The 144179-nt window shown below is 44.2% G+C and overlaps 1 long non-coding RNA gene across 1 annotated transcript; it reads left to right on the forward strand.

Moving 5' to 3' along the window:
* Window positions 1-62979: 62979 nt before the first annotated feature.
* LOC310687972 lies at window positions 62980-65024 on the forward strand. Its single transcript, XR_014516697.1, has 3 exons — window positions 62980-63056; window positions 63838-63899; window positions 64773-65024. It is a non-coding gene; the product is annotated as an uncharacterized lncRNA (long non-coding RNA).
* The last annotated feature ends 79155 nt before the right edge of the window (window positions 65025-144179 follow it).

Genomic DNA, 144179 nt, shown 5'->3' on the forward strand with positions numbered 1-144179 from the left:
GGAGCAGCCGCCAGGACCATATCATACCAGTCCTAAAGGATCTTCACTGGCTCCCAGTATGTTTCCGAGCACAATTCAAAGTGTTGGTGCTGACCTTTAAAGCCCTAAATGGTCTTGGGCCTGTATACCTGAAGGAGCGTCTTCATCTCCGTTATTCAGCCCGGACAGGTCCAGCTCCAAAGGCCTTCTGGTGGTTCGCTCGCTGTGAGAAGTGAGGTTACAGGGAATCAGGTGGAAGGCCTTCACGGTAGTTGCACCCTCCCTGTGGAACAGCCTCCCACCAGATGTCAAGTAGATAAATAACTATGAAACTTTTAGAAGACATCTAAAGGCAGTCCTGTATAAGAGAGGGTTTTTTATGTTTGATGTTTTATTGTGTGCTTATGTTTGCTGGAAGCTGCCCAGAGTGGCTGGGAAACCCAGTCAGATGGGTGGAGTACAAATAATAAAATTATTATGACTATGATGATGCCTAGAAACCTCATCTACACCTACCACCGGACCCTGTATGTGTTAGTGTGTGTGCATATATATCTCACTTTCTTGTTTGCTTAAAATGCCTGTCAGGCACCATTCCACACTAAAGCAAATGTGGTTCACTCCCTTGCAGGGTACACTGTATATCATCACATGAAAATTATATTTCCTGAGGCGACATATGCTGGGCAAATTTCTATTGCATACTTTTAACCAAATTAATTTTGTAGAACAGTAATTGATTCGAAGATGTGAGGAGACGTGAACACTGCATTTTTATAGGCTAGAAAGCACCCTGGCAATTAACTTAATGGAATCCTGTGAAATTTTCACCTCAGACTCAAAGAAGGCACAGAAAAGTCTGCAGTGAGACTTGTTTGGGGCTAAAGAAAGTGAAGTGAAGATTGTAAGCTTTCTGTCTTGCTCAGACTATGCCTTTTTTGAGGTGAGGATATTGCCTTCTGGAAAACTTGCTATCTGTATGCTCAGGGGACTAGATGCATACATATTTTAGGTGAATAAATAAGGCAGTTTCCATCTATTTCGAATATTCAGAGCTACCATTGTAAACCACTGGGAGCTACCTGATAATAATGTGCAAATATATAATTTAAGGACTTTATTCACCTAAACTGGCTCTCACAGCTGCAATTTGGATATGAAGAGGCCATGTACGAAAGGCTTTTGGGGAAAGAGCAAATGTTGTTTTAACTGATAATTTTCATGAAAACTAGCTTATGCCCAGGTCTATAGAAAGACATCAGCCAGATTTAGTCTCAGTCAACCCTCCTTATCAATGAACAATTCTTTATTTGTCCCCAAACCAGCCGCCATACCAAAGCGGTTTGAAAGTAGCCAGTGTAGTGCTGATTTATATATACATATATAAAGTGGATCAGGAGTCAGGCTGAGAGAATGGAGGCAAATTAGTGGAAAGCATGATTAAAAGTCAAATTATTAAGCATGTAGAATCATAGAATCATAGAGTTGGAAGAGACCACAAGGGCCATCGAGTCCAACCCCCTGCCAAGCAGGAAACACCATCAGAGCACTCCTGACATATGGTTGTCAAGCCTCTGCTTAAAGACCTCCAAAGTAGGAGACTCCACCACACTCCTTGGCAGCAAATTCCACTGTCGAACAGCTCTTACTGTCAGGAAGTTCTTCCTAATGTTTAGGTGGAATCTTCTTTCTTGTAGTTTGGATCCATTGCTCCGTGTCCGCTTCTCTGGAGCAGCAGAAAACAACCTTTCTCCCTCCTCTATGTGACATCCTTTTATATATTTGAACATGGCTATCATATCACCCCTTAACCTCCTCTTCTCCAGGCTAAACATGCCCAGCTCCCTTAGCCGTTCCTCATAAGGCATCGTTTCCAGGCCTTTGACCATTTTGGTTGCCCTCCTCTGGACACGTTCCAGTTTGTCAGTGTCCTTCTTGAATTGTGGTGCCCAGAACTGGACACAGTACTCCAGGTGAGGTCTGACCAGAGCAGAATACGTAGAAGAACAAGACCTGCTGAACAAGGCATGGCTTTTGCAAAAAGAAGGACATCTTGTCTCACCAACCTTTCAGAGTTCTTTGAGTGTCAACAAGCATGTATGAACAGGGGTGATCTGGTAGAGAGGCATTACAAATGTGGGGAAGGAAATCAATATTGCCAGATAGTCATGTGTCCATCCACCCTTTAGACAGTGCAGAATTGGCCAGTTGCTATCAGATGCTAAGTAGGATTGAGATGGGGGCCTCCTGAGATGCCTTGTTTCGCCTACCATGAACTGTTGTGATCTGGGGTGTGTGATTACTTCCAAAACATTAATGCAGGAAATATGTCCATACTTCAGAATCAACTGTGGCGAGTTGCACATTCAGCAAGGATCTAGGGCAAAAGTCTTAAGTGTGCTGTGCTTGACTCTTGCTCTTCCTTATAGGGGCTGGAGTGGCATATGGAACGTTCCTAAGTGGTGGCTCACTGGCCCCCTTCAGATCACATGCCAGAATGATATGATGACATAATCAACTGGAGACCTGTACAAGCACTCAGCGAAGTGTTGATGGGAAACATATGCTCTCTGCAGACTTTCCACCATCTGGACTCCATATTTTTTTCTAAACTCTGCAGCGTCGCATTCACCTGCAAAACCCTTCTGCTTCTTGAAAGTTGCAGTGTAGGTTATGAAGCTGAGGAGCATTTATGTAGGACTCGGGAGACGTGTAGCCTGGGTTGGTTTTCACTTGGAGATAACCGGTTTCTTTGGAATTTGATGCATCGATTTCTAGGCCACTGGGCATGAGACATCTTTATGGAACAGAGCTTAAATAAAAATCACTCTTATTTGGAGGCAGGGAGCAGGGGGGGGGGAAGGTGCATGAGAGGTTCAAAACTTCAGATTGACTCAGAAAACCAATCTGAGTTCTTCAATCTTCCCCACAGAGTTCGTGTAATTTCCAAGTTAATCCAATAGGAGCTTTTGAGAGCTCATCTCTCTTCAGTCACAAATTCAACATGTATAGTCATAATGACATGTATTTCACAAGTATACAAAAAGAAGGTCACGTTTAAGTGCAATATATTACAAATTACATTATACAAATGCTGAGATCGCTCAGTCGGTAGAGCATGAGAATCTTAATCTCAGGGTTGTGAGTTTGAGCCCCACGTTGGGCAAAAGAGTCCTGCATTGTAGGGGTTAGACTAGATGACCCTTGTGGTCCCTTCCAAACTGTACAATTCTATGATCTCATGTACTGGCTGTGTCCTTGCCTAGAAGATCACTATCATCATCCATGCTGAAGATGCTCTCTGACACTGAAATCAGTCTGGAAGTTTCAGCTCACACTGCAACATATTTATTGGCAGGTGTGAAAACGTAGAAGCATCTAAACACGTTTTCAAGCAATCACAAGGACTGCTAAGTGCCCCATTCAAGATGCTGGTCAGGATGATTAAAGTCCTTCAAAACTTGAACAAAGTCACAAAGCACTTGCAGTTGATCCTACTTAGTGCCCCTACAATACACAATGAGGACATGCCCACAAATGCCCACATTTTAAATACCAATGTCCTAAATACTGGGCATACCACAAAGAGAAATTCAGTGTAAATTCAGACAATGGAAATTCAAACAAAATTATTATTATTTTATTTTTTTTATTATTATTATTATTTTGAAATTTATATCCCGCCCATCTTGCTGGGTTTCCCCAACCACTCTGGGCAGTTTCCAACATATATAAAAACACAACAAAGCATCAAACATGAAAAAACAAAATATTCTATACTAGCAACAAACCAACCAATAAATCAATAGAAACCAACAACAACAACAATAAACAGTTTACAGTTATATCCAAATTAAAATAACCGCCAACCCCAACTAAACATTTAACCAACATCAACCCAACAAAAACAAAACAGAGGAACCAAAATTAGAACCGTTTCAAACATTTTAAAACATTTTAACCAGTTGCCCCAACCCAAAAGTGCCTGCATGAGAAAGTAATGTGTGCCTCCGAAAAGCTCTAATCTACATGTTACCTGGTGCAAAGGAGACCATCTTTAATGAGTGCCTTATGTAGTATTTCAGTGATATTTCTCCTCCATGACAGTGTGGGTCCAATAGCATTTTCCACAGCATAAGAGATCAGTGGAAAGTGGAAGGGAAGGATGTATTGACATTTATTTGAGACAGCTTGTCCAACACAATTTTGGGTCATGCCTAGGTCGAACGAGCGTTGGCAATCGCAGGCTGTAGTATTTAACCAAAGCTTTCACTTGTTAATTAAATCCTTTATCATTAATGAAAGCCACCTAGAAAATGCTGAGGTTTCTCTTCCCGAGCTAATGTATATGTATAAGTGGCCCAGGCAAACTCAAAACGTTTATGACAAAGATGCCTTTTGTTAAGATAGAGGTTTGGTTTATGGATTATTCAATAGTTTGCAGCAAGAATAACAATGTATAATTGCTTTAAAAGATTGCTTGTTGTCCCTTTTTACTCTGTGCATAAAAATATCCATAAATCTGTACCTCGAAATAACTTAGTGCTTGCTCTTTATTTTATATTCCTAGATGTGGTTAATGTAAATCAGCTTGCGACAGAGGAACTAGGCAGGCTTTAAAAGTTGTACTTCCAGAGTTTCAACCTGCAACGCTCTCAGCTTTCCCTGCGGCAGAGAATCCAATGGTCTAATACTCAAATTTTACCAGAGTGAGGACTCTACCAAGGATGTAGGTGGACATTTCACAAACCCTTCTGGCTCTTCAAGTTTATTTTGGGGCATTGAGGTATTGGTGTGGGGAGCAAAATACCATATGCTCCTTAATGTTGTTGTTGTTTAGCCATTTAGTTGTGTCCGACTCTTCATGACCCCATGGACCGGAGCACGCCAGGCACTTCTGTCTTCCACTGCCTCCCGCAGTTTGGTAAAACTCATGCTGGTAGCTTCGAGAACACTGTCCAACCATCTCGTCCTCTGCCGTCCCCTTCTCCTTGTGCCCTCCATCTTTCCCAACATCAGGGTCTTTTCCAGGGAGTCTTCTCTTCTCATGAGGTGGCCAAAGTATTGGAGCCTCAGCTTCAGGATCTGTCCTTCCAGTGAGCACTCAGGGCTGATTTCCTTCAGAATGGATAGGTTTGATCTTCTTGCAGTCCATGGGACTCTCAAGAGTCTCCTCCAGCACCATAATTCAAAAGCATCAATTCTTCGGCGATCAGCCTTCTTTATGGTCCAGCTCTCACTTCCATACATCACTAATGCTCCTTAATAGGGATGTCTGAACCAGTCTTTTCTAATGCTTTTTACATTTTTCCAGGGTTAACTTCTGTTCTCCACATGTCTACATAGGTTTGCAAAATAAAACAAAACAAAACTCCTCATTAAAATTGATCAACCTGTCAGTGTGAATTTGTATGCAATTTTGCCTATGCACACATTTCGGCAAAGCAAATCTTCTCTAATAGAGTGAATATTTGGTGTTATTTTCAATAATGTGTATGCATTGATGTGGGCACTTCACCCTAATATAAGCATTTTTGTACACATTCCTGTGGGACACGGGTGGCGCTGTGGGTTAAACCACAGAGCCTAGGGCTTGCTGATCAGAAGGTTGGCGGTTCGAATCCCCGCGGCGGGGTGAGCTTCCGTTGCTCAGTCCCTGCTCCTGCCAACCTAGCAGTTCGATAGCACGTCAAAGTGCAAGTAGATAAATAGGTACCACTCTGGCGCAAAGGTAAACGGCACTTCCGTGCGCTGCTCTGGTTCGCCAGAAGCGGCTTAGTCATGCTGACCACATGCTGTACGCCGGCTCCCTCGGCCAATAAAACAAGATGAGTGCTGCAACCCCACAGTCAGCCATGACTGGACCTAATGGTCAGGGGTCCCTTTACCTTTACCTTTACACATTCCTGTGTGAATTTCAAAGGATGACTGGCTGTCTTTTGGTTCGCATATTGCTTCAGAAAGCACAGATTTGATAAATTTGCTCAGAGCTTTTCTGCAGCTGGAACTTGCCAGAACTCAGTTCCAGCACCTCTCAGGTGGGTGCCATTGCCATTACAGTCATACCTTGAAAGTCGAACGGAATCTGTTCCAGAAGTCTGTTTGACTTCCAAAACATTCAAAAAGCAAATCGTGGCTTCTGGTTGGGTCCAGGAAGCTCCTGCAGCCAATCAGGAGCCTCAGAAGCCCTGTCAGACGTTCGCAAGAACATTCGCAAACTGAAGAAAATGTTGAAATATACATTTATTAAGAAACCAGAGGCCTTTCTTCTTGGAATAATGGGTTTGGAATTGCCTAAGAAAGATGTTAGATTGTTTTTGCATGCCACAACTGCTACTAGGATTTTGTTGGCCAAAAATTGGAAAACACAAGAAGTGCCAACAGTGGAGGAATGGCAGATGAAGATGATGGACTTTTGGGACCTAGCCGACCTGACCGGAAGAGTCCGCGACCAGAAGGAGGAGGAGTACCAGGATGAATGGATGAAATTTAAAGACTATTTAGCTAAATATGCTAAGATAACTTAAACAGAAATACTTGCAAATACCAGATTGGCTTAGGATTTAAATATGTGATGTTCTAGAATAATATGTCTAAAGTTAATATGAAAAGAATGAAAGATGTTAATTGACTAAGTAAATTTTATGAGAAATTAGTTGTGGAAAACTGTAACATTGATATACATTGAAACTCAGCCAGGGGGATTCGAGGAAGTCACCTAAGAAATGTTCACAATAGTGGAAAAACTATAGTTAGGATTTATGTTTGTTTGTTTGTTTGTTTATAAATTTGGAAAATCAATAAAAAAAATTGGAAAAAAGAACATTCGCAAACTGGAACAATCACTTCTGGTTTTGCAGCGTTCGGGAGCCAAAACGTCTGAGTTCCAGGACATTTGACAGCCAAGGTACGGCTGTATAAGAGAAAGCCACTTCCGACTTCAGGAGGAGGTGGGGTTGTGGGCTTCACCCCCCTAACACGCGCGCAGATGCTGGCTTCAGCCCCGCGTGATCGGGGGAATCCTCGGGCGACGCGTCATCACCTCAGCCAGCCAATTGGCTGGATCGGAGTGTGTGGCTTGCCTCACTTAAGGCAAGCACGGCCACGGGATCTCCCTCTTTTGCCTGCACAGCTGCTCACGTTTCCCACCCGCCCGCCCTTAAGGTTCTCTTTCGACCTTGCTATGGACCTCAGTTGGTTGCCATTAAGGGGCCTGGTAGGACTTTTTTCCACTTGGCAAATTGGCACTGGCCATTTGGTTTTTCACCTACCTTGTAGCAAATCATCACAACTTTCCTGGTTTTGGCTGTTAGGCATTGGTAGGGGTATTGTTATGCAGATGTGTTGGGGGGGAGCGCCATCATCTCCCCCATTTACTGAAGGGTAGTCTGGTCTGGTAAAGGATTCCAGGGGGCGTTGCCTCGTCTAAAGCCTATGGAGGTCAGGGCCTAAAGCGCACCCCTGAGCGGTGACCCCGGGGGAGTACCTAGTTGCTGTTCATCAGCAGGGCTCCCCCTGTTGCTGTTAACCCTTCCCGGTCTTCATGCAAACAGGCTGAAGCCGGATAGTCTGATAGGACCAATGCCTAAGCCAATACCGCTCTTACCTGTAACCAATAAAGTTGTGGCCAATTTTAGCCCATTAACCTAATATAATGTTGTCATGTGTCATTATTTCCTTGGGGGGAGGCAGGAACTCACCACGCAACAAGGGAGACATTCATGGTGAGCTCCGGCACCTCTTTTTCTAGAAAAATAGCACTGAGTTTGGCTTTAAATGTGAATTTCTCTCCCCCCCCCCTACTCCTTAAACTCTTTCCCATTCTATCCCTTTGCTAGAAACCAAGCTGCAGAATTAAACATTGGAAGGTTGTTGGAATACCTGAAGAATAGGAAGAAGCACTATTCTGCTTGCTTTACTTAAAAAACAAAAAGCAACAACCTGTGACTTCCGAGGAGGCTTCAAACAGGTGTACGGTGGAATGACATCACTTTACACATTGTGGCATTTCATTCTGACTCAAAGGTTGTGTTGGCCGTCTGTTTATGCCGAGAGGAAACGGAAGCGTGAACTGCTGTGAGCTACAAAGCAACTTTTCCGGACTCTGTGAATCAGCAAACAACAGGATTCTCGGGTACCCCCAGAAGGCATCGACAAAACGGTGGGAAATTACCTTCCCTAACAAATGGAAGGAGAAAAGGAAGTCATCAGTGGTGCTCCCTCCATCCCAATTAGCTAAAAAAGGGCAAACAGGAACTCTGCAGAAGATGTGTAAATACCGATTTCTTCATTTTGCACTTGCAGCTAATCCCAGCTGCACAGGGGGTGCCTAAAAATAAAGACTGTTTTCAAAAGAGGGAAAGGTCGTTTCCCTTCCTCTAGACCAGGTCATTATTTTGGAGAGGAAACCATGGTTACCAGTAATTAGAATATGTGATTAGCTTCCAAGGCTAAGGGTTAGACCGCCATACTGGATGTATGAATGTGCAAATGACATTCAATACAAGCTTTGGGTCCATCTGCGTATATTCAGCCTTTATTAGCGAGTGCAGCAATTTCCACACAAGTATTTTCCATTAAGTCATCAGCGCGATCCAGTCAGGCTTTCCCTATTTGCATCAATTATCTTCCTATAATACCATGCGCTGTAAAGTGAGGGCAATCAGCTCTTCTCAACCTTTTGGCACAAAAAGCGACTCTTGGCGAAGCTAGGGAGGTGGCAGAAAACGATGTTCAACCCATCATCAAATAAAGCAGCGAGCACCCGCATTACCCTCACCTCACCTAGACCGTCCGGATTCCCTGATTATGTAAAAGCATCGCCTGCCCCACTTTGCAGTATCGTTTGTTCATGGAAATCTCGTCTCATGAACTTGGGGTGGATAAAAACAGGATGCCAAGAACGCAGAGCCTTCAGCGACAGTCCCGGATTAACAGAAGCCATCCTGGTTTCTCATTTGATCACAGAATGTCCCACTTTTCCTGAGAATGCCCCTATTTGCATCAAAGAAATGTTTGGGGGTATGGCATTATGTGGTCCTGCAAGGCAAGGAGATAAGTAAGGAGATAAAATTATTATCATCAACTATACAATCAGATGGTGACTGCAGTCACGAAATTAAAAGACGCCTGCTTTTTGGGAGAAAAGCAATGGCACACCTAGACAGCATCTTAAAAAGCAGGTACATCACCTTGCCAACAAAGGTCCATATAGTTAAAGCTATGGTTTTCCCAGTAGTGATGTATGGAAGTGAGAGCTGGACCATAAAGAAGGCTGATTGCCGAAGAATTGATGCTTTTGAATTATGGTGCTGGAGGAGACTCTTGAGAGTCCCAGGGACTGCAAGAAGATCAAACCTCTCCATTCTGAAGAAAATGAGCCCTGAGTGCTCACTGGAAGGACAGATCCTGAAGCTGAGGCTCCAATACTTTGGCCACCTCATGAGAAGAGAAGACTCTCTGGAAAAGACCTTGATGTTGGGAAAGATGGAGGGCACAAGGAGAAGGGGACAAGAGAGGATGAGATGGTTGGACAGTGTTCTCGAAGCTACCAGCATGAGTTTGACCAAACTGCAGGAGGCAGTGGAAGACAGGAGTGCCTGGCATGCTCTGGTCCATGGGGTCACAAAGAGTCAGACATGACTAAACAACTAAGCAACAATGATACAATCTCTAGAATAAATCTGAAGGCAGCCCTATATAAGGAAGGTGTTTTTTTAATGTGTTAGTGTTTTATTATGTTTTTATATATGTTGGAAGCCACTCAGAGTGGCTGGGAGCAACCCAGTCAGACAGGTGTGGTATAATAATGATAATGATAATGATAATAATAATAATAATAATAATAATAATAATAATAATAATAATAATAAAAAAAGACTTGGGCGCCCCTATTTTCATTGGAGGAATGATGGAGGGTATGAAGAATGTGCAATATCTCATTTGAATATCACTAAATTCCCATGCAACTGCCGAAGTCATAAACACATGTTTAAACTCCCAGGTCAATGTCAGTGTACTAACACAGCTCATCCCCGCCCCTATTTTTTAAAAGGCCTTACTTTGTATCCCAAAGCTGCTCAAGTCAAAGCTTTGGCACTTTTCCAGGAGGAGAGAGCCCCTGCAATTACGCTGTAACTACTGGCACCAGTGTCTTAGAAATCCCTTCTGTCCAAACCAAACATTGTGCTTTCTATGGTATTTTAAAGGTGGCAGTGGTCTCAGCCAGTGGCGTAGCGTGGGGGGTGCAGGGGGGGCCGGCCGCACCGGGCGCAACACCTGGGGGTTAGGGTTAGGGGGCGCAAATCCACGGGTTAGGGGGCACAAATTACTTGCCTTGCCCCGGGTGCTGACAACCCACGCTACGCCACTGGTCTCAGCTGATCTGAGTAGATCACAGCAGGACCTAAAGATGGCAAGAAACAGGGGCTTGGCCAAAATTGCATAAAACTGAGCCAGTGATTTGAGAAGAAACAAGCTGGTGGAATTCTACCCTCCAATCCTTGGCCCCTTGTCATTTCGCTGACTGTCCAGCACATTCCAAAAAAAGGAATTCCCTTTTGTCCAAAAAACATATACTGACTGGTTTACCACTGCGATTGAGGGGGTTGGCCCCATGAGATATGCAGATACAGTGGGACCTCGGGTTACATTACATACGCTTCAGGTTACATACGCTTCAGGTTACAGACTCCGCTAACCCAGAAATATTACCTTGGGTGAAGAACTTTGTTTCAGGACGAGAACAGAAATCGTGCAGCAGCGGTGCAGCGGCAGCAGGAGGCCCCATTAGCTAAAGTGGTGCTTCAGGTTAAGAACAGTTTCAGGTTAAGAACAGACCTCCAGAACGACTTAAGTTCTTAACCTGAGGTACCACTGTACTGTGTGCGAATGCCACACAATGCGTTGACATGTGCACAAGTGACATGGGCATGCATGACATGTGAATGGCGTCATGGAATATTGAGGGGCCCATCCACCTCCTTGAATTTTTGGGGGGATGCCTCAGCTCCGGGCCCCTCTTAGATGGCGTCACTGAACCCTAGTTCAGGAACGCAGAACCTGTGACCTCCAAATGCTGCTGGACTCCAACTTGTACCATTCTTGCCCATAAGCCACACAGGTTGGAGTTGATAGGAATTGAGTCACAACCACTTCCATGAGAGCTTCAGGTTGAGAGGCACCCCCGTTCTGGATTCTGCAAGGAACAACGAGCAAATTTGGCACATGCAAAGCAGGTCTCTGCAATTTGCATTTGTTGCCATATCGTACGTTCTTTTCCTAAACCTGCAAATGTTACACGACAGAAATAGCTCATCTATTAACACACTTCGTTGCAATCATGTTGTTTTCTTTTAGCGAGGGCTCGTCACATCTGTAACATCTGCTTCTAAAACAAAAAAGGCAATGATGTGCTGAGATACTGTGGGAGAAACTACAAATTCTTAGGAAGGGAGGGAGGGAGGGAGGGAGAGAGAGAGAGAGAGAGAGAGAGAGAGAGAGAGAGAGAGAGAGAGAGAGAGAGAGGGAGAGAGAAAAACCCATGAAAATTTATTCTGAACGATCTTTTGTTTAGCCCTTTGAAGAAAGACCTCCATGACCTTAGAAAACCTCCAGCTGCAGCCTGCAAAACTGGGTTAAGAATCTCAGAGAAGAACTCTGAGAGCCCTCTACAGGCAACCACAGTTTATTGACTCCAGCAAGACTGATCTCTTTTGACAAACACTTATTTGGTAACCTTATACTGCTCATCTTTATCTGTCTGGATGTCTGGATGAAAGAAATAGTTTATTTACCATTTATCACAGCCCAGGGTGAAGGCTCACAAAACTAACCTCCCTTTCATGATGTATTTTTTCTGGCAGCACACTCCCATTTAAACAACCTCTGGCATGCCAAAAAAGGGAAAGAATGCGCACTGTCTCTGGCCCTGTGATTTCATTTGGACTCCTCAAGACTGAACTCCAATAAAGGATCTGAGCCAATTAATCACTCGCCACAAACCTTCTCGGGTAATTAGACTTTGAAAACGTTCTCTCTCTCTCTCTCTCCTGAAGCAGAATGTTATTTGATGGTGTCGCGAGTATCAGGCGCAGTTCAGACTTGCTAACCTTCTGAGAATCGGCCTGTCTGAGCTCTGCAGTTGCTAAAGTGAAATTTGATCTTCCCAACCCCAGAATCTCCCTTGAATAGAACAGGCAGATCATATACATTCTGCGTAAAGTAATGAAAGGTAGACTGCCCCATGCCATCCAAAGTGAAGGGTGGGGAAAGCGAGCCTGACCCTCCAAGTGTCAGTGACAGTCCCGGATTTACAGAAGCCATCCAGGTTTCTGATTTGATTCCTTCCCACTTATCAAAACGGAGCGTGCCCAAGCCAGATACCTGACAAAGCTCCCACTTCCTGTCCTAAGAATCGCTTTTACAGAACTACGATTCCAATCGATGCCCTCAGTGGTGTTGTTTGGACGGTACGGCAAAGTACATTACAAAGAGAGACTCTGCATCGAGGACCTGTGCCATTATTTATTGCGGTGTCCGTTATATATAGACCCAAGAGAGCGATTTATAAAACCCCTGTTTGTGAATGGAGCACATTTGAATAGGGTGGAAAGGGTGAAATGGCTGCTGAGCGACACCCGCGACTTGGTTACTTATAAAGTAGCACTCAGTTATGTACCGAAGTTCTCATCCTGGGCCAGCAGGGGGATACTGTAGATAGTTTTCTTTTTAAATAAAAAATAAAAAATTATTAAATTTTCCAATTTTTAAAAACAAAAAGAAAAAAGCAAACATAAAAAATATTAAAAACACATAACTTTCACAACTTATTTTCTCATAACATATTTCCCCGACCTCCTCATACCTCCCCTTCTTGTATATCCAGTTCAAATTATTTATACAGCAAATCCTTATCTCAAAGCATTACAGCTTAAAAAAGAAAGAAAAAACACCTTATTTTCCCTCCAACCTCTTAAATTATTATAACTTTAAATTCTTGCTTACAAAAAGAAAAACCATTTTATCATATTCCTTTTACCATTACAGCTAGAAACCACTTAATTTCAATCCAACATCATTCAGCATTCCTTAATTTTACAGTATTTTTTGTAGATAGTCCTTACATTTTTTCCAATCTTCTTCTGCTGACTCTTCTCCCTGGTCACGGATTCTGCCAGTCATTTCTGCCAATCCCATACTGTAGATAGTTTTCACTCAGGTCCACATATGCAAATAAGGGATTGAAAGTGGCGTTCAGTGATTGGATAGAAAATGGTTACTGTTGCGTTCTAGTGGAGCTCTATATAAGCAGGCTGGCTGAACCCTTCAGTTCAGTTCAGTTCTGGCCTGTGTCGTCTGATATGTTCACCCACAACTTAACACACTCTATGCACTGGCAGCTAAGAAGATCAGGAGGAAGGAACTAGACAAAATAGAGGTCAACTGCAAAGGGGATTTGGATATTTAATTTGGCACATCTTACCTGAAAATCTTGTGCTATTCTATTCTATTTAATGCAACAAATAATTTTAGTAGATGTGACAGTGGTTTTATTGTATGTCTGTGCCCGATTATTTTTATGGTTATTGTTGTTGTTGTTGTTGTTTGTTCTCCTTCTGAATGATGCCATGGCCTATGGCTAGTGCAATAAAAAGTTTAATTGGAATTGGATTTGATTCCAGAATTCCTTAGGAAGTCCTGATTTTATCCTTTAGGACGTTCCTATTTTCACCAGAGAAATGTTGGAGGGTATGGAGTTGTGCGACCCCCGAACCAAGGAGATAAGTAACTATACAACATTTAGAAGACATCTGAAGGAAGCCCTGTATAGGGAAGTGTCAGGGAACTGACATCAAAGCGAGAGGCGAAGGGGAGGCTCCCAGATTCTGCGGGCGAAGGACCCAGCACCAGGGGGAGAAGCAGCTCGGTAGAGGAGGAAGGGAATCAGCGCAACACCAGGGATAAAGGGGGGCAAATGGGGGAAGCGGAGGGAGAGCTCAGGGATTCTTCTCTGGACATCAGTGAGGAGAGCACAGGTCCTCCACTACCCACGCCCTCCCTGCGCAGAAGACTCCTGCGCAGTGAGAGGAGGAGGCGACTGGGAGTCAGACAGCTTCTATGCTGGAAAAGGTTTAAGAAACGCCCACAGACAGATTCTGCTAGCGACTGAGACAGCCACGCGGAGATGGGCTGTGCAGTCAGAACGGTTTAACCAAGGCAATTAAGCCCCAGAAAGGCGGCAGTTTACGCACGAGTAACTCATACACATTACAGGAAGGTTTTTTTTTAATGTTTAATGTTTTATTATATGTTTATATGTGTTGGAATCCCCCAGAGTGGCTGAGGCAACCCAGTCAGATGGGTGGGGAATAAATAGCAAAATGATGATGATGTGAGCTGCCTTTAGGCATGTAGATGCAGGGTGGTATACAAATTTAATAAATGATTATGATGATGGAATAGGATGTTCCTATTTTCATCTGAGGAGGGTATGCATTCAGCTTTACAAGCCTGGAGGAAACTATATAAAAGAGGACAAAAAAGAGGTGGACACCCCCCCCCCTTAAAAACCTTTGGAATTCTCATCCGCCATTATATTTGATTTGAGTATACATTATCTTGGCTTTTACACATTACTCACATAATAGAGGTTGAGAGTTGTCTGTACTGTACTGTATAGGTAACCCCTCTGCAGTGCCACAAATCCAACTCAGTGGTGTAACTTTGGAAAATGTTGATCACTTCTCCTACCTGGGCAATTATCTTTCCACAAGGGCCGGCATTGATGCCAAAATCCAGCATTGCCTGAGCTCTGCAAGTACAGCTTTTTCCCGATTGCAGTGCAGAGCAGGGAAACCAAAATGCTTGTTTACAAAGCTATTGTGCTACCAACCTTACTTTATGCTTGTGAAACATGGACTACTTATAAACGCCATCTCCAACTCCTCGAAAGATTCCATCAACAGTGTCTCTGAAAATGTTTACACATCACTTGAGAAGACAGGCGAACTAATACCAGTGTACTGGAAGAAGCAAATATCACCAATGATTCTTCAACATCAACTTTGTTGGACTGGTCATGTTGTGCGGATGCCTGATTATCATCTTCCAAAGCAACTACTCTATTCCGAACTTAAAAATGGAAAGCGTAATGCTGGTGGTCAGCAAAAGAGGTTTAAAGACTCTCTCAAGGCAAATCTTTAAAAATGTAGTATAAACACCGACAACTGGGAAACACTAGCCTGCAACCGCTCCAATTGGAGAACAGCCTTTACTAAAGGTGTCATGGGCTTTGAAGACACTCAGGAGAAACGTGCTAAGAGGAAGGCATGTTCGGCAAATTCACATCGTGATCAACTCCTGCCTGGAAACCAATATCCCCACTGTGGAAGGACATGTGGATCCAGAATTGGCCTCCACAGTCACTTACAGACTCATGTTAAAACCGTGTTTATGGAAGACAATCTTACTCGGCTACGAGTGACCGCCAAAGAAGAAGAAGTACTGTATAGAATATACAGGCTTTCTTTAGGAGAAGCACAGGAAAGGCCTATCACTATGCCCCAGACCCATGGGCTATTCTGTTTCACGATCCCAACCAAGCATGAGTACAGCAGAGATGGAGAAACTGCCTTAAGAGGAAGCTTGAATGGGAATCGTAGATATATAAAACTTATAATATGGGACAACATCCATTGTACAACCAAGCAGTTATCCATTCATAAAATGGGACTCCCCAATCTTCTTCTATTCCCTTTCTCTTCCCACCATCAAATCTTCTCCAGAGGGTTATCCAGCTCCCCTGGAGTAGTCCCCACCCCCGAGGGGGGCAGGGGCAGAGGGAACTGCTTCCACCATGGGTGTTTGGTGAATGGACACCATAGGATTTCACCCACAGACATGATGAACTAGATAGGACTGTATAATGCTATCAAGTTAAAATTGCACTACCGCGTTTTTAATTCTATTGAGGAATGTCATATGCTAAGGCCATTTTAGAACTTAAAATCATACCACTGTAAGACATCAGTATACAAAGATAATCCTCTGTGATCCTCAATTGTTGTTGTTCCCATCTGTCTCCTTTGTGTTTGTGGGGGCCATCTCTGAAACAGGCTGCATTGATGAGCTGGTCAAGGATGCTATTTCGTAACCTTCGCTGTGAAGGCGCATTGATGTTATTTTAGATTCCTTAATTGCCACTTGAAGGATAGCCTTTCAATGCAACCCAAGACCTTTTCCTCTTTTTCATGAATGGAGATGAGGTGAAATGCAGTCCTTGCCTTTTCCAGAGACACACAAAAAACCCAACGTTGAAGAGGACACCTGTCCTCTCTTTGTCAGAAATGGAGGAAGTTCGGCAAAACATGAATAGCTCAACAATGGAGGTGGCCGAGGGAGCTGCAGGAAGGAAGTTCTGGGTACCGGGTACAATGTATTTGCGGAAGGTAGGGTGATATTTTGTGGGTGTACCAGGAGCAAAGTGAGTGAAAACATTCTTGGAGCAGAAAACGCTATGGAAGAGAGGAAATGAGTGGAGCAAAAGGCAATTCTTGTGCAGTGTTAAAAACCATTCAGATGTAGATACTTCAGATAATGATAGCTTAAGAATCACAGCCAAAATATGGCTGATGTTGTTGTTGTTGTTTAGTCGTTTAGTCGTGTCTGACTCTTCGTGACCCCATGGACCAGAGCACACCAGGCACTCCTGTCTTCCACTGCCTCCCACAGTTTGGTCAAACTCATGCTGGTAGCTTCAAGAACACTGTCTAACCATCTCGTCCTCTGTCGTCTCCTTCTCCTTGTGCCCTCAATCTTTCCCAGCATCAGGGTCTTTTCCAGGGAGTCTTCTCTTCTCATGAGGTGGCCAAAGTATTGGAGCCTTAGCTTCCCGATCTGTCCTTGCAGTGAGCACTCAGGGCTGATTTCGTTCAGAATGGAGAGGTTTGATCTTCTTGCAGTCCATGGGACTCTCAAGAGTCTCCTCCAGCACCATAATTCAGAAGCATCAATTCTTCGGCGCTCAGCCTTCTTTATGGTCCAGCTCTCACTTCCACACATCACTACTGGGAAAACCATAGCTTTAACTATATGGACCTTTGTCAGCAAGGTGATGTCTCTACTTTTTAAGATCCTGTCTAGGTTTGTCATTGATGTACCAAGGCCTTTTAAGTTGTGGTGCCCAACATTTGTGACAGCCTTCCGAAAGAAGGCTGTCGGGCTCCATTGCTGCTCACTTTAAAAAATATATATATTAAGTTTTCCATTTTAACAATCCAATCAGATCACATTAAGTATTCCAAATTATATAAATACATATCATATAGTCCAAATATTCTTCCAAATTATAATTTTTTGTTGGGGCTTCCCATGCTTTAAGTTCAGTGGGGCTCTAATCATCTTATGTTTCTACTGCCTTGAGTTTCCAATAGTTCCTTCTTTAAGTCTTCCTGTTGTTATCCTTCCTTCTTTCGTGGCCTCCGAGTTGTTTCCACAAGCGAGTTGAAGTAAACAATAATGTGCTTCTGTGTGAAGTTTGTATGACTCTCCTTTTTTTGCAGCTGGTAAGTCTATTGTTTGCAGAATGTCCTCACACGCTGGTGTTTATGCCGAATCAATCCAAAAGTCCTTCTCTAGTGGCAGACGCCATCTTCTCTCAGTTCCGATGAAATAAAATCCAGGCGTTTGCTCATTAATTTTCTCAGACAGGTTGCATCAAACTTTAGTCTTTCCAGAGGAGATTTGCCAAATCAGACTTGAAATATAGATATAATAACAAATTAAGAGCTCACCTCCCCCATGACTATTTATCTCTGCAACACGGTCTTATCCCATAATGGCGGATCCCAATTAAAAAATGCGTCACATCACCCTTCTCAAAGTCCATCCAAAGCTTTTGGGTGTCTCTCCAGTGGCTAACGAGATCCTGCTTCTTTGTAATATCAATCTTTGGAGAGTCTTTTACCCCATTGCTGCTCACTTTTAGACAGGTAGCAAAGTCAGGTTTGTTTCAGTGAGCATAATAAAAAGTGGAAATCCACTCAAAGCAGGTTTAAGACAAATCAGTATCTGAAGAAGTGTGCATGCACACGAAATCTTATACCCAGAACAAACTTAGTTGGTCTCTAAGGTGCTAATAGGGATGCAGGTGGCGCTGTGGGTTAAACCACAGAGCCTAGGGCTTCCTGATCAGAAGGCTGGCGGTTCGAATCCCCACAACGGGGTGAGCTCCCGTTGCTCGGTCCCTGCTCCTGCCAACCTAGCAGTTCGAAAGCAAGTCAAGGTGCAAGTAGATAAATAGGTACTGCTCCGGCGGAAAGGTAAATGGCGTTTCTGTGTGCTCCTCTGGTTTGCCAGAAGCGGCTTAGTCATGCTGGCCACATGACCTAGAAGCTGTACGCTGGCTCCCTCGGCCAATAAAGCGAGATGAGCGCCGCAACCCCAGAGTCGGCCACGACTGGACCTAATGATCAGGGGTCCCTTTACCTTTTAAGGAGCTAATGGACATTTAAAAAAAAAATTAATCAGTAAGAGTGTCACTGCGAAGCAGTGCACCCAAAATCACAGGGTGGGGAGTTGCACTTCACATTTATTTCCACTAACCAGCCTATTCTTTGGCTGCAGATTTCACATAATCAGTCTAAATGCATCTGTATCATTAACACAGAGCACATCACCGATTTCAATCATTTGAAAGCCTGGCTCCGTATCTCTCTCCCCCCCCCCCCAATTTTTTGGCATCCAACCTCTCTATAGTAGATCATGAGTGGCAGTTTTACAGGGCCTTATACTGTACTGGATAAAGGGAACAGTTTGCCAAGCTGTAGAAGTTCCAGGTAAGCAATTTCCAGGGGAAACGAGAAGATACATGACGACAGTAAAAGCTACAGAGAGCTGTTTGCAAGCTCTTCGAACTCTGCTGAGCAAGCACCTTCAAAGCGACTTTAAAGAAAATTACAAAGTTATCCCTGCTCATTAACTAACAAAATGCCTCCACAAAGGGCTTTATTTCTCTTAACATTTTTACAAGTGTTTCACCAAATATTATCCGATTTTGATTTTGGAGTGTGCAAACTATAGTATTTTGGGAGGAATTTTTTTTTTAAAAAAACTTACATTGTGCAAATATTCACACTTTCCCCAGACCTCCCTAATGCCACTATTTTTTCTGTAGGAACCTCAGCACCTTTCCTCACCTAGCTGCCCAGCCATAGTAGCTTCATGTTAACAGGATTAAGCCACAATTTATTGGTCATCATCCAGCCCACCACTGCTTCTAGTCTAGTACATCTACAGCTCCTGATTCAGACAGAATGGAGAAACTGAGATTTTTATTTTTAAAAAACATATTACAGTGGTACCTCAGGTTAAGAACTTAATTTGTTCTGGAGGTCCGTTCTTAACCTGAAACTGTTCTTAACCTGAGGTACCACGTTAGCTAATGGGGCCTCCCGCTGCTGCCATGCCATCGCCACACAATTTCTGTTCTCATCCTGTAGCAAAGTTCTTAACCCAAGGTACTATTTCTGGGTTAGTGGAGTCTGTAACCTGAAGCGTCTGTAACCAGAGGTACCGTTGTATTTATGCTGCACTCCAAATCCCAGTCTGCTTTCAGAAGTTTCATATAGATTAAATATTATGGGAAAACAAGAATACATTCAAATGCATTGGGGCCAAACAGGGTCTCCCATGGGCACTTTCTAGTAATGATCTTGTAGGTAGGAGCAGAACCAGTGCAACACATTTGCCCTCCAAACACATGGAGTTGCTCCAGAAGCATCATTCAGGACAACCAAGGCAGTTTCCATGCTGATAAGGGCTGAAACTGGATTGCAATGGGTCTAGATAATTCGCTTAATCCAGCTGTCCAGCCACCAGCTTTTTGATCACCTTGCCCCCCAAAAGGAATATCCATCATTGGGCAGTCCAAGCTGGGTCTGTTATGTAGTGTAGTTTCACCCTGGGCCAACAGGGGGATACTGTATATAGTTTTCACTCAGGTCTGTAGATAGTTTTCACTCAGGTCCGCGGCAGTTATTTTAGGCGGGAACTCTGGGCTGTTGTGGTTACAATGTTGACAGCCGGCTGCCTATAAATACAGGCCGGCTGAACTGTTCGCAGTCAGTTCTATTCCAGCTTACCATAATAAAGAGCTACTTGAAGAAATCGCTGTGCCGGCTGCTATGTCAACCCACGACTTAACACTGGTGACGAGGATGGGATGGATGGACATCAGAGCACAGCCAGATGCGGCCAGCCTCTGAACTGAGCTGAATCACTGAGCTGAATCACAGAGCGAAATCACTGAGCGAAATCACTGGGCAGAACCAATTCAGAGCTGACTGTTCTGGCTAGAGCACTGTGTTCCATCCATCGCCCTTCACGCCGGCATCGGAATCATGGCTTCACTTGTGCCTCTACCGCCGTTTGCGCCAGCCTCTGAATCATGGGACTCCTACCTCGCTCGTACCAGGTGGCACTCGAAGACGGACGTTTGTGGCGACGGCACATAGACCAGCTTAGGCGCAGGGTTGGGGACTTGGACACTACCGAGGTGCCCCCAACTGCGCTTGCGGCTCCAGAAGAGACACGTACAGATGGCGAGGCCCCACCTACACCTCCCTCGCAAACTGCCAGCGTGGAGCCGAACCAAGCTGTTTCAGAACAGACTCAGACCACTCCACTTGCGGAGGCTCCACCCACAGCAGCGGATCCAGGGGAGTTGGTTCCAACGCCACCTAGGGTCGCACCACAGCCTCAGCGAGAACTGTGTGGCCCTCCGGACTTGGCTACCAGTCCCCGGCGGTCTGGCAGAGTTTCCAAGCGCCCAACTTATTTAAAGGACTATGTTGTTGGACAGGTATCACTGTTGGTCTAAGTATGGGAAATGTAACCGATATGCTTTTGTGCTTAATTGAACCATTACGCGTAGTGCTGTATATAAGGAAACCATTACGATTGTAACTAACGCCTTATCTCGGTGGGGAGGGGTGTTATGTAGTGTAGTTTCACCCCGGGCCAACAGGGGGATACTGTATATAGTTTTCACTCAGGTCTGTAGATAGTTTTCACTCAGGTCCGCGGCAGTTATTTTAGGCGGGAACTCTGGGCTGTTGTGGTTACAATGTTGACAGCCGGCTGCCTATAAATACAGGCCGGCTGAACTGTTTGCAGTCAGTTCTATTCCAGCTTACCATAATAAAGAGCTACTTGAAGAAATCGCTGTGCCGGCTGCTATGTCAACCAGCCTGCTCAAGATGGATCCCAGTCTTTCTTCCTTCTTCTACAAGCTGCAGAGGAAGGGCAGTTTTCTTGCATTGCCAATGGTCCTCAATGGCCCTGTGTTGTGTCTTAATGGCCCTAGCTTGGCCAGGTCATTTTGCATAGGCTAGGCCAGGAATTCCTCTGCAGTTTCTATTTCTCTCTTCACATCCCAAATAATCAAGATCCTACCATTTATTAATTTCTAGGGTTTAGGAGAGGTCCCCGTCTCAAATCCGTAACAATATATTCTTGTGCAATCTGCATACTTGGATAAAATGAAATGTAGGTTTTGAAATCATGTATAAACAGGTCCAGGCCCAGGCTGAATTTTATTATTCAAAATAGGTTTATGTTACTATTTTGTTTCTTGTATTGTACCACTCGAGGATTATAGCACAGTTCTATAATGGATGTGCCATTTAGTGCATCACCAAACATTGCATTACATTATCTTACCGGGCTCACTGCTAATAAAATAATGCAGCTTGAAAATTAGCTTAAAAGCTTTAACATTAAACACACACACATTAAATAGATGCCTGCATTGTACGCTGAGATGCTCTAGCACATTTCATGGTACGGTTTTCTAGGAAATTGCAGCTTCTCTAACTAGCGTTCGAATCTGCTGAATCACCATCCTGATCGATGTGAGCTCCCCACCCACACAATTTTATGGCTTGGAAGAACTCCAGAAGGGATTTCAATAACTGGCAGCCTTTTGTAAAACGTTGTTTGCATTCTAAAGGGAAAATGGAAGAACATCGGCTATCACAGCAAATTGCACGTATCTTGCTGTTCAGCAGGAGGGAAGCTAAGCGTCCAGCGTCCTTATTTCTAAGCCTGATCTTTCCAGAAGTGCATTTCACAGAACTGTAAATGCAGATGAAGTCTAAATACTGGAAGGGATTCTGTCATCTTATTTGAAGACCGGGACTAGGGATGGATGAGTCGGTTGATTTCAGTTTCTGTCGGTTTCTCATTTTCCCGCCCTTATGTTTAGTTCTGTAGATTCCAACTTCAGTTTGTAAATTGTTTATTTACCTATTAAAAAACCCACTGAAAACTCATCAGCAATTTAGTGCAAATTTCTCTCAATATAGACATCTCTGTGTGTGTATGTGCAGGTGTGAAGATTTACTGTTGTCAGCGATTTGGGGCATTTTATATGGAAATGTCGGGTATAAATTTAACCAATAAAATGAAATGTATATTAAGAGACGGTGATGCATTCAAATGTATCTGTAGTTATGCCTAGTTTGACCCACCATGGACCAGCCAAGATGGGGCTATTCAAAGTTGCCTGGCCTGACTGTGAGTAGGACTTTAGAATAACACAGAGAAAGACTGTATAATAGGATTTACGGTCCATAACTCCCTCTAGCACCAAAGCCCACTATTACTATTACTATTACTATTACTATTACTATTACTATTACTATTACTGATACTACTAATACTGTTAAATTTTTACACCACCCTTCATCCAAAGATCACTACTCAAATACAATTTTCTGCACCATTTTCAAGTGACCTAACTTCCTCTAGTATGGAAGTGTGGATTGCAGTTATTCTCCTATCAGGCCTGCTACTGATTAATTGGCAATTTATGTACAGGCTCAAACAAAGTGTCAATGCCATATGGTCTTGTATTAATTTAACTGTAAATGAGATGAAGTGATTTGTATCATAGCTGTTCATATATTCTAGCTCATGAAATTCATATGAGACATGGCTAAATAAGAGTTCATGGAAATACATCCCAAAGAATAGTCTGGCGATTCAAGATCCAGCTCTGCTACTGAAGCAAGGTACCTTTGTCCATTTGAGCTACCCAAATGTGTCTAGAACAGTGTTTCCCAACCTTTTTTGGGCAAAGGCACACTTGTTTGATGAAAAAAATCTCGAGGCACACCACCATTACAGCCCCGTGACGTCAGCGCGTAGCGTCACGCCGGGAGGGATGCACGAAAGTGTAACTTTCAATTTTTTTCCCTCCCCCTTGCCGGGGAACCTCCAAGCTTTGGGAGTGGGGGGGGAGGAGGCAGCAAAGCGAGGGACTGAGGGACTCCTCCAACGACAAGGGTTGGGGAAGAAGAGAAAGGGCTATTCCGCTCCAGTCACGGGAGGGGAATATGTACTGGCCCAACTGGTGTGCGGGCTTCGGAAAGCGGGGTGCGGGAAGGAAGCCTAGGCTCGGGGTCCACCGACCTCGGCGGAGAAAGGCAACAACCGGAGCCGATGACGAGCCGGCGCGTGCGTGCAGCGGCTGGCCTCGAGCTCGGGAAGCTGCGCGCGGCGATGTTGACGCGGGGCGCGCGAGAGCTTGGGGGCGGAGCGGGAGAGAGAAAGAGTTGGCAGCACCAGGCGCTGTTACTTATTGCACTGCGGACGCTGCCAGCAACTGCGGTGGTTGTGCGGCGGCCGCCGCCGCAGAACGTCCTCGTCAGTCAGCTGAGCTGCCTGGCGGCGTAGGGAGCCGAGGGGCGGGGCTTCCTTTCTGAAGGAGCTGAGGGTGGGGGTCCTCCGGCGCCTTCGGTGAAACGGCGCCGGCCCAGAGCGCTTCTAGGAGGCTGCCTTTGTGCGCGACGTAAAGCGCTCTTTCCCTCCCTCCAGCCCCGTGTCACATGTGGAAAAACATCCAGTGACGCGATTCGGAAAACTGTTAGGGAAGCCAGAGCAGGAAAGTGAGTGGGAGGCGGCGGCGCCGCTTTAACCCACATTTCCTTTTTGAAAGAGAAACCAGTGTTTCCCAACCTTTTTTGGACTCGCCCGCCTCCCTCCAGGCAACATCTCGCGGCACACCAGGCAACATCTCACGGCACACTAGTGTGCCGCGGAACACCGGTTGGGAAACACTGGTCTAGAAATACCATGTAAGCTATTTCTGTCTGTTTTAGAAACAATCAAAGAGGGGGAATCTTAAGCACAACAGATCTCACTCTCAATCCAGCAAAATCTACACACAAAAACAGGAGGTGATAACTATAGAGAGTGGGTTTTTCCCCTCCAATCAGCACTTAAAAACAACAACAGAAAGAGCAAGATTTCATTTATAAACTGGCTAATGATGTTACTCGCTTTGTAATGCTTTGCCGTATTATGAACTGAGTGCTATTTCTCCTGGAAATGACTCGGAATTTTCTTTTCTGGCTAGTGATGTTAAGCAAGATACTTTGAAAGATTCCAACTGTTTTACAGCTTGACATTCTCTAAGGTTAGCTTCTTTCTCTCAGTAAAACTCTTGTTAATTACTAAAAGATTTTGTGAGCAGACCACGCGGCCAATCAGCTTCTTCTTCATGGTGAAGAGCTTCTCTATATTTGATTGTTTCTTGTGGTTTACATGGTGGCTGTCCCACATCCAGATCTAAAACACAGTCTTATCTCCCCAAGTGTGTTTGCATGTGATGTTGACCATGTGATGAAGCTGAATTTCAGAGATGCAATCCACCACAGGTAGTGCTGTAGGGTGAATCTATGATGTGTGAAATCAAACTACAGTTGCCCAAGAGGCACACACATGCATGGAATCGTTTCCAAGCACAATTCATAGTGTTGGTGCTGACCTTTAATGCCCCAAATGGCATCGGCCCTGTATACCTGAAGGAGCGTCTCCACCCCCATCGTTCAGCCGGGACACTGAGGTCCAACTCCGAGGGCCTTCTGGTGGTTCCCTCACTGCAAGAAGTGAAGTTGCAGAGGGCCTTTTCGGTAGTGGCGCCCACCCTGTAGAACACCCTCCCATCAGGCATCAAATGTTAATAATAATAATTTATTATTTATACCCAGCCCATCTGGCTGGGCTTCCCCAGACATTCTGGGCGGCTTTCAACAAAATATTAAAATACAGTAATGCATCAAACATTAAAAGCTTCCCTAAACAGGGCTGCCTTCAGATGTCTTCTAAAAGTCTGGTAGTTGTTGTTCTCTTTGGCATCTGGTGGGAGGCCGTTCCACAGGGTGGGTGCCACTACCGAGAAGGCCCTCTGCCTGGTTCCCTGTAACTTGGCTTCTTGCAAGGAGGGAACCGCCAGAAAGCCCTCAGCGCTGGACCTCAGTGTCTGGGCAGAACGGTGGGGATAAAGAGCTAATTAACTATACAACCTTTAGAAGACATCTGAAAGCAGCCCTGAATAAGGAAGTTTTTAACGTTTAATGTTTTATTATGTTTTTGTATATGCTGGAAGCTGCCCAAAGTTGCTGGGGCAACCCAGTCAGATGGGTGGGGTAAAAATAATGATATTATTATTTTTATAAGCTAATGTGTGTGAAACATTTTCGCATATCTAGTTTGCAACCTGTATGATTCTCATTATCTTTCAACAGTGGTGTGAGGGTATTATACAGTGGTGGCAAGGAGGGTGCCTCAGCATAAAGTCCTATTAGTTAATTGATAAAAACATATACCAGAGTTGTAGCCTCTGCCATGTTGCCAGGATTTGCTTTCAGAACCCATAATATTGTAACACTAGAAAAGCCAGTTTGAAGTTCTCTTTCATGAGCAATGAATGGGACATGTATGACTTCTTCAAGATCTGCTTTAACAAGGGAGAAAAACAAGAAACGCTCAGCTGATAGATGATAGACAGAATAAGCCTATCAAGCATATGGAAATCTACCCAACTTTTTGAGACATAAAACCATAGGGATCCTATGGTAGCAATACTAACAGACAGCATTAACGCAGCCAGAAAATGGAAGCAGATAATAAAATGACAGTGAAAATGGCAGGGAGGGTAAATCTGGTTCTACAGGGAGCTTTTGTTCAAAGGAGCCTATACTGCTGTGTTGTGACTGTTAGAATTCCTGCTCCGTGATTGCAGTCATGGGATTGTTGTCTGTCAAATGACGGTGTATGTTTTGACTCCACAGAGTGGGAAGTGACGGAGACAGGATGTTTGTGTTACTGTGTTCCGTGAAGTGGGACTATTGTCCTTTGTTCTTTCTCTTTGCTGTCTGATGCTAGAGAGAGAGGGAGCCATGTTGCAGTGCTCCGTGTGTGTTTATATGTAAATAAAGTAGATTAGCCAAAATGCTGAGTTGCTGAGGTCTGTTACGCAAACTGCAAACACTCTGTGGATCCCTAAGTGTGCCGATGTCTGTTGGCATTGGTCGCTGTGATGTTCGGACTGAAGAAAGCTTTTGAAGCTCCCGAACAATCGACCAGGAGAGAGAGAACATGCCAGTCGGGCATGTGTCTCTGCCAGGATGGTACTTGAGTGTAGGATGAGCTCCTGACAGTGATGTGGTTCTGTGAGCTTCAGTGACACTGGCACTTGGTTCAGCCAGCCAGTCTAACAGAGATCGACTACAGGTGGGCACTTCCTCCCCAAGAAGGCTCCTTCCCAAGGAAAATAATCACACATATGCAAGAATTGCCATGGCAACGCCTTACATCCATAGGACATCAAACCAACTTCCAAAATCAGTCAGTATCAGAAAGTACACCCTGTTTCTTTCTGTCAATTAAGCAGGATCTCTTAAACATTTCTTTTCTCTTTTAGGAGAGTTAAGCCCAATTGATATCTTGGAGTGCTGATGTAAGTTGCCTTAGAACTTTGTCTGGTTCTCCTCAAACCCCAACTTTTAAAATTAGAAATATGCATTTTGAAAACAAAATTTACGATTCTCCACTTGTTGTGTTTAAGTAGTGAAATGGACAAGATGAGTCTAGTCTTGTATGGTACAAGGACTCTTGGCTGATTCAGTTTTGCTCTCACCATGGCCATGAGTCCTTACTGTATGCTTGTGAAACACGGACCACTTATAAACGCCATCCTGTTGGTTTCTTATTTTTGCTGTTAGTTTCACCAGCTCCCCATAGTCCGTTAACTTGAAAAACCATTCTTCTTTCATTCTCTTCTTTCCAGTTTTGTGTGTATAAGATTCTGGCTGCTGTTGTTGCATACATAAATAAGTTAATCATCTTTTTTTGGGGGGGGGGTCTCTGACCCTAATTTGGGGTCTCTGGCCCTATCAGTCCAGCTGGAACATACACATAGAACAAGACAGGTCTATATTTCCATCTTTCAGCGAAGATAGATAGATAGATAGATAGATAGATAGATAGATAGATAGATGATAGATAGATAGATACATGATAGATAGATAGATGATAGATTAGATAGATAGATAGATAGATAGATAGATGATAGATAGATAGATAGATAGATAGATAGATAGATAGATAGATAGATGATAGATAGATCAACAGGCAAACCTTTTTTTCTTTTCTTTTATTTTTTTGAAGGACAGAATGAGCTTCCTTACTCCTGTCCTGATGCAAGCCAAGGGCTACAGAAGTTGTCATCCGCTGCGGCGTGTTCTAAGGCATAAATTTAAGCTTGCTTACTCATCCTTTACTCATGCTCTCTTATCTCGCTGCCTTTCATCAGGAGTTGCTGCTTTTACCGAGGACACAGGCTGTGCAGCAGAGAGCTTTGCCATGACTAAACTGTGCTGCAGGCAAGTGCAAAGAATGTTCAATATCTTTGCCTTCGTCATCACCCTCTCACAAAGAATGCAGGGATCTGAGCATCATGCAAGACTGTCGGCATCCCGGTGCTGTGCGGGATCTGTGATGCAGCTGCAGCCCTGGATTTCCTGCAGAAGAAGCAACGCCCAGCCTAACGGGGCCTTTGCAGAAAACTCTTTCGGAAAATGCCACCTGCATATTAAGCAGGCAAGGTCGCTGGAGACCATTTTCCGAGGCAAAAATTTGTCTCAGCTGAGAAGAGGGTGTGGAGGAAAGAACACCACCACTCTGAGCTGTGAAAACACACATGAGAGAAAGCTTGTTGAGCTTTTTTTAACAAAGCCCCCAAAATTGTTGAGCCTTTCTTGCCTAAGATCCAGGACAAAGCATTGCCTTTGGGGAATTGCCTCCGGACATCAATTCCACCTTTGAAATCCCGGCAATGTCTGGGGAAACCTGGACGTATGACAGCCCTACTGAAGGTGCATCTTCGAATTGTTCTTGAAATTAGCAGCCCCATTTGCAGATAAATCAGCTCACTGTTGTAGTTGCTGCTCTCCCAGGTGCAACCAGCCTACTTTGAGGTATACCAAAAGGAGAGAATCCAGGTTAAAGTGCTCACATCAGCTGCATTGCAGCTATCCTCTGTGCAGTGAGTTGCCCACATATGAATTCCTCAGTATCTCCATGTCATTATTCTGCCCTTGGTTTTCTTTTACATATATATATATTTACTGGGGGTTTTTAACATATCATTTCCAACAATCATTTAACATAACTCTTTATCTTTTACAATATTTTAGACTTCCACCAACGACTTCTGAAGATTTTCCGTTATCACTTGTTCTGCATTTCTTAATTTCTCTATTACTTTTAATTATCATTAACTAATAATTCTCATCATAGTCTTTCTTGCAATATTTCAAATAGTCCTCCTTACAGAACTTCTTGCAGTCCTACTAGCATAATCTGTTTATTACAATTGCTTTTCAAACAGTTCAAATATTTACTCCAGTCTTCTAAGAATCTCTGATCCCGCAGATTTTGAATCCTTCCTGTTAATTTATCTAAGTCCATTAATTTCATTTGCCATTCTTCTTTCGTCGGTAATTCCTCTTGCTTCCATGGTTTTCAATGTAGCTAATTCCAGGTCATCGGATCCACGGTGTAGTTTGGGGAGGCAGGGGGGCCATGGCACTGGGTGCAAATTTCCAAGGGGCAAAACGCATGGCAGACTCCCTTGTTGAGGCCAGAGCCATAGGGGGGCAAGCCGCGCCCGGGCCAGGTCGTTGGAACGGGGGCAGCATCAAAGCCTCCTTCTCCTCATAGCTGGCAAACGGATGCCCTCATGCGCCCCACCCCTGAGCCAGCTAAGAGGGAAGGAGGAAAGTAGAGGGTAACAGTGTTACCCACTGAGGAGGGAAGGAGGAATAGGGAGGCAGGACAGCACTGCCAAAGCCACACACAGTGCCCAGAGCTCCTCACTGCAAGGACAAAGCGTGTTCTCCTTCATGGAGAGCACGTGTTGTGGTGGGGGCCGCCAGGACACTCCAAAGTTGTGGGGTGGGCTAATTGATCATTGGCCACTGATACGATTGGTCTTCCCTTGTTGTTGGGAAGAAGTTAATGTTGCCATTTGTTGATTGAAAGCCAGAAATGCTAAAACTCCCTGCGCGAGGCGTAGAGCTTCCTATTTTCGCCCCGTGCATCGGATTGCCCCCCCCCCCATATTTAGGGTTGTTCGCTTTGACCTTGCTATGCCTGTCATGGGGTCGTCTGCTCTTGGGGCAAGGGCCCGGTAGGAATTTTGTCCATCTGGCTGATTGGCTGGGGCCATTTGGTTTTTGCCTGCTGCGTAGCAAATCGTCACAACTTGTAAGGTTGCGGTTAGGCATTGGTTTATGGTTTGGTTGGTTGAGGGGCATGGATTGGCTGTGCCTGCCCCTCTAATGCTGCTGCTGCAAGGGATTCCATTAAAGGAATACAGGGGCTCACTATTGCTTTTGTCCGAAACCTGTCAAGGGGCTAGGGCCACGCAACAGCCCCTGATTGCATTTGGGGAGGGCTGAGGGCAGGTTCCCTGCTCCATCACTACCCCCAAGTGTATTCCCCTTTTCTGACTTTCACAGGCGTGCGGAATGTCAGTCTGTCCCCCACTGGGGGGCAGATAGTCGCAACCAATGCCTAAGCAACCACTCATATTTTTGTATTTTAATAACGTTGTGGCCAAAATTATGCCAAAAAGCTTAAACTAAATTTCTGTGTGATGTGTGAGTTATTTGGGGTGGCCCTGGGGACCTTGACACGCAAGGAGGGTGAAGCGACACAGCAGCACTCCTGGCTTCATGTTTCTCCGCCTTTTATCTGTTCCCAGGTTGAGGCTAGTTTGCAAGGAGACTTCCTTGATTAGACTCTGGCCGACAAAGAGACTGACCTCTGGCCAGTCCACCAGGGGGGCACTGTTGAGAATTCCGTTCCACCTTAAAGGACAGACGTGTGGAATTGTTGCATGTCACATGTCTGTTTACATTCCAGCACAGTAGGCTGGGAACTTCCGTTTGTGTATAGCTTTCTGTTTCTGCTTGGGACACGAAGGAGATTAGACATGTTTCCTTTTGTCCTGATCTATGCTGAATAAACCTGCTTGTAAATATGCTCACACAGCCTCGCGTGCCACTACTGTCTGCACAGCGTTTTCTCTGATGAATAGCATGCTCAGTCTTCTGAAGCCTGGGCTGCAGATTTATGCTGCACCAAGGACTGGAGTTTGCCTGGCACACCAGCCAGTGGGCTGGAGCCAGCTGGGGGCCTGCCAATTGCCCCCATTTCCTTGGGTGCATGCCAACAGGCACAACACTTGCCTCGGTCCGGACACCAGCAACCCACTCTACGCCCCTTCGTCCAATGATCACATGTACTCAAAAGTATTGTGGCTGCTTATTTGTGTACTTCTCAGCTTGTGCAGGGCAGGCCCTACCATGAGGCATGAAATATAGCTGCCTTGTGGCAAATACTAAAAGACAGGGAGTGGACAGAGCTCTGTGTTCATGTGCCATGCAACCTCTCAGCTAATCTCCTGCCTTCATGTGCAATAGAGGGTGTTGAAGTAAAATTCAACGGACAGCCTGGTCGGCTTTTGTACATGGAATGGGGAAGGTTGCATTCTATCCTTTGCCTCAAGTAGCACAATGTATTGGGCCAGCCCTGGGTCCATGGGGAGGAAGTACAAATAGCTTAGTAGCAGATTACAGGAATTGCGTAAAGATGGGTGACTTCTAGCAATGAATGCATCATCCCATTTCCATCATATGCCAGTTCCATTTCCTCCTCCAAATCGGTTCTGTTTTATCCTGTTCCATTCTGTTTATGGATGGAGCTTTTAGGGGGAATCCCCCCAAAAAATATTAATCGCTTTTTAAATAAAGGAAATAGGGCACTGTATGGGAGGCAAAATATAGCTGTGCTCATCAGGTATTTTTTAAATCTTACTGCCCATTAATTAATGTAACATCCAAAACTTTTTATAAAACTTATATTCATTTCAATGAAAGGAAACATCACAGCAAAGTTAATATTGCATTTCATTTGTGGACTTAAAAGCAGCTTTGATGTGAAGGAACCATTCTCAATTTTTGGACTGATTTATGTTGCTGACCACAGACAAATATGCAAACTGTAGCAATTTTTGCTTCCTTCCCTATTTTTGTCCAATTTTTTTAACATCCCTAACTGTGGGGAGATTGTATGACAATTGTTCATTCATTTCATACTTTTCAATGTATCACTCTCACTTTCCTAACTGCAAAAAGCCAAGGTTGGTTTTTTTTCCATTTGTTTGTTTGTTTGTTTGTAGATAAATAGGTACTTCTCTGGCGGGAAGGTAAACGGTGTTTCTGTACGCTGCTCTGGTTTCGGTGTTCCATTGCGCCAGAAGCGGCTTAGTCATGCTGGCCACATGACCCAGAAGAACTGTGTGCAGACAAACGTCAGCTCCCCTGGCCTGTAAAGCGAGATGAGCACCGCAACCCCAGAGTCGTCTGTGACTGGACTTAACTGTCAGGGCTCCTTTACCTTTACCTTTTATATTTCCAGGATGCTCTAGAATCCCTTCCGCAAAATATTGTCAGTCTAGGGGTAACTTAAGATGAAGTATGAGTATTGTTGAGTTCTTATCTTTGATCACATTGACCACAGGTTAAATAGGCAATAAGCTCAACACTTCAAGGGTTTCAAACTAAAGGCAATTTGAGTAACACCAATACTATATCTTTTTAAAAAAAGAAAAAAAATGAATTAACCAGAATCAATCTAAATTAGCATATTCAGACTCTGCAGGCTGGCCATTAACTGATTCATTAATTAGGATAAAGTAGAGCACCACCCACTGTTAGGAAGCAAGGTTTGTCATAAGTGAACATAATTAAATGGATAAGTAAGAAATTACCCAAAGTAATGTCTAAATGCTTCTCCGGAGCACTCCTCATTTTGGGCAACTTGAAACTAGAAGAACAAGCTGGTCCTTCCTGACCTCTTGGAAATTATAGTATATCATCTTTAAGACAAAAAAAAAAAATGTTAAGCTCTGCTCAAGAAGTGGTATTAGAGGATGGCCAACTAGGAAAGAGACCTTGGGATTGAGATGGGAAAGCTGAAGTATTGACTTAAAAGGCTGGATCAGTTAAAAAGAAAGAAAGGAATATTAGGGAAAGGGATTGGAAATGCAATGGTGAATACAGTACAGTGGTACCTAGGGTTAAGTACTTAATTTGTTCCGGAGGTCCGTACTTAACCTGAAACTGTTCTTAACCTGAAGCACCACTTTAGCTAATGGGGCCTCCTGCTGCCGCCGTGCCGCAGGAGCATGATTTCTGTTCTCATCCTGAAGCAAAATTCTTAACCTGAAGCGGAGTCTGTAACCTGAAGCGTCTGTAACTCGAGGTACCACTGTATTCCTTCCTCTGTCCTTTGAGATCAGCAGATGCAGCCAGCTTCCTGAATCACTTTGTATATGGAGGTTAGATTAAGTGGAGTGTGGAGAAAGGTTTGTTCTCTTATGCTCCATCCAATTCAACGTATGGTGAAAAAGAAGAAGATTCTGTTGATGTAAGGGAGGAAGGAGAACGATCTGAGACAAAATGATCCCTAGAAAAGTGGGTTATTCTTACACCCCGCTGTTTACAGTGCCAAATGAGTTGCCATTATTCCAACAGGTGGAATGAAGGGTTATTCTTACATTCAACATTTGCACAACTTGGCCCTATGCACATTTACTCAATGAAAAACAAAAACAAAAAACCCTACTGAATTCGTTGGGACTTACTCGCAAGTCAGTGTGAACAGGACTGCAATACAATTTTGCCTCCTTACTTCAGAGAACAATAACTTCTACTTATAATGCTTATCTCCTGCCAACCTAGCAGTTTGAAAGCACATCAAAGTGCAAGTAGATAAATAGGTACCGCTCCAGAGGGAAGGTAAACGGTGTTTCCATGTGCTGCTCTGGTTCGCCAGAAGAGGCTCAGTCATGCTGGCAACATGACCCGGAAGCTGTCTGCGGACAAACGCCGGCTCCCTTGGCCTATAGAGTGAGATGAGCACACAACCCAAGAGTCGTCCGCAACTGGACCTAACAGTCAGGAGTACCTTTGCCTTTATAATGCTTATAAAGCTCCCATTGTTCAGTCCCAGCTCCTGCCCACCTAACAGTTTGAAAGCATGTCAAGTGCAAGTAGATAAATAGGTACGGCTCCAGTGGGAAGGTAAACGGCATTTCCGTGTACTCCTCTGGTTCTCCAGAAGCGGCTTAGTCATGCAGGCCACATGACCCGGAAGCTGTCTGCGGACAAACGCCGGCTCCCTCGGCCTATAGAACGAGATGAGCGCGCAACCCCAGAGTCGTCCGCGACTGGACCTAATGGTAAGGGGTACCTTTACCTTTAATGTCCTTTAGGTGAGCATTGGGAAACCTCTTTGTAATATGATTTGATAAATAATTGTGTGATATACCGATTCGTCTGTACAGAACGCAAGATTTCATTAGATTTCATTAGTATTACCTTTGCATATACCTTAAAAAACCCTCTTCTTTTCTATTACCTTTTCTCAATTAGGAAATGTCAAAGGAGGAAACAAGAATTACATGTTCACTTTCCTGCCCACAATGCTTTGCAGATGGGTTTTGTCATGACCGATTGCTCACACTTACTACTTAGCACATGTTTTTACTTACACAGAATCATAGACATGAAGGAGTGTTTAAAAATAAAAGTGAATGTAATCAGATTGGCTTTTGCAACTTTTCTTCTCTGTGCTTTGGCCAAATATAGACAAAGTTGATTTGGGTTAAATAGATGAAGGAAAGATTTTGGTTTGGTTTGGGTTTTTTCAACTCCCTTTGTCTTCTATTTCACAAATTTCCATAATTCTGCATATGTTACCTGGGTACATAGAAATGGGTCTTATTTTCAGGTGGTCGTGTTTCACCTCCAAATTACTAGCGCCTTGACCACCTGAGTTGGCTGTGAGAAGGCATTCTGACTCCAAAACACAGATCTTAAACCCGCAACAAGAGGAGCCCTGCGTGTGGAATGTAAAACATTCCTAAAGCGGTTCATCTGACAGAAGCTAATGTCTTGATTTCATTTCCTCTCCACTCTGCTGGGACTAATACAGGAATGACAGCTTGAACAACTGCATATTTTAAGGCAAACATGCTTATCAGTACAATCTAGAAGTGCGGAACAATCTACTTGGCTTTCTTTGCTTTTAAAGAAAGTAATAAGCTTGAAGAGTCACCTTGATCACGCTCTCGAGAGACATGATCGTGTGCAAGAGAGATGATGGATTCTATCTTCATATATTTGTAGACTTAAGGAAGCCGACAATGAAAATAAGATAACAAGACTCTCTTTCTCTCTTTGCGAAGTGTGCAAAAAAATGAGAGGCGGCTGACTATGAACTTTAATTACCAAAGCAAAGCATCACAAGGATTATTTTCCTTTATCTATAGAGAGGCTGTGTGTGTGTGTGTGTGTGTGTGTGTGTGTGTGTGTGACTTTCAAATGCACGAAACTGCAAAAAGTGCAGCCTTTTCTCTGCTTTTCATCCTTTGTGAAGGTTGAGAAAGCTGAGCTTTCGTGGCCGAACGGTAGTCAGATATCATCGGCTGCTCAGCTGGGATTCTTGAAGTCAAGTTGTTTACAGTTCTCAGGTGCACTCGGAGTCCCAGACCAATCCACGCAAGAGGCCTGTTTGTTTAGAGGACTCTCACCAGGATAAAAGTGATTCCGCCACTGAGCCACCGGCACACAAGAAGAAAGACCCAGCATTGCAGCGAGTTGAGTCGGCGGTGCTGGCAAGTAGCCAGGAGTCTGGGCGGCCTCAGGTTTAATGAGATTTAACTAGTGGCCAGGTCACTTGCCAAGGCCATGAGGCCATGTCGTCTTCAGCAATGTAGCTTGTCAAAGAAATCGTTTGCCTAGAGGATGGTTTCACGTAAAGCCTTTTGGATCAAAATAGGACACTTGTAATAATTCTTTGTAGGGACGCGGGTGGCGCTGTGGGTTAAACCACAGAGCCTAGGGCTTGCCAATCAGAAGGTCGGCGGTTTGAATCCCCGCGACGGGATGAGCTCCCGTTGCTCGATCCCTGCTCCTGCCAACCTAGCTGTTCGAAAGCACGAAGTGCAAGTAGATAACCTTCCAGCAGGAAGGTAAACGGTGTTTCCATGCACTGCTCTGGTTCACCAGAAGTGGCTTAGTCATGCTGGCCATATGACCCGGAAGCTGTAAAGTGAGATGAGCGCCACAACCCCAGAGTCAACAGCGACTGGACCTAATTCTTTGTGGGGGGGAAGTACAGCAAACACTCAGAACCAGGAAAAAAACTGACTTTGACTCTAAGACAGGGGTGTGGGGTCAGGAAACCAAGGCTTATGAAGAACAGTTGAAGGAGCTGGGTATGTTTAGCCTGGAAAAGAGAAGACTGAGTGGAAATATGATAGCCATCTTCAGATATCTCAAGGGAAGAGGGAACAAGCTTGTTTTCTCCTGCTCAGGAGGCTAAGACTCAAACCAATGGATTCAACTTACAAGAAAGGAGATTCCAACTAAACATCAAGAAGAACTTTCTGACAGTAAGAGCTGTTCAACAGTGGAACAGACTCCCTGAGGAGATTGTGGACTCTCCTTCCTTGGAGGTTTTTAAGCAGAGATTGGATGGCCATCTGTTATGGAAGCTTTAGCTGAGATTCCTGTGGAATGTAACATAAGCAGTCAAATACAACACTTCCTGTTTGCCCAGAGTGGACACACAGGGGGATGTTACTCCAGTTAGGAGGACTTCCTGTCACACCCACAATTCCTGCATTGCAGGGGGTTGGTCTAAATTACCCTTGGATCCTATCCAATGAATCTATTAGCTGTCAGTAGAGTCTGATCTGGGACGCAGGTGGCACTGTGGGTTAAATCACAGAGCCTAGGACTTGCTGATCAGAAGGTCGGTGGTTTGAATCCCCGCGACGGGGTGAGCTCCTGTTCTTCAGTCCCTGTTCCTGAACTTCCTAACAGTTCAAAAGCACATCAAAGTGCAAGTAGATAAATAGGTACCGCTCCGGCAGAAAGGTAAACTGCGTTTCTGTGCACTGCTCTGGTTCACCAGAAGCAGCTTAGTCATGCTGGCCACATGACCCGGAAGCTGTATGCCAGCTCCCTCGGCCAATAAAGTGTCGCAACCCCAGAGTCGGCCACGACTGGACCTAATGGTCAGGGGTCAATTTACCTTTAGAATCTGATTTACCTTCTGCCTACCCCTGGGCTAAGAGACCTAGGCACCAATCAAGAAGTCCCTGGTTCAAAATTTGCACTGAATAGGCCACCTTAGGCAAGCTCTTCCATTCCAGCCTAAGTTGGTCCCCACAGCTGCAATATGGGGATAAAAAGAAGCAGCTCCTGTCGTGGGGAGGAGCTGCAATGCCTGGCAAGTAGCGTCAACTCCACCGTCAGTAAGTTAGCATGACAACTCCATCCCACCAGACAAGTTGCCACCAGTAATCACACTGAATAACTTTCTGGAGTTGTTGTGAAGAATTTATATTGTTTGTTTGTTGCATTTTGCGTCTCAAGCAAAATGAGCTCGTGTTGGCTTGCAATGTTCTCCCTCCCCATCTCATTCAATCCCCACCACAACAGCTCTATGAGGTCTTCTTCTTTGGCGATCACTCGCAGCTGAGTAAGATTGTCTTCCATGAACACGGTCTTAACAGTGAGTCCGTAAGTGACTGTGGAGGCCAATTCTGGATCCACACATCCTTCTACAGTGGGGACATAGGTTTCCGGGTGGGAGTTGATCACAGTGAGGGTTTGCCAAGTGTGCCTTCCTCTTGGCGCATTTCTCCCTTTCATCCTGAGTTTGAGCGTCTTCAAAGTCCATGACACCTTTGGTAAAGTCTTATCTCCAACTGGAGTGCTCGCAAGCCAGTGTTTCCCAGTTGTTGGTTTTTATACTACATTTTTAGGGCACCTTTTCTAGCCCCTCCCCCTATTCGGGGCGAGCAGAGTAGAACGTAAATGGGGCTGCTCAGTCATGGATACAGCTACCTAGCTGCTCAACAGCCTCATTCCTTGAGTCAGAGCCACTGAATCTGTATCCAGCACCCATGTGCCGGTTCATGACTAGGGGCTTCCAGATTTCACGGTCCTGCCTCCACTACCATTTGCCGATCGCCACTGGACTTTTGGGGTTTGGGAAGTTTTTGGAAGACGCCTGTGCCTATGAGGTAGGTCAGGCTGAGAGGCAGGGACTTGCCCAAGATCACCCAGGATGTTTCATGGCTGAGTGGTTGGTGATTTGATCCCCGCTTCCCATGTCCTACACTCAAGTCACAACACCCAGGGAGGGCCTCCTGGTGCCTTTGTTACGTATCTTTAGGTGCCTGGCAAAATATATTCTTCTCATCCCAGGCCCTTTGGCTAACTAAACTATCTATGGCCTTTTAACCCCTTCATGGATTACTGTGTTGCCTTGGCGAAGGGGCTTGAATAACTCAGAGAAGCTATGAGCTATGCCGTGCAGGGCCACCCAAGATGGACAGGTCATAGTGGAGAGTTTTGACCAAATGTGATCCACCTGGAGCAGGAACCAGCAAGCCACTCCAGTATCCCTGCCAAGAAAACTCCATGGACAAAGACAACAGGCATATAAAAGTTATGACACTGGAAGATGTGTCACAGCAGTGATGTATGGAAGTGAGAGCTGGACCATAAAGAAGGCTGATTGCCGAAGAATTGATGCTTTTGAATTTTGGTGCTGGAGGAGACTCTTGAGAGTCCCATGGACTGCAAGAAGATCAAACCTCTCCATTCTGAAGGAAATCAGCCCTGAGTGCTCACTGGAAGGACAGATTGTGAAGCTGAGGCTTCAATACTTTGGCCACCTCATGAGAAAAGAAGATTCTCTGGAAAAGACCCTGATGTTGGGAAAGATGGAGGGCACAAGGAGAAGGAGACGAGAGAGGACGAGATGGTTGGACAGGGTTCTCGAAGCTACCAGCATGAGTTTGACCAAACTGCGGGAGGCAGTGGAAGACAGGAGTGCCTGGCGTGCTCTGGTCCATGGGGTCACGAAGAGTCAGACACGACTAAACAACTAAACAACAACAACATGGCCTTTTAAACTGGAGAAGGGTATTGTTTTCATTTGTTACTAGGTTATGTATTTTTGTGCTTTTATATTGTAAACCACCCTGTGATCCTTGGATGAAGGGCAGTATAGAAGAAATAATAGTAATAGTAATAGTAATAGTAATAGTAATAGTAATAGTAATAGTAATAGTAATAATAATAATAATAATAATAATAATAATAATAATAATAATAATACACCGTAGTAACTAGGCAATTCTTTGAACTCCCAAGAGCACCATTCAGATATTAAAATATCTGCAGCTGGCTTGCACTGGCAGTGTTATTTTAAACTAACAAAAGAGTTTCCCCTAACTGAGTATCGCTTGAAATGTGGAGGGATATAATTTCCAACATGAAATTTGCTGGGGGGGCAGGCACTGAAGGCGAATTACAACCAATTCTTTTAAGGTGGTTTTTTAAAAAAAGAAAAAAGAAAAGGAAATCTGTGTAAAGGAAACTCATAAGAGAACTTTGCTCCCTTTGATTAAAAAGCTTACAAAGGCTTGGCATTTGCACAAGTGACCCCAGCCTCCGAAGCAAAACACATGCAGTCTGTTAACAATGAAAATTACATTCAACAGCAAATGGTTTCTAAGGAAACCGAGGGGAAGACGCAGTGCATGAGCCAGCTGTGCTTGCTGCTGCTGTAGGGAGTTTTCGCCTGTCACATGGAATTCGGTTCCTTTGCTCTGGGTCTGCCGAAAGGATTATTAACACATGGGTAATTCCTAGCCACAGTTTTGTGTTAAAACACACACACACACACACACAGGCAGACAGAAGATGCAGTACAGTAGTTTATTATTACAGTACACACCAGTATATATCCTTTCAGCCAAAGCTGGGATTTCTTAATAATCTGCATTAATTAAAGTCCCATGCCATGGCTTGTGGTGTTGCTGTTGTTTATTTTTTTCATTTTAACTAAATGCAATCAACACAAAAGCCCTAAACGGCCTCGGCCCAGTATACCTGAAGGAGTGTTTCCATCTCCATCGTTCTGCCCGGACACTGAGGTCCAGCTCTAAGGGCCTCTCCTGGTGGTTCCCTCACTGAGAGAAGTGAGGTTACAGGGAACCAGGCAGAGGGCCTTCTCGGTGGTGGCGCCTGCCCTGTGGAACGCCCTCCCATCAGATGTCAAGGAAATAAACAGCTATCTGACTTTTAGAATACATCTGAAGGCAGCCCTGTTTAGGGAAGTTTTTAATGTTTGATGTTTTATCGCTTTTTATTATTATTATTATTATTATTATTATTATTATTATTAAACAAAGTGATGGCATCTTACATAACCCCAGCCTTATATTAAGGCACCAAAAGGTTAGGGAGATTTGGGCCAGAGGGAGAGATAGATTAAAGCTGCAATCCTATGTATAATTATCTAGGAATAAGGCTCACTGGATGCAACACTGCAAGCTCATGCGCGGTTACTCAGAGGTAAGTGTCAATGATTTTAGTGGGGCTCACCTCCAGGTAAGTGGGTTTAAGTTCGCAAAGTTAGCCTGGCAATTGATGTGCTGTTTGTTTGATGCAGAATTTGAAATCAATGTCTAGAATTTCGAATTTCGAAACATGTCCAGATTTCGATTTCGCAATCCTAGTGCCGAGATGTACGTAAAACGATTAACTCCAGATTCGAAGGGCAATAAAGTTGGCTTCAAAAATCCAGTACTTTAAAACAGTGTGCAGAGTCCATTGTCCCACGAACACAGCGTTGTACAGTGGTGCCCCGCAAGACGAATGCCTCGCAAGACGGAAAACTCGCTAGACGAAAGAATTTTCCGTTTTGGAGGTGCTTCGCAAAACGAATCTCCTATGGGCTTTCTTCGCAAGACGAAAATGTCTTGCGAGTTCCTGCGGGGGTTCCCCCCCTTTTTTCTAAGCCGCTAAGCCGCTTATCAGCTGATCCAATAAGCCGATAAGCCTCTAAAAGCCGCTAATAGCGCTAATCTGCTAATCCTTCAATGGGCTTGCTTCACAAGACGAAAAAACCGCTAGATGAAGAGAATCACAGAACGGATTCTTTTCGTCTTGCGAGGCACCACTGTAGTCAGGAGGAGATGTGCATTGGATTCAATGGAGCCTTTGTTCCTCCTTCTCCATCATCCCATAATAATAGGATGGAGCCTTTACTCCTTCTCCTTCTCCTCCTTCTCCTTTCATGCTGGCCCTTGACAAGATGCATGTGTACCACACCATGAAGGCAGTTCCCTGCTATGAGAATTTGGTAGGCATCTCCCTCCAACCAACCAGCTCTGCTCAGACTACTTGCTCTCTTATTAAATGTCGATGAAAGTGATTTATTATAAAAGTGCAATAAAAGTAAGCTTCCGGCACATACAGTAGGTTATGTAATGCATTCACACATGCCGACTGTCCAATCTCACATTTTGATGTGCTTAGTAGTTTTCATAGCTGGAAAAACGAACCAGTGGTACATTCTCATGGTAGAACTCTCCCATCACTTATGAATGATGCAGTTAATAATCACACTGCTTCTCTACATACACACACAGACACCGACTCTCCCAGTATCCCTATTTTCCAGGGACTTCCCTGATTTAGAGAAGCCTTCCCGGTTTCTGATTTGATCCTGGAATGTCCCACTTCTCCTTAGGATGTCTCTATTTTCATTGGAGAAATGTTGGAGGGTATGGAGCTATCTGATCGCTGAGCCATCTGAAGGCAGTCCCGTATAGGGAATAATAATAAAAAAAAGTTAATGTTTCAGTATGTTTTTACATATATGCTCGAAGCTGCCCAGAGTGGCTGGGGCAACCCAGTCAGATGTGTAAATCAGTAAATAATAGTAAAATAATAAAAAACAGTAAAATAGTAAAATAATAGCAAAATAGTAAAAATAGTAAAATTATCATTATGGAACAGGAGATCCCTATTTCCATTGGAGAAATGTTGGAGGATAGGACACACACACGCACATACTCTATAATGGAGAAGTTTAAAATGGCTGTATTCCCCTCCCCCCATTTCACAGAAGTGGATGAACAGCAGGAAGAACTTTCTGACAGTAAGAGCTGTTTGACAGTCCAGTACAAGAGAATCCCATGAAAGGCTTCCCTTCTTTGGAGATTTTGAGGAAGAGCTTGTCACATATTTTCTAATTGGGCTTCCTGCATTGCAGAGGGTTGAACTAGATGACCCCCCAGGGTCCCTTCCAACTTTACAATTTCATGCTGCTAAGAACTGTGCAGGCGTAAGAGGTCCTCTAAAGGTAAAGGTAAAGGGACCCCTAGCCATTAGGTTCAGTCACGAACGACTCTGGGGTTGTTGTGCTCATCTCGCTTTACTGGCCGAGGAAGCTGGAGTACAGCTTCCGGGTCATGTGGCCAGATTGACTAAGCTGCTTCTGGGTGAACCAGAGCAGCACACGGAAACGTTGTTTACTTTCCCACTGGAGCGATACCTATTTATCTACTTACACTTCGTGCTTTCAAACTGCTAGGTTGGCAGGAGCAGGGACCAAGCAATGGGAGGTCACCCCGCCGTGGGGATTTGAACCACTGATCTTCTGATCGGCAAGCCCTAGGCTCTGTGGTTTAGCGCACAGTGCCACCCGCATCCTCTAGGCCCTCTGGAATGGATTAAGCCTGCCAGATATTTGAAGTTTGACATACACAGAGAGAGAGGCTCTTTCATTTTCTGCCAGGCTTGGGTGCAATTTATGTGCCTGATGACCCCTGCTTAGGAGACAATGTCTGACAAATGTCAGGGTGATTACTATGCCCACAGGGGCAGCCTTTACTGTTGTAGGGTGGGTACAATAGGAATTGTAAAGGGTGGGGAAGAGCTTGGGTCCCGAGGAAAACTTGGGGCGGTGGAAATGTTACCCTCTTATTAAGCATCCTGTTACCTCAAGGGTTTGGGGGTGTACTTCTGCCCCTCATTGTGGAATTGGGGGTACAGCCATGTTTCTTCCCTGAGAGAGCCAGTGTGGTGTAGTGGTTAAGAGCGATAGACTTGTAATCTGGTGAACTGGGTTCGCTTCCCTGCTGCTCCACATGCAGCTGCTGGGTGACCTTGGGCTAGTCACACTTCTCTGAATTCTCGCAGCCCCACTCACGTCACAGAGTGTTTGTTGGGGGGGAGGAAGGGAAAGGAGAATGTTAGCTGCTTTGAGACTCCTTCGGGTAATGATAAAGAGGGATATCAAATCCAAACTCTTCTTCTTCTTCTCTTTCCATTGATTTGAATAAGAGAGATGAGTTCACTGACGAAAGTAACACAGATCCCTGTGAAAAGCAAACACAGTTTTTATTATTCTCTTCAACACATCCCTTCTTCACATTGCTGTGACTGGAGTGCAGTGGGAAAATAATTAACTGGGATTAAAACCTAGACCTGTGTGTCAAAACGAAATATCCTCATTACCATCTCTCTACCATCTCCCCATTCAAGCTCAGACTGTTTCCTTAATCAGCTTGGTTTCATTTTAATTGTTTGTTTGTTTTAAGAAATACAGTGGTCATTTTTTTAAAAAAAAAAAATGCAGCATTGGGGGGGCGCCTGAGTCCACAGAGCAATTTGAGACTTCAGGGAATCCCTAATCCTGACTGGAGATGCCTCATTAACAGTGCAATCTGACTCCAGAATTTGAAAACCTCACATGAGTCACACCTACTCACTTGAGAATTGAGGAAGTATTTTAATATGAGTATCCTCCCAAGGTTGATATTTCTATTTCAAAACATTCCAGTGATCAGAGGTACGACAATGTTTAAGGAATGGCAGAGGACCCTGTCTAGATTTATCTGGCAGGGCAAAAGAGCTAGAATTAAATTTAAGCTGCTCACAGACCGAAGGGAAAGAGGAGGGTTTTCAGTCCCGAATTTAAAATTATACTATGAGGCCTCGTGCCTGTGTTGGATTAAAGAATGGATAGTCCTGGATAACACTGATTTATTGGACTTAGAGGGATTTAATGCTAGATTTGGGTGGCATGCATACTTATGGCACGATAAAGAAAAGGTCCACAAGGGATTCTCCAACCATATTATCAGAGGGGCGCTGTTAGAAGTATGGAACAGAAGTAAGAGATTGATTGAAAAGGATACCCCCTGGTGGCTATCACCAATTAACATCTTAGCAATTAAAAAACTAAATATGGAAAGACAAAGATGGACCTATGAAGACCTCTTGGTAAATTCGGATAAAGGATGGAAAATCAGACCCTATGAAGAGCTGAAGGATAAATTAACGGGATGGCTACAGTTCCATCAAATAAGTGCCCTATAGAATGAACATTAAAAAAATAGGAATGAATGAGAAAAAATCAGAATACCAGGTAGAGATAATAGAAGGGAATACAAAACTCTTATCTAAAATGTATAATCAATTACTAGATTGGGACACCATGGGCGAAGAGGTCAAAGAGGTAATGACCAAATGGGCCATAGACCTGGGATATAACCTGGATTACGACAGGTGGGTAAAACTTTGGAATAAGGACATGAAATTTTTAGCTTGTGTTGGACTCCGAGAAAATATGGATAAGTTGATGTACCGTTGGTACATCACCCCAGTGAAATTGGCAAAGATGTATAAGACAGGGGACAAGACTTGCTGGAAATGTAAAAAGAAGGAGGGGGACTTCCATCATATGTGGTGGACGTGTGTAGAAGTGAAGAGATTCTGGGGTCTTATCTATGATGAATTAAAAAAGATTTTGAAATACACCTTCCCTAAAAAACCCGAAGCCTTCCTCTTAGGAATGGTGGGAGACCAGATTAAGAAAGAGGACCAAACCTTGTTCCAATACGCAACGGTAGCTGCCAGGATATTATTAGCGCAGAACTGGAAAACACCTAACATCCCAACAATTAGAGAATGGCAAACCAAACTATTTGAATATATAGACCTAGCAATGATTACACAGAAGATCAGGCACCAGAAAAACTCCAAATTTATTAATGATTGGAACAAATTTATTTCATACATGGAAATGAATTTAGGAAATATTAAAATCACAGTAGGCGTAATATAAAACCAGCGATATAGAGATAATGGTTGTAAAAGGACACTGCAGAAGATAATATCAAGATACAGCTCAAACTGTGGTGGAAGGAAGTCAGACTAAGAATATAATATTGATTAATGTTTTTGTATGTAGTGACCTATGTGATATGCATTTTTTTCTTTGTTTGTTTGTATGTATTTTGTTATTTTGTTATGTTTGTGGGTTAGTTTTAATACTTGTTGGAAAATAATAATAAAAAGATTTATTAAAAAAAAGAGAATTGAGGAAGTAGACAGAGCTGCACACCGGAAACAAACTTCAGAAAATAATGTCAAATCCTAGCAATCAGATAGCAAGAATATGGCTTACGGATATTAGCTCTGTATCCAAATGTTGAGGGCAAAACAGCTGCCTGAAAGAGAAATCAATATGTGGATGATACCCAACTCTACGTCTCTTTCAAATCAGAACCAGTGAAAGCGGTGTAGGTCCTGTGTGAGTGTCTGGAGGTGGTTGGAGGATGGATGGTGGCTAACAGATTGAGGTTGAATCCTGACAAGACAGAAGTACTGTTTTGGGGGGACAGGAGGCGGGTGGGTGTGGAGGAGTCCCTGGTCCTGAATGGGGTAACTGTGCCCTTGAAGGACCAGGTGCGCAGCCTGGGAGTCATTTTGGACTCGCAGCTGTCCATGGAGGCGCAGGTCAATTCTGTGTCCAGGGCGGCTGTCTACCAGCTCCATCTGGTACGCAGGCTGAGACCCTACCTGCCCACAGACTGCCTCACCAGAGTGGTGCATGCTCTGGTTATCTCTCGCTTGGACTACTGCAATGTGCTCTATGTGGGGCATTAAATCAGGATGGCTTCTGTAAATCCAGGACTGTCCCTGGAAAATGGGGATGGTTGGAGGGTCTGGGCCAATAGACCTATGGTGTGAGTTTGCTTTGAGGAGCCTGGGTAGCATCTGAAATTCAAGCTGCATACCTCTCAATGGGGCTTGCATTGCGGAGTTCGTTTTTTCCCTTACTTCCATAATCCATTCATACAGGTGGAGAGTATTCCCTACCCCCACTGCACTTCAGATTTTCTTCTTTAGTAGGCTTCATCTAGTTGCAAACAACACCATCTGCCTCTGGACTCCATTCTATAATTTCTTCTGTCAATGTAAAAAAATTCAAATCCGATAGTCAAAAATATACTCAATGGCAGTTGGCAATGTTTTCTCTCTTCACTGAATGGAGGAGGAGAGCAAATCATTCTGTCCTTAAGAATAAATGAGTGTTGCAGAGTAAATGGCATAAAGTTATTGAAGAGTTAGGCAGTTTGGAGGGAAGAATTTCTTGTCTTTCTTTAAAAGAAATTCCAGCTTGCCCAGCATGGTATCAAAATATATTGTTTCTAGCTACTAGGGCATTTCATGTAGATGGAAATTTGAAAATCATTCATGACTGCCTCTGTCCTGCCACAGATGCTGGGACTTGCAGTTCTAGTCCCAACACTTGGTGGGGTTCAGCGATGAACCCATAATCACTGTCACTTCTGCCTTTCCTTTCTCCTGCCGCAAGGTGAGGTTCTTGGCATTGGGGCAGAGAAAGTGGGCGACGGTGAGAGTTTCTATAGGTGGGTTGAACCCAATCCTGCTCTCAGCTGGCTGTGGGCAAGGCTGTATTTGCCCTGATCCCTCTTGCTAGCATTCCAGGAAAAGTGGCTTAGGCAATGTGGAGCCTTCCAGATGTGGCGGACAACATCCATAACCAATGATGGTGTTGGCTGGGGCTGCAGTCCTCAACATCTGGAGGGCATCTCTTATGCCATATCTTATGATTGGCCAAGTGTCGAAGCAGCAGACAGGTCCACAAACTAAAAGGGTATTGGGTTGAAAAGGGGTGTTTGTGTGGCCATCGACAGTGTGTGTGTTTGTGCAGACAGCCTTCTGTGGCAACAGAAGGACATGAATGTTCGAGCTCCCATCTGTGCCTCTGCTTACAAAACAGAGTGCAAATCGCAGGGAAGAAAATGTTGGTGTGAACCAAGACCCCCTGTGTTTTGGCTCGGCAGTGCATGTTCTGCCACCTTCCCTTGCCCTAATATGGGCTGTCTCTTCAGTTATGATCTTCTGTCTGCCTTCCAGATCGTGCTTTGACTGTGCTTGCAGCCTGCAAGCCCTGACATTTGGTTCTGTATGTGCTGAGAAATAATGAAAAGCTTCTCAGCAGAACTGCTTGCACTGGTGCCATTTTAATAACTGTGCCCACAGTGTGGTATTTGCAGCTCCTGAACGTCAGGGAACATTGAAGCTCTCAGACTGAAGGCGCTCACAGCTGGTTAGGAAGGGGTTAATTCTCCAGCAAGCCCATTGTGTGTATGGTGCACCCTTAAGTATCTAGCACCCACCTGTCCCCCCTTTAAAAGCTTCCTTGCTTATATAAATCACATCTCACCCAAGTCTCCATAGTAATCTCTTGATTCAGCATATCCTGTAAAATGTCTTTAATTGGTTAGGGGGAGGGGGGGGAGTTCAGCTCCAATTTACGCACCAGTTCTATTATTCCTTAGTTCAAGTGTGGTGGGAGAGGAGCTGAGATCCCAAGACTCCTTCTTTTCATTTAGAGAGAACCAGTAGCTTTCCAACGGTTGCAAGAAAAAATTCAGCTATGTTGTATGGCAATCACATTCTCATGAGTTACATCCAGTTGTGTCCCTCTACTTATGGGATATTCTTTGCTCCAGTGGAATCTTCCAAGAATGGAAAGAGGAGGGACTTTTGAAAATTCCTCCAATCTCATGATGCTCCCACCCTGGGTAGAACTACCTCGCACAATGTTCTAAAGGATTTTCAGAAGATGATTACAGGGTATCAAAGACTTTGGAGGAAAAGAACAGTCCTCAATTTCTGAGGAAAGAAGGGCAGAGAAGGGCACAATTTGATATGATTCCCAATTTGTTTATCCCGTTATTACATCTATTTCTCAACCTACCTTCAATGAGTTCTGGTTGACATACATGACTTCAATGCCAATAATCCTGTGAGATAGATTATGCTGAACAAGAACTCATGGTTGGTTGGGGGCTTGTACCTAGGTCTTCCTAGGCCTGGGGCAGATCTACACTCATGGTTTTTAACATTAAGGAAGGGTTAGGGAATGCTTTTGGTAATGGAGATGGGCACATTACATCCTACTTTTTACATTCATAATGCATTACAGTCATAGCTTGGAAGTCAGAATTCATTCTGGAAGTCTGTTCGACTTCCGAAACATTCGACTTCCAAAGTGCCGCTTCTGATTGGCTGCAGGAAGTTCCTGCAGGCAATCGGAAGCCGTGGAAGCCCCGTTGGAAATTCAGCTTCCAAAAGAACGTTTGAAAACCAGAATACTCATTTCCAGTTTTCGATCGTTCAGGAGCCGGAATGTTCGACTCCCAAGGCATTCAGGTGCCGAGGTTCGACTGTATTACCTTAACTTTTTATTGCTTGATTTTTAATCGTTTTATTCTGCTATATCAGTGCTATATCAGTACTGGGAGCCAGTGTAGGTCTTTCAAGACTGATGTTATGTGGTCTCGGCGGCCGCTCCCAGTCACCAGTCTAACTGCCACATTCCGGATTAGTTGTGGTTTCCAGATCACCTTCAAAGGTAGCCCCTTTAGAAGACATCTGAAGGCAGTTCTGTATAGGGATTTTTTTTTAAATGTTAAATGTTTTTATTATGTTTTTATATATGTTTGGAGACACCCAGAGTGGCTGGGGCAGCCCAGTCAGATGGGCTGGGTATAAATGATAAAATTATTATTATGAAATCAGACGTCTCTATGTTCATTCCAGAAATGTTGGAGGGTATGTTGGTCTCATGACTGATTTATTGAGGGTTGTAGTCTTCCTTCTAGGACAAGGAAGGGAAAACATTATCAGTCCAAAGGCAGCATTTCCTCATAGGCCACATGCTAGTTGTGGGCAGGGCCAGAGGTTAAAGTGGGTTGGGCAACAGATATGACTTAGCATTGTACAGTAGGCTACACACCAGCCATACAGATGTCAGGGCTTCAATATCTCATTTCACACATCACTCCATCCCGGCACCTAAGGGGGACCATCCTAGCTCAAGAACACATTCCAGCCAAACAAAAGGACCCAATGAGAGCACAAAGCAAGATACCCGCTTATTATGATGCCATTGCTGCAGCAAATTGCTTGGCCCACCACACAGCATCGTGATCTCGAAATGCCAGAGAAATGCAACTCTTTGCTAGCACTTCTGTATCCAAAGCAAAGAAAAAATTTCACATTTCTGACGGTGGGGCGCAGATCTAAGTGTAGACACAGGCCCAAACCCAATGCAAATCGGGATGTTGAAAATTGCCTTAAATGTGATTTACAAGATGACTCAAATGTCACTTTCGAGAATGTTTAGCTTTGCCCTGAAATTACCTTTCGATATAGAGATATAGGTTGTGATTGCCACCACCTACCATTCCTGCCCCTCCTCTGCCTTTGATGATACAATATAGATGACATTCATCTTGGATGACATTTAATTTTTATTTTTCAAAAGCAAGGCGACAGATGTCGATTGTATGTGGATACTGAAAACAAGATGCAAGGGAATTAAATAGAAGATCTTGGGTTACATTTCTCATGCTGTTGGAATCTGTTTCCTCTCAGTACACATAAAGCTATCCTACGTTGAGTCAAGGCTTTAGTTGGTCTGTCCTAGGAGCATCAGCTATGACTAGAAGCTGCTGTCCAGCAGTGATCTTTGCCAGCACAGCTACCTACAATCCTTGGTTTAACTGGAGACACCAGAAATGCAACCTGGGATTTTATGCATGTAATGACTATGACTTACCATTGACCAAGTTCCCTTGGCCATTGATCCCTTAAACTCACTCGCTGGATCACCGCCTTGTCATGGTGAGTGGGCTTGCATGTTCCTATGACCTTTGTGAGTGAAGCTGTCGGGAGTCACGTACTCCCAGCAGGGTCACCCAAGGCGGTAAGGTCAAAGGGGAGGAGCTAGACAAAGAATGATCCAAGAAGTCCTCAATGGCAGAACAGGTGGAAGATAACAAGTGGTATGTTACAACAGCTGTGAAGGCAGGTGAAGGCTGCAGCAGATAAGAATCTACCGGTCATCGTGACTACTCATGCCATCGGAATAGAGCCTTACCGTGAAGACTGTGCGTTGGTCAGCATGCACTGATCTACGCACATAAAACAAATTCACAACCAGGCATCTTCCAAAAACCCACCCCAAACCCAAAAAAGTTCCATGGTTATCAGCAAATGGTAACGGGGGCAGGACTGTGAAATCTGGAAGCCTCTAGTCATGAACCAGCATATGGGCAGTGGATACAGATTCAGTTGCTACTGTACTCCGAACTTAAAAATGGAAAGCGTAATGCTGGTGGTCATCAAAAGAGGTTCAAAGACTATCTCAAGGCAAAAAAAAAAAAAGTAGAATAAACACCGACAACTGGGAAACACCGGCCTGAGACCACTCCAATTGGAGAACAGCCTTTACCAAAGGTGACATGGGCTTTGAAGATTCTCAAACTCAGGACAAAAGGGAGAAACAAGCTAAGAGGAAGGCAGGCTTGGCAAACCCTCACCATAATCAGCTCCCACCTGGAGATCTATGTCTGCACTGTGGAAGGACTTGTGGATCCAGAATTGGTCTCCAAAGTCACTTACAGACTCACTTTTAAAACCGTGTTTATGGAAGACAATCTTACTTGGCTACGAGTGATTGCCAAAGAAGAAGATCCCTTAAAGTGCACTGAGCTTAAGTTTTGTGAAGGAAAACTAAGAGGCAAAGAAAGCTAGGGGACCAATTGTCATTACAACTCTCTTCAGCAGATTGGTGTTGTTGTTATTACAATTTATTAGGTAAAGGTAAATTACCTCTAGACAGTTAAGTCTAGTCAAAGGCAACTATGGGTTGCAGCTCTCATCTCCGCTTTCAGGATGAGGGAGCCGGCGTTTGTCCACAGACAGCTTTCCGGGTCATGTGGCCAGTATGACAAACCACTTCTAGCCCAATGGAACACCATGACGAGAGTCAGAGCACATGGAAACGCCGTATACCTTCCTGCCACAGCAGTACGTCTTTATCTACTCATGCTGGTGTGCTTTCGAACTGCTAGGTTGGCAGGAGCTGGGACAGAGCAACGGAAGATCACTCTGTCATGCGGATTCGAACTGCCGACCTTCCAATCGGCAAGCTCAAAAGGCTCAGTGGTTTAGACCACAACGCCACCTGCGTCCCTTCTTCAATTTCTTTCCCACCCTTCACCATGAGGTCCCAGGGAAGGTTACATCCATTTAAAAGCACTTAAAACAGACTGCAGTCACAGGAACAAGGTGGGTCGAGGAAGAACCTATCTCAAGTGTCAAAAACTAAGGTAAAGAGGTGTGTCTTCAACATCTGCTGAAAACTGTATTATGATGATGCCACATATACCTTTGTGGCTGTGATGGCCTGGGACTCGGGATCAGACTTGGAACCAAAGGAGACTCAGTCTGCACTGGATCCTTTGCCACAGGCATCATCTGAACCAATTCTGGGGCCTGATCCTGAAGTGTCCCAGTCTGCACAGATTCCCCTGCAACAAACATCAGCTGGGCCGAGTCAGGGGCCTGAGCTTGCCCTGGCTCCAGATGTGGGGATTACCTTGTTGCCTTCAGCTGGGCCATCACTTACAGCTACTCCACTACCGGTTTGTTCAGGGGAGGCTGAGGTGGCCCCTGGGTCTAGTAACCCACCAACATCTCCCGAGCTGCAGAGACGAAGGTCTGAGAGAAGGAGAGACCTGAGTACTCACAGGAGGAGTGCTCGCCTTTGGGCAAAACAGGGAGGTGAGTCACCGCGGGATCAGGACTGGCCGCTTCCCCCACAAAGATAAAAGGCTGCTGGACCCCACCCCAGGTTGCGGGAGCAACACTGCTTTGTGCTAGATCCTGCCTGAGATCTTATACCTGTCTTTGTCTGGTTTCCTGCCTTGTGCCCTGCCTTGGCACTCTCGGACTGACTCCTAGCGGAACCTTCAGATTCTGGTCCGGCCCTGGACCGCGTTTCACAGGTTACCCCTGGGCCCAGCACAGTGGGGAGGGAATTCCTCAACCTAGGAGTTGCCATGCAGAATGCCTTCTCTTGGGCAGCCCCACCCCAAACTTCTGAGGGTGGCAGAACTATCAAGAGGGCAACTTCTGCCCTCTTAACACCTGTAAGGGACTGTAGGGAAGGGAGCAGACTTTCAGATATTTAAGTTAGCTATATGTAGAGATGGGAGAGAAATTTGTTTCACTTGCATTTAAAGGTGAACTTACCTGATCTGCTCTTTCCAAAATGAATACACATAGCAAAACTCAGACACCTCCTCAGACTGAATGAAATAATTGGAATCCAGAAACAATGGATGAGACACACTGGAAGAGTCCAAGTCCAAGCATATATGGGCAAATTTATCCATGATGTGTTTTGCAAATTGGACACAGTGAGTTAGTGAGAACAAGCCAAAATCGCATAGCGTTTCAGAAACTTAGTCTTTAAAAACCACAATTCCCCAAGTTCAGATATCACAGGGAACTGTGGTTAGTTTAAAAGTGAAAGTGGAAACTTCGGGTTTCCTCTTTGGGTGTAATCGTCACCCAGTTGTGGGAAATAGTCTTTTACATCTGTTCTGAGCCACTATTTTTATTATTTTTACAATCTCCCAGTATCTTAACATGCTTTTACTGTAGCATTTTCTTTTCACAATTAGCTTGTCTGAACTGATCCCATGGTGACATGTACAAAACGTGGTAATCTCAGTGGTTTAGCCACATAACTGGTCAATAGTCAGGAATGATAGGAGCTGTAACTGAACAAGGACCACCTCTTCCCATATGAAGCTACCCAGATCCTGAGATCATCATCTGAAGCCCTTCTCCATGGGAGATCTGCAGGGTGGCAACATGAGAATGGGCCTTTTCTGTAGTGGCTCCTATTTGTGGAATGTTCTCCCCAGGGAAGCTCGCCTGGTACCTTAATTACAGATCTTTAGGCACCAGACAAAAACACCCCTCTTTTCCCAGGCCTTTGGCTAAATAAACAATGAGGGTTATTTTTCCCTGTTTGTTACTATACAATGGTACCTTGGTTTACAACCATAATCCATTCCGGAGGTCCATTTGTAAAGCAAAACAGCAACGGGAGCTCACCCTGTCGCGGGGATTCGAACCGCGACCTTCTGATCGGCAAGTCCTAGGCTCTGTGGTTTAACCCACAGTGCCACCGGCGTTAGTTAGAAAAGTTAGTGGGCATCTAAAAAGTAAACATCTTTCAAAAGTTCGGCAATCGGTCGAAAAGTGCATATGATGCTGAATAGAAACTCTGTCTGTGCCACATGCTCCACTGGGCATCATTAAGCACTCTCTGGATAATTTCTAATGAATTTTCCGGGCTCTCGACTTCTTTGGAAATGTGACTCTGGCTCCTCAGTTATTTGGGGTGTGTGGTTTTTTTCATCTGCACAGGTCTGGCTTTGATTGTTTTACTCGGTGTGGATAATTATGATGAAATCAGGCACGCATGTGTGTAGTCTAACTGGGCAAGTTTGCTGTAGCGCTCTTTGGCACTGCTACCTTGCGGAGAATATGGGAGCTATATAGTGCAGCCAAAGTACTAAAGAAAAGCTCTGCAAATTCTGCCTGGAATCCTGCCACTTTCAATTAATTGTTCACAGACAACCACACTCCCCCCCCCCCATTTCAGTACAATGCAGTTGTTTGCTATATTTAGCACACAGCCTCCAGCATAACAGTAAAACTGATTGAGGAATGTTAAGTCAACCACACATGCAGACAACAATTTGCATTTAATGTACTGTAACCTCCATTACACGATGGTGCTGGAATGCCTGTTAATAATGAAAGGCCATATGTAATTGACTGGAGTATCTGATTGCTCGCCAGTGCCTTTGCTAGCAACTCATGGTTATGTTAAATTGATGTTTCTTATTTTTTTGCAAATGGGATCATAAACTTAATTTCGAGGGACTGCCCACTGATTCTAGTTCAACACCAGCAGAATCTCCACTCAGGGCAGAATGAATTTCCTATGGCTTTGTTTCCATTCCAGAAAAGGACTGCGTTTGCCCCAACTGGAGAAAACCAAGCGATTAAAACACATCCTGGAATTTTCTGAAATGTCTACTACGCGGGTTTGCATTGCTGGTTAAAGGCAGCAACAAAGAAGAGAGGTGCACTCAATGTTTGGAATTGGGGTGTTTGGAAGGGCATTGGGCTGCATCCAGACGAAGTAAGTCATGTTTTGATCCCATTTAAAGCAATTGTTGATGTCTCTATACGTGGGTGGCGCTGTGGGTTAAACCACAGAGCCTAGGGCTTGCCGATCAGAAGGTCGGCAGTTCGAATCCCCGCGACAGGGTGAGCTCCCGTTGCTCGCTCCCTGCTCCTGCCCACTTAGCAGTTCGAAAGCACGTCAAAGTGCAAGTAGATAAACAGGTACTGCTCCGGCGGTAAGGTAAACGGTGTTTCCGTGCGCTGCTCTGGTTTGTCAGAAGCGACTTAGTCATGCTTCCTACATGACCCGGAAGCTATACATCGGCTCCCTCGGCCAGTAAAGCGAGATGAGCGCCGCAATCCCAGAGTCGGACACGACTGGACCTAATGTTCAGGGTCCCCTTTACCTTTTATACACTGCCAAAATACTGGGGGGGGGATGGTGAAGGGTCAATGGTGATGAGTGGATGTTTGCCCCAACCATGGATTCTTAGTGATACAGTCTTCTACTTGAGAGAAAGAGATTCCTCTAGGAGTGCCAGCTTGGCGCCGTGACCGTGGATGCCCAGGTCCATGGGTGCCATGCAGTTTGCATGGCCCTGGCACCAAAATTTGTGGGTGCCCGGTGCCTTCATGGGGAATTTTGTGGGTGCTTGGGCACCCAGGGCCCCAGAAAGTTGGCACCTATGGATCCCTCCATTGACTTTCACAAGGAAGGAGGGAAGGAGTTGATGGGGCTGGGTTTCTGACTCTCACAGATTTTGGGGGATACAATGAAGATCTTTCCATTGACTTGCACTGGGGGATCATACATGCATATGAGAAACAGACACGGTTTTTCATCCCTCCCTGCAGATCACTGTGATTGGAGTGCCCTGGGAAAGTATTTCACTGTGTTTAAATGCTAGAGCTGTCTGTCAATGTCAGGCGGCTGCCAGCGAATCCCACGGCCCAGGATGTATAAAGACAAGGAATGTTCTTACCATACGCTTTTTACTCAGTATTTACAGAGATAGGCTTTAGAACACAGCCTATTGGATAATGGCGTTGTCCTGAGTGAATCTCCACCCTCCATCTCTCCCTCTTCCTCATTCGTCAATCTCATCATCTCTCCTACATCATCTCTCCTACGGGTGCTGCTATCTGCCTTCTTGCCTTTGAGCTCTTTGCTCTCCTACTTTCAACACTCGCCAGGTTCTGGGACGGGAGGCCTGCAGTGCTTTCTAAAGACACTGTGTCCATCAGCTGCTGCCCCACTGATGCCAACTCTGCCTCCTCCTCTTCCATTATTTCCCAACTTTTCCCCTCATCTGCCTCTGAGTTGCAATCTCCCTCAAACCCCTGTTGTAATTCTGAACTGTCTTCCTCTTCTCTGGAAGGGTCAGGCTGGGGAGGTGATTCCACAATTCCTCCTCTGCCCAGTCCCTGGAAGTCAAATTGAAAAACCCACCCCTCTCAAGCTCTGGGAATTCCCCCAGTCAACTTGATTCTGTTTCTCTCTTTTTTCGGCAGCTGAGGCCACAGAACACCTTTGAAGCTTAGACACACCCCATATCTGTCTCAAGATGTATTGTTAATGGTACAATATGACTCCAAAAAATGGAAAATCCAGGTTGCCTCATACTTTGAGGTTCACACGGGGCCAATACACACCACTATGGTGAGCATATTGGAATTTATACTGACATCAATGCTGGCTAAAACTTCTTTATCATTATGACATTAAGGCTGACATCCTATACAAGGGGAATAAGTCTCATTGAACTCAAACTTCTGAATAGACTCATCTTCTGAGTAGCGAATTGCACTGTCAGAAAATTACTTTGGGGTGGGGGATAATTAGAGTAGATTTTCATGATTCTAATCAGAGACTTCAGATTTGCCCATAAGAACCCTGAGGATCAAATGAGGCCCAAAACTGTTCATCCTTGCTCTTCAGAAACCCAGTGGATAATATTTGAATTCCTTTCCTCACCTCTAATCATGCAGCTACTGATTTCAGAAAGTCAACATGAATATCAACACAAATAACGTAAACATGAGGAGATTATAGCAGCAGCTGCCAATAAATTCTCAGCGGGTTATCCAGTGGACACTTCATTTTAACAACTTACTTCTTGTTTTGTGTGCATGTATACAGAGGAAATTACCATTCTGATGAATGATGCTTAAAAAATCTTGAATGAATTTGCTCTCCCAGTTTCTTCAGAACTACTCCGTAAGGAGGTAAATTTATGATGCATATTGTCTGGGAACACAAAGATAGTCAAGTATGAAATCATTCTTCCACTGCATGACTTAAATCCAGTATGGAAAGAGAGTGATAATCCTGATTATAAATGTAATAATCCTCTGAAATATTTTTAAATGGCAAGCAAATCAAAGGGATGTAATTTTAGCTTATCAGCAACCGACAGCAGTGCTGTAGCTAAATTTAGCAGCAGAAGTGCGAGTCATTCCAGAAGTGTAGTAGTATTTAAAGTTACTTATAGGAACTTGCAGATGTCACGCTGGGAAAACTCTTTCTTGGAGCACTTTTCAAACTGTTCCACCAACTTTGAGGGATGAACTTACAGCCTGAGCCTGTGAGTCACTATATAGCAGTCTTCCCCAACCTGCTGCCCTCCAGATGTGAAGAATAGAAGAAGAGCCTGCCTGGATCAGGCCAATGCCCATCAAGTCCAGTATCCTCTTCTCACAAGATGTTGTTATGCTCCAGCTCTTATCACCCCCAGTCAGCACAGTCAACGGTCAGGGATAATGAATTGTAGTCCAAAACAGCTGCAGGGCACCATCTTGGGGAAGGCTAGTATAAAGGAAATACAGTCGTACCTTGGAAGTCAAATGGAATCCATTCCAGAAGTCCATTCGACTTCCAAAACGTTCAGAAACCATGGTGCGGCTTCCGATTGGCTGCAGGAAGCTCCTACAGCCAATCAGAAGCCACGGAAGTCGCGTCGGGCATTCGGGTTCCAAAGAAAGTTCGCAAACTGGAACACTCACTTCCGGGTTTGCGGCGTTCAGGAGCCAAAACATTTGACTCGCAAGGCGTTCGGGATCCAAGGTACGACTCTAGCTCATAAAATTATGTGTAAAGGTCCTAGCCAGTGCTATTTTTCTAGAAAAAGAGGTCCCAAAACTCACTACAAACGCATCCCTTATTCTCTTATAATGGCAATGGTACCCATCTGAGAGGTGCCGGAACTGAGTTCCAGTGTGTTCTGGCTGAAAAAAATCCCCCAGTCATAGCACTAGCGAACAGAAAGTGCCACCCCATGGGTGACACCTGACTCCAGACAAAAGTGGGCACAGCAGCAGTTATAAGTGTAGAATCACAGAATCATACAACTGTAGAGTTAGAAGGGACCCTGAAGATCATCTAGCCTGCAATGTGGAATCTCAACTAAAGCATCCTACCCTCTGGAGCAGGGGAAAACCAGCTTGCTGCATCTTCCATGTGACAGCCCTTGAGATACTTGAAGATGGCTATCATATCTCCTGTCAGCCAGTTCTTATCAAAGCTAAACCATCTCCGACTCCTTCAACCGTTCCTCAGAAGGCTTGGTTTCCAGATCCTCAGTCATCTTGGTTGTCCTTCTCAACACACATTCCAACTTGTGGTTCGAGGATCCGATCCCCGCTTAGTGAAATGAAGACACAAGGACACGTAATATAAGGTTAATGGGGCAAGAAAAGGCCACAACTTTATTGATTACAGCAAGTGAAAAGGTATTGGCTTAGGCATTGGGTCACGTGACTTGACTCCAGCCACTCAGAGAGGGTGAGTCTAAAAAGGGGGGTTTATTCACCAGTAGGTGGAGCCCATTGATGCTAATCCAACTATAAGCTCTCCCCTGATGTCACCGAGGGTCGTGCCATGGCTCCCCGCCACACAGGCATCGGACAGGATCCACGACCGCCGGATTCCTTTAACGGAATACCCAAAATTGAAGGTGTAGGCGATGGCCACACCTAGCCCTTCCACCACCACAAACACATTCCAATGCCTAACCTACCCACCAATACCACGAAAGTTGTGATGGTTGCTATGAGGTAGGCGAAAAAACCACAAAGCCTAATGCCAAATGGAAAAATTCCTACCAGGCTCCCTGGACAACCTGGGCGACCAACCTAAGGTCCATAGCAAGGCCAAAAGAGAAATTGAAACCCTGAGCTCTGAGGGAGTGGAGGGTGGGTGACTCGTGAAGGGATGGCGAAAAGTGAGACCGCGTGGCTGGCGCAGCAACAAGTTAAGCAGCTGTCCACGCCCACCTCCAAGCCGCCTGGTTGGGCGCTTGCCCGTGGGCATGGTGCACCAGCCAGGTGAGTGGGTGCTTGAGGCGGAGATCGGATCCCGCCCACAACCCCTCCCCTCTTTGCAGAAGGAGAGTCTTTGTCAACATCCTTCTTAAATTGTAGTGCTCATAATTGGACACAGGCGTGATCTGACCAAAGCAGAATAGAGCAGAACTATTACTTCCCTCGATCTGGACACCATGCTTCTGTTGATGCAGCTTAGAACAGCATTAGCCTTTTTTACTGCTGCATCACACTGTTGTCTCATGTTACGCTTGTGGTCTCCTAAAACCTCTAGATCTTTTTTGCATGTACTATGGCCAAGCCATGTATTCCCCATCTTATATTGCATTAGTTTTTTTCTTGGGCAAGTTGAAGTATTGATGAACAGCAGATGGGCAGCACTTCAAAGTTCCCCATCACCCGATGTCACTGTGACATCACACAATTGAAAGGCCCTGACCCCTGTCAAATTGAACCCATGAGAGATAGGGGAGGACAGGCCCATCAAAAAGATCCAGTCCCCTCCCCTCACTGAAGGCTCGATGGCTTCCATGATATCTTCCAGCTTTATGATTCTATCATTCCTGCGGCCACAGAAGACTCTCATTCACACCTTCTTTCATTCATTCGCCCCGATCTGGTGGAATGCTCTGTCCCAAGAGACTAGGGCTCTGCGGGACTTGACATCTTTCCACAGGGCCTGCAAGACAGAGCTGTTCCACCAGGCCTTTGGCCAAGGCAGAGTCTGACCCCCTCCTTTGGTAATCCTCACAGAACTCTAGCCCAATGGTTGCCATTAATTTGATTCTGAATTGATTTTAGAATGAATTGATTTTAGAATGTATTTCAATTAATTGATTGTGATTTTATGTAAACTGTGTTACTTTTACTGTTGTTAGCCGCTCTGAGCCTGGCTTCGGCTGGGGAGGGCGGGATATAAATAAAAAATTATTATTATTATTATTATGGGCATGATCTGATATCTCCATCCCCCATAAGGACAGGACTTTGATTACTAGCATTTGAGAACTGACTAAACTGCTCTTGATTTATAAACTACCTGAATAGTTAAGACTACCCAGGAACCAGATTGCTCTGTGCTCCTCAGCAAAACAATAACGTTATTATCATCATCATCCAAAAAGTATCTGCATACACTCAAGAAACAACTTGCACCCTTGGAGTGTATAGTTATACAGACTTATGTACAACAGCTTATAAAACCTATCCCAGCCTGACAAAAGAGAGAAAAGCTTTGTGCATCCAAATGTTTTGATGTAACAACATTTCCTTTACAATAAGCTTCCTGAAATATCTAGCCTGGAATAAAGTAAGAATTCTATCTGAAATCGCTAGCATGTGAGAAAAGGCTCTGATCTTCTTCATTAAGAGAGACTTTTTCCTGTGATGTTAGGAGTAGCTGTCCTCAAGGAACAAGGCCTTACACAATCTATTCAAATATAACTCAGTTCAATAAGCTTGTGTTCACTATTCGTTTTGGCTCAGTCTCCTCAGCTGTCCCGATTTTTTTGACTGCAAGCTTTCCCAGACACGGCTGCACCTTGTAGCAAATGTTTGCACACTTGTCTGTTGTAATAAAGTCCTGATGTATTAATGGAAATCCCAATAATTAAATTTATCGGCAAGGAGAGTCTATCGGGTGAAGATCCATGTTTTCTCATCTTGAAGAAGCTCTCCTTCAGCTAATTCTCCCCATCATATATATATTCACTTTGTTAACGCATTGACAGATACAGAAATGAGAGAGTTAAAACACAGGTGACAGAGCACTGCTGTATGTATACTTGCTTCTAACTGCACATGCATAGTGCTGTTAGAATTGTGGCATGGATTTGTTTTAATTTCAAAGAGAGAGAGAGAGAGAGAGAGACAGACAGACAGACAGACAGTTGCATTTACATCTCTCCTTTTTCTTAAGGAAGCTCAAGGTGGGGTTCATGGTTCTCCCCCTCCTTATTTAATCCACAAAACAACCCTGTGAGGTAGGAATAATAATAATAATAATAATAATAATAATAATAATAATAATAATAATAATAATAATATTTATACCCCTTCCATCTGGCTGGGTTTCCCCAGCCACTCAGGGTGGCTCCGAACAGAATATTAAAAACATGATAAAACACCAAACATTAAAAACTTCCCGAAACAGGGCTGCCTTCGATGTCTTCTAAATGTCATATAGTTGTTTTTCTCTTTGACATCTGATGGGAGGGCGTTCCACAGGGTGGGCGCCACTACCGAGAAGGCCCTCTGCCCTCTGCCTAGGTTAGGCAGAAAGGCAGTGACTGGCCCAAGGTCACTCAGTAAGCTGCATGGCTGAGTCAAGATTTGAACCTTAGTGTCACAGGTCCTAATCAGCCCCTCTAATCACTACACTATTAAAATTTTTCTTTTTTCTTTTTTCTTTTTCTTTTTTCACTGAAGCACAATTGCTCTAATAAAATATTATTATTATTATTATTATTATTATTATTATTATTATTATTAGCTGCAGAAATAAAATGACTTAGAGACCAGTCAACAGAAAGGAATAGGAAACCTTCAATCAAAGGGCCCATTTTTAAACAATGCAAAGGTTGGGAGTTCCGGGGGGCTGTTTTCAACCCCACCAAATGCTGTCCAGGAAAATCAGAAACCAGGAAGAGAAGAACTTTAAGAAGGAATGGGAAAAATTTACAATGTATTTAAGAGAACACTGTAAACCACTAAAAACTTTGGCAGGGTTTGAGTAATGCTTGTAATGTACTAAAAATTATGGGGGAAATAGATTATTTAAGGGAAAATAGAGAAAATAAGAGAAGCGGTTGGGAAAAGATTGATAATGGTAACCATGGAAGGGAGGAGGGGATTCAAAGGATTCAGATAATCCTAAATGGCGATGTTGATGTTTAATGTTTGAATTTAAATTTGCAATGTAAAACTTAATAAAAAGGATTTGACGAAAAAATAAAAAAGTAAATCCCACTAAATGCCTATGCCTTTGTGATTGAATTCTAAGCACACTTCAGGTGGAGTGTTGTTGTTGTTGAGTCGTTGAGTCGTGCCCGACTCTTCGTGACCCCATGGACCAGAGCACGCCAGGCACTCCTGTCTTCCACTGCCTCCCGCACTTTGGTCAAACTCATGCTGGTAGCTTCGAGAACACTGTCCAACCATCTCGTCCTCTGTTGTCCCCTTCTCCTTGTGCCCTCAATCTTTCCTAACATCAGGGTCTTTTCCAGAGAATCTTCTCATCTCATGAGGTAGCCAAAGTATTGGAGCTTCAGCTTTAGGATCTGTCCTTCCAGTGAGCATTTAGGGCTGATTTCCTTCAGAATGGAGAGGTTTGATCTTCTTGCAGTCCATGGGACTCTCAAGAGTCTCCTCCAGCACCATAATTCAAAAGCATCAATTCTTCGGCAATCAGCCTTCTTTATGGTCCAGCTCTCACTTCCCACTGGAGTAGCTCCCATTGAACCTAGTGGGGTTTACTTCTGAGTAAACATACTTACAGTCTTGCCCATATGGGCATTATAGGATTTTGACTGTTTCTGATTTCAATTCAACCAATTGCGGCAGCTAATTCACTAAATGGCCCCAGTGTGGAAAGAGACGACACGGTGTTCCCTTCATAGATTTCCCAATTCAATTCCGGAGAAGTATCAGTATTTTCAAACCAAGTGACCAATAACTTCACACTTTATCATATTCTGATCAGAGTTACCACCCGAATTTCACCTCAAGCAAAAAAGCAAATTGACTGATTCCTGCAGAAGGAATTCATTTCTTTCTAAACAGAATATCGTTTTTCAATGTTTTGACATTTAATGTACTGTGCCACCGCCATTTCCTTTCCCTTTTAATGTTATGTACCACCTGTTATTTATAGTTCATGTATTTCTTAATCATATTGATCCGATTCTAATATTGATTACCAGTTTCTTTAATAAGGGCTTGGCAACATATGAGCAGATGCACACATTTTATTTACCAAGGGCTCCCTTTATTTGTGCAAAAAATGTGGTGGGGATGGGGGATAAAAACCTATTCTAACCACAAGTGCAAATTTGAGGCATTAAGACCTGCAAAGAAACAGACCATTCACCTAATTGAGTTTGAAGAGAGAAAAAACGTTGGATGAATGAGTCCTCCCTCATTCATAGGTGCACAGTGGAGTTTGCTGCACCTCAAAGCTAACGTGTTCTCTTTTTCCTAGCCCCCACCTCCAGTCTTGTTCTCTTAATAACTCCTCTGTTGCAGTGTCTCAAGTTTATAGGCAAAGTAAGAGGCCATTTATAGGTGTTAAAATTTTATATCCTTCTGTAATTAAGCTGGATAGTTGAGTTGGAGCCGGTGTTCAGATGTTCAAGATTGACTTTTTTTAAAAAAAAAGAAAAAGAAAAGGCCCAGTTGTTAACAGGAACTACCAAACAAAATGAACAAGAGCAGAATACAAGCATTTAGCTTATTAGTGTTACAGAACATACTATAAACAGTTCTGGCGGAGCTGCCTGCCTCTTGCGGTCAAAATCTCTTTAAGGTGATTTGCAATTTCATCAGTGCCTTGCCGTGTTCAGATAAAAAAACCCACCGCCTCATCCTTTGATCACAAACACTGAACCTAACAAATATCTAATGGGGAGTTTCTGGAATTTGATCTAAAGGCACAGAAATTGAAGTGAATATAATTTATTTCCCACCCATCTACCAGCCTACCCTTCTGCCAAATCAAATGATACATTCATTTTTATTTCATTGGTTTCTTTAAAACAGAAACAAGCGATCGTGGAATGTAAAGACATTTTGTGCAATTACATTGTTGATTTGACCCGTTTCTACGATTTTGTAATTGGCTTGCAGGAGAAGACCAATCAGGCTCCAGGAGGAAGTTAATCAGCCTGTTAGGCTGGTAGGATCGTAGAATGCAACAACTGATTGGCCTGCAGGAGAAGACCAATCAGGCTCCAGGAGAGAAGCAGAATCAGCCAATCAGATGGGACTCATTGTGTTAAGAATGTATATAAAAGCCTGAGGTTTGGGGGGAAATTGAATCACTGTTTTACAAGCTGCAATAAAGAGCATGAAATCACTGCAGGACTTGGAGTATATTTCATGCTGCTTGCTTGGCAGTACCGCACACAAAATACCACCTCTTGGCAAATAGGTGGTTCTGCCAGTCTCCTCCCATCCTTCTTCTTGATGCAGATCTTTACCCCCCCCTTCCCCCCCCCGACATTGATTTTCACTCAGCCCTTCTTCCCTGGTGGGGGAGGCACCATTTTGTGGTTCACTTCAGGTGCCAACCATTCTTGGCTCAGCCTTGAACCCTGAACCCGTGATTTCCCAAGGAAAGCTTAACGACTTTGATTTCCTAAAAAAATGCTCAACAACTTTGGGTGCCCCCCTTCCACTAACCAAAATCCTGGCTACGCCCATCCCTGAACCCATCACCAAAAAGCTTTTAAGCTCGAAGAATGAAGCCGTAACATCAGGAATGTAATGGAAATATGCTTGCAATGGGAGTGGGAAACCTAATTTTTTTGTTTTTGAAAAAAATGTATTAAATTTAAATAATTTGGATGGATTTGTTAAAATTTGAAAACTAATAGATAGATAGATAGATAGATAGATAGATAGATAGATAGATAGATATAGCTTTTAACCTCTTTGCCTTGTTTCCACTGAATTTCAGTTAGCCAGCCTTCAACGGCATACGGTTGAAATCACACAGGTTAAATGCATGTAAGATGCAACAGTACCGTATTAGTGTTGTGTTATTAGTATTGTTTTCGCTATAGTAACTTTGCTTATTATTATTATTATTATTATTATTATTATTATTATTATTATTATTATTCTACAATCTACATTATTATTCCTTCAGTTGTAGTTTTTGGTTCATATTGCACCATTAGTCATCCTGGGGGGAAAACATCCATACTGAAGGTAAGAGATGTTCGTTAGTTAATTAATTAATTAATTAATTAATTAATTGAGATAGAAAGAGAGTCCAAGCTGAGCAGCAGAGGACGCTCAAAACAACTTAGAGCATAAAAGAAGATATATAGATGTAAGAATAATTCACTAGAATACTTTAACACAGGAACTGAACACTAGGGGAGAATTAAGAGGCAGCTGTAAACTCATATATATGCCTGTCATTTGTTAAATAAAGCTGTGTTTATGTTTGGAGTAACTAAAGGTGTCTGCACTTACTCAAAAGCAATATCTAGGATTTATTCAGAGAGCAACCCTCTTACAGAGAGAGAGAGAGAGACTGCAGAGTGGATGAGAATGACAAATCCCATTAAGGAGAAAAATGCAGGCATAGCCTGGGTACAAAGAGACCTCACAAAACAATGTGGATTTTTTCTGGGATAGAATAATGTTAATTATTGTAGCTACTAGGGCTCAGGGGTGGAGCAGTACTACTGTCCCAATAGGGATAGGGGTCAAGGTACCAAGAAAACACTTAACATTTATTCCCCTGGAATTCTAGATTTGAAATCAGCTCTTTTTATTTTGGGGTAGAAATCTATTCATTAAGACTATTAACTACAGGTTGGCATGTGCTTAAAATTATAATGAAAAACAGCAACGAAAGCGTAAACGAGGGGTTTTGTTAACCTCTAAATATAATTCTCGCCACCGCCACCCTCCAATAATATAAGTTTGATGCATCTAGTGTAGCCCAAGAGGTCAGAGCCAATATCATTAAGCAGTTCTTACCATTCCTAAGCCAAGATTAGCTTTCTACTTAACACTTACTCCAAGGCACTTCCAATTATTAAAAGGTCAATTATTTGTATTTCATTTCAGCCGCACATGGAACAGCAGTGGAAACACAGATTTGGAGGCCAGTGGAAATGTGAATAAAGAGACGGGGTTTAGGTCACTGGAGCAGATATTCCTGGAGAACGTTGCAGCCCTTTACAGAAGAGTAAGGGCGAAGAGACAGAAGTCCATATCTGTAACAGAAAGAGAACAGCATACAAGGTGAAAAAATTCACAGAGCAAACTCTCTTTCCTGGGACTCAACCAGTGGTGTAGCAAGGTCAGGTGGTACCCGGTACAGAAAACTTATTGTCACCCCCCCCCACACACACACATTGAAATCTAGTTGGACCCAGGGGTCAGCAACCTAAGGCCCATGGGCCACAAGCGGCCCATGGGGGTTGTTTAACTGGACCCACACCACCTGCTCGGGGACCCCTGCCGCCCGCTCGGTCAGCTCCCGTGCGCCGTGCTAAACCAGTGGGGAGCAGAGCAGGGACCGCCTTCTGCAACTCTGGCCGGCTCCTGCAGCCAATGGGAAGCTGTGCACGCCTCCTCCACGCCGGAAGGAGCGCCGGAAATAGCATTTGCACATGCATGCGTGTGCGCACCTCCGGCCCACCGCAGCACCTGCGGGACCGTGAACCGCCCAAGCCACAAAAACTTTGCCGACCCCTGAATTGGACTCCCAAGAGACTATGATCTACTCACAGTATAAAAGGACTGGTTGTGATCTACCCATTATCCCATTATCATTGCCAGGAGTTGTTCAGCTTTTTGAGGTGAGGGTTGGCCAAAGTTGTTGAGCTTTTTTGGGGATTACAAGATTTGGGTCCTGAGTTGAGGACGCTCCTACTTCTCTACTTCCCTCCTCCCTTCACTTGTTTACTCGCCTGCCTCCTTCTTCACATCCTCTCTCTGCCAGTCTGCATGCCAGTGTGGTGTAGTGATCAAGAGCAGTAGTCTCGTAATCTGGTGAACCGGGTTCGCGTCTCTGCTCCTCCACATGCAGCTTCCCTGGTGCTGGATCCAGAAGCAGAAGTTGGCACAGAATGGTGCAGCACCATTGCTGATGAGAGTGATATCCTGTCATTATATAAATCATCTGCTTACAGATCATCAGTGTGGTGTAGTGGTTAAGAGCGGTGGACTCGTAATCTGGTGAACCGGGTTCACGTCTCCGCTCCTCCACATGCAGCTGCTGGGTGACCTTGGGCTAGTCACACTTCTCTGAAGTCTCTCAGCCTCACTCACCTAACAGAGTGTTTGTTGTGGGGGAGGAAGGGAAAAGGAGATTGTGAGCCGCTTTGAGACTCCTTAGGGTAGTGATAAAGCGGGATATCAAATCCAAACTCTTCTTCTTCTCCTCCTCCAGCAGCCCAGGAGTGCAGGGATGTCAAAAGAGCAAAGTGTCCCTCCCGGTAGGTGGGATTCATGGGCAGGCAGCGAGCCGAATGTCACCCCCCTCCGGGATGACACCTGGGGCAGTCTGCACCCACCGCACCCACCGGGCTCCACCCCTGGACTCAACCACATCAGCCCCACTGCAATGGCGGAAATCATGGTGCTGACTTCCATTAGTGGAATGCATTACAGTGGTGCCCCGCAAGACGAATGCCTCGCAAGACGGAAAACCCGCTAGACGAAAGGGTTTTCCGTTTTGGAGGTGCTTCGCAAAACGAATTTCCTATGGGCTTGCTTCGCAAGACGAAAATGTCTTGCGAGTTCCTGCGGGGTTTTTTCCCTCCCCCCCCCTTTCCCAAGCCGCTAAGACGCTTATCAGCTGATCCTAAGCCGCTAAGCCACTTAACAGCTGATCCACTAAGCTGCTTATCAGCTGATCCGCTAAGCCGCTAAGCCACTTATCAGCTGATCCGCTAAGCTGCTAAACCACTTATCAGCTGATCCGCTAAGCCCACTAAGCTGCTAAGAGCGCTAATCCGCTAATGGGCTTGCTTCGCAAGACGAAAAAACCGCAAGACGAAGAGACTCGCGGAACGGGTTCTTTTCGTCTTGCGAGGCACCACTGTAGTTGAATCCAGTACATTGAACTTGAACTACAACTAGTTTCTTTTTAATGAACTTTCCAAGCTCTGTAACACACAGCTCTGTCATCTAATGGAAGGGCATAGCCAGGAAGTCCAGGTGGTGGGATCGTAAGGTAATTTAAAAAATTTGGGAAATGATATGCAACGAATTGAAGAAAATGTTCCATTTAACATTTGTTTAAAAACCCGAGGCATTTTTGTTGGGGATTGTAGAGAAAGACCTGCCAAAAAAGCTGAAAAACATCTTCATGTATGCGACAATGGCCGCGAGATTTCGGGTAGCACAAGGATGGAAGACTGAAGAAACCCCAACTAAAGAATCATGGCAAGAAAAATTGATGGACTATGCAGAACTGGCAAAACTGATATATAAGCTACGGAACAAGGATACCTGTGACTTTAAGGATGAATGGGAACCCTTTACAAAGTATCTGAAGATGCAACAAAGCGAACTGGACTCCTTGGCAGGCTTTGAATAAACATTCACAAACTTTTTATTGATAATAATCAGCTAAATAGTTTGAGGATCTATACAACTTTGTAACATGCAGAAAACATTATTTTTAGAGAAACCAGAGACTGGAACTGAGGGAAGTCGGGGGGTGGGGTGGGGGTGGGTGGTTTTTGTGTGGGAGGGGGAGGGAGGAAAAATGGGGGGGGGGACAAGGATGATATGTTTTTGGATAATATGTCTTGTTATAATTTTGAATTAATTTATTTTTTTTTTAAAAAAAGCCAGGAAGTCCAGGAGGACTAAGATGTACAAATCAAAGTTTAAAATGTGCTGGAAATGTAAAAGAAAAAGAAAAAAAGGGGGTACTTTTTATCACATGTAGTGGTAATGTCAGACGCTAAAAGACATCTGGGAAATGATATACAGTGGTACCTTGAGTTACAAACGCCTCAGGTTACAAATGCTTCAGATTACAAACTCTGCTAACCTGGAAGAGTTACCTCGAGTTGAGAACTTTGCCCCAGGATGAGAACGGAAATCGTGTGCCAGCGGCACAGCAGCAGCAAGAGGCCCCATTAGCAAAAGCACGCCTCTAGTTAAGAACAGTTTCAGGTTAAGAACGGACCTCCGGAATGAATTAAATTCATAACTAGAGGTACCACAGTATAATTAACAAAAAAAAAATGCTGAAAATAACTTTTCCTGAGAAAACAAAAGCTTTTCTTTTAGGTATTATAGGACCAGAGATCCTGAAGGACTATTTATGTATGCGACCATGGCTGCGTGGACTCTGTTAGCCCAGAAATTGAAAGAAGGTACAACTCTGACCAAAGAAGAGTGGCAGACAAAATTGATGAACTATGCCGAGATGGCAAAACTTACAGGAAGGATTAGAAACCAGGTCTTTAATAAACAATGGGGGAAAGTTATAATTTATTTGAAAAGCTATTGTAAACAATTATATACATTGGTAGGATTGACAGAAAACTTGCAGTAAAAAGTTGAACTATGGATTGACAAAGGATTCCTAATAATAGAGTTATGAAAGAGATGCAGAGGGGGAAATCATTACAGTGGTACTTCGGGTTAAGTACTTAATTTGTTCCGGAGGTCTGTTTTTAACCTGAAACTCTTCTTAACCTGAAGCACCACTTTAGCTAATGGGGCCTCCTGCTGCTGCTGCGCCGCTGGAGCACAATTTCTGTTCTCATCCTGAAGCAAAGTTCTTATCCTGAAGCACTATTTCTGGGTTAGCAGAGTCTGTAACCTGAAGTGTATGTAACCTGAAGCGTATGTAACCCAAGGTACCACAATACATTAAGATCCACAAGGGGGGGGGGGAGTCAAAATGGAATATATGTTTATGGGCATAGTTCCTCAACATTTTGAGATGCGTAACATTCTAGGATTTTTTAAAAGAATACCAAAAGCAATTTTTTTGCGATGTGCTTAGCTCTGGGTGGAAACATCATAAGCCTAGCTCTATTTTTTATTTTTCTCCTATGCAAGGGACAGTATTTTCAGTTGTAAACCAGTTTTTCCAGATGAGACCTCGTGCCCACCCTGAGTGCCACCATTTTCAGCCGATATAAGAATCGCCAGAGCATGAGGCAGACTTTGGCCATCCTTTCTCTGGCTTCCATATAATAGAATATCCTTCGCAAGCTCAACTTTGCCAGTTTTTGGAAGCACAAAAAAACCCGGCGTCATTGTGATGAACAAACAGTGACTTGGGGTAATGATACGGTTATTCTTACAATTGTTTGCAATTTTCTTTTCCCTATTGCTAGCAATTCATGCTATATTTTGATGGGTAAGCTGTCGTGATTTTGTATTAAACAAGGCAACTCTTTAAATATAAAAAGCATACATAATTAGATTGTCCTTAATTTAAAAAAAAAAAATGCATGAATAAAGCTAATTTGTCTTAAATTGTTAACAAGGCAATAGGAGAGAAACCAATTGTTACTTTTGTAAATACAATGCAGATGGTTGCTAGCTGCCGTGCGTAATCCTTCATAGATAATAGAATTGCCTCTAGCCAGTTAATGTGCAGAACATGCTGTTCCCTTTGTCAACATTTTGTGTTCCCTAGAGAGAACAAAATGAGATCTATCTTATGGTTTGTGGTGATCGATGTATGGCTGAATTGCCAGGCAAAACATGTGCACACAGTCCTCATATGGGCAGGAAAGCAGTGCTCTAGCAAAGTCTAATTCTTGAGTTACAGTGGCTTTGATAGGATTATGCCAAACCCCCCCCCCCCGTGACTTTATAAGGAGTTCATCTATGAACTGGATCTGAACAATGCCATCTCAATTTAAAGTAGTTCTTTTGTAAAATAAAATCTCCCTTGCTCCCTTGCTGCACAACAACCAATTTTTTACTCATGGTACACATGCATACATGACAGAAACACAGCAAAGATGTGCAGATGACAATTCTGGGCCTAATGGATTTATGGAGGGTGATCATGCCAATGTCCCCCTGTGACCTCTATACATCAATCACTGGTTCACCACAGAGCCTATACGCATATATCTTGTGTGAATGTAGGCTGAGTGTGGGGAGATAGATTCAATCTACTATATATTCTGGAAAGTGGTTTTTCCATTTGTTTGTTTGCTCTCTCTGCGTTTGGACGCCTCTCGAGATGTCTTCACCAAACATGGCTTCTCAAGGTGGGGGTGGCACTCTTTGTGGACGTTGGATGCTGGCTGCCATATTGAATCAAGGTGGCAGGCCAAAATGTGGCTTTGGCATGACTTCACCTGTTTTTTGGTATCGGCTCTGCCACCTCTCAAGCTATCATCACCAAACTCTGCACAAGAGTTCCTGGAGTAGAGCTGGTGGACTTTGTTGACGTTTGGATGCCAGCTGCCAATTTGAATAAAGATGGTGGACCAAATCATGACTTTGGTGTGACTTAATCCAGCTTTTTTGTGTGGAAGGTCCAAATTCACAAATCACACTATCCACACAAAAATCACAGTATTTTTCGGTTACCAAAAATTCCCATGTGGCACCGGGCACTCCCCACTAGTCCACATATAGAGGAGGCAACAAGTAAATCATGTTCCCTCTCTTTTCACTATCTCCAGAATTGTCATCTGCACAGGACTAAGAAGTTGGCCATAGAGACTTGGACACCAAAGAGAGGAGGACTAGAGAACTTTGTTTCCATTTGGTCTCTTTAATTTTCAACCGTCTCCAAAAGTCTTGATGGACTGACATTACAAGGCAACATTATCATTCCCTGGTCTTGTATGTAGACTCACTACAACAGTGGCAGAGGCCAAACACCTCCCAGGTTCAATAGAAGCAAGACTGAAGTTCTGTTGCCAAGAAAAGATGAGAAGGAGGTAGCTGTTGTTGTTACTGATGTGACGACCGAGTTGCAACGGCCAACTCCTGCTTCTTTTTTTAGGGCAAAGAGCTGCAGAAATGAGATTAGTGGGCCTTTGGGTAGAACACGCTCATCATATGATGCATGATTGACACACACCTCAGTCATGTAACTTGCTGCCCAGGCAGATGACTGAACCAGGCCTTTAGAAAATGGAGAAGCTTTCAGCCAGTAGCAGTTAGCAGGGTAGTGTAGTGTTGCTCACTTTCCTCCCCAACATTCAGTAGGGCCATGGGTGGCGCTGTGGTCTAACCCACTGAGCCTCTTGGGGTTGCCAATCAGAAGGTCGGCAGTTCAAATCCCCACAACGGGGTGAGCTCCCATTGCTCGGTCACAGCTCCTGCCAACCTAGCAGTTCGAAAGCACGCTGATGCAAGTAGATAAATAGGTACCACTGTGGCGGGAAGGTAAATGGTCTTTCTGTGTGCTCTGGCTTCCGTTGTGCCAGAAGCAGTTTAGTCATGCTGGCCACATGACCCGGAAAGCTGTCTGTGGATAAACGCCAGCTCCCTTGGCCTGAAAGCAAGATGAGTGTCGCAACCCCATAGTTGCCTTTGACTGGACGTAACTGTCCAGGGGTCCTTTACCTTTTTTTTTAACCTACCACTGCTGGTTCAGTGGAGGGGTGAGGTGCAGGCAGATCCCTGCAGTGTGAGCATGGCAGTGAAGCCAATCCGATCTGCTGCCGTGTCTGCACCTTGCTTCCTATGTCCCCCATGCCCTCTTGGGAGCCAGCAGCAACACTTGGCACTGGGAAACCAGATGAACAAGCTGCCCTGCAGATTCACACAATATAAAGGTAAAGGTAAAGGAACCCTGACCGACTCTGTGGTTGCGGTGCTCATCTCGCTGTATTGGCCGAGGGAGCCGGCGTACATCTTCCGGGTCATGTGGCCAGCATGACTAAGCCGCTTCTGGCGAACCAGAGCAATGTACGGAAACACCATTTACCTTCCCGCCAGAGCGGTACCTATTTATCTACTTGCACTTTGACGTGCTTTCAAACTGCTGGGTTGTCAGGAGCTGGGACCAAACAACGGGAGCTCACCCCGTCATGGGGATTCGAACCGGCAACCTTCTGATCGGCAAGTCCTAGGCTCTGTGGTTTAACCCACAGCGCCACCCGCGTCCCTCTTCACAATATAGGAAGCACCCAAAAAAAGCAGGGTGTATGTGTGACTCACGCATCCCCTTTTCATGTTTCTGGAATAATAAGTGGAAAGGGAGTTCACACATCTCTGCTATTGGGAGCTGCCTTTCTGTAATCACATTTTGATGTTCTCCAAAGAGAGGGAAAACGAGTCCCTTCTCCCTGCCTTTCATCTCCAGCAGCTATGAGTAAAGTCATTGTTTGAGAGTCATTAAAACCCCCTCTTGGGGATGGAATAAAATGTTCTTCAGGCCTGAGTATTTTCTCCTCCTCCTCCCCCCCCCTTTTCTCTTTGTATTATCAGTTTGGAGAACCTCCTCCATCCATTAGTTAAGTCCCTATTGATCAGTACATCATTAGTCATCAGAACACATCCACAGCAATTCATAAATTCAGTGTTGCAGATTACAGTTCCTGTTTAGTCACTTAAAGCCTCCCACTGCCTCTGTTGCTGTAACTGTGCATGGCCACTTACATAAATGACTCTGCCTTCATTATTGGCGCAGCTCTGATAGAGATGCTGTTCTCATTATGTAACATGTTGTATGTGTTATTCTGGTAAATTAAAAAGTATGACTGCTCCCTGCTCTGAGAGCCGTCATACTTTTTAATTTGCCAGAATTTACTCAGAGCTGAGAGCAGTCATACTTTTTTAAATTACCAGAATAGCACACACAACATGTTACATAATATACATAATATATATGAATGACAGGAAAAGGCCTTCATACAATCTGAAGAGATAGCATCTCCGAGGTTTGCAGTCTGTGAACATGATAGCCCAGAACAGCGAGATTCTAACTGACCGTTGAAAGGCTGAGGTGTACTGCGGACAAAATCAGACACAACGTTAATATTCCCCACCCCCAAAAAACGTAAAGCATGAGGGAAAGGTAACAGTTTCCCTTTCTAGAAATTGGCTGAGGGCCGAACTACATATTACACTGTGGCCAATGCTAGCCTGGCCACCGAATGCTTCCTTTTCTGTCGCAAAGTGCCCTCAGAAGGGAGCGCTACGTGGCAGAGAAGAGGCAGGGAATGGAGTGGGTGGAATTCTGTAAAGATAAAGAGTTGATAATTATAGGAGGCAGCATTGGTGGTGGGGCAGGTTGTTGTTGTTGCTAAGATGGCTGACTGAAGTTAGAGTATAGGTGCTGGCTCCAGGGGGCTGAAGTTCTTTGGGTTCCTCAATCTTATTTTTTTGTAGATGTCCACCCACCCCTCATTGTAGAAAACCAGGATGTGGAGCGACATCAGACCCCCCCCTCAATGTTCTTCAGTAGGGTTAGAGTTAGAGGACCTAGGCCTCGATTGCATTTTATATTAAAATGAACAGTCATGGTCCAATGATAAATGTCAGGGTTGTCAGGAGCTCGGCCTACACTCGAGTAGGACCCTGGCAGAGACACATACATGACTGGCATGTTATCTCCCTCCTGGTCGATCAGGAGCTTCATAAGCTTTCTTCAGCCCTAACATCACAGCGATCGATGCCAACCGACACCAGCACACTTAGGGATCTGCAGAGTTTGTACATCATGCGTGACAGACCTCCGCAACTCAGCATTTTGGCTAATCTACTTTATTTACATATAAACACACATGGAGCACTGCAACATGGCTCCCTCTCTCTCTAGCATCAGACAGCAAAGAGAGAAAAAACAAAGGACAATAGTCCCACTTCACGGAACAGAGTAACACAAACTTCCTGTCTCCGTCACTTCCCACTTTGTGGAATCAAAACATATACCGTCATGTGATAGACAATAATCCCATGACTGCAATCATGGAGCAGGAATTCTAACAAGGGTGTGGTCTTATTGGAAACCAGAGAAAAACCTCTAACCTCTGTTACAGCAGGGTGCTTAAAGACTTCACCATAAACTGTGGGTAAATAGCTTGAGTGGAAGAAGTTGACAGAGAAAATATTGAATCCATCCCGTTCTCCACTGAGGAGCCTTCCTAAAAATGAAAGCACACAGCCCAAAAGAGAATAAAGATTTGCTTAAAATTGGAGCAAGACCTTGGAATCATAGTGGGTGCTGGCCCAGTGGGTGCCTCCTGTGAGAAAGGTCGGTTTTGTGCCTGAATAAAATACATCAGTTGTTGTTGTTTAGTCGTTTAGTCGTGTCCGACTCTGCGTGGATCAGAGCACGCCAGGCACTCCTGTCTTCCACTGCCTCCCGCAGTTTGGTCAGACTCATGTTTGTAGCTTCGAGAACACTGTCCAACCATCTCGTCCTCTGTCGTCCCCTTCTCCTTGTGCCCTCAGTCTTTTCCAACATCAGGGTCTTTTCCAGGGAGTCTTTGTTGGCAAGGTGATGTCTCTGCTTTTTAAGATGCTGTCTAGGTTTGCCATCGCCTTTCTCCCAAGAAGCAGTCGTCTTTTAATTTCGTGACTGCTGTCCCCATCTGCAGTGATCATCAGTAGTTTCTGCCAAAATTGGAAAGAAATATATAATCTGTTTTTCTTAAATCTATTTTCATATTTATATCATTTTTTTCTGGATATATACATGTGCGCGCACACATACAAATAGCAGGTGTGTGGGCAGGCATTCAAGTGAATTCTGTAATTTCTGCATGAAGATGTTACTCCATTCAAAATAAGTGATTTTTTAAAAATAAAAAAGCACACGTTATAAGCCAAGCACCAGAGTCATATGTATTCAAACTCCCTATTTATTCTCAAGGTTGTTGATGCTAAAAGAACACTCTAATCACACAGCTAATTATAGCATGTGCGGAATTGCAGAGGCTGCCTCAGACAGATTTTTTATAAAGCAAGACCGAGGGATCATCGAAAAACACAAACACTCAGTATTGCCTATTGTGCTTGCTTCCCATTAAAGACAAATATTATGCGTTGCTGTTTGCCAAAAAAAACCTTGAGAATTAAAGTCACTGTGCTTCCTAATACAGGCAATTGAACACAGGATGTGCTGTTAATATTAGCTAGCTAACGTGGAGAATCTGCTGGCTTTCATAAAAAAAAAAACACAAGTGGGAGCAGCATTTTTTTAAAAAAAATCAGAATTGTCGAGTTGGGAGGGATGTGAAGGTCATCGAGTCCAACCCCCCACAATGCAAGAATCCTGCCCACAGTCGTCCCTGGGTGGGTTTAAACCACCAACCTTCTGGTTAGCAGCCAGACCCACTGACCCACGGAGCCACCTGATGTTCCAATGTGGATTTATCATATTCAGGATTCCAGCCGGCCATTCCCTTTTCCAGGACACTCCATTCCACTTCCTGTCTTCCAGATTTTCCAGGTTTCTTTACCTCTCGGTTCATCAGCTTCTCTGCCATTCCATGCTGCTAAATTTTTCTTTTAGCTAAGGTGGTACCATCCAAGCACTATGGGGTGGTCTCTCCCCAGCCTGCTACCACCCTATAGTGCTTGCGCAATCCCATTTTGGCTAAAGAACCATCTACACTCAGAGAATTGAATTTGCTATTAATACAATTAATGGCTTTTGCAGCACCTTCAAGAATATTCAGCAAAGTTTGACTCAGAATACGCACATTAAAATTTATGGTGCTAACTTAGTCATGTTTGTCAACTCCAGTGAGTCTACTCTGAGTAATATTTAGATGACTACCACCCTAAATATTTCTAATTGTAAAAGCTTCCGTGTGCAGAAATATTTCCTTCCACTTTGTAAAAAGTGAGTACCTGTTCCAGTGGTATATATATATATATAAATGAGTAAGGGAAGCGTCAAACATGAGGCAGCAAATCTTCCTCAAAATGCACTGACCTTTCAAAAGAAAAGCTCTGATTGAGCCCTACTTATGTGAAAGTGTTTGTGTGTGTGTAATGGACCAGAAGTTTGAGAAGGGGGTGCATCTTCTGGTCTGCATTGAAGGGCACACCCAGCCAGTGTTGCAATATGGATGCGAGTCACAGGTGCCAACCTGAATAAAATATTTGGGGGGGGGGCAGGTAAGCCCCACCCAGCATAATCGATCACAAGACACAGCACACACACACACCATTTGATTGGCAATGCCCATTAACTTTCAGGGGGCACCCCCTCAAATTCTTCTTCTTCTTCTTTGGTGATCCCTCGTAGCTGAGTAAAATTGTCTTCCATAAACACGGTTTTAACAGTGAGTCTGTAAGTGACTGTGGAGGCCAATTCTGGATCCACACGTCCTTCCACAGTGGAGAAACAGGTTTCCAGGAGGGAGTTGATCACAGTGTGGATTTGCCAAGCATGCCTTCCTCTTAGCACGTTTCTCCCTTGTGTCCTGAGTTCAAGTGTCTTCAAAGCCCATGGCACCTTTGGTAAAGGCTGTTCTCCAACTGGAGCGCTCCAGGGCAGTGTTTGCCAGTTGTCAGGGTTTATACTACATTTTTTTAGATTTGCTTTGGGAGAGTCTTCAAACCTCTTTTGTTGACCACCAGCATTATGCTTTCCATTTTTAACTTCGGAATAGAGTAGTTGCTTTGGAAGACGATAATCAGGCACCCGCACAACATGGCCAGTCCACCAGTCCAACGAAGTTGATGTTGAAGAATATTTTGTTGGTGGAGCCCCTAGGTGTTGGCTCCTAAGATTTGAGAACACACAAACACACATTTGCAACCATGCCAGCTGTGTAACACCATTCACACAATCAATTATGTATTGCTTGTGGACTGAAGGCATTTCCACTAGATTGATTTACATTACAGACATGGGACAAATAAGAGAACTTCATCAAATGCCATTCCCATATCAGTTTTGAGCAGCATTCTGTAGCATGCCTAGCCAAAGGGTTCACTTTTTAGATACCTGTGCTCAACACACAAAGGTCTTGTGTAGCACAACCCCACTCTGGCTGCCCTATAGATTAGAAAGTGTGTGAATAAGACCTGTGTGGCTGGATAATGCACCTGAAACCTGCCGGTCCTCATGGTAGTTCCTTTTTGGGGGACTAAGCAAGCCACACTGGATTTTCCATCACATCATTTGGGCATAATAAAAATCCATAGACCAATCAGAGACCCTCTGAGGCTCGTCCAAGGCCTCTAAACTCTGATGACTGCTTCTTATATTACGTCTGCCATGGGATGAAACCAGAGGAAAGCATCAGCCATATCAACAGAAGTATAGCACCCAGATCAAGGGAAGTCATAGTACCCCTCTATTCTGCCTTGGTCAGACCACACCTGGAATACTGTGTCCAGTTCTGGGCACCACCATTTAAGAAGGATGTTGACAAGCTGGAATGTGTGCTGAGAAGGACAACCAAGATGACTGAGGATCTGGAAACCAAGCCTTCTGAGGAATGGTTGAAGGAGTCTTGCTTGGATAAGAACTGACTGAGAGGAGATATGATAGCCATCTTCAAGTATCTCATGGGCTACCACATGGAAGAGGGAACAAGCTTGTTTTCTCCTCCTCTGGAAGGTAGGACTCAAACCAATGGCTTCAATTTACAAGAAAGGAGATTCTGACTAAACATCAGGAAGACCTTTCTGTCAGTGAGAGCTGTTTGACAGTGGAACGGTCTCTCTGGGGAGTTTGTGGACTCTCCTTCCTTGGAGGTTTTTAAGCAGAGGTTGGACGGTCATCTGTCATGGATGCTTTAGTTGAAATTCCTGTATTGCAGTGGATTGGACTTGACGACCTTTAGGGTCCCTTCCAAGTCTACAATTCTATGATTCTATATCACTTCAGGTAACATATGCTGAGCAACATATGTTTGGTCATGCACCCAAGTCCACCTTCTATTGATGCCCAATCTTTCTTCATTGATGGAACTCAAGGCTGTGTACACCAGAAGCTCACATCCTGCACTGAGCACATTCAGGCCAGCTTAGTCTTAGCAAGGTGCTAAGTATCACGTGTCTGTGCTGGTCCCAAGGGTTAACCATGCGGCGAGGTCCAAGTCCAGTCCGAGATCGAGGGTGTGATATGGAGGCTGTCCGTCAAAGCTGAAGCTGGATCCAAGGCAGGGAGTCGGGTGAGGTCAGGAACTCTGGCAGATGAGCAGGACAGGGTGCAGGCAGGAACAGGCTACCAACAATGTTGCTCCCACAACTTGGGGCTGACTGGCTTTTATCTGCCCCGAGGCATAGGGCGGCCCCAGTCCACAGGTGACTCGCCTCTCCTGGCCTGGAGGCGAGCACTCCTTAGTTCCCTCTGCCTCTCTGCCCTGAGCCTCTGCAGCTCAGGAGAGGCTGGAGGGTTACCAGACCCAGAGGCAACCTCAGCTTCCCCCAGATGGGGCTGAGAGTGGGGCACCTGCAGGCAATGGGTCCTCCATCACCTCAGGAGCCAGAGCAGGCTCAGCTGATGTCTCCACCTGAGGATCCAGCACAGGTGAGGACCCTTCAGGCTCAAGCCCCAGCCCTGGCTCAGCTGGTTCTGGAGGCAGGGACTCCTGTGCAGGCTGGGATTCCTCAGGTTCAGCCTCTGAGTCCGAATCCCAGGCCATCACAGTGTATTCAGATAGTGGCATGATCTCCAGGCTACTGGCACTTCCTGATGCACCCTTTCCATTCCATCTGGAATGTAAATGTGTAAATCGGTACATTACCACCAAGTTACAGTAGCACTTCTGTTCTCCCTCTCCTGAAAGAATCCAGCTTCAAAAAACTGCCCAGAACTCAGGAACAAAGGGGGAGCTCTATTTTGGAAGCACTGACGTACCTTGAAGTCTGTGCAATACCAATCTGAAGGGCTTTCTTCACAGCACGAAGAGTCTGATTACGTAAATGGAACAATGTCCCTTTTTTCCCCTCCTGTGTCATGAATGTGGAGAATCTCTGTGCATTTGCATTCCAAGCAAGTCGAAACGATTGGCTGCTTTCTCCTTTTAAAGGTTAAGCAGCTGAACAATCCCCACAAATAAAATAACAAGCTGCAAGAGCAAGCATTTACACTTCAGATGCCTTCGCCTTGTCTCTCTCCATTTTGTCAAAGTGCTGGAAATCGTAAATACCGTTTAGGAGGCAGCAACAGTTTTGTAGAGTGAGTCAGATGCAGCTCCCTTACTACCAAACTCAGCCACCAGTCAAATTCTCAGAGCTTCAGAAGCAATCATCCCATTATTTTAAACCTCAAAAATATATTTGCAGCTTCTGTGGTTGCAGCGATTTCTTATCATAGGCCAGATGTGACCTACAAACATAAACTGGTTTCAAACAGACTGATACTGTCTCCCATGAAACCCTGGGAATCACAATTTTTTTGAAGATGCTGCAAATTCTTCTCCCACTGCCCCCACCCAAGATCACCAGCCCTGTCTATTACTCTCCTTCCACTCTAAATAACTATGCAATTTGTTGTGGGGGTAGGGGAAAGAATCTGTGGAAATGGACAGGAGAGAGAGAGAGAGAGAGAGATTTCAGCCAGCAGGATAGCCTGTAACATTTGCTGCAGAGGCTATTGATGCCTTATCTTTAGGTGATATTTCTGAGCACTCAGACCAGAATTTAGGGTTGCTGGTTAAGTGTGATTGTCCTCTCCGCCTTTATGCGTGAATCCCTTCTAAGGAATGTGATGGTGTGTTCTATCAACTCATGATTTTATAGCTCATAGAAAGGATGGAGTGCTTCTAAAGCAGGTAAGGTAAAAAGGTAAAGGCTGTTAAGCCCAGCCAAAGGCGACTATGGGGTTGCGGTGCTCATCTCGCCTTCAGGCCAAGGGAGCTGGTGTTTGTCCACAGACAGCTTTCCGGGGCATGTGGCCTGCATGACTACACCGCTTCTGGCACAACAGGGCACCGTGATGGAAACCAGAGCGCACGGAAACACCGTTTACCTTCCCACCGGAGCGGTACCTATTTATCTACTTGCACTTTGACGTGCTTTTGAACTGGTAGGTTGGCAGGAGCAGGGACCGAGCAATGGGAGTTCACCCTGTCGCGGGTATTCAAACTGCTGACCTTCCAATCAGCAAGTCCTAGGCTCTGTGGTTTAGACCACAGCGCCCCCCGTGTCCCTTAGGCGGAGTGGTTGACTGTTAAATTTGAAATGTTGTTGAATTGTTTATTTGTTTTTTAAAAAAATGTTTAAAATTATTTAAGCAAAGAAAGGCAAAGAAGCAAATGCCAGTACAGTGGTACCTCGGGTTAAGTACTTAATTCGTTCCGGAGGTCCGTTCTTAACCCAAAACTGTTCTTAACCTGAAGCACCACTTTAGCTAATGGAGCCTCCTGCTGCTGCCGCACCGCCAGAGCACGATTTCTGTTCTCATCCTGAAGCAAAGTTCTTAACCCGAGGTACTATTTCTGGGTTAGCAGAGTCTGTAACCTGAAGTGTATGTAACCTGAAGCATATGTAACCCGAGGTACCGCTGTATCTTAACTGTGAAGGGAACAGCTGTGCAACGAAAACAGTGTGATTAATGCCCTGCACATTTTAGCCCTGAAGTGGAATACCAGCACACACCTTTCATGCCAAGAAAATCTCTGGTCGTTCTCACCACCCCTGCAGCTTGCAGTCCTTTTCTAATAAGATACTGTTTTGATTCAGTTAAACTGCTCAGCTGTATATCAAAGATGTTATAGAAACAGGGCCTTGACTTCAACATGTTTGGTTTGGATCAGTGAATTGAGCACTCGCTGAGCTCCGGAATACAAATGATCAACCTCTCTATCTCAGCAGTTCCTCGGCTGGTGCCATCTTCTTCCCCCACCCCATCCCTTGCCTCCTGCTAATGCAGTCATATGTATGCAGCGCACAGCCATTTTATGAGGCTGCCACTTGACAAAATGTGCCAGCTCATCATCGTCTCCAGACGAGACAGATTTATTATAATTCAATATGTTCCTCGTGAGCACTTCTTTCTGTCTTGCCTTACAGTCTGGCCCAGCATTCAAAGCAACAACAACACATTTTTGTGACACTGCAGCAACAAATTCCTGCAAGCTGTGGCGGGGGGGGTGGAGCACGGAGAGGGGGGGGGGATAATGCGGAGAGAGGAATTACCCTCATTTCTTGGCTCCCAGGACGCGGAATTCAGCTACGAGCAAGACGCTCCTAATGGTGCAAAATTAATTTGGGATGCCCCGAATCACAAGCGCCAAGCAGCTCTCTCTCACACACAGAGGAGCTAAATGCTTGCCGCCCGAAGAGAATTCTCTGTCAGGATTTGTTTTATATTCACAGAGGGGAGACAATGTGCTGCAGATGCCTCATGCAGGAAAACAGGGCATTGCAGAGGAAACTCCTCAGAAAGGCGGAGCAGATCTGAAATTCTAAACACTGGCTGCCAGCGCTTTCAAGGCCAAATAAGATCAGTAGCACCTCCACCCATGCAGAAGCTGAAGGGATAGGTGAAAAGTTTTTCACCTCAGGATGGAAATCAACAGCATTTACTTACAAGTCTTCCCCCACAGATAGCTTTAAAAATTTTTTTTTTAAAAGCATGCTGCACACTTTTTAACTCTGGTGGTATCCTTTAAAAAAAAAGTCTCCATCGCCTTAGCTGTCATGCCCACTGTTTACAAAGCAGCCAAGGTGCAAAGGCTTAATATAAAATCTGCCTGGCCGAGATGACAGGCAGAATCCGTGACCAACGAAAAGAGACGGTGGAAGAAGAATGGAGAAAATTTAAAAGTTATCTTAAGGACTACTATAAACTTAATGAATGTTAAAATGTTGTGGTTTTCAGAAACAAAGGGGTACAGTGATATAAGGTCAGAACATAAAGAGGACTAAGATGACAGAGGTTGGAAAGTAACAACTGGGAGTTGCTACGAGATTATGGACATTGGGATGCAGAAAGGGGGGGTATGGGGAAGTCCAAGAAAAGAGGTTTATGAAAATATGTTTGAAACTATACGTGTATGTTTGTCTTTTTAAGTGTTTGTTTGCTTCTTAAAAAACTCTGTAAAACCAATAAAAATTTTATGAAAAAAAATAATAATATAAAATCTGCCAGGGCTCTTCAAATACAGGTGGATTTTGGCTCATAAATATTTATCTCGCTGGGCCTGGAAGAAAGCCAGGTATTTTCCTCTTCTTAAACATGAGCAGAAAGTTCCTCGGGGCTCGCCCCTCGCATTTTTCAGACGCCTTCACGTTCATGGAATGCATAGGGGAATGGATATTACAAAATAGAAAGGCTCGCCAGAAGTCCCAGAGGGAGAGCAGCGCTCTGTGATTTGGCAATGTCATGAAAGGACACAAAATGGTGGCTATTATTATAATTGTTGTTGTTGTTGAGCATAATGCCTCCAACACATCCAGCAATCTCTGTCAGACTGCCTCTTTCAGCCTGGGGGCCCAAGCACATCTGGCCAACCCACCAAGGGATAAGGGGTCAGTGGAGAAAAAGGGTGGAGTCCGTGTATAAGAAGTTTTGGATAAAAGATAGTTAAAAGGAAAAGTCTTTGCCTTTTCTTTACTAGCCAGCTATCAGCAGCGGCAGGTCCCCACAATCCCTTTTTCCCTTTCCTCCTCCTCCATCTCTTCTTCATCACCATCTTTTTCTTTTTCTTCTTCTTCTTCTTCAAAAAAAAAAAAAGGAGGTGCACTGCTGCTGGAGTGAAGTGAAGTTCAGAGTTGTCTGGGGACCATGTGAGGGATTTAAAAATGGGGGGGGGGGTACCACTGTCAGGCACTTAACTTCAGCAGAAATGTACCTGCTGATATATTTTTCCAAAAAAACGAACAAGCTAGGACAGCATCATTAAGGGGCCCCTGAGAGACTGCAGGGCCCCAGACCAAGGACCAGGAGTGTGGCTCTTATGAGTGTTTCCAGTGAGTTACATATTGGCAAGAGAATAGCAGTGGATGCTTAATTGCCCAGCTAGACAGTGTGCAGACTCAGTTCTGTGTGCTGCTGCTGTGTTATCCTTTCAGAAATCTATATGTCAGCCCAGTCCCAAAATGCTTGTACTTTTCAAATGAACATGTAGCCATCTCAGTTTATTATTCTGTTCCAAATCCATGCCCCAGCTACCCTCTCCAAACGCAGAGGAAGGCACAGTCCCTGCCCGGTCTGCATTATCTTTATCTCTTCGTGTTTTCAGTCTGAGCTGAGGAACACATCTCGATGCTGCCTGTTCCTGAGGCTCAGGAACATGGTCTCCCTATCAGAACCAGAACAATGGGAAAGGCACAGCTTGATGAAATCAGATCACTTATATTGAAGAGATGGCTGAAAGAAAAAGCAGTATCTGCAGGGATGCAAGGACACAAAATGGGGCTCCATGATCTTTGGTGTACACTCTCCATACCTCCTAAACCACCTTCCCCCCTACAAACAGGGGGCCTATAAACAGACCCTCCAAGTGTCCCTATTTTCCAGGGACAGTCCTGGATTTACAGAAGCCGTACCAGTTTGTGATTTAATCCCAGAATGCCCCACTTTTCCTTAGGACACCCCTATTTTCATCAGAGAAATGTTGGAGGGTATGGAATTATCCAACCCCCAAGCCATCTAAAGGCATCCCTGTATAGGGAAGTTTTTAAACGTTTAATGTTTTATTGTGCTTTTATATATGTTGGAAGCCACCCAGAGTGGCTGGGGCAACCCAGTCAGATGGATGGGGTATAAATAGTAACATTATTATTATGGAATAGGACGTCTACATCATCTTAAAAAGCAGAGACATCACCTTGCTGACAAAGGTCCATATAGTTAAAGCTATGGTTTTCCCAGTAGTGAAGTATGGAAGTGAGAGCTGGACCATAAAGAAGCTGATCGCAGAAGAATTGATGCTTCTGAATTATGGTCTGGAGGAGACTCTTGAGAGTCCCATGGACTGCAAGAAGATCAAATCTATCCATTCTTAAGGAAATCAGCCCTGAGTGCTCACTGGAAGGACAGATCCTGAAGCTGAGGCTACAATACTTTGGCCACCTCATGAGAAAAGCATACTAGCTGGAAAAGACCCTGATGTTGAGAAGGGGACGACAGAGGATGAGATGGTTGGACAGTGTTCTCGAAGCTACAAACATGAGTTTGACCAAGCTGCAGGAGGCAGTGGAGAACAGGAGTGCCTGGGGTGCTCTGGTCCATGGGGTCACAAAGAGTCGGACACGACTAAACAACTAAACAACAACAGCAGTTTTCATTGGAGAAATGTTGGAGGGTATGTACAAACCTTATGTGGGGCCAGGCAAACCACCTCTAGGGGGCGAGGTGTCTTCCTCAGCCCTCAATATTTGTTTGAAGTGGGCCCAGCCCCCCCAAATATTTAGGAGGACTGTGTGGCCTAGTGGAAGGCTGCACCAGCCTGTGTGGTGCTCACAGATGTGTGTGATGTCACACAATTGGCTTGGCTATCTGGGGGTGACCTGGCACCACTGTCTGGAGCAGGAGGGTGAGGTGGTGGCACAAGTTAGCTGCAGCTCTCCTGTGAACCAGGACTGTGAATTCCCAGTGGGAAGCTGAAGCAATTGTAGGAAAGCAGGAGCAAGGTGACCCATATCCTGTTGGCCTACATTCACAAGCTCAGGTGCTACATCCCAATGGGGTGAATTCAAGGTTTGTGCTATGGCCACCAGCACAAGCATGTTCAGCTTGCCAGAAGGCCAGATCCACCCACTGCTCCCCCCACATGCTGTTCAAGGGGTTCTCCCCCGCCCACAGCCAATTCAAGGGGTTCAGAAGTGCTGGCTTCCACCAGCAGGACTCATTACAGTGGTGCCTCGCAAGACGAAATTAATTCGTTCCGTGAGTTTTCGTCTAGCGAATTTTTCGTCTTGCGAAGCACGAAATCCCATAGAAATGCATTGAAATTCAATTAATGCGTTCCTATGGTCAAAAAAAGTCCAAACAAAGCCAAATTTGGTACAACAAGAGTTTATTAAGTGCTCTTTAAAGTCACACATACTGTAAAGAGCATTTCAAAAAGTGAAGGAACAATAAATTAAGTTTCTAAACATGACAGAAAAACATTTAAAAATCAACAAAGTGTACAGTACATTTTCTAAGACTCTGGGGGACAGCTCGAAGAAGGTTCCTCTTCCACTCTTTGCTTCTTGCTGAAGAACCCCCTCCCCAACTGTTCCCCCGGCCACCCACCACACAGAAATTAAAATCCAGAATTTTTTTTAAAAAACAGAGTGGCCCAATGGTCACAGAAAATCATAAACATGCAGAAAAAAACACACAAGCTTCCAGATTCTTGCAAACCCCTCCCCAACACCAAGTCCTTGAATTCCAAACACCCCAACCCAAAATCCAAACCCCCCCCAAAAAAGTTTTAAAAGTTTAACTACCACACCGCGTTCTATGAGTTGCTCCTCGAAGTTAAGTCGCAACTGTATTAACGGTGTTAAGAAAAAGGAAACAAACTTGCAAGACGTTTTTGTTTTTCGTCTTGCGAAGCAAGCCCATAGGGAAATTCGTCTTGCGAAGCAGCTCAAAAAACGGAAAACCCTTTCGTCTAGCGAGTTTTCCGTCTTGCGAGGCATTCGTCTTGCGGGGCACCACTGTATTTGTAGACATCCCTATACAGCTGCCTCATGTTAAATAATTTGATCCCTTCTGAACCCACTCCGTTACAGAATTCGTAAAGTTTTCCCTCGGAAAGATTACATACAATTTTGAAAGTCCCATTTTCTTGCATGTTTGACACATTGAATTCACCCTTCAAATACAAATGTATTTCCTCGCAACTGAGAAAGAGTCTGGTGAGAGTAATATTATCTGCAGTAAGGTACTGTAAGCAAGCGTGGAAAGCTTTAGCTCAGAGGTATCTTCAAAAGTGCAGAGTCATATTTCACCTCTGCGGTGGAAGATTTTGAGGACATCCTTAATGTTTGCTGCTTCTCATCTTTGGTAGCCATCTTTATATCCCTTTTGTGCATCTCTCTCTCTCTCTCTCTCTCTCTCTCTCTATATATATATATATATATATATATATCTGTCATATATATCAGGAACCAAATGCATGTAGAATGGATGTAATGACATGTTTTTTGCAACTGCATGTTGGATATGCAACTATAGTTATTAAAAGTGATTTTAAAATCTTGAAATATTAACATTTTGAAATAATTATCCTCAGAAGTGAAAAATTTGCTCAGCACTGCAGAAATACTGATGTCATGAGGACGTGTGTGTGTGTGTGTGTGTGTGTGTGTGTGTGTAATGACTCCGGATTGCCTGTGGCTTAGATCTACTACCAGGACCTGCAACAGTGCCTTCTCAATGGTGGCACCAACATTGGCTAGTTTTTGGTGCTAGCTGAAAACATTTCACTTCTGACAGGGTTCCTGACTCAAGGAAGCTGGGGCAAACACATGGTTTGGTTTTTACAACACAGTATGTTGTTTTATTACAATGTTATTGATTGACTTTTCTCTTTTTCTACACTATTGCAATGTTAGCTCCCCTGAGATCATTGTTACCATGACAAACAGGATACAACTCTGGTAAATTACAGATGGTAAATTGTGGATAGCAGCCTGCATCCCGAAGCCTGGGGCGCGCTGAGCAGCACGCCCCGGGCTTCAGGCAGATATCCGCAAGCCTGGGGAGCCCGGCGGGAGTTCCCACCGGGCTCCCTAGGCTTGCGGATAGCAGCCTGTTCTGGGGGCTGGGGTTGGGGGAAGCTCGGGCTTCCCCCGCCCCAGCCCCGTGCCTGGGGGGGAATATTTTTTTTTCTTTATTCCCCCCCCCAAAAAAACCCCTAGGTGCACCCTATGGGCCGCTGCGCCCTATAGGGCGGAAAATACGGTAAAATAAACAGAATCAAAATATGTCAATATTATTTGTAACTTTTATCAGGCTCTGTGTAGATTTGCAACTAACGTTTTGTTTCCCGGAAAGCAGCAAAATGTCCTGTTGCCATTTGCTAGAGCTGAACACAATTTAAACCAACATTTGGAAGCATATGGTATCATAACTCCTTCTTGAGACGGCAGCACCTCATGCTACTCTGCGTGCATCTAAAAGGCCAGGCGGCTGATTTTATATAATGACTTAAGAGAACTGCTGAAAATGCAAGCAGGATTTAAACAGCTTAACACCTAGAAAGCCTTTTCAGTAATTGTCCTTATTAAAGCCCCAGTGCCTTTTCTCTTATGAGCACCCGGCGCTGTTTTAGATATTTGCAAATTACAACTTCATAATTCTATTTGGCATAGTCGATGCGAAAATGACCCAAATTTACCCCTTCACTAAATACAGTTCTTATCTGGGGCACTTTTGTTCCATCTGAAGGCATTTGCCCCTTGATGTGTACAGCAGATTGTCAAACATGCCCTGAAAAGCTTCTCCGTTAACTTCCCAGAGAAACAGCCAAAGGCTGGTACAACAGCCACCATGTGTTCTTCAAAGAGCATGTGCTTTCAGATAGTAAAATTGCCCTAGGTTGTACAAATGTTCAGCATGGAATAGCTAATATGGATCAATTTTAGGAATCCATATGCTGGAGATCAGATACATAAGGCAGAACCAGATGCTGTGGAAGACTTGTGACTGCCATCAAAAGTGGTAGGGTCTTGTGAAACTTGCTGCACAATGTGACATTGTGAGGTAGTGAGTTTTCCCTACCAAGTACCACATTACTGGTGGGGATAGGCTTGATTCAGACATTACACTAACCTTAATTCATTGCTACATGAATGTGATTCAGCTCAATTTACTCTCTACTCCACCGTAAATTAGAAGTATCTAATCAATCAATCAGTTTATTACAGTCATAGACCAGCAGTCAGAGAATAGAATATTAAGTGGATAAAAAAGAATTGATAATTAAAATTGATAATTAAAATTGATAATTAAAGCAGATAAAAACTAATCTACTTCCTGGTTTCTACTTCCTGGTATCTTCTTCCTGGTTTAAACCAAACTCAGTTGGTCATTAAACACACCATAAATTAGAAGTATCTACTTCTTGGTTTTTAGGGGACTCGGGTGGCGCTGTGGTCTGAACCACAGAGCCTAGGGCTTGCCGATCAGAAGGTCAGCGGTTTGAATCCCCGTGACGGGGTGAGCTCCCATTGCTCAGTCCCAGCTCTGCTCCTGCCAACCTGGCAGTTTGAAAGCACATCAAAGTGCAAGTAGATAAATAGGTACCACTCTGGCAGGAAGGTAAACGGTGTTTCCGTGCACTGCTCTGGTTCACCAGTACGCTGGCTCCCTTGGCCAATAAAGTGAGATGAGCGCTGCAACCCCAGAGTCGTCCATGACTGGACCTAACAGTCAGGGGTCCCTTTACCCTTTACCTTTACTTCTTGGTTTAAACTAATCTCAGTTTGTCATTTGACTTAGCAACTGAAGTTAATTTAAAGCTATACTGTACTGGAACAAGTCAGAATTGTAAACCTTAATTTGATCTGTCTTGTTCCACTAAACCATAGTTTAAACTAGCCGCAGTTGGTTCTTGTTGGTTGTAACAACAAACCATGGTTGGCTTAAACTTGGATGAGGGTGCTTCTGTCATCCTTGTCTGATTTATGCTGGAAAATGGGAGGGAATGTGAAAGTGTTTCTGATTCTCTATGAAGGTTTTATGTCAGCTATATATTAGCCACTTCTGTTTTGCAATCTTTCTTTTAAGGCAGGGGTTGGCATCTGGAACAAATGTTCCAAAAGTCTGATAGACGGGACCCTCCTGTCATTTTGGTTTTGGTTTTTAATTCAAGAAAGAAACCCACTAGGCTGAACTGGAGAGAAATACTGCCAGTGTAAGAGGGGAGCCTTTGCCCCTCAAAAACCAGCATGGCCAATACTTACAGCTGATGGGAGTTGTAGTCCAACAACTTCTCTAGAGCTGCAACCTCCCACCATTGTTGACCATAATTTCTCTCTAATTTCCTTGAGGGTTTTTTTTTAAAAAAACCATATTGACAGGACTGTCCCAGTCAGCATATTTTTGAAGAGTTTGTCTCAGATACCAGCTCTACAGAAGACCCCAAGCTGCTAAGGTCATGGAAGGAGAATGAAGAAATAAGTAGGAATTGCAATGTGCTTAAAGGTAAAGGGACCCCTGACCATTAGGTCCAGTTGTGACCAACTCTGGGGTTGTGGCACTCATCTCGCTTTACTGGCTGAGGGAGCCGGGTCATGTGGCCAGCATGACTAAGCCGCTTCTGGCGAACCAGAGCAGTGCACGGAAACGCTGTTTACCTTCCCACTGGAGCGGTACCTATTTATCTACTTGCACTTTGACGTGCTTTCGAACTGCTAGGTTGGCAGGAGCAGGGACCGAGCAACAGGAGTTCACCCCATGGCGGGGATTCGAACCACCAACCTTCTGATCGGCAAGTCCTAGGCTCTGTGGTTTAACCTACAGTGCTACCCGCGTACCAACCTTTAACTGAGTGTTGCAGCTGTAGGCAGCAGTAATATTCAGTAATAAGGAAATGGAAAGAGAGAAGAAGTGGTTGATCTGGTAGTGTCCCCTGACGTAGATTTTAGGAGGAGCCCCCAAAAGGAAGCTGAGGAATAACTGAAACCTTTCAGAGAATGGGAATATCTGACTGTGGGGCAGGAAGAAGCAGACTCTGTCCAGGAAATTCAACTATCTGGGACTGGCCATGGAGATGTAGCAATGATAGATATAGCTAGATAGCTAGATAGCTAGATAGCTAGCTAGATAGCTAGCTAGATAGATAGATGATAGATAGATAGATAGATAGATAGATAGATAGATAGATAGATAGATAGACAGATAGAGGGGAGAGAGACTCTCCAACATTTCTCTGATGAAAATAGGGACATCCCATTTCATAATAATAATTATAATAACTTTATTATTTATACCCCACCCATCTGACTCCATTGCCCCAGCCACTCTGGGTAGCTTCCAACATATATAAAAACATAATAAAACATTAAACATTTTTAAAAACTTCCCTATACAAGACTGCCTTCAGATGTCTTCTAAAGGTTGTATAGTTTCTTAACTCCTTCACTCGGGGGTCACATAACTCCATACCCTCCAAAATTTCTCCAATGAAAATAGGGAGTCATAACATACCTTCCAACGTTTCTCTGATGAAAAAAAGGATGTCCTAAGGAAAAGTGGGACATTCCGGAATCAAATCAGAAACCCAGATGGCTTCTATAAATCCGGGGCTGTCCCTGGAAAACAGGGACATTTGGAGGGTCTGAGACAGAGGCAGACAGAGAGATAGAAACTAGCAACCCCTATACAGCAATGTGGTATTAAATTCTCCTGTTATCTAGAGAGTGGGCGAGTTCAGCTCAAACAGCCTTAGATCTTCCAGGCATGTATAAATTAGAAATTTTGAGTGGAATCAAGTATTAATTGCATTCTTTGGTGTGCATGTGTTCTTTTACAAAATGTATTACTTAACCTTTCACCTACTATCCTGGAATTCCACTTAATCAAATATTTCATACTATGTGTGCACCACCTAATGGTAAGTCGGAGTAATTTTACCCGGCGTGTTTGCTTTGCTCCAATTTCTCTCCCTTTTCTGCTGTGAAATAGGTACTCTGCTATGAATCTGATGTGCTAATTGGTGTGATTCCACCGTAAGCGCATAGAATTAAGGCAGGGAAAGTCCTAGTTTCAAGGGGACTGGCCTCAAACAACCCTAAATTGTACGATAGGCTGCAGAAGATGCTGAGCTGAATAGAATCAGCAGTGAGGACAGTGCTGCTGCTGGATATATATATATATATCATAGAATCACAGACATAGAATTGTGGAGTCAGAAGGCACCCCAATCTAGTCCAGCCCTGGAAATATGACCATAAAACCTTCACACACACACACACACACACACACACCTTATTCTATTTAACAGCATCAAACATGAAAGAAAAGGGAACATGTACTTCATGTTTCAGAGAGAGAAACACCACTGTGTGAGTGTGTGTTCGGGGGCAGGATGTGGGTGGCGCTGTGGTCTAAACCACTGAGCCTAGGGCTTGCTGACCAGAAGGTTGACGGTTCGAATCCCCATGATGGGGTGAGCTCCTATTGCTCAGTCCCTGCTCCTGCCAACCAAGCAGTTCGAAAGCACACAATGCAAATAGATAAATAGGTACCACTCCAGCGGGAAGGTAAGTGGCATTTCCGTGTGCTGCTCTGGTTCGCCAGAAGCAGCTTAGTCAGGCTGGCCACATGACCCGGAAGCTGTACGTTGGCTCCCTCAGCCAGTAAAGCGAGATGAGCGCCGCAATCCCAGAGTCGTCCACAACTGTATTGGAGCCCAGTTGAGGGGGAAATGACGTCAGAACACAACTTTGGAGAGTTAAGCTCTAAAGTGGGCAACGTGTTTAGCTTTCATGCACATATAAGAGGGGGGTAAAGGACCCCTGAGTGGTTAAGTCCAGTCAAAGGTGACTCTGGGGTTGTAGCACTCATCTTGCTTTCAGGCCAAGGGAGCAGGTGTTTGTCCGCAGACAGCTTTTCGGGTCAACAGGACACTGTGACAGAAGTCAGAGTGCATGGAAACACCGCTTACCTTCCCGCTACAGTGGTACCTATTTATCTACTTGCATTGGTGTGCTTTTGAACTGCTAGGTTGGCAGGAGCTGGGACAGAGCAATTGGAGCTCACCCCATCGCGGGGATTCGAACCGCCAACCTTCTGATCGGCAAGCCCAAGAGGCTCAATGGTTTAGACCACAGCAATATCCATGTCTCCATCATGCACATATATGCTACCTTTGCAGCAATTGTTGAAATGGCCGCCTCGGTACCCCTTTATACATAACTCGATGAGGATCAAGTTTAGCTGAAAGAAGCTCTTGTCTTCCTGAGTCATTTAGGCTCCGGCTGTGCTGATTTCTGCCAAGATTTTATGAGCACCATACTTCAAAAAAAGTAATATAATATTTGTGCGATGAAAAGCTGCAAATGAATATCATTATGATCGAAGTCCTTCTATGTTATGGTTCAGGTATCTATCTCTATCCTACAGGAGCAGTATTAGCAGGAACCATAAAGGCAAAGTTCATTCTAAGTTCTATATGAAATATTTAAAAATAGCCACTCATGAGGAACATTAAGTACGCCTTGTCACAAAGGACTTACACAAGGGTTGGCTGTCATCTTTATTACTTTTTTGACAGAGATGACATATTTTTAAAGATTCTCTTTTTTAGAATAATATTTATTACTTTTACAACAATTTAAACACTTACAAAAGAAAAAACAAAGAAAAAACAATACATTATAATACAAAAACACTACATTAAATTAACAAAACAAAACAAAAACACTTTAAAAACACATCAAAAAAAGAAGAAGAAAAGGAAGAAGAAAGAAAAAACTTCCAATATCTTATCTTTCTTTCCCATATTTCCACGGCCTCCTCACACCTCCCTTTTTGTATTCCACTTCTATTAATTATTTCAGCAATTCCTTACCATCTCCTCCTGTTTTCTATCCTATAATTATCTTAACACCTTTTAACCTTATTTTCCTTTAATACTCTATTAATCTATTTATACTTAATTCCTTATAACATTTCTACTGAAGCCATATAATTTCATTCCAACATTCTTCTAACATTCATTAATTTTACAATATTTCTATAAATAGTCTTTAAACTTTTCCCAGTCTTCTTCCACCAACTCTTCTCCCTGGTCTCGGATCTTGCCAGTCTTTTCCGCCAATTCCGTCTAGTCCATCAACTTCATCTGCCATCATCCAACACTTCAGTGCTTTTAAAAGACAGCCATTCTCTCAGCCAGCAAAAAGCAGATGATTCACAACAAAGTTTAGGTGTCTGGCAGGGCAGGTCCACCTCCTTCTTTAACATCCGTCACTATCTTAAGTTTTACTTGAGGCTTCCTGCCCTGCCAAACCAATCCAGGAACATCCCTCTGCCACCTCCTGAAACAATCCCTCCCATCCAAAACTTGCACTTTTTGACACACAGCTAGCCAGCCTTCTCTGATACTATATTGCCTTCTGTGTCCCAACTGCATTTTGCACGTCGAGGTCCCCAAGCCACCCCAAAATAAACTCACACTTCACATGGAATTTTTGTTTAAGGTTTTTGGCATAATTTTGGCCACAACTTTATTTAAATACACAAACGTGAGTGGTTGCTTAGGGATTGGTTACGACTATCTGTCCTTGCCCCAGGGACAGAACTGACTTCCGGATTCCTGCGGAAGCCAGTCAGGGAAAACAATATTGGGGATCAATGAAGCTGGGCAACAGACCCTCACCTCTCCCCACATGCTCCCAGGGGCTTGCATGGCCCAAACCCGATGCCAGGTATTTGGACAAAAGCATGGCAAGCCCCCGGATTCCTTTATTGGAATTCCCTTGCAGCACCAGCATTGGAGGGGTAGGCACTTACCCCTCCACCAACCAATTTTTTAACCAATGCCTAACCGCAAACCTTACAAGTTGTGATGATTTGCTACGCAGTAGGCAAAAACCAAATGGCACCAGCCAATCAGCCAAATGGACAAAATTTCTACCAGGCTCCTGCTCCAAAAGCAGACGACCCCATGACAGGCATAGCAAGGTCAAAGCGATAAGACCCCCAGTTCAGGGAGGGTGGGCGGGTGATCTGGTGCACGCAGCAAAAGAAAACACCCAAAGCTGCGTGTCCTGTATTTAAAACCTTTGTGTCCCACCCCCAAATTGGCAACATCGAAATCTCCCCAGAAACTCAACTGCCCAATGACTGCCTGTGGCCATCCAAAAAGATCTGCCCAGCAACAGTGGGGTGGCCTGCTAGACCCCACCGCAACACGTACTCTCTGTTAGGGAGAACACGCTTTGCCCCTTAGCAATTTCACCTTCACATTGGTTGAGCTTTCACTAAACTGCTCCTCCCCCCCAAGATCAGAACATGGCCACATCTATCTTGCCTTGTAACAAGTTGATGGTTTTCCAGAAGTCCTGTACAAGGTTGAAGTGGTGGCACCACTACCCAGAGCTTGAAAGACCTACTTATCATAAAGATTAATTCAAACCAGCCACCAAACTAGATCATTGCAACAACAGAAATTCGATGAACGTCTGCTCTCCTAGATCAAGTTCCAGACCTTTGCATGAAAGTTGTGTAAGACAGCTCATGGGGTAAGGGAATCATGATGGATTAACTTTGTTACCTATCAACCAATATGCAGACTTCTAGCTCTGAGGGCCTTCTGGCGGTTTCCTCGCTGCAAGAAGTGACGTTACAGGGAACCAGGCAGAGGGCCTTCTCGGCTGAGACCCTACCTGCCTGTGCACAGTCTCCCCAGAGTGGTACACACTCTAGTTATCTCCTGCTTGGACTACTGCAGTGCATTCTTTGTGGGGCTACCTTTCAAGGTGACTTGGAAACTACAACTAATCCAGAAAATGGCAGCTAGACAGGTGACTGGAAGCAGCCGTCAGGACCATATCACACCAGTCCTCAAGGATCTTCACTGGCTCCCAGTACGTTTCCGAGCACAAGAGTTGTTGCTGACCTTTAAAGCCCTAAATGGCCTCGACCCAGTATACCTGAAGGAGAGTCTCCACCCCCATTGCTCTGCCTGGACACTGAGGTCCAGCGCCGAGGACCTTCTGGCAGTTCCCCCATTGTGAGAAGTGAGGTTACAGGGAACCAGGCAGAGAGCCTTCTCGGTAGTGGTGCCTACCCTGTGCAATGCCCTCCCATCAGATGTCAAGGAAATAAACAGCTATCTGACTTTTAGAAGACCTCTGAAAGCAGCCCTGTATTGGGAAGTTTTTAATGTTTGATGTTTCATTATGTTTTGATATGTGTTGGAAACTGCCCATATTAGTAGCTGGGGTATTATTATTATTATTATTATTATTATTATTATTATTATTATTATATCTAGTTGAGTCCCTCAGGAGTACATACATTTTTAAATGATATATTTCTTGTCCTTTTTCAAGAAAAACACACACACATATTCTGAAGGCATCAAACATTTGCATCTTTCCCCTCCTCCCAGTGCAGATGCCATGGTTGCCAATAAAAACTACAGCTGTTCTGAGCAGTTTGCCAGAGGATTGCACCAGCAGTTCAGTGTGAGCTTACAGCTTTAGCCTTCTCCCACCAAATGCCACTGTTGTTGACTTTCAGCGCTGAGTGCTCTTTTTGGGCTTCCAGACAGATTAATCAGTTACATTTCAAGAAACGGCAGCATCGCAGTTAGGAGTGAGAGCATCAGTATTCAGCCAGCAGCCATGGAACCACAATCTAGCTCATAACCAGATTTGTTTGCATCTTCCATCCTCTTAGGGCCAAACTAGCTCTGGCATTAAGCATTTGATGGGCTCTTGCATGCTGTATTCACATCTAGGTTGGCTATAGCCTAGGGCTTGCCGATCGGAAGGTTGGCAGTTCGAATCCCCGTGACGGGGCGAGCTCCCGTTGCTCGGTCCCAGCTCCTGCCAACCTAGCAGTTCAAAAGCACATCAAAGTGCAAGTAGATAAATAGGTTCCGCTCTGGCAGGAAGGTAAACAGTGTTTCCATGTGCTGCTCTGATTTCACCAGAAGCAGCTTAGTCATGCTGGCCACATGACCTGGAAAAACTGTCTACAGACAAGCACCGGCTCCCTCGGCCTGTAAAGTGAGATGAGCGCCAGAACCCCAGAGTTGTTCGTGCCAGCATGACTAAGCCGCTTCTGGTGAAACCAGAGCATCACGTGGAAACACTGTTTACCTTCCTGCCAGAGTGGAACCTACAGTGGTACCTCAGGTTAAGTACTTAATTCGTTCCGGAGGTCCGTTCTTAACCTGGAACTGTTCTTAACCTGAAGCACCACTTTAGCTAATGGGGCCTCCTGCTGCTGCTGCGCCACTGGAGCACAATTTCTGTTCTCATCCTGAAGCAAAGTTCTTAACCTGAAGCACTATTTCTGGGTTAGCAGAGTCTGTAACCTGAAGCGCCTGTAACCTGAAGCGTATGTAACCCAAGGTACCACTGTATTTATCTACTTGCACTTTGACGGGCTTTCGAACTGCTAGGTTGGCAGGAGCTGGGACCGAGCAACGGGAGCTCACCCCGTCACAGGGATTTGAACCGCCGACCTTCCGATCAGCAAGCCCTCGGCTTAGTGGTTTAGACCACAGCGCCACCCATGTCTTTTTCTTTTATGCAGTCTTTTATTTATTTATTTTTTCCAGGCATCTTAAAATACTGCAAGCAAGCACCGTTTAGGTCTCACAGCTGGCCTGCAGCCGGATGCTAGGCACCCCTGACGAGAAAACCAATCTGAACGATCATCTACCATCCCCAGCAGTCATATACCCTGCAATTGACTTGCAGTTCAATCACATTAAGTGCATCTCCCCCTTTGAGGGGAGGGGGGGGGAAGTGTTTAGGCAAGATCGAATGACGCACAAGTCCACCCTGCTTTTCCCTGCCCCATGAGGGCAACATTAAGAATAATGTGTCCCTACACAAACACACACACACACACACACACACACACACACCTTTCCCCCCCCCAACATCACCATTTCCGATGTGCTTACCACTTAGCCCCTTTAAATAACTTGATTGTCAGCCGTGCTGAAACAATGACTGAACGAAGGGTTTACTCAGGTCAAGGCTCTCCTCCCATAGCAGCTGCTGTAGCTTTTGCTCTCTTTTCACTGCCCGTATTCATCAGCACTTTTACGACCTAAAGGAGGCCGGCTTCTCCAGTCGCCAAAGCAGTAAAGTTATGTAAGGATGGGCACACTTCAAATAGTCTGGAAGGCCTTTCAGCAGTCCACAAGACCAGACTTCTGGGGACCGCGTAGCAAGAAGCCTACAGAATGCCTTAAACAGGGGAACTCGGGACAAGGGGTTCCGATTGTTGTAAAACTGGAATACAAATGGAGTTCTCTTTTGTGGCTGAAGGCAGTGCATGGTCAGAAATGGTTTTTAGCATTCTCAAAGCCCTGTGCTGTGTACATGTTGCATTCGGCAGGACTTACCGTCAAGGAAGCTTGCTTGGGACTGCAGCCTTTGAAAACACAAATATTTATTCAATGGAATGGCTGTTCAGCTTAAAAAGAAGAAGGTAGAAACACTTCTAAGCTGTTTGCATAAAATAAAGGTACATTAAAATGATCAATAACAGGCTTAAAAACTAGGGGAGGAATTCAATATTGCAGACCCTCCAAGTGTCCCTATTTTCCAGGGACAGATTCGGATTTGCAGAAGATGTCCCAGTTTCTGATTTGATTCCAGAATGTCCCGCTTTCCTTAGGACGTCCCTATTTTCATCAGAGGAATGTTGGAGGGTATGGAGTTACATGACCTCCGAGCCAAGGAGATAAGTAGCTATAGAACCTTTAGAAGATACCTGAAGGCAGCCCTATATAGGGAAGTTTTTTTCAATGTTTAATGCTTTATTATTATTTGGTCCAGGGGTTCTCTCACACACACTCCTGAGCCAGTTTGGGGGGCACGGGGGGCGTGCAATCCTGTTGCACAAGTGGAAGACCTTGTGTGAGCTACAGCTGTCTGGACTCATTAGCTGAATCCTCCCCTAGGTAACCGAGTCATTGTTGTTTTTAAAATGTAAATAAAACCAGCAGTTACAAATTTATATATAATCAAAATGCATTAGGTGCAATGGTGGGTGGGATTGCCAAAGGTATTTTTCTCTCCTTTCCAGACCCTTTTTAATTTTCTTTATTTGTTTGCCAAGTGTATAAAACAGGATGCACACAAGCTAAATGCATGTAAGTTGAGATTATACTGTACGTATTAAAATGCAAAAAGCTTTTTTTAGAAAAAGGTAAAGGACCCCTGGATGGTTAAGTCCCGTCAAAGGCGACTATGGGGTTGCAGGGCTCATGTTGCTTTCTTTCTTTATCTTTATTGCATTTTTGAAAATTACAGAGAAAGCATAAATTATATTACATCCAAAGATTTCAAAAAGAAAAAGTATATACATATGCAAAAGAAAAAAAGAGCTTTTTGTGGAGGGAATTGCCCACATTTTTTGAGCTTTGGTGGGGGGGGGTTGCCCAGATTTCTTGAGCCTTTTGGGGGATGAAATAGCCTAAAATCACTCACCCACTGCTGATGATCGTGTGCCTCGCCAAAGACCCACAGCCATGTAATCCAGAGAGGCAGCCAATCGCAAACAGCCCTTCACACAGCCACCAATCGCCTGCCCTATTGCTGCAGAAAATCTCCTGCTCGCGGGTGCAACCAGTCGCCCAACCCACTCTGCACTACCCATGTATAAGACGAGGACAAATTATGAGCCAGTGTGGTGTAGTGGTTAAGAGCGTTGGACTCGTAATCTGGTGAACTGGGTTCGATTCCCCACTCCTCCACATGCAGCTGCTGGGTGACCTTGGGATAGTCACACTTCTCTGAAGTCTCTCAGCCTCACTCACCTCACAGAATGTTTGTTGTGGGGGAGGAAGGGAAAAGGAGATTGTGAGCCGCTTTGAGACTCCTTCAGGTAGTTATAAAGCGGGATATCAAATCCAAACTTCTACTTCTTCTAAGGCTATTTTTTAAAAGAAACACCCTAGTCTTATACATGGAAAAAATACGGTATGTCTTGGAATGCCTCTTTATATGGCTTAGTTAGCAGGATCCTGCCTTGTGGGATCTGTGACATTTCTTCCAGTCAGGAACCATGTGACAACAATATTTCAGGAATAATAATAATAATAATAATAATAATAATAATAATAATTTATTATTTATACCCCACCCATCTGGCTGGGCTTCCCCAGCCACTCTGGGCAGTTTCCCAAAAAATATTAAAATACTGTGATACATCAAACATTAAAAGCTTCCCTAAACAGGGCTGCCTTCAGATGTCTTCTAAAAGTCTGGTAGTTGTTGTTCTCTTTGACATCTGGTGGGAGGGCATTCCACAGGGCGGGTGCCAGTACTGAGAAGGCCCTCTGCCTGGTTCCCTGTAACTTGGCTTCTCACAGTGAGGCCCTCGGTGCTGGACCTCAGTGTCCAGGTAGAACGATGGGGGTAGAGATGCTCCTTCAGGTATACTGGACCAAGGCCGTTTAGGGCTTTAAAGGTCAGCACCAACACTGAATCAATAGCTAAGGGTTTTGTTAGCACTTAGGTTACCCAGATGTTGGGATCATCTCTGCGATCACCTCTGCAAAGATGCTGAGATCACCTTTAGAGGCTCTGCACTGGGCAAAGGCCCCCCAAAATTTTGAAGGAGGTGGCTAGCCCCCCTCAATATTCTGTGGCCTGTGGCAGGCCTCCCTAGGCCTATCTGGGGCTGGCCCCAAACAGGAGGCGGTCAAACATGGAGCCGCAGCTTTCATGGCTGGCTTCTTCTGCTGCTGCTGCCAGCAGTCATAGCAACAGCAGCAGGAGTAAAAGCCAGAGTTCGGGACGCTCGGCGCTCGTGTGTGACATCACACACACATGTGACGACGACGCAGCCCCCATCTGCCTTGTAAGTCGGTACCTTTGGCTCTTGGTGTCCTCAGCAAGTGAGGTGCAATGGAGAGTACTGGAGAATGGGTGACACCCTTACTATGGAATGACCTGCTCAGAGAGGTTCACTTTTTTAAAGGGAAATTCCCTTATTCCGAATAGGATTCCTTGCAAGAAAAGGGACAAGTTGACAGCTATGGTTCACTAGGCACTAAGGATAGGTGAATCAGTCAATTCTGGGTTCTCTCAGTTTCTCATATTCCAGGTTTTTTTTTGTTTTTTTAAAACCCTCACAAAAATTCACCAGAATTTTACTGTAAGTAAAAGTAAAGGGACCCCTGACCATTAGGTCCAGTCGTGACCGGACTCTGGGGTTGCAGCGCTCATCTTGCTTTATTGGCCGAGGGAGATGGTGTACAGCTTCCGAGTCATGTGGCCAGCATGACTAAGTCACTTCTGGCGAGCCAGAGCAGCACACGGAAACGCCGTTTACCTTCCCGCTGGAGCAGTACCTATTTATCCACTTGCACTTTGATGTGCTTTCGAACTGCTAGGTGGGCAGGAGCAGGGACCGAGAAATGGGAGCTCACCCCGTCGCGGGGATTCGAACCAATGACCTTCTGATCGGCATGTCCTAGGCTCTGTGGTTTAACCCACAGCGCCACCCACGTCCCATAATTTTACCGTACATTTTACCGTACATTTCTCCTAATAGACATGTATTTGTATGAAATTTTTGCTGGTATACACATTTCTGCAAAGTGAACTTCCCTAAAGTAATGCACTTTTATGTTATCTACCCTAATATATGCATTTCGATGGGGACTGTACTTGGCCGGAAGTTTGCTGTTTTGCTGGTTGTGTATTGCTTGGTTTTGCTCCGATGTTTCATTATTGCAAACTACGTTGAGATCACTGTTACTGAGTGGCATGCAAACGCTGTAAATAAATGAGTAAAATAGTACATCATCTCATGACAACCGCTATCAAAGTTTGGGCTAGGAAAACCTTTGCCTAAACAGGATCCAACATAGAAATAGATTAGTGCCATCTTAAAAGCTGACATTTCTCTATGTCTTCCAGATGTTTCCTCCTCTCACAGACATTGATCTTTGTACAGCAGTTCACTGTTCACAGCAGTTGAGAAGCAAAACCCATCAATTCATACTCAATTCTCTAGCCAAGGTTAAAGAAGACGATTCATTTGCATGAGCCATGTTGCGAGACACTCCATGCAATGTTACTTTTAGGGCCAAATTCGAAGTTGTAAGAGACTTGGCGCTGCCATCGCTCCATGTCTTTTGTCTCTTTCTTGAAACCTTGAAAACAAACACTCTTCCTGGATATAATGAAAGGGAAACCATCCCTAGATTCTGTTTTCTCTGGTGAACATTACATGGTTTCACTTGGCTGGATCTTTCCCCTGTTTTCATTCGTGTGTCTGTGTGTGTGTGTGTTTCTATTTTACATTTTAGAATACTCATTTAAACAAGCTTAAAATATCAATGACTTCCCTTCTCTTTCCATGGTTCAGTTTGCATGCCATAGATCCCTGCATATTTTACATAAACTAAACCATTCAGTATCCCTCTTTACATCCATCAAAACTTATTTACACTGTTGAATTTGTCTTAAAGCTGCCAACGTTTTCAAATGTACACGATTTTCACCCATTTATTCAATAAACATTTTCCAATCTTCTTTAAACCTATATTCTTCTTGTTCTCTTATTCTATAAGTTAATTCTGCAAGCTGTGCATATTCCATCAATTTAAGTTGCCATTCTTCTTTAGTTGGGACCCCATTTTGGGGCTAACAAAACACGGGCCACAGTAGTGGCAGACATAAATACAGTGGTGCCCCGCAAGACGAATGCCTTGCAAGACGAAAAACTCACTAGACGAAAGAGTTTTGTGGTTTTTGAGCTGCTTCGCAAGACGAATTTCCCTATGGGCTTGCTTTGCAAGACCAAAACATCTTGCGTTTTTTGCAAGTTTGTTTCCTTTTTCTTAACACCGTTAATACAGTTGCGACTTGACTTCGAGGAGCAACTCATAGAACGCGGTGTGGTAGCCTTTTTTGAGGTTTTTGGTGATTTTTGAAGCTTTTCCAAAACTTTTCCGACACCGTGCTTCGCAAGACGAAAAATTCGCTAGACGAAAAAACTCGCGGAACGAATTAATTTCGTCTTGCAAGGCACCACTGTAGCCTTTTTTGACACCTGGGAATTTCCATCTGAATTATCTCCAACAAAAAGGACTCTGTGGTTTTTTTTTGGGGGGGGGAGTACTTTTAAACATTTTCTTTTTCAATTCATTATAAATTATTTCCCAATATTCTTTTACCCTTTTACAAGTCCACCACATATGATAGAACGTACCCTCAGCCTCATTGCATCTCCAGCAATTTAACTTATTCAGTATACTCAGAGTTAAATACCATCTGTAAATCATTTTCAGGTAGTTCTCTTTCAAGGAGTGAAAGTGGGCCTCAGCAAAGTCACTTTCCTTGGGAAACCCAACCCAGCACAGCAAGAATTTGGGATGGGCACACAAACCATCTTTGAATTTGGGATGGGCACACAAACCGTCTTTGTGGCTTTCAGTCCTCTCCCCTAAGATTGCAACATGGATCTGGACCTCAAGCAGCCCACTTTTCCAGTTAAAGGTAAAGGGACCCCTGACCATTAGGTCCAGTCGTGACCAACTCTGGGGTTGCAGCGCTCATCTCGCTTTATTGGCGTACAGCTTCCAGGTCATGTGGCCAGCATGACTAAGCCACTTCTGGAGAACCAGAGCAGCACACGGAAACGCCATTTACCTTCCCGCCGGAGCGGTACCTATTTATCTACTTGCACTTTGACGTGCTTTCGACCGAGCAACGGCAGCTCACCCCATCGCGGGGATTCGAACCGCCGACCTTCTGATCAGCAAGCCCTAGGCTCTGTGCTTTAACCCACAGTGCCACCCATACCTTTCCAGTTAGAGCAGCCAAAAAGACACAAAGTCCCTTCTAGCCAAGCCATTTTAAACTCTATCTGCCTTAATCCTCCGAGGGTTAAGAGCCACAAGACCTTCTTCACCACTGGGGTGGGGCTACCTCCAGGCCCACGGCATTTCAATAAAAAAATTCTGCTTCCTCCTTCCTCTTTTAATAAGCGTGGGGGGCCTCTATAAAGATGGGCGAAGAGAGGAGAAACTTGAACCACGTACTCAAGAGCTTCTGGACTCTTGTTGATTACACACCAAAACATTTGACTAAATTAAAAGCAATAAACTTTATCCTATTGTGGGAGGGACGGACAACAAAAACAAACCACAGGTGACATCACAAGTGCATAAGGCTTGAACTAGTGACGTCACAGTGCATAAGGTGACATCACAGGTGACATCACAAGTGCATAAGGCTTGAAATAGTGAGCGTGAGGAAACAGAGGAAGGAGACAGAGACTGGCAGCGACTCACTCTCTCTCTCATATTCTCTTATAATGGATAATTTGGCCCATTTCAGTGTCACCTGTGAACTTATTGGACTACAACCTCCATCATCTTTGTCCATTGGCCAAACTGGCTGGGATGGATAGGGGTTGAATATTAAAATCAATAGATGTGATAACATAAGCCCCTTGACTTCAGCGGGTCCTGAGCACAATTTGGTCAGATACCAGTCTGTATATTCCACACAGGAATAAATACATCTAATAAATATATTACAAATAGTAACTATGCAATAACACTTGTTATAGTAATACTACCATTACTTTCTCATTTATTACAGATAATCATCCTCAATGAGCCGCGCAGAGTCATAAATTACACGTAATTTCACAGAAAATCATTATCATTTTTTCCCCCCAGGCATGCCGCTTTTGTCACACACACCGGCAATGGGTAAGAGATAACAGGAGCACACTGTTTGCATTTTTCAAGTGCTTTTCACATATTTAAAAAGCATGTTCAGATTTATTAACTAATGCAGTGCTTCATGTATTTAGCGGCCTCCCCACGGTATTTCTGGAAGATGTATCGAACCAGTAGATTGTTTCCTCTCAGATCCCGCTGAGACTTGTTCAAGGAATTCTAAGATATTTACAGTAAATTAGAGGCTAATTAGTTGAAATGAAATGCTACCACCTGCTCCTCCATCATTTAAAAAATGGGGAGGGTGGGGAGAAAGACGACATGAGGATTTTGCAAATGGATCTGATATTTCAGGACTTGGCTTCCTTCCTCCAAAGGCTTTTAATCATATCAAAAATGTTGCCTGCAGTATTAGGGTTCTCAGTGTATCAGTTTCCCTTAATTTTATTTTTCCCCCTTCCAGGGGACGGAGAGTCTTTATTGTATTAACATTCTGGTAATCAAGGCCAACCACGTTTATGATTCCTGCCACGGCATTAAAAATGCATGTCCCACTCAGATTCTATAAATCTCAGATTGGAGGAGGAAATGAGCAGTTTAGATGATAATTGAGTTGTAGGGATCAGCAGAGGCTTGGTTTCCCCTTGTGCAAAGAGGAGGTTCATCTCAGGTTTTACTCGACAGCTATTATTCCTTTCAATACGCTCACTAAAAAAACATGTGCAAGAAGTTCTTTATTTCTTCTTCCTGTAAGAGAATATTATTTTCTGCTTGGAAATGTACCTTTCTCTCGTTAGGCTTATGCAGGCTGGCAAAAGGGAGATGACAAAGAGGATGTTCTGCTCTTAATCTAAACAGTTTCTGAAACCACCTAAACATTTCTTATGTAGCTTTGGAACTGGTCTAACACACTTGACATAAACTAAGCACTGAGTGCTGGTAAGGTTAATGATGGAGATGGTACCCCTAAACAGGCTTGATAAGGTCACATGTGTAGGGGGCATGCAGGGGTCATCTGCTTGCCCCCCAACACACCATGCATGCTGCCTCCATCCGCTCCACTCCCAATCTCCCCAAGTGCCAAGCCAAGAAGGGGGTGCAAAATTGAGAAGATCTATAATTGAGAAGATCCATTTGGGGCTGTCGGATTTTGGTCTCACACAGGCTGCCATATTACAAAAGATTACCCGAATCTGCCTCTGTATGTGTGTGTGTATCACATGGGAAGACAGGCGAACGGGTGGCATTGTGGTCTAAACCACTAAGCCTCTTGGGCTTGCTGATCGGAAGGTCGGCGGTTCGAATCCCCGCGATGGGGTGAGCTCCCGTTGCTGTATCCCAGCTCCTGCCAACCTAGCAGTTTGAAAGCATGCCAGTGCAAGTAGATAAATAGGTACCGCTCCGGCGGGAAGGTAAACGGTGTTTCTGTGCGCTGCTCTGGTTTCACTGTTCCCTTGTGCCAGAAACGGCTTAGTCATGCTGGCCACATGACCCGGAAAAACTGTCTGTGGACAAACGCCGGCTCCCTCAGCGTGAAAGCAAGATGAGCGCCGCAACCCCATAGTCACCTTTGACTGGACTTAACCATCGAGGACAGTCTTCCAGGTCTTACCCCTTCTCTCTGTACAGTGGTACCTTGGTTGCCGAACTTAATCCATTTTGGGAGTCCGTTTGACTCCCAGAACCGTTCAAAAACCAAGGCGCAGCTTCTGAATGGCTCTGGGAGCTTCCTGCACTCAATTGGAAGCCGTGGAAGTCCCGTTGGACATTTGGCTTCCAAAGAACATTTGAAAACCGGAACACTTACTTCCGGGTTTTTGGCGTTTGGTAGTCAAGACGTACAAGTACCAAGGCATTTGAGAACCCACAACTGTACTGTATATCTATACCTACAGATACTGAATATATATATATATATATATATATATGCAGGTTTTGGTGTCCTCGGGTGTCTTCCCGTGTAAAAGTTGGGGTGTCTAGGCGACGTTTCGACGAGGTCTCACTCGTCATCTTCAGGCTGGTGCTTTCGGCTTCTTGTTACTGGAACAGAGCGGGATCTCAGTGTTTGAGTTCCTATAAATACTGTAGAGGGGTGTGGTGTATTGCCTCAAAAGTTCTGGGCAGAGGGGAAGTTCCCAGGCTAGTGTTCTTTTCTTCTTTTGTTCCTTAATTACTTGAGGGATATCTTGAGTGATTTTTTGAGTGATATTCTGAGTACCACTTAGGTGGGTCATTAGGTGTGGATTAGTTGCTAAAGCCTTCGTGTCTTGACCTCTTGAATTTGTGAAGAGTTTTTCTGGGAAGATGGCTGTACTGCACTTAGTTGTGCTTTGGCTTGGCTTCGTGTATAGGGGCGAGCTGTGGTTTTGTGCCCTGTGCCAGCCAGATCTGTGTAGGGATTGCAGGGGGGTGCAGCATCCGGAGTTGCCACTATGGTTTGGTTACTGGATGGTGTCTGTAATTTATCTGTGGAGAGGGTCTGGGTTTGGGTCTGGTGTGGTTGATTGGTGGTGGCGTTCTGTGTGCCTCTGGATCTGGTGTCGGTTTTTGTGGGGAGGGCTAATTTCCAGATGTCTGGCAGGCGGGACGTGTCGTCACGCTTGTTCATGTTCACAACATGAACAAGCGTGACGACACGTCCCGCCTGCCAGACATCTGGAAATTAGCCCTCCCCACAAAAACCGACACCAGATCCAGAGGCACACAGAACGCCACCACCAATCAACCACACCAGACCCAAACCCAGACCCTCTCCACAGATAAATTACAGACACCATCCAGTAACCAAACCATAGTGGCAACTCCGGATGCTGCACCCCCCTGCAATCCCTACACAGATCTGGCTGGCACAGGGCACAAAACCACAGCTCGCCCCTATACACGAAGCCAAGCCAAAGCACAACTAAGTGCAGTACAGCCATCTTCCCAGAAAAACTCTTCACAAATTCAAGAGGTCAAGACACGAAGGCTTTAGCAACTAATCCACACCTAATGACCCACCTAAGTGGTACTCAGAATATCACTCAAAAAATCACTCAAGATATCCCTCAAGTAATTAAGGAACAAAAGAAGAAAAGAACACTAGCCTGGGAACTTCCCCTCTGCCCAGAACTTTTGAGGCAATACACCACACCCCTCTACAGTATTTATAGGAACTCAAACACTGAGATCCCGCTCTGTTCCAGTAACAAGAAGCCGAAAGCACCAGCCTGAAGATGACGAGTGAGACCTCGTCGAAACGTCGCCTAGACACCCCAACTTTTACACGGGAAGACACCCGAGGACACCAAAACCTGCATTCCTGTACCCGTGAAAATCTACGAAAACATATATATATATATATATATATGCCAAAATTCAGGAAAAAAACGAAACCAAACAAGAGCAGAACACATTGCTGTGACGTCCATGCACAAATTCCATAGCAGCTCGGCTGTTTAGCTACAAATTATTATCTAACATGGAAAGTTCCATTATTTAGCCCATAAAATCTGGCGTGTGAACATTCGCACTCTTAGCATGGAAGGCTTTGCCTCGGGTTTAATCGTTTCTGATAGGCACCAGCTCAAACATTTACAGTTGTAGAGCCTCAGGTCTCCTGTTCTGTAGCACCGTTGAAATTTGAATCAATGGCTCCTAAATTTTTAATGAAACAATAAACTCCCCTTAATGTTTTAATGTAATATTTCTTTTCATCCTATGTGCCTGAAGTATCAATCTCATATATCAAATAGGTGAAGGGAATGAAGCAATTTCCATGGGTCATGCCGACTTAAGATGTGACATGATTAAGCAGTTACGTCAAAACAACCTCTGCTTTCAACAATCCTCTACTTGTTCCCCTTTCTCCCTTTTCTGAACCAAGGCTGCTTATGAATTCCATCAAAGTCATACAAAGCTGCACTGATATCAATGCTTTACTTAGCTCTCCCACTGAGTTTGCGGAAGGGAAGAGTATACAGTGGTACCTCAGGTTACAGGTGCTTCAGGTTACAGACACTTCAGGTTACTGACTCCACTAACCCAGAAATAGTACCTCGGGTTAAGAACTTTGCTTCAGGATGAGAACAGAAATCGCATGGCGGTTGTGCGGCGGCAGTGGGAGGCCCCATTAGCTAAAGTGGTACCTCAGGTTAAGAACAGTTTCAGGTTAAGAACAGACCTCCAGAATGAATTGAGTTCTTAACCCGAGGTACCACTGTATAGGATTGCATTCCTGTTGCCTCCTTGACACCAGTGCAACTCCAAGAACAGTGGAGTTACGAACTCTTCTGCTTACGAATGCTTCAGGTTACAAGCTCCGCAAACCCACAAGTAGCTGCTCCTGGTTGCGAACTTTGCCCAGGATACGAATGGAAATCGCGCACCAGAGTTGTGTGTGCAGTGGGAGGCCCCATTAGCAAAATAAATAAGCATTATACAGTGGTACCTCGGGTTACAGACACTTCAGGTTACAGACACTTCAGGTTACAGACTCCACTAACCCAGAAATAGTACCTCGGGTTAAGAACTTTGCTTCAGGATGAGAACAGAAATCACGCAGCAGTAGCAGCGCGGCAGCAGTGGGAGGCCCCATTAGCTAAAGTGGTACTTCAGGTTAAGAACAGTTTCAGGTTAAGAACGGAGCTCGAGAATGAATTAAGTTCTTAACCTGAAGTACCACTGTATTAGGAAAAATCAATATTAAAATACAGTGGTACCTTGGTTCTCAAACTTAATCTGTTCTGAAAGTCCGTTCGACTTCCAAAGCATTCTTAAACCAAGACGCCCTTTCCTATAGACAGCAATGCAAAATGGATTAATCTGTTCCAGACTGTTAAAAACAACCCCTAAAACAGCAATTTAACATGAATTTTACTGGGTTCCACACAGCCTCAAAAACAGATTAACCGTAAAAGCTGTAAAAACAAAAACACAAAATAAATTGCAAAAACAAAAAGGCCAAATATAAGCTCCAAATATCATCTCCATATTGCGTGGGTGCTTGGGACTCACCAGCCAACAGACCTTAACGTAGCACCCAGAAGGGAAGCTTAACACTCAAATCGTAAGGGTAACACTCAAATCAGAAGCGTAACACTCAAATTGAAAGCGCAGCACTCAAAACGGAAGTGCACCACTCAAAATGGAGCACATTCGGCTTCCGGAAAAAGTTCGCAAACCAGAACACTTACTTCCGGGTTTGCAGCATTCGGGTTCCAATTTGTTCAACAACTACTGTATTTTTCGCTCCATAAGATGCACCTGACCATAAGACGCACCTAGTTTTTAGAGGAGGAAAGGAGGAAAGCCCCACTTTGGGGGGGGGAATCAGGTCACAGTTGTGCAGCTTCTTTTGCAAAGGGGAAAAGCCCCCTTTTTTGAGGATCAGCTCAAAGTTCTGCAGCTTTTTTTGCAAAGGGGGAAAATCCTGTTTTTATGGGGTTCAACTCGCAGTTCTGCAACTTCTTTAGGAAAGGAAAAGGAGCCACTTCTACAGTTTCCAGACAGATAATCTAATCAGCCAGTCACATGTCACTGGGGAAACAAACAGCTTCCATCTGCAGAACATTCAACAATGGAGGCCGGGGCCGGAAAGGGAGCCAGCGATCGACCACACATTCACTCCATAAGACGCACAGACACTTCCCCTTACTTTTCAGGAGGAGAAAAGTGTGCCTTATGGAGTGAAAAATACGGTAAGCCATTCGAGCACCAAGGTACCACTGTACTGATGAATGTTTGTGAGGACTTGCAAAACAACAACAATCTAGAAATGTGGCAAAATGAGTTTAAGATTGAAGAAGCGGGGAACTGAAATTGATCTCTTTGTCTAGCCCTATAACCCAGATGTCTTCTGCATCCTTCTCTGCAGGTCTATGGTTCGTGTTGACCGGCATTTCCCTTGCCTCCTGCAGCCGTATTGATTCTCCAAAAAGCTCACCAGCAGGGCTTGTTCTTTCCTGCTACCATCAGGTTTTCAGAGCTCTTCTGCTTCTGAATAAGGAACTTGCATTTCCATCCTGGGTAATAAACTAGCTGCTGACATTTCCATGATTTTCTCTGAACCCTTTAAAAGTAGGGGCCATCAGCATAACCCTGTAACAGGCAATTTGACATGTTAGCAGTGCACTGCAAAGAGAAGTAACATCAATGGGCAGGGAGTTCCAGAGGGTAAAGATTGATTTCTGAGAAGTGCAGGAGATTTATTATGTGGCACCTGTAACAGATTGAAGTGATTGAGTTGTAATAATGCCTCTTGCTTGTCTGTAAGGGGGCTGGATGTGTGTGTGTGTGTGTGTGTGTGTGTGTGTGTGGACTCAGCTACATTAGTAAAGAAACAGTGATTTGAATGCACCATGAACATGCAACACCAGATGGCACCAGAGAGCAGAAAATTTTAAAACTCCATTTTCCCCAGAGATGTTTTTCTTTTGTTATAAAGATCTAAGTCTCCTACAAAGGAATGTAACATTGGGATAAAGAAGCTTCCCTAACGCTGTTTCTAGAATTCCCTGAGCAGAGGGAGAGCTTGTTAAATCGCCCTGGGAATTGTTGGTCTGAGAGGGGGATAAGGGTTGTTCAGTGCTCTTTTTTAATAGAAAAAGGTGCCTATACTCACCATGAAGTTGTTACAGTAAGTGTCATACTTTTAATATATTGGGGGGTGTTGCCGGTACTGTGTGCCCTTAAGCACCCCCATAAAAATCGCTGGGGTTGCTTAACAACACCCTTACTGACCCTCCAAGTGTCCCTATTTTCCAGGGACAGTCCTGGATTTACAGAAGCTGTCCTGGTTCCAGATTTGATCCCAAAATGTCTTGCTTTTCCTTAGGACGTCCCTATTTTCATCAAAGAAATGTTGGAGGGGATGGAGTTATGCGACCCCCGAGCCAAGGAGATAAGTAACTATACAACCTTTAGAAGACATCTGAAGGCAGCCCTGTATAGGGAAGTGTTTTTTTAAAAAATGTTTAATGTTTTATTGTGTTTTTTATATATGTTGGAAGCCGCCCAGAGCGGCTGGAGCAACCCAGGCAGATGGGCAGGCTATCAATAATAAAATTATTATTATGGAATCGGACGTCTCTATTTTCATGATAGAAATGTTGGAAGGTATGCCCTTATCAAACTACAGTTCCCAGAATTCTTGGGGGGGGGAGCCATGACTGTTCAGATATTTCTTTAAATGTGCAGGGTAATTGGGGCCTAAGAAGATTCTAATTTCTCAAACTGGTGTCCTCTGTGAAATCATAGGTTTGCTCAGTTTACACACTTCCCAAAGGTTAGGCCGGGCTTCCTCAACCTCGACCCTCCAGATGTTTTGAGACTACAATTCCCAGCATCCCTGGCCACTGGTCCTGCTAGCTAGGGATCATGGGAGTTGTAGGCCACAAACATCTGGAGGGCTGAGGTTGAGGAAGCCTGAGTTAGGCCCAAATAGTTGCTGCAGCTTTGTTGTTGTTGTTTAGTCGTTTAGTCATGTCGGACTCTTCGTGACCCCATGTACCAGAGCACACCAGGCACTCCTGTCTTCCACTGCCTCCCACAGTTTGGTCAAACTCATGCTGGTAGCTTCGAGAACACTGTCCAACCATCTTGTCCTCCGTCGTCCCCTTCTCCTTGTGCCCTCAATCTTTCCCAACATCAGGGTCTTTTCCAGGGTGTCTTCTCTTCTCATGAGGTGGCTAAAGTATTGGAGTCTCAGCTTCAGGATCTGTCCTTCCAGTGAGCACTCAGGGCTGATTTCCTTAAGAATGGATAGGTTTGATCTTCTTGCAGTCCATGGGACTCTCAAGAGTCTCCTCTAGCACCATAATTCAAAAGCATCAATTCTTCAGCGATCAGCCTTCTTTATGGTCCAGCTCTCACTTCCATACATCACTACTGGCAAAACCATAGCTTTAACTATACGGACCTTTGTTGGCAAGGTGATGTCTCTGCTTTTTAAGATGCTGTCTAGGTTTGTCAATGCTTTTCTCCCAAGAAGCAGGCATGTTTTAATTTGCTGCAGCTTTACTAAATAACAACTACAAAATCCTAGCAATTTACAGGGCTCTGTATCATTCAATGCGCTCGGTCCACTTGTTTGTAGCGAGCCATAAAATTCCTCACAGAACTACAGGGGTTTTCTGCCTTTATGTAATCCTCCCGGTGTCTCTCATGGCAAGCTAGCTAGCAAACACGAAAAAAGAAAGGTCAGCCAAAATGCAGCGGCTTGTCTAGCCAGGGTTTTGCGCATGTGTGCAAGCCAGAATGTGTGCTAACAGCTGGAGGGTTGGAGAGAGAGAGGAAATCCTCACATTACCCACCCAAACTAGAGACATAGACAGATGACCTGATCTCTTTTCAGGGTCACTTATAACACTCGCCTTCTCCTCCAACTGGCGCACAGAGAAGATGTCTAAGCTTTCGGAGGATTTGAATGTTTAATCTGGGTTACTCAAAGGACAAGGAAGATTACGGGATGATCCACAACCTGCTTAAGATCGACTACTTCAGTTTCGGCCGATTCTGGTCTCGTTAGTGGGTTTCAAATGAATGAAAGCCAGGGTCTCTGGCTATGCTGAACTAAGACGCCGATGTTTGCACTCATCGAAAAGTAATAATCGATCTGATAGCTGGTTGTTGAACTAGTTCAGTTCCAAACATTAAAAAAACTTGGGTGCTGTGATTTGCCGTTTTGGACTTTTCAATAACATCCATTCTTTAGGTTGTGTTTATACTGTCAGAAAGCCACTTCCTTGTTTTAGGTGATGTTAGAGGTCAAGAAAGAGAGATTATAGCTCCATAGCTGCCCTGATTGAAATAACTTTTGCTTGACCTCTCCCCAAGCTGAGAAGTGGTCATAAGGGTATTAATGAATGTAAGAAGAAATGGTTCATCCATTCCTGGCAGTGTCCTTATCTGACCTTATCAGCTGCTCCTGCTACAAAGCACCGCTTCAGGATCCGCCAATACTTCAGTGATTGAACATGCCATTGATTTATTCTGGCCTGCTTCTTTTAAAGAAAAACCAATAAAAACCAATCCTTCCAAATGTACATAAGGGCTTTGCAACAGGCAGTGGCGTAGCGTGGGTTGTCAGCACCCGGGGCAAGGCAAGTAATTTGCGCCCCCTAACCCGTGGATTTGCGCCCCCTAACCCGTGGATTTGCACCCCCTAACCCTAACCCCCAGATGTTGCGCCCGGTGCAGCCGCCCCCCCCTGCACCCCCCACGCTACGCCACTGGCAACAGGAAAAACAAGAAGCATGCATTAGATCAGGGGTCAGCAACCTTTTTCAGCCGTGGGCCCGTCCACCGTCTCTCAGACCATGTGGTGGGCCAGACTATATTTTGAAGGGGGGGAAACCGAACAAATCCTATGCCCCACAAATAACCCAGAAATGCATTTTAAATAAAAGCACACATTATACTTACGTAAAACCATGCTTATTCCAGAACTGTCCACGGGCAGGATTGAGAAGGCAATCTGGCCCACGGGCCTTAGGTTGCCTACCCCTGCATTAGATTTATGCACAATGATTACGCTTTATTTGCCACTGATAACTGTATCTATTATGGAATTATGGTGCTGGAGGAGACTCTTGAGAGTCCCATGGACTGCAAGAAGATCAAACCTGTCCATTCTGAAGGAAATAAGCCCTGAGTGCTCACTGGAAGGTCAGATCCTGAAGCTGAGAGATTAGAGATAAGGGCCTCTGAACTAAAGGACATCACAGCAAGGTCTGCTTTGTACTGATGACTTTCTGAAACACAGTTAACCCATCATAATCTGCACAAAAGTCCTAATTTCCATGAATATGTCTAGCTTAGAATCTAGCTTTTCTGAGAACCATGTCAAAAGGATAGGTCAGTCAGCATTCTGAACCATATGAGCAGGTAGAAAAATAAATCCTGGAAGAATCCTATTAGCTTAAGGAGGATCTAATAAACACAATAGGGTGAGTTAAGGACAACAGGCTTATCGCTGAAAACTGTTGTTTGTATGTCTATGTACATACACACTGTTTTGTTCAATCATAATACATCATAATACAAAGCTAATCACAGCAATTGAAGGAAAGAAAGAAAGAGAATACATATGTGGTTGGAAAAGGTTTGGAAGAGTTTTAAAGGTAAGAATCGACATCCTAAATTTTGCCAAGGAACAAAAACCATAGCAAAAGGAGCTTAGGGCGTGTAGGAAAAATATTATATTCTCCCTGTAGCTAATATGCTAGGCTGTATCTACAGGAATATAGTCAGTGCCAGATTTACATATAAGCTAAACAAGCTATAGCTTAGGGCCCCATTCTCTTGAGGAGCCCCATAAAAATTCACTATTAATTTACTTCTTCTTAATTGTATTTCAGTTCAACAATTACTTCAATAAAATGCATATTTTGTTACAAGCAAATGGCTTTAGATACCTATTAGGTCCATAAATTACCATATAGCATACATTCAACACACAAAAACCAGCAGTAATTTGTTGTTGACAAAGGACAGCTGGCCAGACATGCATGGCTAAAGCTTTCAGCCATGTTAGCTAAAACTACCAACTTTTATTTTACTGTAATGTGGAAGTATTTTTCTACACACTAATTTGCTGTATTTGCTGGCTGTGTTGAAATGTAAGTAAACCCATTTTTGTTTATCTTAAAAAAAACAAAAACAAAGGACAGCTAGATATATAAAGGGCCCCATTACCTTCAGTAGCTTAGGACCTCATCAAACCTAAATCTGGCCCTGAGTATAGTGTCCAGACCTGCTCTATTCTGTCTTGGTCAGAACACACATGGAATACTGTGTCTAATTCTGGGCACCACCATTTAAGAAGGATGTTGACAAGCTGGAACGTGTGCAGAGGACGGCAACCAAGATGCTCACGGGTCTAGAAACCAAGACTTATGGGGAATGGTTGGGAAGGGTCTTGGGGATCACAGAAGCAGAAGTACCCAATTGGAGGGGGAGCAATCAGGCACCCCGAGGCATTACAACACTCTTGAGTCCCCTTCCATAGTCTTCCATTTGGGGTGTACTTGGGGCTGCCCTTTAGGGCTGACATGCACATCTTTGTGAACGCTGAGCAGTCGAGCCTGGGTTCACAAAGCTCACTTAGCAAGAAGGAATCATTTGCACCCCATCACTGGCTGGGGAGACACAGAATGCGGCCGTTTATGTGCTCAGTGAAGTTGGGGGGAATTAACGATACATTAATTCAAATCCACCTGCCCGTACTTGCACAATTTGGTTGTCGTTTGTCAGATCTTCTATTGCTATATTTGAATAAACGTGACCCTTTCACCGTTACCCTGCCTCTCTGGTCGTCTTTCAGGGTGTGTTGGCAAAGCTGTAAGTCCCTTACAAGAGTCCTTGCCATCTCTTTGATATACATAAATGCAAACTGCCTCTTTAGACAAGGATGCCTGAATAGACATCTGATCATCTCTCCTCATAGATATTAATGATCCTTTCCTGTTTACAGCAGCACTGGTGTCAAATAAGGTAGATTAGGCCCATTGACAAAATGAATGTTTCTGGCTTTCAGCAGAGGGATTAATATTGATTTTCCTTTTGAAGTCTTAAAAGCTTGTGATAAACTCTCCATGTCAATTCAGAAATATAAGAGGATAATCTTCTCCAAAACACTCATCATTTTTGTTGATTAATGCATTGATACCTGGGAAGGGGGAGACTAGTACTTGGAAATATATATTTTTACACACTGTTAACAATCCAACACTTTTGGCAAACAAGGCAGGGCAAAAAAAACAACAACCCACCACCACCTGTACTTGAAAAGCACTTGTGATATTCTTCTGTGTTACATTGCTTGAGAGGTCTTCTGGATTCAATGTCCTCCTACTGCTTTTCCAAAGGCCTATCTAGTACAGCATTCTGTTCTCACAATGCCCTCCTGAGAGAAAGTGTTTTAAATAAATAATATATTAAATGCTACTGCTTTGAGGGCTGATTTGGAGAGCAGATAAGTTGCCCTCCCTTCCCAGCATGCAACTCAAAGAATGAACAATGTGATGCTGCACTAAAAAACCAACCCTAATGCTATACTAGGCTGCGTCAATAGAAGCATCATGTCCAGATCAAGGGCAATACAGTGGTATCTTGGGTTACAAACGCTTCAGGTTACAGACGCTTCAGGTTACAGACTCCGCTAACCCAGAAATAGTACCTCGGGTTAAGAACTTTGCTTCAGGATGAGAACAGAAATCATGCGGCGGAGGCATGGCTAAAGTGGTACCTTGGGTTAAGAACAGTTTCAGGTTAAGAACGGCCCTCCAGAACGAATTAAGTTCTTAACCCGAGGTACTACGGTAATAGTACCACTCTATTCCGCCTTGGTCAGACCACACCTGGAATACTGTGTCCAATGCTGGGCACCACCATTTAAGAAGGATGTTGACAAGCTGGAACGTTTGCAGAGGAGGGCAACCAAGATGCTCACGGGTCTAGAAACCAAGACTAGAAACATGGAACAATGTGCATGTTTAGCCTGGAAAAGAGGAGACTGAGAGATGATAGTCATCTTCAGATATCTCAAGGGCTGTCACATGGATGAGGGAACAAGTGTGTTTTCTCCTGCTCTGAAGGATAGGACTCAAATTAATGGCTTCAAGTTACAAGAAAAAAGATTCCAGCTAAACATCAGGAAGAACGTTCTGACAGTAAGAGCTGTTTGACATTGGAAGAGTCTCCCTCAGGAGGTTGTGGAGTCTCCTTTCTTGGGGTTTTAAGCAGAGGTTGGATGGCCATCTGTCATGGCTGCTTTAGCTGAGATTCCTGCATTGTGGGGGGTTGGGCCAGATGACAGTTGGAGTCCCTTCCAACTCTATGATTCTAAGTAGTCTATGATGCTTTCCAGTCACACTGAGGTCTTGTTTGCACCATAGCTTTTCTCAAGGTCTTTGTTTTGGAGGAAACACATTCTTAGATGGAGAGGTGGAGGTTGAAGAACAGCACCAACATATGGACCACGGCTAACTCTCTCCATCCCATTCCTTCTCTCTTCTCCATTTCACAGCTGTTTGCTGGATGGCTTTGCCACCACAAACTCAGTACAATACAATGTAAGCTAGCTGGCATTCACCCTTTAGGGGAAAAGTAAAACTGCAGCCCAGGATATGAGCAAGGGATAGGAATTACCCACTAATACAGGGGTCAGCTAACTTTTTCAGCAGGGGGCCAGTCCACCGTCCCTCAGACCTTGGGGGGGGGGTCCAGACTATATTTTGGGGGGGGGGATGAATGAATTCTTATGCCCCACAAATAACCCAGAGATGCATTTTAAATAAAAGGACACATTCTACTCATGTAAAAATACACTGATTCCCGGACCGTCTGCAGGCCGGATTTAGAAGACAATTGGGCCAGATCCGGCCCCCGGGTCTTAGTTTGCCTACCCATGCACTAATATAAGGTTGACTTGGGATCTGCTTCTAAGTAAGCATGCACCAGACTGTTTCACTGGTATTGTTATATATATATTTGGGGGGGACCCCTTAAACCCTAGAAATTAATAAATTTTGATTATTTGGGATGTGAAGGAAGAAATACAAGCTGCAGAGGAATTCCTGGCCTAGCCTATGCAAAACGACCTTGTCAGGCTAGGGTACAGGCTTTCTTGAAAGGACCACATTGCAAGATCTGGATTCCCTCTATGCAGACTGAAGGTATGAATAGGTGAATAAACCATATTTCTTAAAGCTTCAGTCTCCGCCGTGTCTCAGTTCTCCAAAGGACCACATAGAATCTTGCCACCGCTCAGCAGAGAGAGAGAGGTGGAGGCACCCAACTTTTGTAACAGTACTTATGCAGGACTTCTCCTAATCACTCGCCTACATACCGTATTTTTCACTCTATAAGACACACTTTTCCCCTCCTAAAAAGTAAGGGGGTGTGTGTGTGCGTCTTATGGAGTGAATGCAGGTGGGAGGCTCTGCTCAGCGCTCCCTTTAAAGAGCCATGTGGATTGTGTGTGCGGCTCTTGGGGGCTTTTCCCTGAGGAGGGAGAGGGGCTGCGCAGCGATCCCGTTTGCTGTCCTGGCTTCTGGGATTCAGAATTATTTTTTTCTTGTTTTCCTCTTCCAAAAACTAGGTGTGTCTTATGGTCTGGTGCAGCTTATAGAGCGAAAAATACGGTAATTTCAGTAAGCCTTAAAAAAAAAAAAGACCTGTAAAATAGACTACCATCAATCCCTCATCATAGAGCACTCCTGAGCACCTGATAAGCCATCAACTGTGAGTTTTTGTTGTTGTTGTTTTAAACAGGATCTGGACTCAACCAGTTCAAAACAAGAAGCGTTCCACATCCTGGAACTTCAAGGCCACGAGGAAATAATCTCTTCCGTCTGCTTGACACCTGTGATACCAGCACAGAGACGTTTGTTTTCTTTTTGCCATCATTTACCCTGCGATTGTGTTCCATTCATGACTGTTACTATAGTAACCCTGGTGCTAACATTTTTATAATATGCTTCCTATTGGATGAAAATATCATAAAATTGAAGGATAAGTTGTTTAGGTAGAACAATAGGGCATCTGATATTGAATCTTCAAGCACTTAATAAGAACTATTCCAAGTAATGGCACAGTACTATTATCATATCACTTAGTCAAATGGCAGCAAATTATTGTATTACTCACATCTCGTTGGGTCCATGCAAAATTATCAGAGAGATGCCTCGGAAGATGACATTTAGCACGCTCCTTTTTATGCGGCAAAGTGGTTAAAAGCACATTCGGATTCTAAAATGTTTCCCATCTCTTGACAGCTTGCTGATGCATTCCATCGGCTCCCCTGCCTTTAAAGCTGTTAACTACAGCTCTAAAACTTCTGATAATTATGAACCTTGCCGTCATGCTAAACTAGATTGACAGATGAAATACTGATTACTAAGGACTTATTAAGGACTACTTTGCAACCAATTATGCTGACATTTGGCTTGATTTGACAGTTGAATTGAGCAGAAGATCCCTCCAAACAGAACAGAACCGTTTTATTTTATTTTTTACCCTCATCATTCAAAGATAATTGTTCGGAGAGGATTCATTAATATGCCACTACAAAATTTATTTTTATCTGAGGATGGAGTACCCTTGATTCCAGCAGCTGAAAAATACTATACAAACAAGCTTCCGCATGCATTTTAGACTTCACTGTTTGTTCTCCCTGAAAATAAGCCACCTCTTATTGCCCTTTTCCAAGGATTCACATTAACCTTCCATAGAAAAGGGATAAAAAATACCCCAACATTGTAAGAATCTCCCACTGGGGGAGAAGGTGTCACCTGTGAAATTTCGCCAATTGTTTAGTGCTGCCAATCAACAGGTTCTGAACTTTCAGCCTCAACAGAAACCACCCAGGCAGCAGAACCTCTACATGTCTTCCATGGAATTTGTACTTCCATAGGATTCTAGGAAATGTTCAAGGTCCATATAGAAGATTGGTTTGGACAGTGTCATCCTGTGCAAGCCAAGAATATAGCTTAGAGCACAACCGTCGAGGCCAGCCTTACCATTGGACAAACTGAGGCAGCAACCTCAGGCAGCTGATTTGGGGTGTCATTAAAAGGCAGCAAATCGTTGGTTATTATTGTATTTGGGGACAGGAGAAAAGCAGGCAGAAGAAAAGCACTTGTGGGGGGTTTTTTGCCCCAGGTGTAAGGGGGGGAGAGTTGCTGATTCTTCTCAGGTGGCAAAACGTCTTGCTCCCTGGCTGCCAACATTCGCCTATGGCCAGGGGTCAGCTGTGGGCCCGTCCACCATCCCTCAGACCATGTGGTGGGCTGGACTGTATTTTGAAGGAGGGGGTGAAATGAACCCCCTATGCCCCACAAATAACCCAGAGATGCATTTTAAATAAAAGGACACGTTGTACTCATGTAAAAACACCAGGAAGGCCCCACAAATAACTCAGAGGTGCATTTTAAATAAAAGGACACATTCTACTCATGTAAAAACACGCTGATTCCCGGACCATCTGTGGGCCGGATTTAGAAGGCGAATGGACCGCATCCGGGCCCCGGGCCTTAGGTTGCCTACCCTTGGCCTATGCCTTTGGGAGGGGATTCTAAATTTTAAAGGAGAATGTAACATTTCATTATTGTCCATTGATTGGTCAACTCGTAGCTCAATCATTCAGTTGTCTGTAAATCTGGGTGTAAAACAGGTTTGTTCCTCTGCAACATAAACCTTTGGTGCATCTTCTAAAGATGACCCTTCTAACATGAATTTGGTACATCACGAGAAAGAGGGTTTCACTCCCGACTCTTCGAATTTTGAAGATCCTCACAAAACGTTTCTATGCAGTCATAACCAAACATCACTTCAGGATAAAATGCTCACCTAAATCCACATAGGGACACTGTAGGAAGAGGGTAGAATTATTATTATTATTATTATTATTATTATTATTATTATTATTATTATTATTTATTATTTATACCCCGCCCATCTGGGTTTCCCCAGCCACTCTGGGAAGCTTCTAACAAAATATTAAAATAGTCTGTCAAACATTAAAAGCTTCCCTAAACAGGGCTGCCTTCAGATGTCTTCTAAAAGTTTGATAGTTGTTTTTCTCTACGTTTTCTCTACAATTCGGTCTACGTTTAAATGCGAACCGCTCTAATTTGCCCTTACCAAAGCAATGCAAGAACCAAAACACAGCCATCTGTCGAAATTTATACCATACAACCATAGAATTGTAGAGTTGGAAGGGACCGTGAGGGTTGTCTAGTTCAGCCTCCTGGAATGCAGAAATATTTTGCCCAACCTGGGGCTCGAACCTGAGATTAAGAGTCTCATGCTCTGCCAACTGGGCTAGGGCAGATCTTCAGCCAAATAATGTGCACAAAAACCCACATTCTGTGGTAAAGTGTGAATAAAAGTGCATATATTCCTGGAAAATAGCATACAAAATTGCATTATTTCAGAGAAACCTAAAGTGACAGATCTGTCCATTCCTAGTATATCTTACTGGACTTGAAGACATATCAGCTAAACCTTTAAGACAATGTTTGATAAAGCCACTTCCGAGCTAGGGAGGAGGTGGGGTTGTGGGCTTCACGCCCCTCCCCACATACGTGGGGGCTGGCTTTCAGCCCCCGCGATAGCAGGGGAATCCTCGGACGCGTCATCGCCCGGGCCAGCCAATCGGCAGGCCCGGGAGGTGTGGCCTGCTCTATTTAGGGCTGGCGCAGCCAGGGATTTCCCTATTTCCCGTGCCTCAACTGATCAGGTTTTCCCTCCCCTCCCACCCTTTAGCTAGGCCTGCCAAATTTGCTATGGGCTTCAGTTTGTTGCCGTCAAGGGGCCTGGTAGGAATTTTCCCAATTGGCAGATTGGCACCGGCCACTTGGTTTTCGCCTACCTTGTAGCAAATCAAAATGGTCAAAGGCCTGGAAACGATGCCTTATGAGGAACGGCTAAGGGAGCTGGGCATGTTTAGCCTGGAGAAGAGGAGGTTAAGGGGTGATATGACAGCCATGTTCAAATATATAAAAGGATGTCACATAGAGGAGGGAGAAAGGTTGTTTTCTGCTGCTCCAGAGAAGCGGACACGGAGCAATGGATCCAAACTACAAGAAAGAAGATTCCACCTAAACATTAGGAAGAACTTCCTGACAGTAAGAGCTGTTCGACAGTGGAATTTGCTGCCAAGGAGTGTGGTGGAGTCTCCTACTTTGGAGGTCTTTAAGCAGAGGCTTGACAACCATATGTCAGGAGTGCTCTGATGGTGTTTCCTGCTTGGCAGGGGGTTGGACTCGATGGCCCTTGTGGTCTCTTCCAACTCTATGATTCTATGATTCTATGAAATCATCACAACTCCCCGGTATTGGTGGTTAGGCATTGGTAGGGGTATTGTTATGCAGATGATGGGGGAGGAAGCGCCATAATCTTCCCTCAAAACAAAGGGTAGTCCGGTAAAGGATTCCGGGGGCGTGGCCTTGTCCTAAGCCTATGGAGGTGTGGGCCCACGGCACGCCCCTGATCGGTGACCCCGGGGGGGGGGGGGACTCCTAGTTGACGTGTATCAGCAGGACTCTCCCTATTGGTGCTTAACCCTTACCAATCTTCAAGCAAGCGGGCTGAAGCCCGTTAGTTGATACGACCAATGCCTAAGCCAATACCGCTCAAATCCTGTAATCAATAAAGTTATGGCCTAATTTGACCCATTAACTTGAATTCTTGTGTCTCGTGTCTTTATTTCTGAGGGGGGAGGCGGGAACTCGCCACACAAACCATAATATTTTTGTGCATACCAATGAAGGTTGATTGATATTATTTTTGTGCATTCTTCTGTATTAACCAAAGAGACCAGTTGCTGTGGAATAAACAGCTGCAGATATCTGTCCTATAATTAAAGTACAATCCTATATGTATGCCTCTCAGAAATAAGTGTCGTTACGTTCAGTGGGTCTTATTGCCCCATAAATGTGCACAGGATTGCAGTCCAAGCAGATACAGAAAGAGTGGTGAATTTCTGCGATCTTTCTGGCAGATTCCCCTTTATCCATTCCTCTGGGAAGTTCAGAATATGCTTACGTTCGACAGTGATAATTTTACATTTTTATCAAGGCGGCTTTAATTTAGCACATTATTCTGTGCGATAAATGACAACTGCTTTCAGAATATTGACAAATGCAATGATAATTAAGGCAAACAATAAACCACCAGCTGTCTTGACGACAATGGATTCCTGCAGAATGCAAGGCTTTCTGTGGCACCAATCCAGAAACCAAATTTCTCCCGCTAGCCAAGAAAACGCAGGCTTCTAATGCAGCTACAGGTCTCAAATCCAATACACTCAGCAGCTCAGAATAGTGATATTTCATTACACCCTAATCATGCCATCAAATGCCTCAGTTCAGGGGAAAGTTAAGTGCCCTTACCTCCCATTGATTTCAGGGGGGTTTTTGTGCCACTTAAGAATTTGGCTTGAATAAATCTCTCCAGTGCTCCAATGGATGTATATTTTAAAAATATGCAGTTTTGAAACAGCAATTAACAGAACAAACCTAAATATAGGAATTTGGGGAAATGTCTGCTGGCTTAAATTAAGATGACATAATTTATTTCCATTCCAAATTCCATTCAGAAGCATGGTTGCTGACAGCTGCACACCCTCCAACATTCCTCAAATGAAAATAGGTACATTTTTCACTCTGCCCTCCAACTGACCCTCACCAAACCCCCGTTTTCTGCCCCCCTCATCCCTCAAATCATCACCACCACCACAATAACAACAAGAGGGCACAGCACACATGGCATCCTGAGAAAACTCAGATTTTCTTTCATTTTGTTCTTTGGTAGATTTACACAACGAAAGACACACACCAATAAATAAATTTTAGAAAGGGCAAGGTTAGACATGGATGAACAAAGCAATTTTCTTTTTCAAAAAAACCAGCTGCTCCACTCCCCCTTTCTCCCCCCCCCTTTATAAATATATTTTTTATTAAATTTTCTGTTTTACCGTTTAAAATGCTCATTATACATCTTTAAGATATCAATGTCTTCCCTTCTTCTCTTTCCACGGTTCATTTTGCATATCATAAATATTTTACAAAAACTATACCCTTCAGTATTCCATTACGGCATCCATCAAAAGTTGCTTACACTGTTGAATTTATCTTAATGTTGCCAGTGTTTTCAGTTGTTCCACATATATTCAATAAACATTTTCCAATCTTCTTTAAACATATGTTCTTCTTATTCTCTTATTCTATATGGAAAGTTTGCAGGTTGTGCATATTCTGTCAACTTAAGTTGCCATTCTTCTTTGGTTGGGACCTTGCTCATTTTCCATTTGGGGACGAACAAAACATGGGCCGCAGTAAGGTAAAGGGTAAAGGGACCCCTGACCATTAGGTCCAGTCACGGACAACTCTGGGGGTTGCAGCACTCATCTCGCTTTACTGGCCAAGGGAGCCGGCGTACAGCTTCCGGGTCATGTGGTCAGCATGACTAAGCCGCTTCTGGCGAACTAGAGCAGCGCACGGAAATGCCGTTTACCTTCCCACCGGACTGGTACCTATTTATCTACTTGCACTTTGACATGCTTTCAAACTGCTAGGTTGCCAGGAGCTGGGACCGAGCAACGGGAACTCACCCCGTCGCGGGGATTTGAACTGCCAACCTTCTGATCAGTAAGTCCATAAATAACCTTTTTTGACACCTGGGAATTTGAGTCTGAATTATCCCCACCAGAAAGGACTCTGGGTTTTTGGGGGGGTGGGGGAAGTACTTTTAAACATTTCCCCCCCCAATTCATTATAGATCATTTCCCAATACTCTTTTACCCTTTTACAGGTCCACTCACTCCACCCTTTCTTCCCACCCCAGGCGGCCCTGCCCTCTGCCTGTGCCTCAGAGTCAGCAAGTCTCACAAGGCTGGGCAATAGCTAGGAGCTGCCCAAGGGAGGAGCCAGCAGCCGCCACCATGGAGAGGCCTTAATATTCCAACAAAAGATTAAAAATACATCAAAACCCCAGTCAATAAAAACTTCCCTAAATAGGGTTGCATTCAGATGTCTTCTAAAAGTCAGATAGTTATTTATTTCTCTGACATGTGATGGGAGGGCATTCCACAGGGTGGGCGCCACTACCAAGAAGGCCCTCTGACTGGTTCCCTGTAACTTCATTTCTCATGGTGAGGGAACCACCAGAAGACCCTTGGCGCTGGATCTCAGTGTGCGGGCTGAATGATGGGGGTGGAAAAGCTCCTTTAGGTATACTGGGCGAAGGCCGTTTAGGACTTTAAAGCTCAACACCAACACTATGAATTGAGCTCTGAAACATACTGTGATTCTAAACCTCTGCTGCCTTATAGGATATCTTCAAGAGAAAAAAAGGCTAAGGAGTAAAACCTACACAAATCTGGAAGGGAGTCCTTAAGACAATTGGGCGGTTCCTTGTACAGTGGTACCTCGGGTTAAGTACTTAATTCGTTCCGGAGGTCCGTTCTTAACCTGAAACTGTTCTTAACCTGAAGCACCACTTTAGCTAATGGGGGTCTCCTGCTGCCGCCGCACCACCAGAGTATGATTTCTGTTCTCATCCTGAAGTAAAGTTCTTAACCTGAGGTACTATTTCTGGGTTAGCGGAGCCTGTAACCTGAAGCGTATGTAACCCGAGGTACCACTGTACACCTCCTTCCAGCAACTCCAGTGGTCAAGCTGGTGTCAAACGTATTGCTCTGCTTTCTTTTGGACCACATCCACGAAGCCGAGGGGGATTAGGTCATCTGGGCAGACCAGGACCCTCATACACACTGCCCTGGTTTACACCCCAGGGAGGTCACTTGGGTACTGCTAATGCAGAGGTTTGACTTCACCCCCAGAGGCACACTCCATTGTCTCTCGAGACAGAGGGATACCACCAAGAAGTCATATAGGGCTTTAATAGACACGTGAGCATTCTCGTAATGTGCCATGAATTATAGCAAAAGTGTTGAATCAGCAATAGAAATAGAACAGTGGTACCCAATGGGGGTATTAATAATAGTAGCAGTTGGCACTAAATGCATGCAAGGCCTCAAATTCCACGTTCCTGAAATCCTACCCTAGTTGCTAAAGGTTACCAGACACATATTTCTGAGCTTTTCTCTAGCATCATGAGGTCTAGAAAATCCATCATTTTAATAATGATGATGATAATAATAATAATAGCTGGGATTCTCAAATAATAGGCTGCAATGTGTGGCATATTACCTCCAGCACCAAACTTCGTTCTCCTTTTCGAGAACAAAACATACACATTTGTCTCCATTTTGCCTGATATCAAAGTGTTTGCTGTAAGAAGAGTTAGCAAATATTAAGAGTGATTGTTGGGTTTAGTAAATGATATCCCTTGTTATTGAATGTCACTTATGGTCTGTTAGGGAAGAGGATTCCACCAGAGACTTTTATTAGATTGAAAACGGCAGCACATCACTGTCCTCAATAGATCATGTTGAATTTCTAGAGGGGGAATTTGTAGGTATAGCTATTTTGTAATAAACTGTGCAATAAAAACAACAACTTTGCAGTACACCAGCTAGAGCTATTGCGTTCAGCTCTAAAGGCCAAATGTACGTTGAATATCTGTGCATGTTGCATGCACAGACTAGCCATCAAAGAATGATTTCTGACATTTTTTGTGAGCTTCCTATGAGAATCCAGTGATGACTGGAATCTAAATGCCTGGGCCCTACAACAGTTGGTCATAGAATCAATCAGAAACACAGTGACCCTGGGGTGTATGCAGTGTCTTGTGATCAATTTTGTGGGGCTTGGCTTATCTTCCCCCACTGAATATTTTATTCAAGTTGGCACCCCTTCCCAGGACAATGGGATTAGTGAGAGGAATCTATCAAATTTTCACTTTCCAAAATAATAACGAGAACCGAAAGACCGTCATCCTTTGAAATTCTCACTCATCTGAGTTTTGTGATAGAGTTTTCCATCCAGGCAACGTTTACAAAAATGTATCTAAAAAGCATGAGTGTGCCTAAAATGTGTGCACTAAGGAAAACATACAAAACTGCATTATGTTAGAGGAAATTGTTTGCAGAAATGTATACTTTCGGTAAAGGTAAAGGAACCCCTGACCGTTAAGTCCAGTCATTGATGACTCTGGGGATGAGGTGCTCATCTCGCATTACTATACGAGGGAGCCAGTGTTTTGTCCGCAGACAGCTTCCAGGTCAGCATGGCTAAGCTGCTTCTGGTGAACCAGAGCAGTGCATGGAAATGCCGTTTACCTTCCCGCTGGAGCTGGACCTATTTATCTACTTGCACTTTGACGTGCTTTCGAACTGCTAGGTTGGCAGGAGCAGGGACCGAACAACAGGAGCTCACCCCGTTGCTGGGATTCAAACTGCCGACCTTCTGGTCAGCAAGCCCTAGGCTCTGTGGTTTAGACCACAGTGCCATCTCCTTAATGCAAGGAGATACTTGCATTAAAATCTGGTGAATTTACAAGAGGATGTTAAAATTTCTTTGCAATATTTAGAGAACGGAATTTAAGGTCAGTCTCTCGTTTTGGGATTCAGGATTCATCTGCTGCAGATTTTCCAATTGTGCAAGATCATTGGCTTCAAAAGAGGTGTAGTAAGTAAAAGTAATAGGAATTTTACCAACAATTTCATTGGGAATCAGGGATGGTACAAATGACCATTTTATCACACATGTGCACCTGATTTGTGATCAAACCCTCCTATTTCATGGCAGAACAATATAGAAAAGAAGACACTCGGAGAGGTTGGAGAGGCAAACGATGAAAATTATAAAAAATAATTTATCTTGGAAGGATTCCTTATCTTCAAGCATTGAGTGATTTAAATGATGAGATACAAAGCCACTTCCGAGCTGGAAAGGAGGTGGGGTTGCGGGCTTCACGCCCTCCCCCATGTTCGCGGGGGCTGGCTCACAGCCCCTGCCAGATTGAGGGAATCCTTGGCCGTGTCATCTCCCTTGCCAGCCAATCGGCTGGCTCAGGAGGCGTGGCCCGCGCTACTTAGGGCCGGCGCAACCGAGGATTTTCCTCTTTTGTCGCTCCAGCTGATCCGGTTTCCCATCCCTCCCACCCTACAGGTCAGGCTCTCTGACATTGCTATGGACTTCGGTTGGTCGTCGTCAAGGGGCCTGGTAGGAATTTTTTCCACTTGGCAAATTGGCTCCAGCCATTTGGTTTTTCGCCTACCTCGTAGCAAATCGTCACAACTCTGCAGCATTGGCGGTTAGGCATTGGTAAGGGTATTGTTATGCACATGGGGGGGGAGGAAGCGCCATCGCCTTCCCCCCATATTGAAGGATTCCGGGGGGCGTTGCCCTGTCCGAAGCCTATGGAGGTGTGGGCCTAAGGCACGCCCCCGAACGGTGACCCCGGGGGAGCTCCTAGTTGATGTGCATCAGCAGGACTCCCCCTACTGGTGGTTAACCCTTCCCGGTCTTCAAGCAATCAGGCTGAAGCCGGTTAGTCTATAGGGCCAATGCCTAAGCCAATACCACTCATTTCCTGTAACCAATAAAGTTGTGGCCAATTTTCGCCCATTAACCTAAAATGATGGTGTCACGTGTCTTTATTTCCAATGGGGGGGGGGGAGGCGGGAACTCGCCGCGCAACATTATCAACTCAACCTTAGTACAATTTTCTGTATTCCTGTGATATCGGCCCATTCCTTCCTCTTGAAGGAATTTCTGCAAATTGATTGGAAAACATTCTTTAAACTTCTCCACTCAATGCAGAAAAGGGAAAAAAATTGGAGAGAGAGAACAGAACCAAAGAAGCCAAATTAAATAGGCTGCTAAATGTAATCACCTTAAATTACAGAGGAATCGTCATGCTAAAAGAACAAGTGTGAGTTCTTCACTGAAATGAAAGAGTTACAGGGTGAACTTATTCACAACAAGCCAGTGTAGAAAGTATATAATTATTATTATTTTTAATCCTGGAAGTTGCATGGATTAAGTTACATTTCCAAGGCAGCTTGTTTCTAAAGGGCTTATTACAGTTCCGAACCACAAACCTGTGACTTAAGAAAACATGAATTGATGTCATAATGAGGTTTAAACGGAGCCAGGGTGTCTACATTGCCTCCCCAAAGAGAGGGGTTCCCCTTCTATCCTGGGCACAGGGCCTCCTTTTCCTCCGCTGCTTAATGCAAATGTAAACAGAACAGAGGCCCAAGCTCAATTTGTAAGCGGCTGTCATGTATTTTTACTTTCTTCATCATTCACAAGGGCACTTTTCAAGCCAGGTTTATTGCACAAGATGCTTAAAATGACAAAAGGTCACACAATCTCGCACACAAACGAAGCTCCTGTTGGAAAGGTGGGCAGAAAGCCACCTCCATAGCAGCAGCCTGGTCTTACAGTGGTACCTCTACTTACAAACATGATCCATTTCGTGGTGCCGTTCGCACCCCGAAAAGTCCGTAAGTAGAGCGCTGCTACTGCACATGCGTGAAGCACGCAGATCACGTCTGCATGTGTGTGAAGCGTGCACATCTCTTTGCATGCGCATGTGCGCACAGCGAACCTGGAAGTAAACACTTCTGGGTTTGCCACATTCGTAACCTGAAAAGCCACAACGTGAAGCAAACATAACACGAGGTATTGCTGCATGCATAAGACACCATGTTCAACAGAATGAAGCATGTTGTTAGTTAGTTCACACCTTCAGAAGCACATTCATGGAATTGGCTTTCAAGACCCTGGTGAACCTGGGTCTTCGGGTTTGTACACTGGCTCCCAGTACGTTCCCAAACACAATTCAAAGTATTGGTGCTGACCTTTAAAGCCCTAAACGGCCTCAGTCCTGAAGGAGCGTCTCCACCCCCATCGTTCTACCAGGACACTGAGGTCCAGCACCGAGGGCCTTCTGGCGGTTCCCTCCCTGCGAGAAGCCAAGTTACAGGGAACCAGGCAGAGAGCTTTCTCAGTGGTGGCACCCACCCTGTGGAACATCCTCCCAACAGTTGTCAAAAAGAAAAACAACTACCAGACTTTTAGAAGACATCTGAAGGCAGCCCTGCTTAGGGAAGCTTTTAATGTTTAATAGACTATTATATTTTAATATTCTTTTGGAAACCGCCCAGAGTGGCTGGGGAAACCCAGCCAGATGGGCGAGGTATAAATAATAAATTGTTATTATTATCTATTTAAAGTTTGGGTGTCCTCCAGATGTGGTTGGTATACAACTCAATCCCTGGTCATTTGCTATGCTAGATGGGTTTGATGGGAGTTCTTGTCCAACAACATCTAGCAGGGCTTCCCAAACTTGGGTCCCCAGCTGTTTGAGGACTACAGTTCCCATCATCCCTGACCACTGGTCCTGCTAGCAAGGGATGATGGGAGTTGTAATCCCAAAACAGCTGGAGACCCAAGTTTAGGAAGCCCTAATCTAGAGGCATTGATGGGGGGTGGGAATGGACCCCTGACGTAAAGAATGGAAGCAAATAGATCCATCTGCAGTGTTTATGACTGCCATCCTAAAAACCTAATGGCACACATTTGTAGGTTCTGACAAATATTTGTAGGAATGAATTGGGAGGGGGCCTTTTTGATAGCCAGGAAGTCCCAGGAAATGCTTAGAGGTGATTGCTTTTTGTGCTGAGAAACCAACTTTTATTGGATTCCATTTCTGGTTCACTATGGGTATGAGAAGGGGACGCGGGTGGCGCTGTGAGTTAAACCACGGAGCCTGGGGCTTGCTGATCAGAAGGTCGGCGGTTCGAATCCCCACGACGAGGTGAGCTCCCATTGCTTGGTCCCTGCTCCTGCCAACCTAGCAACCTTTTCAATAATAATGGACGCAGGTGGTGCTGTGGTTTAAACCACAGAGCCTAGGCCTTGCCGATCAGAAGGTCTGCAGTTCGAATCCCCGCGACGGGGTGAGCTCCTGTTGCTTGGTCCCTGCTCCTGCCAACCTAGCAGTTGGAAAGCACAAAGTGCAAGTAGATAAATAGGTACCACCCCAGCGGGAAGGTAAACGGCGTTTCCGTGTGCTGCTCTGGTTCACCAGAAGTGGCTTAGTCATGCTGGCCACGTGACCCGGAAGCTGTACGCCGGCTCCCTCGGCCAATAAAGTGAGATGAGCACCACAACCCCAGAGTTGGCCACGACTGGACCTAACAGTCAGGGTTCCCTTTACCTTTATGGGCATGAGAAAGAAATGAAGCTTGGCGACATTGTTAGACTGATAACACTAAGCTGCGCTTTCCATTTTAACTCGCCATAGAGTCTTCCATTTCAAAGACTTTCCCATGGTGTTTAGTCATTGTGTTTCTTGCTAAGGCTGCATGAATTTCTCGTTGTCCAGTCAAATCTCATCATTCAGCACCAGGAGTACTGATGAAAAGCCCGTGGCCTAATCCTGACCCCCCTCAAACTGAACACAGCCCACCCACCAGCCAGCTTCATGGTAGCTCCCAATATACTTGATAAACATTTTTTTGCTTTCTGCCTGTTAAACAGGAGTAAGGAGTTGCTTGTTGGGCCGTGAGATACATGGCCACACCAATGGCTTCTGAAGATGGATGGGTGGCAGTAAGTTGCCCTCCGGGCTGAACGATGGACAAGCAAAAGGGATTCCATGGTCTTGCAGTGATGACATCATCAACCTGAACTAGACCTTGCTAGGCACTCCTCGGCCATATCATGCTGCCCCAGTCACTTTGCGTTCAGTGCTTCCAAATGCCATCACCATAGCTGTCAACCGTCCCTTATTTGGCGGGAAAGTCCCTTATCCCAGCACCATGTCCCGCTGCTGTCCCTTATTGATGATGTCCCTTAAATTTCCCGGGTTTCAAAAGAAGCAGCTCCTCTCCCTCCCTCCCTGCCGGCCAGGGAGGAGGGAGGCTCCAACTGTGTTGCTTGGCTGCATTGCTCACCCAATAAGGAGTCTAAGAACGACTGGGGGGTGGAGCTTGCATGCCTTGTGCCGATCAAATCGGCCGTGTTGCCTGGGGACTCGCCTTTGCTCAACGCTTCCCAGCGGAGAGGTGACGGTGGTTTTCCTTGCTGCATCCTCTTTGCTGGGTTGCTGCACTGTAGGAACCACCACTTGAGGCTTCATTTGGCTGCTGGCTGGGCTTTCTGCCTTTGGCTCGGAGGGGCTCAGAAGCTGAACATACCTGTGCTTGCAAAATCCCTTATTTTGGCTGCTGATCCCTTATTTTCGAGGCTGCTGGTCCCTTATTTTCAAATCTGTAAGTTGACAGCTATGGCCATCACTCACTCCTCAACCAGCGTTCACCAGTTGTATTTGTTGCAAGCTGCTTTGAGCTTTGGTGAGAAAAGCAACTAACAAGTTTGCAACGCTTTGTATCATCGTGCCTCAGCTCACCAGCCATTTATGAAAGACTGGAGGCCCTCACGTTGCTCAGCGGGTCACAAATGGTTTGCCCCCCCCCCCAGACTAAAGCACCTTGTCTTGCTTCTGTATGCACAATCTTAAATGGTTCATAAGTCTTGATACGAAATAATCGTTCATAGAAGTGTAGTGTTTTCTTTATATATATAAAAAATATGAAACGAAATAAATTGTACCAACTTTCCAATAAGCTCGAGAAAGGATAGAATCAATTTGTTTTCTTTATGTTCGCTGACATCCATTGCATAAATCATTTCTCCCTTGCCTTATGAGCTGGAGCCCCACTGGAGCGGTTCCCTTACTCTCAATCTCATTAAGCATCTCCAGGGTACAGAACACAAACAAGCGCTACCTTGTGCTAACACAGTCAGTGCTGATTGGCTTGTGTTCATTAAAGTGAAAGAACCATTTCTCAGAGGGAAATGTTTCACACCAGTGTGTGTGTGTGTGTGTGTGTGTGTGTGTGTGTGTTAAAAAAGGTTATATTGGATTCAGCTGAGAGACAGCATGTAGGGTGGGTTCAGACCAGCATGAAAAAAAGGGAGTGGAGCCCCACTTTCAACAAACACATACATACACAGAAGCAAAACTTACAAGGCGCTAAATAAAAGGGCATGATTTAATCTGATGACCTTATGGTGCTGGAGGAGACCCTTGAGAGTCCCCATGGACTGCAAGGAGATCAAACCTATCCATTCTGAAGGAAATCAGCCCTGAGTGCTCACTGGAAGGACAGATCCTGAAGCTGAGGCTCCAATACTTTGGCCACCTCATGAGAAGAGAAGACTCCCTGGAAAAGACCCTGATGTTGGGAAAGATGGAGGGCACAAGGAGAAGGGGACGACAGAGGACGAGATGGCTGGACAGTGTTCTCGAAGCTACGAACATGAGTTTGACCAAACTGTGGGAGGCAGTGGAAGACAGGAGTGCCTGGCGTGCTCTGGTCCATGGGGTCACGAAGAGTCAGACACAAGTAAACGACTAAACAACAACAACAACCCCAGCCTCAGGGCAAGCTCTCACAAGGTGGTTTGCAATAAATATAAAATTTATATGAGCAAATAACATATGCTAAAATTTCCCACCCCCAGAAAAATATCACCTAATATAAGGTTGGTTGTTTCGCCTAATACATTTTGAGTTTCGCAATTCTTCATCAGAGGCAGGAGTCCATTATCTCCTGAGTGCTCTTCCAGAAGACGGTTGAAGTCATTCAAGATACCACCAAAACAGCTGCCTCCAAAGTGATTATGCTTGAGATAAAACTATGGGTAGGCAAATCAGTCTATTTCTATGACATCTCACTTCAACATACATACACCCATTTCCACATTAATCTGCATTATTTTAATTCACATTTTAATGTGCATTTTTTTAAAAAAGCTTTTCTTTCAAAATACAGTGATGCCCCGCAAGACGAATGCCTCGCAAGACGGAAAACTCGCTAGACGAAAGAGTTTTCCGTTTTGGAGGTGCTTCGCAAAACGAATCTCCTATGGGCTTGCTTAGCAAGACGAAAATGTATTGCGAGTTCCTGCAGGGTTTTTTTCCCTCCCCCCCTTTTTCTAAGCCGCTAAGCCGCTTATCAGCTGATCCGATAAGCCGCTAAAAGCCGCTAAAAGCCGCTAATAGCGCTAATCCACTAATCCGTCAATGGGCTTGCTTCGCAAGACGAAAAAACCGCTAGACGAAGAGAATCACAGAACGGATTCTTTTCGTCTTGCAAGGCACCACTGTACCCATTTCTATTTTGAAATGCCATTTTTTAAAAAATTTAGAAATCCACAGTAGAGCAATATTTATTAGGTCAACCTAATGTGGCACAAAAGAGTGTGCAAGCTTTCAAGTTCTCCAGAGTTCTTTATCAGGGCACACAAAGGGGGGAGGGCACTAAAGATGGCTGATGGTGAAGCCACCTGGATCTTTATTACATGTTTAGTAGTGGGTGGGCCAGTTTAGGACATCTTAAAATGTATTTTGACATTTCTTTTTGAGCCGAGATCTGCACTGAAATATTCAGGAAGTGCGAAAGTTGGTGAATAATGAAGGTCCACTCTGCACATTAGCCTGAGAAATGCAGGTCCAAGGCAGTTCATGTCTGGGTTCACAAAGATTACAGATTCAACTAAGTCTTGCTCAAATCTGTTGAAATTAATGGGCTTAACTGAGTCATGTTCATAAATTCCTATGGGCCTTCTCTGAGTATACCTTAGGGCAGTCTTCCTCAACCTCGGCCCTCCTGATGTTTTTGGCCTACAACTCCCATGATCCCTAGCTAGAAGGACTAGTGGCCAGGGATGATGGGAATTGTAGTCTCAAAATATCTGGAGGGCTGAGGTTGAGGAAGCCTGATTTAGGTGAATATCATCTATATTCATCAGGCATTCCTTATCAAAATGTGTGATTGTAAAAACACAAATCTGGAGGGATTATACAAACAAACAAAAAGAGTTTGACAATTATCTATTTATTGTCCCATTGTTCATTTTGGACACTGAGGTCCACTTCCGAGGGCCTTCTGGCAGTTCCCTCACAGCAAGAAGTGGTTACAGGGAACCAGGCAGAGGGCCTTCTTGGCAGTAGCGCCCACCCTGTGGAACGCCTTCCCATCAGATGTCAAGGAGATAAAGAACCACACAACTTTTAGAAGACATCTGAAGCAGCACAGGCAGATGGGCAGGGTACAAATAATAAAATTGTTGTTGTTGTTGTTGTTAATATTTACAGACCGACCCTTCATGAAACTATCAAAGCGGCATATAGAAACTATCCAAGTACAATAGGTAAAGGTAAAGGGACCCCTGACCATTAGGTCCAGTCATGACCGACTCTGGGGTTGCGGCGCTCATCTCGCTTTATTGGCCATGGGAGCCGGCGTACAGCTTCCAGGTCATGTGGCCAGCATGACTAAGCCGCTTCTGGCGAACCAGAGCAGTGCACGGAAACGCCGTTTACCTTCCCGCCAGAGCGGTACCTATTTATCAACTTGCACTTTGACGTGCTTTCGAACTGCTAGGTTGGCAGGAGCAGGGACCGAGCAACGGGCGCTCACCCCGTCACGGGGATTCGAACCGCCGATCTTCTGATCGGCAAGTCCTAGGCTCTGTGGTTTAACCCACAGCGCCACCCGCGTCCCATGCAAGTACAATTCAAATATATAAAAAATCATAAATACAACCCGCTCTTCTTGCTAAAGCTTAAACAGCTTCATAGGCCTGTTAGCATACAAAGGTCTTCAAGAGACAATTGAGAGCCTGTTGAATCTTTGCTGGAAGAGGGGTCCACAACATGGGAGCAACGAGACTGAATCCCTGGCTTCTAGTTAAAACAAGTTGGGCCTCTGGAACACAGGCGATCACAGCATTTCCTTCATCACTGTGAGAGATCTGTCTCTTTGTGGGATTTGGAGGAGAGGGTGGTCTTAGGCTCACTAACCCAGTCTCTCCTAATTAGAGTTAATTCTCCTCCATCCTTTCACTGAAATTCGATAGTCCTTCGCAAAGACTATAAATGGACCAGCTAAGGAAAGCCTGGTGTGAGCATGCAGGAGAGTGTTTAAATCCGCTGATCTGCGTCAGGTGAGCAGGATGTCCAAGTGAGGATGAAGGGAAAGGAAATTCAATGATCCCATATGTCTCTCCCGGTCTTCTCTAGGTCAAAGGTCTACTTCATTTCATTATGCTGCCAGAAGCAGTTTATCTCAGTGTGCTTCCACTTGCATTCAGCAAGGGGGGGGAGAGAGAGAGAGAGAGAGAGAGAGAGAGAGAGAGAGAGAGAGGAAGCAGAGCTATGAAGTCCCCTGACCTGCTCAACACAGGGGAGGAATGGTGGGGAAGTCATGTAACTCATCATCATTGATGACTTGAGAAGGATCTGTTGTGTGTTGCTGGTAACTGTGTTGCTGATGTTCCAATGAGAGCCATCCTCTGATATCCAGGGAAAGCAACAAAGCAGTACGGATTGGGTGTGTGAAATATGTACAGTGGTACCTCAGGTTACAGACGCTTCAGGTTACAGACTCTGCTAACCCAGAAATAGTACCTCGGGTTAAGAACTTTGCTTCAGGATGAGAACAGAAATCGTGCGGTGGCAGCGAGGGGCCCCATTATCTAAAGAGTTACTTCAGGTTAAGAACAGTTTCAGGTTAAGAACGGACCTCCAGAACGAATTAAGTTCTTAACCCAAGGTACTTCATTTCCTTAAGGCACACATGGCCAAACTTGGCCCTCCAGCTGTTTTGGGACTACAATTCCCATCATCCCTGACCACTGGTCCTGTTAACTAGGGATGGTGGGAGTTGTAGTCCCAAAACAGCTGAGGACCAAGTTTGGCCATGCCTGCCTTAAGGCATGGATGGGAACCCTATGGAATTCCAGATGTTGTTGGACTTCAGTTCTCATCAGCCCCAGATCACATGTCCCAGAGATCAGGGAGCAGATCCTGTATATTCCCAGGGTAGAGGACCCAAGTGAAGTTGTTACAGTAAGTTGCCGGGCAACTCGGGGAAGCCCTGAACAGATTCTAGTTTGACAACAACGTTCACCACCCAGGAGGTGCTAAAAGCTACAGCAAGTTGTCTCCTTTACTGGTTTGGAGGTTGCCCTTGGTTCTGATGCAGGTCAGATAAATGTGACCCCACCTCCCTCGTTCTCTTCAGGAAGATGGCTAGTGCAATAATAGGGACCTGACTGAAAAGCTTAAAGACTTTCACCACTACAAGGGAGACAGATAGAAGAAAAGGAAATATGAATTGGCCCTGTCCTGGAGCTTGACTAATCATGGCTAGGAGCAGCTAGGAGCTAGATCTTTCAAAAAAAGTGCAGACTCACAGATGCTGGCCAGCTTCTGTTTTGACTTGAAATGTTCGTTCTGGGGTTCTCAGAAGTACATAAATGCAAGAAGCAGGCAGAAGGAGAACCAGCCCATAATGGTGTGATGTTAACATATATGAGAGAGTGCTGGAGGGGAAATAGTTAAACAGATTGCCCAGTCAGGACCCGGGGTGTTTGGAGTCAGTGGGACTATAAAACCAGTTCTGGGAGGAGTTCGGGGGGAGTTCATTGGGAGTTGTTGGTGGGTAGTTGGTTGGATTTAGTGGGTTGGCTGGTTGGGAAAGGCAGTTGGTAATAGAGAGACAGTTACAGTGGTAACCCGCAAGACGAATGCCTCGGAAGACGAAAAACTCGCTAGACGAAGGAGTTTTTCGTTTTCTTAGCCACTTTGCAAGACGCATTTCCCTATGGGCTTGCTTCGCAAAACTAAGCTTGCCCCGCAAGCTCCGGGGATAGCAGGGAAGCGCAGCGCGTCTTCCCCGCTGTCCCCGGACCTCTTTTGAAGCAAGGGGCGGCGGGGAGAAGATCTGTCCCCGGACCCCTTTTGAACCAAGGGGCGGCAACGGGGAGAAGCGATCTTCTCCCCTCCGCCCCTTGCTTCAAAAGAGAGGCGCGCCTTCCCCTCTGTCCCCGGAGATTGCGGGGCAGGCAACGGGGAGAAGCAATCTTCTCCCCGCCGCCCCTTACTTTAAACAGGTCCGGGGACAGAGGAGAAGGCGTGCGGCGCTTCCCCTCTGTCCCCGGACGGTCTCCATAGGAACGCATTGATTGATTTTCAATGCATTCCTATGGGAAACCGTGCTTCGCAAGAAGAAAAACTTGCAAGAAGAAAAAACTTGCGGAACAAATTAATTTCGTCTTGCGAGGCACCACTGTAGTGGGTTCTTGAGTGTGGGGAAGTAGAAGAGAGAGAGAGAGGAAAATAAGACTAAGAAAGTAAAGAGCAACAACATTTGGAATGCTGTAAAAGTTCTGTTTGTGCCTGAAATAAAACACACTCTCCTTTATTAATCGAGAAGCTGACTGAGACTGAAGTGATTTTACTAGGGAAGACCTGGTTGGTGGCAGCGGATTAGCGGTGTACCGGTCAATAGTCCATGAGACGACCGGGGGCTCCATACGAACGCCACAAATAGCGCCGACCTGAGAGGTGCCGGCTGAAAAAAAAGCACTGCCTAGGAGTTAAGAATTGTCTTTAGTAGAATACTTACCGTATTTTTCGCCCTATAGGACGCACTTTTTCCCCCCAAAAAATGAAGGGGAAATGTGTATGCATCCTATGGGGCGAATGCAGGCTTTCGCTGAAGCCTGGAGAGCGAGGGGGGTCGGTGCGCACCGACCCCTCTCGCTCTCCAGGCTTCAGGAAGCTATCCGCTAGCTGTGGGAGACGCAGCTCTCCCACGGCTAGCGGAGAGCTTGCCTGCACCCAGAAGCTTGGGGTGCGCTGAGCTCAGCACGCCCCAAGCCTCAGGCTTCGCGCAGCCCTCCGCTAGCCGTGGGAGAGCCGCGCAACTTTGCGCAGCTCTCCCACAACTTGCAGATAGCAGCCTGTTCTGGGGGCTGGGGTTGGGGGAAGCTCAGGCTTCCCCAGCCCCACACCTGGGGGGAAAATTTTCTTTCTTTATTTCCCCCCAAAAAAACTCGGTGCATCCTATAGGCCGGTGTGTCCTATGGGGTGAAAAATACGGTACCTCACTGATTCATCTAACTTCCTCTAGCAAACAAATGGAGCCTAATGTTCTTACAGCTCACTGTTTAATATTGCTCAACAGTAGTTTATGCAGTGCTATCAACTCATTTGTGTGTGTGTGTCTGGGAACTAAACTATAATAACTACTAGCTTATCGTGAGCCGATGTATTTTTAACTATTGCCATACCTGTGGTTTTCCACATTACATTGATGAGAGACTGTTAACGAGTTCAACACATCTAGACTACACTAACAAATCTCCATGCAATTCTGCAATTATCTTAAGTTTGCTGCCCAGCCCTAAGACTAGCCTTCCCAGATCGCAAGCAAACGATGCCTCCAGCAATTTTCTTTTTTAAGTCTTCTGATTTGGATAGAATTGTGTGGAAACCTATCCCATGCCAAAACTGTCACCAAATTATTTCCTCAAGCCCAAATATGCAAAGATTGTTACACATCCTGAAAGATTGTAGTGCAGCCATTGGAAACCTTCATAGACTGATAATATTTTTTCCCCTTTAAAGAAGAAGAAAACATCTCAGTTCTGTAACAAGACAACTAGTGTTTTCCTTCCTATTCTGAATATACGTGTTCAATACTGCGCCCAGCCCCTCCTTAAACCAAACCAAATAAATAATTTCGAAACCCACTATAATTCTGTACACCACAGTGCTCACTTTGTTATTAAACTGTATCTTTTTATTATGCTCATTAAGAATCAGGGTCAGAGAGCCTCCTTTTTTGTTCTTTTTCGGCAGATGTTCTGGGAGATCACGGATACTTTCCTTTTTTTAACATCTCCTGCTAATTACTGCTTGCCATTTCTCCGCACTTCCTGGCTTTCAGCAGGCCAGTGGGGCCCTGCACACCATCTGTTCAAAATTCTGGTTCTTGCCCTCTCTTAGACCTCGCTCGGCCTTAATCTCTTTTGTTGTCTATTACAGAAATCACACGCGCGCACATTCAAGGGGTCACAATCACTATGCACATTAGCAGGTGCCTCAGCCCAAGGGAATCGGCAGTAAGGTTAAAATTACCTCTGACTGAACCCCATCCCAGCTCTAAACAACCGTACTAAGTTTCCCTTTTCCATAGACCGATAAGCAGACAGGTAGCTATCCACAATTTGTCCCATGCTTACCTTGGACATGATATTTCCCAGGAATATTAAAACGAAATGAAAAGATCGCCAAAACAATTCATAAAAAAGCCGTCGGGATTTAAAATGTTCCGTCATCTCCCCTGAGAAAGCTTTAATTATGGATCTCTTGGAAATGGCCTGCACGGCCATATGTTTTACATTGATGGTGAGAGGTTATCCTTTTTTTTTTTCCTCCTTGTGATTCTGCAATGGTAGAAATTGTTCCCTCATTCTCACCTATTGCCGAAAGTTTAGAAGGAGGGTGGATAAAAATCAATAATTTTTTTTAACAGATTTTTTTTTTTTAAAAATGATATTTATTAGAAGTTTAAAAATTACAGAAAGAAGAAGAAAAGAAAACAACAAAAAAATTAACAGGACATACATTACAATATATAAAAGGAAAAAACATAAAAAACAATACAACAATATAGCAAAAAAGAACAATAACATTAAGACACACATCCAATATTCCATATCATTATCTTTCATTTACTTGTTTCATTGACCTCCTCACACCTCCCTTTTTGTATTCTAGTTTAATTAATTGTTTCAGCAAATTCTTTCCATCTTTCTCAATTTTTGTTGTATAACAGTCTAACCTATTAGTTAACTCAGCAAATCCTTTCCATCTTTCACTATATTCTGTCATTAAATTTACCTTAATTTATTTTAACCTTATCTTACCATAAAAAGCCTTAAAACTTAAAACTTAATACTTATTTGTACATAACTCCTTATATCATTTCTACTAAAGCCAAATAGTTTCATTCCAACATTTTTCCTAACACTCATTAATTTTACACTAATTCTCAAAATATTTTTTTTAAAACTTTCTTCCAATCTTCATCCAACGTCTCTTCTTTCTGGTCTCGGGTTATGTCAGTCCTTTCTATCCATTCCATCTAGTCCATCAACCTGGTGATCTTGTGTCCGAGGCTCTTAAGTCTTTTCCATGTCCCTTCTGCAGATCTTATTCTTGTTTATACCTGCACTTTACCTTGTCTTTTGTTGATCTTTTTCTTAATTTCTTTCCTTTCTCATTGAGGAGTAGGTCTCGGGGAGACTCCAACCCAACAATATTTCCTTTTTTTTTAATAATAATTTTTATTAATTTTCCAAACATATAATAAAACAAATAATAAAACAAAACAATACAAAACATACAAACAAATAAACATGTATAATTACTTAGACTTATTTTCATACACCTTATTTCCCGGACTTCCCCATACCTCCCTTTTTCTGCATCTTTATGTTAACCCTTTCTCAGCAACCCTTCATTCAATTGATTCACTCATTTTCATTTTACATTCTTTAAAGTTATGATTTACAGCTGCAATTCTCTATTTCTTATGACCATAACATCTCAGCCATCGTCAATCTTACAACAGTCTTTAAGATATTTTTTAAATTTCTTCCAGTCTTCTTCCACCGTCTCACTCCCCTGGTCACGGATTCTGCCGGTCATCTCTGCCATTCCCATGTACTCAATCACCTTCGCTTGCCATTCTTCCAGAGTGGGTAGCTGCTGCGTCTTCCAATACTTTGCCAGAAGAATTCTTGCCGCTGTGGTAGCATACATAAAAAATGTTTTGTCCTTCCTTGACACCAATTGGCCCACCATGCCCAGGAGAAAGGCCTCTGGTTTTTTCAAAAATGTCCGTTTAAGGACTTTTTAAATTTCATTATAGATCATTTCCCAGTAGGCCTTTACCCTCGGGCAGGTCCACCAAAGGTGATAGAAGGTACCTTCAGTCTCATTACATTTCCAACATTTATTACTGGGCAAATGATAAATTTTTGCAAGTTTGACTGGGGTCATGTACCACCTATAGATCATTTTCATTATATTCTCTCTCAATGCATTACAAGCTGTAAACTTAACACCTGTATTCCATAACTGTTCCCAATCATCAAACATTATGTCATGACCTATGTCTTGTGCCCATTTGATCATAGCTGATTTTACTGTTTCATCTTGTGTGTTCCACTTCAGCAGCAAATTGTACATTCTCGACAAGTTCTTAGTATTGGGTTCTAACAATTCTGTTTCTAATTTCGACCTCTCCATCTGGAAACCTATTTTCCTGTCCTGTTTAAATACCCCGTTTATCTGATGGTAGTGCAACCAGTCTCGTACTTTGGACTTTAATTTGTCAAAACTCTGCAATTTAACTCTTTCACCATCTTGTTCTAAGATTTCACAATACTTTGGCCATTTGGACTCCATATTTAGTTTTTTTTATCTCTTTAGCCTCCATGGGTGATAACCACCTGGGAGTTTTACTTTCCAGTAAATCCTTATATCTTATCCAGACATTATACAGTGCTTTCCTAACAATATGGTTTTTGAAGCCTTTATGCAGTTTTACCTTATCATACCATATGTATGCATGCCAACCAAATCTATTGTCATACCCTTCCAGATCCAAAATGTCTGTATTCTCAAGAAGTAGCCATTGTTTCAGCCAGCAGAAAGCTGCCGATTCATAATAAAGTCTCAGGTCCGGCAGGGCAAAACCCCCTCTGTCTTTTGCACCGTTTAAAATCTTAAAGTTTATTCTGGGCTTTTTGCCCTGCCAGACAAATTTTGATATGTCTTTTTGCCACCTCTTGAAACAGTCCATCTTATCCAAGATCTGGAGTGTCTGGAATAAAAACAACATTCTAGGCAATACATTCATCTTAATAACAGCAATTCGGCCTAACAAGGAAAGTCTCAACCTTGACCATATTTCTAGATCTTTCTTCACCTCTGTCCAACATTTATCATAATTATCTTTAAATAAGTTTGCATTCCTCTCGGTCAGAGGAACTCCGCCATTGCCGATGGCGCTAACCCGGAAGTCCCTTTTTAACAGATTTTTTTCTATTTAAATCAGATTTTTTAGATTTAAATTGGATTTTTAAAATAAAATGCTTTTGGAAGAAAAATCTTTCTTTCTAAATAATCTTAAATATATAGTTACATTATAGTCCATTATAGTCCAAAGGCTATTCATCAGGAAATAAGGATTTGTTTTAAGTTTTAACAAACATGGATACATATGCTGTAATGTTATTGTTTTAGTTAAATAAATTATTATTAAGGAAATGATTATTTCTCTCCTTCCAATAAAGTACAGCAGAAATGTTGTCCAAATATAACAGTTATTATACCTCATCATAATTTCATAATTATCTGTCTACGTATTTCTAATAGTATAACCAAATCAGTAATTTTTCACATAACTGTAAAAACTACTCTGACAATTTATTATTCCAAAAATGAAATCTTCCTCTGGTTGTAAATATTAAGATTATACTAGCAAGAATAAGTCTATCTGGGGGGGGGGGGTGATTTAAATCATGTCTTAAAGGTAAAGGGACCCCTGACCATTAGGTCCAGTCATGGCTGACTCTGGGGTTGCGGCGCTCATCTCGCTTTATTGGCCAAGGGAGCCGGCGTACAGCTTCCAGGTCATGTGGCCAGCATGACTAAGCCGCTTCTGGCAAACCAGAGCAGCGCACGGAAATGCCGTTTATCTTCCCGACGCAGCAGTACCTATTTATCTCCTTGCACTTTGACGGGCTTTCAAACTGCTTGGTTGGCAGGAGCTGGGACTGAGCAACGGGAGCTCACCCCGCCACGGGGATTTGAACCACTGAACTTCTGATCGGCAAGTCCTGGGCTCTGTAGTTTAACCCACAGCGCCACCCGTGTCCCATGGATCTTACTGACTAGTGATTTAGATCGTGATTTAAATCAATTCCACCCTTTCTAGAAGCCAAGTGTGCAATTCCCTATACCTTAAACTCAGTATCAGGGCTAGCATTCATACTTGGCATCCTATATATATATATATATATATATATGCAGGTTTTGGTGTCTTCGGGTGTCTTCCCGTGTAAGAGTTGGGGTGTCTAGGCGACGTTTCGACGAGGTCTCACTCGTCATCTTCAGGCTGGTGCTTTCGGCTTCTTGTTACTGGAACAGAGCAGGATCTCAGTGTTTGAGTTCCTATAAATACTGTTGAGGGGGTGTGGTGTATAGCCTCCAACTCTTACACGGGAAGACACCCGAAGACACCAAAACCTGCATTCCTGTACCCGTGAAAATCTACGAAAGCAAATATATATATATATATATACACACACACACACACACACATACACACACACACACACACACACACACACACACACACACATATATATATATATATATATATATATATATATATATATATATAATTTATTTACAACATCGTCCACAACAAGTCGTACATACAAACAAACCCACCACCACTGACAATTTAATTATCAAAATCAAACCCCTACCCCCTTACATAAAGAAAACATAACATAAAAATAAAAGACTTCCTTTATCCTGTAAATGGCCTCCTTATTTACTTCTTGTGTACTGTTTCTTTTATATGTGATTATTACAATTTTTCCTAGTTATGACTTTAAAAACTGCAAAATCTCCTGTAGAAATAAATCGAAACAAGTCCAGGTATATATTTGGGTCACTGTTTGGTAAAGTATTCTCTGCATTTCCCCCATTCTTTTTGAAATTCTTGTCTGGGTTGTCCCCTAATTGTCTCTTTTAATCTGGCCAGTTCAGTATAATCTAATAATTTATCCTGCCATTCCTTTTTTGTTGGCACAAATTCTTTTGTCTAATTTCTGGCAATTAAGGTCCTCACCGCGCCTGTGGCATAAAGGAATATTTTTCCGATCTTCTTTTGCTATACCTGTGTCTGTTATTCCTAATAGGAAAGCTTCTGTATTTTTCACAAAGTTATATTTAAACATTTTTTTTAAGTTCATCATATACTATATCCCAGAAGCTTTGGATTTTTTCACAGGTCCACCAGATATGTATAAGTGTCCCTTCTGTTTTACCACACCTCCAACACAGGTTTGCTTTTGTTTTATACATTTTCGTTTTTTTGGCAGATGTTAAGTCCCATCTATAAAAATCTTGATTAAATTTTCCCTTAGCACTTGGCATCCTTGAGCAGCTGAATTCCAGAAGGACCCACTGCTGACACCAGCCCTGAACACCTTTTATTATTATTATTATTATTATTATTATTATTATTATTATTTATTAATTAATTATTTATTTATATCCTGCCCTCCCCAGCTGAAGCCAGGCTCAGAGAGGGCAACAGCAGTAAAAAATAATACAGTTTACATAAAATCACAATCAATTAATAGAAATACATTCTAAAATCAATTCATTCTAAAATCAATTCAGAGTCAAATTAATGGCAACCTTTGGGCTAGAGTTCTATGAGGATTACAGAAGGAGGGGGTCAGACTGTGCCTTGGCCAAACACCTGGTGGAACAGCTCTGTCTTGCAGGCCCTGCGGAAAGATGTCAGATCTCGCAGGGCCCTAGTCTCTTGTGACAGACCGTTCCACCAGATCGGAGCCACGGCTGAAAAAGCCCTGACTCTGGTTGAGGCCAGCCTAACCTCCCTGTGGCCCGGGATATACAAGATGTTTTTATTTGAAGACCGTAAGGTCCTCCATGGGACATACCAGGAGAGACGGTCCCATAGATATGAGGGTACTAGGCCACATAGGGCTTTAAAGATTAAAACTGAGGCATCAGGCATAAGCCTGCATTTTATTAATGTTTGATCAGGGCTTGTATATTAAAGAGAGGGCTTAGATTTTCAAATGTTTCATGCCAGGCAGAGAAAACCTTGGCCATTCTCCTAAGACAAGGCCCCCCCCCCTTGATTGATAGCAGAAAACAATTCTCAAAGTCGTAAAAGCTGAAATTACAGACTAAGAGCAGGACATTGACCCTACAT

Source organism: Podarcis liolepis (genome assembly GCF_965112155.1).
Source record: "Podarcis liolepis genome assembly, chromosome: 10".
NCBI lineage: Eukaryota > Metazoa > Chordata > Lepidosauria > Squamata > Lacertidae > Podarcis > Podarcis liolepis.